At 39.9% G+C, this 123714-nt stretch overlaps 2 protein-coding genes and 2 long non-coding RNA genes across 8 annotated transcripts; 2 read left to right on the top strand and 2 right to left on the bottom strand.

The window, feature by feature from the left end:
• Nucleotides 1-7654: 7654 nt before the first annotated feature.
• On the bottom strand, nucleotides 7655-71624 carry CTDSPL2 (CTD small phosphatase like 2). 3 transcript variants are annotated; one of them, XM_044980380.1, is made up of 14 exons: nucleotides 71289-71624; nucleotides 67513-67600; nucleotides 44247-44456; nucleotides 39854-39992; nucleotides 36093-36242; nucleotides 35402-35617; nucleotides 34329-34407; nucleotides 33917-34028; nucleotides 32805-32891; nucleotides 19374-19436; nucleotides 19183-19262; nucleotides 15467-15593; nucleotides 10860-10955; nucleotides 7655-10360 (listed from the first exon to the last, which is right to left on the bottom strand). In XM_044980380.1, exons 3-14 carry the CDS (start codon nucleotides 44430-44432, stop codon nucleotides 10295-10297), a joined length of 1401 nt encoding a protein of 466 aa, XP_044836315.1. In that variant the 5' UTR covers nucleotides 44433-44456; nucleotides 67513-67600; nucleotides 71289-71624; the 3' UTR covers nucleotides 7655-10294. The 3 variants fall into 3 exon arrangements, with proteins under 3 accessions (XP_044836315.1, XP_044836314.1, XP_044836316.1); XM_044980379.1 differs by lacking the exon at nucleotides 67513-67600 and having other exon boundaries at nucleotides 71289-71623; XM_044980381.1 differs by lacking the exons at nucleotides 67513-67600; nucleotides 71289-71624 and adding an exon at nucleotides 48440-48539.
• LOC123344310 lies at nucleotides 26876-31246 on the top strand. The gene is made up of 3 exons (XR_006572510.1): nucleotides 26876-26993; nucleotides 29627-29907; nucleotides 31015-31246. It is a non-coding gene; the product is annotated as an uncharacterized LOC123344310 (long non-coding RNA).
• On the top strand, nucleotides 43620-49843 carry LOC123344309. The gene is made up of 3 exons (XR_006572509.1): nucleotides 43620-44329; nucleotides 46313-46399; nucleotides 48408-49843. It is a non-coding gene; the product is annotated as an uncharacterized LOC123344309 (long non-coding RNA).
• Nucleotides 71625-88826: 17202 nt separating the features above from the next.
• Nucleotides 88827-121036, bottom strand: GOLM2 (golgi membrane protein 2). 3 transcript variants are annotated; one of them, XM_044979804.1, is made up of 10 exons: nucleotides 120372-121033; nucleotides 114149-114203; nucleotides 111261-111363; nucleotides 108871-108961; nucleotides 107059-107203; nucleotides 106564-106644; nucleotides 106055-106153; nucleotides 104180-104356; nucleotides 95717-95884; nucleotides 88827-90665 (listed from the first exon to the last, which is right to left on the bottom strand). In XM_044979804.1, the coding sequence occupies exons 1-10, from the start codon at nucleotides 120696-120698 to the stop codon at nucleotides 90595-90597; spliced, it is 1317 nt and encodes a 438-aa protein (XP_044835739.1). In that variant the 5' UTR covers nucleotides 120699-121033; the 3' UTR covers nucleotides 88827-90594. The 3 variants fall into 3 exon arrangements, with proteins under 3 accessions (XP_044835739.1, XP_044835740.1, XP_044835741.1); XM_044979805.1 differs by lacking the exon at nucleotides 106564-106644 and having other exon boundaries at nucleotides 120372-121036; XM_044979806.1 differs by lacking the exon at nucleotides 95717-95884 and having other exon boundaries at nucleotides 120372-121032.
• Nucleotides 121037-123714: the final 2678 nt, after the last annotated feature.

Genomic DNA, 123714 nt, shown 5'->3' with positions numbered 1-123714 from the left:
TCGATAACAATCCAAAGCAGAGTGGACTGATGCATGTTCATTTTCATCATATTAGTAAGATGCCACCAGCAGAAGGTTGATTTTCTTTTTTGGTGGTTCAGGTTTTCAGTATTGTGTGTTCCCCTTCAGCCTCTCCTTGGCTCCGAGAATGTTCTCAAAGGTTTTGTCAGTAGTGGCTGCTTATCTACGTCATCAGGCTATCATGGTATTCCCATACTTCAACTATTGGCTACTCGGGGTTGATCCTACCAAGAAGTGTTTTCTGCCCCAAGGACAGTGTTTGCTCTCTTTTTGGACCTGCGCCTTCAGCTGAACATGGAAAAATCAACACTAAATCCCGTTCAGGATAATACAATTCATAGGGGTGCCCTTGGATTCCCTAACATCCATGGCATCTCTTTCCTTGGAGAGATTCTGGACTTTATCAAGCCTTGTCAAAATGACTCAGGACAGCCCCCAGATCTTCAACTTCTGGGTCACATGGCGGTTTGCACCTTCATGACACAGCATGTGAGGTTACACCTCTGCTTTTTCCAAGGGTGGCTCAGAACAGTTTACTCACCAAACAGACAGAGTCTAGGCAAGGAGATGTTGGTCCCCCAGCAGGTAATATATTCCCTAGATTGGTGGAAGATTCATCACAGGGGTCCCCTTCCTCTAACTGGTGCCAACAGTAACCATAACCACGGATACATCTCTGTTTGGATCGGGGGGGAGAGAGGGGTGCATTTTGGCTCTCTAACAATCCAGGGCAGATGGTCATCCTGAGACCACGCTCCATATCAACTGTCTGGAGATCAGAGCTGTCAGAAATTCCTGTTTTCATTTCCTTCCTCTCATCAGACACAGATCCATCAAAGTCATGACAGACAACACGGCTTGCATGTTTTATATCAAGAGGCAAGATCACCTTCCCTCTGTGCAAAGGCAATAAAATGAGTGGAGTTGGTTCATAAAGTATCACATAAGAATCTTAGCAACACAGCTGCCCAGCATACAGAATCTCACAGCTGACATGCTCAGCAGCTGCTTCTTCCAAGACTACAAATGGGAGTTGGATCCCAGGTTCTGGCTGGAATCTTTTGGGCTTAGGAGTTTCCACAAGTAGACCTTTTTGCCACAAACTACAAACAAAAAATGCCACCTATTTTGTCCAGGGGGGCGGGTTGGATCACAATTCTCTGGGGGAGGCCTTGCGCCTGCCATGGATGAAGGGGCTGTTTATACCTTCCCTCCAATGCTTCTCATCCTCAAGGCAATAAGATCAAACAGGACAAGGCCAGAGCCATTCTGATAGCCCTGACATGGTCAAAGCAAGCATGGTTCCCTTACCTGTTTCATCTTGCTCTCGATCTGATAAATCTCCCAACTGCTAATTTCCTTTCCCAGGACTCTGGTCCTCTGATGCATCCCAACTTGGGCATTCTTTGCCTGAAGGGTCGTTCCTTGATGGTTCATGGAGCTAGAGTCATCCTGCTCTGTGAGATAACACATACTATTAAATAGTAGAAAAGTTTCCACCAGAACTACTTACCTTCAAAAGTAGACAAGATTTGGCCACTGATGTGAACTCCACAATGCTGCTCCCAAATCTGCCCCGCTTCCGCTCATCCTCAAGCACCTGCTATATCTTAAGAAATCAGGATGTCCCATAATTCCCTCAAGGTTCATCTGATGGCCCTAACATCCTTTCATACTACTATTGAGGGTTTTTCTCTGTTTGCTCACCTCACAACCACAAGATATATAAAAGGTCTGGGGAATGTCTTCCCATAGATAAAGGTTCCTACCCCTGCCTGGGACCTGAACTTGTTTCTCGAAAGCCCCAGAAAACCTTGTTGAACTGATGTTCACCTGCTCCTTATTGGATTTATCTAGTAAAACAGCCTTCCTAGTGACTATTACCTCACACTGCAGAGTCAGAGAGATTGGGGACTTAATGGCGGACCTCCTCCCCCACTTCACAATATTCTACAAGGATCAGGTTTCTACCTAAAGTAACTTCTGAATTTCATCTGAATCAGATCATATACCTACCAGTTTTCTTTCCCAAACCACATACTTCCAACCTTCCAAAACCACATACTTCCAACTCTAGATGTCAGGAGAGCATTATCCTTCTGTCTTGATAGAACTAAACCATTTCGTAAATCCACTGGACTCTTTGTTTTGATTGAGACAGGTCTGCCATTTCTACCCAGAGACTTTCTAAATGGATTTCCCAAGTGTATTGTAGTATGCTACTATAGTATTGACAGTCCATCTCTACCGTTGCACTTGACTAGATCACAACCTACCTCTGATTCTCCTTAAAAATGTTCCTATTTCAGAGATCTGCAAAGCCGCTACATGGTCTTTGGTGCATGCCTTCTCTCTAGACACAATGTCCTGGATGATGCCTCCAGATCTGACACTACATTCGGCAAGGCAGTTCTTGCCTCTGTGATGGACTCCATTCCAAATGCCCCCACTCCTCCTTCTGGGAATAGTCCTTGGGAGTCACCAAGAATGGATCACCCATAGGGACCCTACTCAAAGATGAAAGAGAGGTTACTCACCCTGTGCAGTAACTGTAGTTCTTCAAGATGTATCCCCCATGGGTGCTCAACTACCACCCTCCTTCCGCTCTGCTTTGGAGTTTCTTCTGAGACTCAGTGGTGCAGAAGGAACTGAAGGAGTGGTTTGCCTGTGCAATCTGACATAGCCTCGGTGCAGGGCATGAGGATACCAATGGCACGTGCATGGACCGAACAGACATTGCTAATGAAAATCTCCAATCAAGAGTGGAGCACCTATAGAGGAACACATCTCACAGAACTTCAGTTACTGCATGGGGTAAGAAACCTCTATTTATTCACTGTGACCCCACATCCTTTTCAGAATCACAAGTTATACATCTAAGAACAAAGAATGTAAGTCACATTTACAGAACACAATCCTACAACCTATCAGGGTGACCAACATTGGTTGTTCCTAGTTGTATAACCTTTCATTTTCCTACATGAATGTATCTTTTTACCTGTATCTGTCTTGTCAAGTGTACGCTCCTCAGAGCAAGGACTGTGAAACTACATCTTGTAGAGCACTGAATACATTATTACCATTTAAATATTTTCTGAAGTTATACAAAGTGGTTGAATCTATTTAAATATAGATATGTGAGCTTTTGGAAAGCATCATGTTTGAATTGATTTTCCTTGCTATGATTTTTAAAAGGATACTGTCTTTTTGACTACCTGTAAAGATGATGGATGTGCTCTTTCACTACCTCTTTCTCTGTGGCATCACTTGAAGTGAGAGACTAAAAAAAGTCTTGGAAAATTAAAATAACGTGAAATTTCTTCTTCCTCCGAAGACAAATTTGAAGATGAATTATCAGTCAGGCTTTTAACAACTGGAAGATGCTCTGAAGATCTATTTGAATCAGTTGGAGAAAAAAAGACCTCCAAATACATGGTTTCTTCTTCTGTTGCCTGGCATAGGAGCAGAAGTAATAGAAACAAAGACATAACTAAATGTTAACACCATCAAGTTCAAACACATTTTCATAAGCTCCATGGTAGGTGTCATCTTTATGAGACCACCATGAAATATTCAGGGGAGAAGGGAGCATTGTTAATTATAAAAATACTATGCACTTCTATAGCACATTTCACCTCACAACCTCAAATTGCTTTAAAACGCCCAAGTATTATTCCCCTTTTACAGATGGGCAAGCTACGGTATAGATAGACAAAATAATTTGCCCAACATCACTTGCTGCATCAGTGGCAGAATTGAGTTTCTGACTTCAGTTCTCTCCTATCTCCTAGACAACATACTCTCATTTAATATAAATGCTTTATCTATCTAAAGGTTCCTGCTTAGAAGATAAGATAGAGCTTTATGTGAATAATTCTGACCTATGATAGTTTTACAAAAGATATGCATTGGACTGTGTACAATATATAGCATCAGAATCAAATCAAGACTAACCAAAATGAACCAGCTATAACAATTTTATCAGATAAAGTACATGTATTTGGTTTTTTTTCCTTGTTTGATCTCCATTACTGACTTTAAAAAAATCCTCTGATTTTAGAGCCTAAAAGTTACATAATTCATATTCTGAAGAAAACTGTTTCTGCAGGGAGTGTAGGCAGAAAGGGTATTTGCTGATAAATGCCAGCTGAAAGAATTAATATAGGCTAACAATCCCAATATAGTAGCTAAAACAAATATTTAATACAAATCTTGTGATTCTTAGTACTAGCAGTATTGTCAGAAGCAGCACAAATTGGTAGAACAGTTCTCTATAAAAATACTTACTCAGGATTCAGCACTCCTCAGTACCAGAATTGACACAAGGATCAACCAAAACAAAACAAATTGTTTCACGTGTTACCTTCAAGATTAACAAGCTAAAAATCAATGTGCCTCAACAGTGGACCAAGTCAATAAATCTTCACCTTCATCAATCTGTCCTTGCTTGCTCCCCCACAAGAAAAGAAAAAAAGATTGCAGCCTGTGCTGAAAAATATGAACAGCATAATGATATTTAATTTATAGTATACAAAATGATACACCTATGCTATTTCCTATAAGATACACGCTGGTTCATTTAAAGTTTTTTTTTTAAATATTCAGTATTAGGAACAATGGTGTAAATCTGGAGTGACACACTGTTAGCCTAAGCAGTCCTTGAGTGCATCCCTTTAGTTTCTCCCAGACAGTCTGTAATGTTGAAACCTAACCTCAGGTGAATGACTTCAGTGTGATTATTCCTTCTTTCAGAAGAAATACCTTTCCTTACATATTAATGTAGATTGTAAGTCCTCATCTTTCTTCTAGCCTGGAAAGCACCATTCACACTTACGATCCTATACAAACTTCTATAGTCAGGGATAGATTAATGGTAAAGGGATGCTAATCCATTAGAATCACTTCCCTCGCTTAAAAAAGAAAAAAACAACAACTTTGAGGCACCTCTCCCTCCCCTAGACAAATAGTTGTCTTTCTCCCAAAAGAGGAAGTTTAGCCTACCTCAGAAGGCAGCTGGCCAACATCAGTCAGCTGTGCATGGCGGTCTGGTACCCTACCTCTGTGGCTCTCGACCTTTCCAGACTACTGTACCCCTTTCAGGAGGCTGATTAGTCCTGTGTACCCCCAAGTTTCACCTCATTTAAAAGCTACTTGCTTACAGAATCAGACATAAAAATAGAAAAGCATCACAGCACTAATTAAAAAATTGCTTATTTTCTCATTTTTGCCATAGAATTATAAAATTGATCAATTGGGAATATAAATACTGTATTTACATTTAAGTGTATAGTATATAGAGCAGTATAAACAGATCATTGTATGAAATTTTAGTTTGTACTGACTTCACTAGTGGCTTTTATGTAGCCTGTTGTAAAACAAGGCAAATATCTAGATGAGTTGATGTGTCCCCTGGAAGACCTCTGTGTACCCCTGGCTGAGAACCACTGACCTACCTCATTGCTCCATCTGGGTCCTTTTTGAGCAGGGCCTAGATCCAAAGCTCTTGCATTAATCTACCTCTGTATCAGTCTTTAAGTAGTTTAATTGCTTTTATATAACCAGAATGATTGTAGACTAGTTGGATAGCATGCTTCCCCCTGCCACATATATATACATAATTTCCACACTAGAAAAATGCTGCAGCTTTTAAAGTCTTACTATCAATGGAATAAAAAAACATCGTGATTGCTTTCTCTCTGCACCTGCTGAGAATGTAGAAACACAACTTGTCAGTCTGAATTTGTACAGGAAAACAAGTAGACAGACTTGGTCACTTTTTGTTTTTTAATTGGTAGCAGGTTTAATGTCTACATACATGCTATGGGAAGTGTTATCCTGTTAAGCATCTTTTATCTCGATCTAGTATTTTATATTTAAATAATTTTGAAGTTTATTAGTTTAACAAAGGCTTCTATAATAGGGTTTACCAGTCCAGCCACACAGCTGCCCTCAAGGAGTACTTGGCGCTGCTGTGGGATGGAAGAGGGTCCAAAGTCACCTATTCCAGTCTGTGCTAGTTGTCCCCAATCATAGGGGAAGGATAGTACCTTAGTCACAGATCACAGGGACTCACTATGGCTCTGCAACTCAAGAATCCTATGAAAGGGAGACCCTCTATTGATTGGATCCACTGGATTTAAGAGTGATCTGCACCAATGGAGTGGTGCAAAATAGACTGTGTGCTGCCCCAGATTGGGGCCGCTTAAGAGGTTAGAAAAATTATGCTTAAATGACAATGGCTCATTAATTCTGGCTCATAGCTGCTGACTTTAGTAACAACAATAAGTTTATACTACTCCCATTTGCCCTCCAGAACCCACAAAGTGATGGGAAAGTGAAATGAATTATTTTCTGTCGGTTTCAATGTCAGAAATAAAAAAAGAGCATATTCTTGTCAATTCTCATAAAGGATTATCAGATGATGACTTAGCAATTTGAAGTTAAATTGCCAAATGACTTGTAATGCTTAGAATCAATTGTAATATGATAACAGAATGGAGCTAGATGTTTAGACAAAGAAGAATTAAGTAACATGATTAGCAATTCAAATACTCCAAGGAAGCTAGGACCAGAAGAGAAAGCAAAGGATAATGGATGCACACATGACTGTTTACTTTCTTGTACAATGTTTGTCAAATGTCCAAAACAAGCTATGTGGATGAAAGCGTGATTCAATAAAGCACTTAAACACGTAATTAACTTTAATTAAGTGTTTAAATGCTTGAATCAGAGTCTTAGGGAAGCTGACACAGTGTCTTTAGTTTACACTTGGTTGACAAAGACCTGCCAACAGAAGGATGCCTTTGATCAATATTTGATCAGGCCTCAAAGAATTCAGACTTTTAAAAGTTTCTGAGAAATAATGAAAGATATTTTCCTATGTAGATGGAAGGTGAAACAATTGAATGTCAACTAACAAACAAAACCGTAAAATTGAGGCAGTTACCCTTCTATATAAACAGTACATTAAAAAAAAAGAGCCTCCACATGTATTGCACATTGCAAAATCCTAAGAAACTGTAATAATCTTTCATCCGAACATAGTTCTGCCGTCAGAAATAAAAATGATCAAAGCTAGACTAGAACATGTGCAAAACACATAAAAGGACCATACAAACAGCAGGCTGTAGTGAAAGAGAGCAAACAAAATCACCAAGAATTTACAGTAGTAAGAGGATGTTATGGTATACGTCTGATAAATTCTCTAAAAATAAGAAAATTAGAGTAAGTGATTCAGTTACAAGATTAATTGCATAATAGTGAAGTAACTCAAAAAGGTCCCAAGCCTGAATACCTTGTACACCCGACCACCCCCCGTTATCAGCGATAATTTGGGGTTGTAATTAGCTGTATATGATATTCTAAGATCAGAGCAGTACTTAAGCCTTGTCATTCCACCCCGTCATAGAATCTAATAAAATGAAAAACAGGAAAAAAAAATCTGATTACATCTAATTGAAGTAGATGGAAAGATTATGTAGATCAGAAGTGTTTGACATTTTTAGAAGCTTAATTTTTTAAAAAAGACATTCTCTCAGCAAAGCAGGGTTATAATTGTAAAAATCAGATTTGCAGCATGTTAACATTCAAGTATTTAATATGTATTATGGAGCAGTCTATATAAATTAGTTTTGTTGTGAATCCAGATAGTACCAAATCACCAATTTTCCCTACATTTCCTAGAAACCAGATTGCAATATCTCACATTCTAATTTTCCTCAGTGATCTAAAATCATGACATAGATACATGTATAAAATGAAATGTGTACTTTGCCTTAACCAAAAATACCAATTTTGTAATAGTTTTACTCAAAATGGCGTAAATTAGAACGCAAATGCTTAGGAAAATGATTCTAATCAGTGGTAACCGTGTACCATTTTATTGAGTCACAGAGAATGTCCATGATTAACTTATTCAAGGTAGTTCCATTATGCTAGATTTATTTAGCAATGAATAAAAAAAATCCTAATACGATATAACATTCTTTATGGTAATTTGAAGAAGTTCCACTCTGAAGAGGAGTTCATTGTTAAATTAACTTAAAAAATTCTTAGTTTTGCGTTTGAGAGGGAGATTAAAAATAATAATTTAAAAATTGTGGGAGAATCTTGCAGCAACTCAAACACAAAGTGACCATTTTCAAATCTGTAAGTGTATCCATTATATTAGCATAAAAACAGGAGGGGTGGGGAAGTTCTGGGGTTCACACGTCTGCGCAAAAGCATATATATAAAGGTAATGTTATGTACATTTTATTTCAATAAAGACATAAGACAAACAGCGTAAAGATGCCCAGATGCCCTAAAGATAAATACATTTAAAAGATTCTCATTAAAATGAATCTGTAGTATTTCTTTCCTGCAAGCAAAATACCTTTCTTTAAATACAAAAAAAAAAAATCAGTATTCTGAATTGCAAATGCTTTTCACTTTTTTTGCAGAAAATCTGCCATGATGACTTTTTCTTTTTTAATGAATAAGGATTTTCCACAAAACAGGCTTGCTCTACATGCTAATTTTTTTAACAGTTCATTGACACAATGTGCTAGCTACATACACAACAGATAATATAGTAAGAAAACACTCAACCTGATGAAAAGTTAAAATCTTCATTAATACACTGGAAAAAGTTGACATAACTCATGCCTTTTAAAATCAAAAATACAAAATTAAATGTTTTCCTAAAAAGATTTTCCTTATTTTAAGGACTCATTTGAAAATGAAGCTGCATGTAATTTGTACAATAAAATTGTACAAGTAAACAGGTAATATACATAAAAAATTAATTGACATACTTCTCAATTATCAGTTGTCCACCTTTAATTTCCAATACTGTACTTTCTTAACAAGCATACAAAATATCAAACTTCTCTTTAGAAAAAGTGCCGTTCTGTGACATCCTTTACACAAAAACAGTCCAAGCCTGTGGCATGTTAATGCAGTTGAGAGGCAAAGCATCCTAACTTTTACAAATTATACCTTCCATAAAAAGCCTCCTGAAAAGGAGATTACACACCATTATAAAAATATCAACCTCTTGTGGTAGCTGCATTAGAGAACCAAGGCTTGAAGACTATTTCCATATAGCATAGAAAACCACTATGATAGCATATTAACTGCACTGGTGGCATGGGAGTGTACTGTATCACAGGATTATGCATAGTTACTATTAGGTACCTTCATTGTTACACAAAGTTTAAAACTGATTGTAACAAACAGCATAACAGGAGGTACCACCAGCCCATGCAAAACATCTTAAAATACTGAGCCACTGTGCAGAATACTTCATTCTTGGAGGAATCTGAAGGCAGCAGTAATTGATTTGCATCAAACCCAACAGGTGACCAAATAATTCTCCTTAAAGATTTGTATGCACAGTATAATCTGAGGTATTCCTTGTCCATCAATTGAGCGTGCCACTGCAAGATATTGTCTGTCCAGAGTACATGCCATCACAATGGTTTAAATATTCTGAATATTAGTAATTCTTATATTCTTATCTAGCCAGTCTCTTGATTTTTGAAAAGATTTCAACTACAGTAGAATATTACAGAAACAAAATATAAATGCAGGTATTTCTAAATGAAACTTACATGGACTAAAACTAGAGAATATTTTTAAACAAATATACAGTATGCAGGCAGACAAAGCAGGAAAACGGCCATTCAATTGTATAATAAAAAACTAATAAAATTTGGCTATTTCCAGAAAAACTATGAAGCGCCTCAACTAAAAGGAATGCATAATGAAATTCTAAGCTAATACAGGTCAAAAATGTAAAAAGGTTATAAACCTTAACAGGAAAAATAAAACAACTTTTACTGGCCATTCCTGTTGAAATGAGAATCTTAAAGTAACAGAAAAGTGGCTACAAACCCACTTAGAGCACCAAACAGAGAGAAAATAAGAGTCCATTTTCAATCTCTGTTATATCATAAAATCCTGTGTTTCTACAGGTCAAACTGCTGGTGGCAGAAACAGAATTCTTTATAAACTGCAGATGTCCTGTACATAAAAAAATTTCATTGGAGTTGCACTAGTTCTAAAGACTTTTCTGTTCTCGCCTACCTACTGTATTGTACTGTATGTATTCAATCTGAGATATAGAAAGTCTCTTTCTGTAACCCTTGATTACTGTTGGGCACCAAAGATAAGAAAAGCAAGACGGGGTACAAAAATGCAAAATTTCAACAGTAATGGCAATGTTTTTGTTTTAGTCCAAAAGGGTCCTGCATTTTCTCCCCCTTCAGTAATTTGATAAAAGGCTTGGTGTTTAATCTGGGGGTAGCAAGTCATGCAAGCGAAATCTGTCTCTGATGTGAGGTCGGACATCTTCATTCTGTAGAAAAAAATAAAATTACAGTTTTTGAAATAATAAATGTATCTATACTTCAGATTTTAAGAGTTATGTTTTTAAATTATGTTAGTATACATAATAATATAACACCATTTACAGTGATCTGTATTTTCAAAGAGCTTTACAACATTAACTAATTAACATTCACAAAAAACCAGTGAGATAAGTAGTATCTAAGTTTTACAAATGAGGAAACAAAAGTGCAGGTAGGCAAGTCACTTAACTGAAGGTCCCATGGGTAGTGTCAGAGCTGGTACTAATCTTCTAGCCAGATACTCAACCCAATACATTCTGCTTTTTACTAATAAAATAATAAGTACTCTCTATACATATTTTGGATTATTGTCCAGACAAGACAGAGTTTTGGAAAGTTCCTAAGTAACATTTTCAGAAGTTTCCAAGTGATGTAGGCTCCTAAACCACTTAGTTAATTTTGAAACTACCTAGAGTGTATATGAAAAAAGATGAATACATTACTCACCAGCTCTACAAGTTTCTCCAGAAAAGGAATTAATTTTAGGAGTTCATTGTCATTTTTATCCATGAACCAGCTCTCTATAGGAATTCCATTTGAAAGCTAAAGTAAAATCACAGGTATGTTAATTTTTATGCTGAATATCTCTGAAAAAAGACCACTGATGATATAGTGCATTTTACGTAAAACATATTTTGTGCCAACAGAATTATTTATCAATACATATTTTTTGCTCTAGAAGTTGTTTTAAAATCCACTTGTAAAAAATTTCCTTCCTTTGCACAAAACTGTTACAAAGGAACACTAGTGATACTCTAGTATCACTGACATTTTTAGCACTAAAACCTCTGTTGGACTGAAGTACATAGAAATGTTCAGAAAGTGTTCAAATATAGGCAGATACTGCAGACTTTTGTAAAACCAATGCTGACCCCAGTTTACATATGCAAGTGAAGTTGAGTTTAACAGCTACTCGCTGAAATTAATGAGACATAAAACTGACAAAATTTGTAAACAACTGACAAAAGTTGTTTAGAACATAAAATTCCTTCAAAACTGACATACAGAGTAAATACATTTTTTAATTCCACCATTTTGAACCATTTGGGTATTTCTGAGGAAACCCACTGCCCATGTTGATTGTCAACGTACAATTTATAAGGATATTACCATGCAAAAGGCAGAGAGGCCCCTGGAAATAACTGCATCCAAACACCAGTACATATTAGTAATCGTTGACTAAGCAACCAGGTACCCAGAGGCTGTTCTCCCCTTTGCTCAGTGAAAACTAGGCTATAACCCCAGAGCTCTCAAAGCTAAAAATAAATAAATAATAATATATGGAGAGATACCTATCTCATAGAACTGGAAGGGACCCTGAAAGGTCATTGAGTCCAGCCCCCTGCCTTCACTAGCAGGACCAAGTACTGATTTTTGCCCCAGATCTTTAAGTGGCCCCCTCACGGATTGAACTCACAACCCTTGGGTTAGCAGGCCAATGCTCAAACCACTGAGCTATCCCTCCCCCCATGCATGGGATTTCCCCAAGAAATACTAACAGATAAAGGGACTAACTTCAGCCTTTCTGAAGCTCAAGTCCCTGAAAAACTCTGTGTACCACCCACGGCTAGACAGCCTACGTGAGCAATTTAATAAAACTCCAAAGGGAACGTTGAAATGCTTTGTTAGTTATGACCTCAAGCACTAGGACTGGCTAGTCCAACCGTTCCTTTTTACCATAAGGGAGGTCTTGCAGGCCTTTATGGGGTTCTCTCCCTTCAAGTTATTTTATGGCCACCAGCCGCAGGGAATTTTGGACTTGCTCTGAGAGGGCTGGGAGGAACAAGACATAGGTGCTTTAAGTATGATTCAGTACATCATACAACTAAGGGAATGACTCAGAGATGAGGGGTGTTCACCAGAGGACATTTAAGAAGGTCGAATAAGTGCAGGTGCAAAATTATAATGGAGGGGCATGACTATGGGTCTTTTACCCGGATGACCAGGTCCTTTTACTGCTTCCTTTGGCCAAGTCAGTTAATGTCTAGTGGCAGGGTCCATATGAAGTTATTAAACAGGTAGGGCCAGTGGATCATGAGATAAAAATAATGGGCAGAAGGAAGGAAACCAAAATTTACCATGTGAATCTTCTTAAACCTTAGAAGACGCAAGGAAAACCTGCTGATAACTCCCTTCCCTATGGAGCCTGAACTAGGACTCCAAACACCCAGTGGCCAAAACCCGACACCAATTCTTGCAGGTTAGGGACTTGTCGCTGTAAAGAGGAGAGGAGTACTTGTGGCACCTTAGAGACTAACAAATTTATTTGAGCATAAGCTTTCATGGGCTACAGCATACATGCATCCGATGAAGTGGGCTGTAGCCCACGAAAGCTTATGCTCAAATAAATGTGTTAGTCTCTAAGGTGCCACAAGTCCTCCTGTTCTTTTTGCGGATACAGACTAACACGGCTGCTACTCTGAAACCTGTAAAGAGGAGGCAACTCTTCCAATTAACCAATGACTTTGCTACTGTATTTCACTTCTGCCCAGGGAGAACACAGTTAATCCAACACTACCTAGAGACCCTCTCGGGCTAATGTGTCAGGGAGAACCCCAAGTCCTTACCATGGAGGCTGTAGGATACAGTCTGAGAAGTCATGATGCAGGTAGGGATAATCAGGGGGTCAAAAAGTGAATGGAGGAACCCCATAGTTGTGGTTCCCAAACTGGACAGTTCGGTTTTGCATCAATTTCAGGAAAGATAACTCCATCTCAAAATTTGATGCCTATCTGATATTATGGGTAGACAATTTATTAGAGTGGCTGGGACCAGGGACTAATAAACTGATGAAGGATTACTGACAGATCTCTTTATTTCCATCTTCACAAGAGAAAACTTCTTTCTTAACCCTGTTAGGCATTTCAGAAGTCCATGGAGCCACAACAGATGTTTTCCAGATGTTTATGAATAAAATTATCAGCCCTCATCATCAGTATGCTATGGCAGTGGTTCTCAACTGGAGGTCTGCAAGCCTTTTCAGCGGGGCCGCAGGGCTCCACGGCTGAAACCCATCAGCCCCAACGTTTCCCAGGCATTCATACTACATGCAGGCACCTCAGATGTTGACTTTGGCACCGTGCTCTTGCAGAACTTGGTGGGGGGGAACACCTGATCCTATATCTGAGCAAGAAGCTATTCCATCAAGAAAAGTCTCACTCATTTACTGAAAAGGAGGCATTAGCGATTAAGTGGGCTGTGGATTCCCTCAGATATTACCTGCTGGGCAGCCCCTTCTCTTGATCACAGATCATGCTTCTCTATGCTGGCTCCATGACATGAATGAGTGAAACCTGCACATAAGGTGGTGGCACCTAACCTTACAGCCCTATAGCTTCAGGGCCTGCTCGACCAAAAAAAAAAAGCTCATCGCATGTGGCAAAACGACATCACACCAGCAGAAGAAAACGTCATACAAGCAACTCAAGACTGAAGCCCAAAGGAAAATCCGTGACATCAGAAATAAGTGGTGTCGAGAAAAGGCCAAGGAGATTGAGCTTTATGCTGATAAATATGACATGAGGAGGTTTTTTTTCAGAAGGGCCATTTACAGTCCATGCACTCATGGACCCACACCACTCCGAGCCCAAGACGAGTCAACATATTGTAAGGATAGCAAAGCCATCAAAGCCAGATGGAAGGAGCATTTTGAGTTACTCCTGAACTGTGACTCAACTGTCCCTGATGCTACTATCAAATCTATACCTCAACATAAAAAAGAATCTCTTGCTGACACCCTCGCGCACCCCCCGAAGAAGTAACACAAGACATTATGCAAACTAAGAACAAGAAGGCAGCAGGGCCTGATGGCATACCAACTGAAGTCTACAAGTTTGGAGGTGAAGAACTGGTAAGGAAGCTCCACAAACTTTTTCTTCATATCTGGTATAAGAAGATTCCAGAAGACTTGAGAAATGCTAACATTGTTACAATCTTAAGAAAGGAGATAAGTCAAAGTGTGGAAACTATAGAGGCGCTGTTTTGCTATCTACAGCAGGGAAAATCCTTGCCCGTATCCTCTTAAATCGATTATTTCCCCTTGCTGAGAAAATATTGCTGGAATCTCAGTGTGGTTTTAGATCCCATGGGATAACCAACATGATCTTCGTTGCCCGCCAAATCCAGGAAAAGTCTCAGGAGCAAAATCAGGAACAGTACTGTACTCACTGACATCAGAAAAAGTCTTTTCCTTCAATTGACTTCATTGGGTTCTGGATTAGGATCTTGGTTCAGAAGCCCACTTTACAATGTGAAATTGAATTGTGCTGACTGACATCAGCTGTGAGCAGTGGATTTCCCTGAACTAGTGCTGAATTTATAGACAACGAAACTGTATCACTAGTAGGCAGACTACTGTTTTCAACACCAGTTCTATTCTCTAATGTAGAGGGACTCTGGAGATTAATCTCTCCACTTCCCTCATGTCTATACAATTATGGAGACTGGATTATATAGAGAACATATTTTTGGACTAAATCTGGATCATGGAATGTATATTGAACACCTCTAGTATACAGAAGTATGATAGTTGTATACACTTCACCTCGACCAGCAATTTGTTTGCTCAGAATTTTTCTACTAGTTCTGAAAGGGTATATTTTGTGAACACTGCCCAAGTCAGAGGAATCCTAACAGACTGGATTTTTCTGAATTTCTAGAAGCGGTAATTGATTGAGTAAAAGTGTTAAAGCCCTTCTTATCATTAAAAATAATCAAAATACAAAGGAAATGTTGTGAGTATGGTGAAGTATTCTGAGTTTTCTGAAGAACGTTTGCCACACAGAAATTCTTTTCACTTACATTATTTTACTTTTTAAAATTATACTATTTTTTAAATGGTCAAGTAACACCTAAAATGCTAAAATGTTCCTATTAAAAAAGTACCCTACATATTTTGAGGTGAATTTATTACAAATGAGTTAGGTACTTTTTTTTTTTTTTTTTTACACCTAGCATTTTCTTAATTTACCTAGTTAAATTAAAAGTTTATGTTTTCATTTTCAGAGAAGGTTTTTACAAATTCTACAAAGTGTGACTATCACAAAAATGCTTACCTGATAGGCAAAGGCTTGTGGTGAATTGTCAATTATGATCGTTTTTGAAAGATCTCTACCAAGGATATTTAAATCCTTTATATAATTTCCTTGTACACAAACACAATGCTCACGGAAAAGTCGATGCCTATGGGTTAAAGGAAAATTAATTAATTTAGTAACTTAAAAAATATGTTGCACAGAGAAAAAGAAAATTAAATGCTGCCAAGTGTTATGGAAGTAAAAATCTTATTTTTTCTTTCCTGATGTGCTTAGCTCTTCTTAAGAAGCTGCCCTTTTAAAAACTGTCTCTCTCTTTTGGGCTATTCTTTCATCATCAAAATTCTTAGCAAATAGGTAGACCTTATCTTCAAGTATTGCCATGCCTTAACATGGAACTTGTCTGTTCCTCTAAAAATATAATGTTTAAAACCAAAGATAGGGATTAATACAATTCTGTACTTTTTTTGTAATTCATTTACCCACGACAGTTAAGATGCAGTATCTGGCTGTCAGTGAGGTCCTGCTTTTTAACCAGTTTTCCAGATGAGTTGACAGAGGCATACAAGGACCTCAAGTGACTTCCCAAGGTCACACAGTATGTCAGGGGTTAGCCCCTCAATGGAGCCCTGGCTTCCAGTCCTTTGCCCTAACCAGTAGAGAACAGAGCCTCCCTTATCCCTGTACCTGCCAGAATAGAAAATATTAGAAGGACTGTTTTCTGTGGAATGTTACCGTGTTGGCAATTAACCTATTTCAGTTACAATAGATTAAGAAAAGCCTCAAGGCCAAAACATTCCATCAGCTGCTTTTTTTTCCAATTATCCTGCTCCTATTTAATTCAACAGAGCGAGGTCGTATAATAATTAGAAATGTTCGGATAGTGTACAAGGATTCAGGTTGTTTAAAGTAGTATTAAAAATACAACTGAAGCTTCATCACCTTATCAAGTATAGAATAAACTGACTTTCAAATATAGGTTACATTAAAATCATATTACAATCTAAATGCATCTTTCTAAGCTTTACATTTTCTTATGACAATCTCTCTAAGGCTGTTCGACAATTTAGGAAATCTGATTAAAGGAAATTTAAAAAAAAGCTATATCTGAAATGTTTAATTTCACAAAGGGGTGGAGCTTCCACTGTTACTATAAATAAGCTCATGGCTCAGTGACAAACAATTTGATATGCAGATTCTAAGTCATATGTGTGGAGTGCCTGACAAATTTACCTTTAGGCTAAAGTCAAAACTAATCAAGCCTTGATGTCAGCTTTTCAGGGCACATGAATCACAAGTGTGCATCCAGTTCAAATTCTTACCTAGTTCAGATGCACCACACCATTTCATTATATCTATCCTGTCCCAATAAGTTTAAAATTGCATTCTGAGTCATACAAATTAGAGCTGTAAAAGCCTTTTTCAGAGAGACTTGTGAAGTATTACATAAGTTACTCCCATTAAGAATGAGATAGCCATGTAACCTCCCACACAGTAACGGGAGAGATTCCTTCAGTACTTATCATTCCTTTTTATATTATTCATAGTTGATTATATTTAAAGACTTTCATCAAAAACAAATTGATAATGCTGACTAAATGAGACAAAATGCATCTAAAAACATTTGTTTAGGTTTCCTAAAAAGAAGCTAAAAGAGTATCATTACTGCATGTTAAGGAGGACACTGGCAAGATGAATATAATAGTGGTGAATCTGTGAATAAACAACTTTTTTAAAGGTACACGAAATATGTCCAGATTCCACACACCAATACTGAAGATCTATTTAACTGAAACTCACACTTTAGATTCCATAAATAGATAAAAAGTACTTCTGTATTTATAGTCCTTAAATATAAACTCACAGATTTCACGGCCAGAATGGCCCATAGTGATCACTTAGTCTGCCTTTCTGTACAACACTGGCTGTACAACTTCCCTAACGTAATTTCTAGAGCTAGGCTAGCATATGGCTTGGGTTGTCAGGATTAGATTTTTATCAGTAAATATCTGTAAATGTTGAAGCAGCAAAGATTCTTGTGGCACCTTATAGACTAACATGAGCTTTCGTGGGTGAATACCCACTTTGTTGGTTGCATCCGACGAAGTAGGTATTCACCCACAAAAGCTCATGCTCCCAAACGTCTGTTAGTCTATAAGGTGCCACAAGACTCTTTGCTGCTTTTACAGATCCAGACTAACACAGCTACCCCTCTGATACTTGTAAATGTTGATTTCACCATACACACACAAACCAACAACAAAAATTTGCATTGATAATAATCAAAATGTAGATAGGCAAAGTAAGGAAAATGCTGCTTGAGAACTTATTAGAGTTTGATTTGAGGATATTTATTTTGTATATTTTGACATGGGATGTTGACAATTCATGTTTTAACAGTTACAAAGCTTTAACTTTTTGAATCTTAATATCTATCATTAAATTACTGTCTGAGAACCCTATTATCTGACTTTCCCATAATCTCCTGCAATCGTGAAAACTTAAATCAATAAAAATTAAAGAAAAAAAATGCCTAAAAATAAACATCAAATTCTGCCAGTCCTAAATATAGCATGTAAGTGTCCCAATCATCAACAAGGGCTCTGCTGTGCTGTACATACAAGTAATAAAAAGACAGTCCCTGCCCCAGAATGCTTAGTATCAATTAGGTGAAATGCTACTAGAATACTGACGTTTTAGAAAGTATAAAATATTTGGATTAAAATAAGTTGACAATATATCTTTAAAGCCTTAAAGTAAATTATGATTGGTGTCCCATACTTTAAAAACAACAGGAGAAATCCTGATCTCACTGAAGTCAATGGGAGCTTTTTCATATACTTCAATGGGGCTGGGATTTCACTGTTTTCTGAGCTAACATGATGCAAACGAGAAGTTTACAAATGAGCTCTTGGGCACAGTATCTTGCATTTCCTAATCAGAGAAGGCGGAAATTATTTATTCCCCTTAATAAGGATATCACATTTTGAATGGATCCCTGAGGATTTCCCCTTTTTTTCTGCTTTAACTTTCCCATCCAAAAAGTCTATCATCCTTCCAGAAGAGGATCACTATGCAAATCCCTCCAACATTTCCTTAAAAATCTTGAGGAATTGTTCTTGAGCAATGCAAGACACTCCCCTACATCATAGCCCAGGGTTCAGGTAAAGAGACTAGGAAATGAATAAGGCTAAATAACTGTTACCAGAATCAACAAATCATTTCATGCGTGAATGAAAGATGCAAATATTTTGATCCTGCAGATAACAGATTTAAAATTAATTTTATGAATTGTCCTTTAAAAAGTAGTTCATTTTAAAAAGTCATCAAATAATGAATTATTTTTTGTCAAAAACTATTTGTTTTCTTGATATACACTTAAAAATCAGTCAAATATTGATGAAGTAGCAGAGAAACAGGTTGCTAGAAGAATTACATTTGTAATGAGTAACTCTCAAATATGTTATGATGGATCAAGGGATACATACGCTTTTAAGCATCAGAATGGAGTAAAAAAATGGTTAGGGTTTATGTCTCTAGTATCCCTTGTACAATAATTCAATTACCTTTCCACCTCTCATTTCCCCCTTTCATGCATACACGCTTGGTCAATTTAGTGAGGCACACTACAACAAAGAAGTTAATGTGTAATGATTGATTTCTTAATTATAATTTTGTGAAAAATAAATTGGTTAGCCTAACATTAGATATTTACATGAATTTTTAATCAAGTTTACCTGACCAGTTGCTTTTTAGGGTCTAGTATGTTCAGTAACTTGTCTGCATACACCTTCTTAGAAGCAGTAAAAAGAATGATCTATAAATTAGAGGAGGAAAAAGTTGCATCATTATTGCATTATTTAGCATCATATAAATGAGTATATATAATATAAAAAGAAATTTCAAAGAGATATCGAAGTATTATTACCTCATAAATCTGAGACATACGTTCCAGGAATTCTCTGAAGAACGGCCGTAACCGCACATAAACCTATAGAAATAAGAGCTGGATTTAAATAAATAATACAGAAAGATTCAAAGTGGCTTTACTGTAGGGACAGCTGAAGCTACAGATAATCTGTACAGATTATTAAATAAAAATGGTCATTATGAATACACTGAACAGAAATGATAGATTACTCATATAGTAATATTTGAGCATTCAAAAATATTTCAACCAACTTGCAATATCACTCAACTCTTCTATGAGTGAAAAGGTAAAATGGTAAAGTAATCTTTAACTGATTTACTGGAAAACTTGATGAAGTCAGAAATCATTTTAAAAATAGAGGAACCAGGCAATTTCTTAACTAAAAATTGTATTTTGCAACTCTAATCCCTCAATCTGCTTCAGGTTCTGTCAGTCAGCAGCCACACTGAACTTCAAAAGAAAATCTTAGCCACAAAAGAAATCGCACTGTCAAATGGCAAACCATCAGTGTTACCCAGCATAATCTAAGCTGCTGCATCTTGAACATGGCAGAAAATCTAAAATTGAATTAAGACGACGGATTCTTAGGAGTTTAAACTGTCTTATACCACTGGCCTTGTGACACTGGATTTTACAATTGGCAAATGGAAATTTCTACTACTGCTGAGCAGGGATGAGATACTGGACACCAGGATCAGGGAGACCACCAAAGGGCTAGGAGGATCTTGTCCTCTGTTTACCTTTTTTACAAACCTGTTTGCATATAGAGTTGCACCAGTTTAAGTAAAGGTGTTATTTTAAACCAATTAGTTAAACTGGTGCAAAAGATTGGCCCGGCACTTTTATTTTGTTTTAAACCAGCTTTATTTTTGTTTTCCCTTAAGTCAAAACAAATTTAAGCTAAACTGAAATAAGTCACTCTTGTACCAAAATAAGAGTGTCCACACAGGGTTTGCACTGATTTCACTAAACTGGTGTAAATTTTGTGTGTAGGCAAGGCCTGAGTACTCAGAAGGAACAAATAGGGAACTCCACAGATTAATAGGAAGTTCCATATCATCAACAGTTGTATTGCAATGGATCTTGGTCTTCTGATGGAAGCACACATTTCTTGACTACTGAAGACCTGATCTTACTTGAACAGAAAGCTTTCTACAGTGTTTGTAGCCATAACCAACTTCTTAACAGGTCTAGGATTTTTCCTCAGCTTTCCAAATCAGTCTTTTGTCCTATTCAAAGGATCCTCTTTGTAGGTCCCATATTGGACTCAACAGTAGGGAGAGCCCTTCTGCCAGAAGACAGATTTCTCAAAATGGAGCAATGCCTAAGATGATCTAAAGTTGCCTCACACTGATGATAAAGTTCTTCCTGAATCTCAAAGGGGTTTGTAGCAGCCACTATCTACATGACTTCATTTGCCCCTCTGACAATGATACCTTTGCAACACTGGACATCCCTGTCTACTGTCCAAATTTGGATGGTCTTCAGTTATGTCTCACCATGTCCCAGAAATTACAGCCTCTCTACACTGGTGGTCAAACAGGACCAACATGCTCAAAGGTGTGCAGTTCACTCCTCCAGGTCCATGCTGGACAGTGACTTCAGATATATCAACAAAGGATTAGGGAGCACACTTGAACAACTTAATGGTTTAAGGACACTGGTCTTCTCAAGAAAGAACACTGCACAGCCATGTACTGGAATTAAGAGCCGTCCACCTGGCCCACAGATCGTTCCTTCTTCACTTGCAAGGGAAGATTGTGCAGAGAGTAACAGACAATAAATTGGCAATGTATTATATAAACAAACAAGAGGTTGCTCCCTCTGCCTCTTTGTATGCAGAGGAAATAAAGAAATGGGATTGGTAGAGCTGCCACAACATTTACCCTGTAGCAATACATTTGGCAAGGGAAAACAATGTGGTTGCAGATCGCTCCCAGATGCATGAGTGGTCCCTGAAGAACCAGTTGGTTCAGACCTTTTCCAGATGGGTTTGACCAATCATGGACCTGTTCATGACAAGTTCTTCGCATGCTTGCATATGTCCATTCCATTGTAGGTGTGTGCCAAGTACAGTCGACGGAAATTTTTCCCTTAGCGGTATCCATCGGGTTGGCCCTGGCACCTTCTGGTGCTGCATATCCATAGGGCTAGCATAAAGGGCCTCGCTGACCTGGATGCGAGCTCTCCTTAAGTCCTGGCCTTGAAGGTGACTTTTCTGTTCTTTTGGAGTCTCTCACCAGGGAGTGGGGTCTCTTCCTCTTGGAATGGTTCATTTCTGAAGCTGACCCATGGTCCTCACTCAACAAGACTGAAGACACTGGCGCAGTCAGAGAGACAGTGGCCAAAGGACGCAGGACTCTCCAAGACAGCAGAGACAACGGAATGACTGTCACTGAAGGGAAAAGACCTGTGGCAGGTCTAGCAGGTTTTAAAGCCTGGGATCTTTGGAATAACCCAAGCAGGAAAAGGACAGAAAATATGCAACAGCTGAAAGTGAAGGTTCTGGTGACAAACAAAAGGGATTAGATGTGGGAATCTCTCCCTCAAAAAAGCATAAGTCTGCGCTAAAACATTAAAATTGAAAAAAACAGATTAAAATAAAATACTAAGCAAGAGCAAGGAAGCTGTAAATCTAGCAGCGGACACGGCTAAGATACATCTTGAGCAAAGGACTATGGAGAAGGAATTGGAGTGGTGGTGGGTTTGCACCTCCTTATAAACCTTGATACTGGAGCATGCCGATGTATGGTGTGCAGTTGTGTACTCAGACACTGCTTTCTAAAATCTCCAATTGAGTGCATACAGGCACTCACACATACTATGGTGGAGAACACACAGGGACACATACTTGAAGAACAACCTTAACTCACGTCATGGTAGGGGTCCATTACAGACCACCTAACCAAAAAGAAGAGGTGGATGAGGCTTTTTTTAAAAAATAGCTAACAAAATCATCCAAAGCACAGGATGGAGAACAGTGTCAGAGAGACTGTGTGACTTGCCCGTTGTCACAAAGGCAATCTGGGGAGGGAATTGAACCCAGGTCTAGACCAAGGTTAGCACCTTAACCACTGGGCCATCGTTGCTGACTACAAACCAAGTGCCTTTGACATCAACAGTAGGGTGAAACAGGGGTGTCCTCTAACCTTTGTGGTTTTTAACTTCTACTTTGCATTCCTGCTCTCTCATGCATTTAAGGACAGCAACGATGGCACTGATCTTCGAACCACACTAGACGGAGGCTTGTTCAACATAGCAAGAATTAGAGTGAAAGCCAAGGGGAAAAAGCTGGTTCTGAGAGATTTCCTGATTGCGAATGATGCAGCTTTGGTTGCCCACAGTGAATCTTCCCTGCAAAATCTCTTGGGTAGATTTTGAGTGTCATGCAAGAGCTTCGGATTGATAATTAGTTTCAAGAAGACTGTGATCACGTACCAAAGGGTGGAAGAACCAATGCCTGACATCACTCTGGAGGGTTAAATCTCTGCACTGTTGACAGTTTTGCTACTTGGGTTCTATGATCAGCAGGAATCTTGCCCTTCAGACTGAACTAACACTCAGAAAAGCAGCTAAGAATTTTGGGCTATTACAGAAATGTGCACGGAATAACAGCAAACTATCACCAAAGGTGAAGATGTAAATCTATGAGACTTGCGTGCTGTCACCCCTGCTTTATGTTCAGAAACATGGACTACATACACTAGGCACATTAGGAGACTGAACAGCTTCCACATGAGATGGCTGGGCAAGGTCCTGAAAATAAGAGTGAGAAGACAAAATACCAAACACAGAGGTGCTGGAGCGCACAGGATTGACACACTTAGAAACTACTATCAAGAAGAGGAGGTTGCAATGGCTCAGTCATATCAGGAGAATGGAAGAAGACCGTATCCCCAAGAACATTTTGTACAGCAACATTCGAGATAGCTCTAGAAAACGGGGTCGCCCTTTATGGCAGTACCATGACATGTGCAAAAATGATATGACGTCGTTTAACATCAATGTAGAAAGCTGGGTGGAGCGCACAGAATCCCATCCAATCTGGATGGTCGTAACGCAAGATCGTAACAGGTCCTTATGCACAAGGTGATCCAATTGGAAATCCTCTGCAAGGACACCGGAAGGCATTTCATCCTATCCGCTATAGTAATGAAGAGCTGCGCTGATTTACGGAAAGGCTTGGTACGTTCTAAGTAAAAACTCAAGGCCCTTTGGACGTCCAGCGCATGAAGATGCCTCTCTTCACTGGTCTTATGTGGTTTGGGACAGAACATCGGGTGGAAGATGTCCTGCTGCATATGGAAGGTAGACACCACCTTAGGCAGGAAGGCCGGGTGGGGCCTCAGCTGAACCTGGTCTTTGTAGAAAACCATGTATGGCGGTTCTGAGGTCAAGGCTCTAATCTCAGAGACTCATCTCACTGTTGTAACCGCCACCAGGAACGCAACCTTCCATGACAGGTGGGAAAAGCAGGAGCCCAGCAGCTCAAAGAGTAGAGCCAGTGAGTCTAGAGAGGACCAAGTTAAGATCCCACTGTGGGACAGGAGTCCATACCTGCGGGAAGAGTCTCTCAAGCTCTCCCAAGAATCTGTCCTTGAATTGGTGAAAAGCAGGTGAAAAGTGGAGATGGCCGCAAGATGCACTCTAAGGGAGTGTGTGCCAGGCCCTGGTTCCTCAAATGAAACAGGTAGTCTAGGACAGTCTGTATGGAAGAGTGCGAGGGAGAGATGCCACGCTCGGATGCTCAGCGGGAAAACCTTGTCCACTTGGTCAGGAAAATCAGTCTAGTTAGGGCTTCCTACTTCCCAGGAGAACCTGTTGGACCTCCTCCAAACAGGTCTGCTCCTCCAGGTTCAGCCATGCAGCATCCATGCCGAGAGGTGGAGAGACGTGAGCTTGGGGTGTAAGAGCTGACTGTGGTTCTGTAACAGCAGGTCCGGCCGGTTGGGCAGGGGCCAGGGAGGGACCACTGACAGGTTCATGAGCGTGCTGAACCAGTGCTGGTGAGGCCACACTGGGGAGATCATGAGCCTCTCTTGATCTTTGCCAGGACCTTGCTGATGAGAGGAATCGGAGGGAATGGGTACATCAGGCTCCCCGACCACGACAGGAGGAAGGCATTGGAGAGGGTGTTCTTGCCAAGAACAAAACCAATGACATATTCTATTTTGCCTGGTGGTGAACAGGTCCACTTGGGGAGTTCCCCACCTCTGGAAGACCATGTAAGCTACTTCCCGGTGGAGCGACCATTTGTGGTGAAAGAAGGCTCTGCTGAGGTGCTCCACGGCCTGTTGATTTAGAATACTGAGGCTGTGTTGTCAATCAGGACTCTCACCACCTTGCCCGACAGGTGAGGTAGGAAGACGCTGCATGCGCTCAGCCCTTTTGAAGATAGGGGGCAAGGAGGAGGGAGTCTGCCAGAGGTCAGTAGTAATCTTTGATACCACCTCGTGAAGGGGTAAAGCCACCCTGGCAGAGACCAAGGAGCAGAGGACATCAAACATGGAGTCCGAAGGCTCTTCCAACTCCTCGGCCTGGAGCCCCAGGTTAGATGTGACCCTCTTCAATAGTTCCTGGTGCGCCTTAGTGTCATCCTGAGGAACTGGGCGAGGACAATGCTGGTACTGCAGGAGCATCCATGTCCACTGCTGGTCCAGCAGGCTGCTCCCCTGGGTCCTCCTGGACCTGTGGGGTCCTTCACCCCAAAGTCCCAGGCACTGGAGGAGGTCAGGATGTTGAGGCCGCAGGCCTGTCCAAGGCTCCCAACACTGAGTGGGCAGCCTGGGAAGTCTGGGTTCCATGGATACCATGATGCCAGCCACTGTGCTTGGGTCCATGGGACAGGTTTCAGTGCTGATGATGTAGGTGGCACCGCAGGTTGCCCCACAATTAGGGAGCCCTGCTCAGTGCCAGAGCTGTAGCCGGAGCAGTCACTATCCAGCGGCAGCTCTTATCTGACCTGGAGGCAGACCTGTCCGAGCGAGACGACCGTCTTGGTTGGGGCCTTGGGGACTGACAGTGTTCGGCGGATCAGTGTTGGAAACCTGGCAATCTACACCTTATGCTATCTGACCGGGACGTTGAGAGGGACCGGGAGCTATCACGTGCCAGTTGCTGGGAGGAACTCCCGGAATGCGGCAATCCCAGTCTCAGAGACCAACAACGGAAGTCTGGTGACTTCGATCCCTCAATTGGTTACAGGATCTGCACCGAGCTCTCTGCAATGCGAGGGGTCAGTCTCGCTGCTCCTGTCGGGAGGGAGGGAGGGGATGGGGCATGCCACAGTGGGTCTGCACCAGGCTACAATCAAGGTACGCCTCAAATCCTGCTGTCAGTGCCCAAGGTCCAGGGACCAAAGAAGGCTCTGCTAAGCCTGCCTATCTGAGGTGTGACGGCTTCAGGCTGGCAAGTGGTGGCAGGACGTCCCACGCAATGGGGAATGGTGCCACTGAGGCAGGGACATACACGGTCCCAAGGCGTGCTTACCCCGAGACCTGGGTACTGCTGGAGCCGGTGTGGATGGCACTGGAAGCATCAGGATCTCCTGAGCTGCCTGAAGAGCCTCGGGCATCGAAGGCACCTGGAGTTGATGGAGGCCTGTACCACTATCTGGAGTCGCAAGCAAAGCATAGGATGGGCTACACTGCTCAACTTGAGCTGGGGCCTGACTTCCTGAAGGGGGCGTTGAGCTGCCCGGCGCAGGTCTTGGCTAACCCCCAGCCCTCTCTTTTTCCTTGCTGGAAATAGAGGATCTTCCCCTCCCTGTCTTCTTTGGCTTCTTGGACGGAGCCGCGGAGGAGGACTGGTGCCAGCTCATGGATGGCAATGGCAGAGCACTGTGCACCAATGCCGCGGTGCTTGGTGCCGAGTTGGACTGTTGCTCCAGTGCTGGAGTGAGTGCTGACTCCATCAGGAGTGCCTTCAAGAGACTGTCCCACTCCTTTTTCGTGCTGGGTTTGAAGGACTTACAAAGACGACACTTGTCACTTATGTGCCCCTCGCCCAAGTACCTTAAGCAGCTACTGTGTGGATCACTGACGGGCATAGGCTGTTTGCAACGATTGCAGGGCTTAAAGCCTGGGTACCAGGGCATGCCCCGTCCCCCAGCTGAGTCCCATTTGGAACTAACAAAGCGTTTGAGAACTACTACTAAGGGTAACTAATTCAACTACTAACTATATACAACTATATTACAGGTTTTCAAAGTTTGCAAGAACAGAGAACGAAACAATGCTAGCCGAAGCAGCAGATGTTCCAGTACCGTCACTGACAGCAAGAAGGAACTGAGGGTGGAGGGAGCCGGCGGTGCCCCTTATACTGCGCCATGCAGACATCGCTCCAGAGGGCGCCAGAGCCAGTCCCCTACGGATACTGCTGAGGGGAAAACTTCCGGCACCAGTGCATGTGGCGAGCTCACACACCTAATGGAATGGACGTGAGCAAGCACTCAAAGAAGAACACATGGATCTGTGAAATTTGTAACAAGCTGGGTCGCTCCCGAATTGGGCTCGTCAACTCATCAGACACCTGACTAGACATTTTACATCTACACCATGATCCAGTAGATCAACAGTTGCTTATAGGATTATGGCACTCTAGTATTTGTGGTCCCAGGTTAGATTAAACTGATTTTTAAATGTACATTAGATTTTAAACCCCCCCCCCCCACATCCCCTGTCATGGTGCTGGATCCTCCTCCCTCCCCATTTTTGTCAGGGAATGTTTTTAGTAAAAGTCAGGGACAGGTCATGATTTCCGTGACTTTTTGTTTATTGTCCGTGATCTGTCCATGACTTTTACTAAAAATATCCATGACAGAATCGTAGCCTTACTGATATGTATACTCAACCGTACCTCCATATTAACATACCTTTCTCTAAGAATTTCCCTGTTTGTTTTTAATTTAAAATTTCATAACTCAAAGAGAATATTGTCCTGTGTTATTTCCAATTGTTTGAAGATGAAGTATCAACCTTATTTTTTTTTACTTTAACTTTTACGGTCAGTTCATTGGTGTGCTGAGACTCCTTTATGCCACTTTGCAGCCAGAGCATACTAGCCAGTTAAACTGCATTTACAGCTGCTTTGTTTCACCAGAGCATAGCAAAGCAACTAGAGGGTATCTCTCAGTTTCCCCATCCTACAGATCTGCCCTTTCTTCTGTCACTCCCTACATATCCCTGTGCACACACCCCAAATGCCCCCTCCCTACTTTCTTCTATATTCTCCTTCATACAACCCAAGTTTCACTCTCTCCTCTGCACCCCAAATTCCCTTGAACACGTGTACCCTTCTCACCTGCATCCCTTCATCGTCCTGCATACTCACCCACCAGTTTCTGCCCACCCTCCTTCACTGCCTACATTCTCCTGCCCGTGCGTGCACACATACAGTCTTGCCCTGCCCCACCCCATCCCACCCCGAACTCCGGCACTTGCTGCTGAATCTGGTGCACCAGGTAGTTTTATTAAATAAATAGCTATGATTAATGGTCATTTTTGCCATTACTTTCCATAACTGAGGCAGAGAGATTTGCTCAGTTGCCCCAGGCCACACTGAGTCAGTGGCAGAATGAAGATGAAAACTTATAAGCATACTAGACGGTCTCTTATTTGCACAGTGAAGTATTGTCTCAATGTAGAGAGGTACTAGGAGTGCCTCATGTTTTCAGTGTAGTAAGGTGTAGAGAGTAAGGGCTTGGCTACACTTACAAATTTGCAGCGCTGCAGCAGGGTGTGAAAACACACCCTCTCCAGCGCTGCAAATTGCGGCGCTGCAAAGCGCCAGTGTAGTCAAAGCCCCAGCGCTGGGAGCGCGGCTCCCAGCGCTGTCCGTTATTCCCCACAGGGAGCTGGAGTACGGACAGCGCTGGGAGAGATTTCTCCCAGCGCTGGCGCTTTGACTACACTTAGCGCTTCAAAGCGCTGCCGCGGCAGCGCTTTGAAGTGTAAGTGTAGCCAAAGCCTCAGTTACAATCATAACAGGTAACAAACATAGGGCTTGATTGTGTCTAATCTGGTGTACAGGAGCAGGGAAAGAGATAACGACACAAGGAGCTTTACCTCTGTGTGCCCTTGTAAAGGGACCAGGAACGATCCCGAGGGGAAATGCAGGCTCTGCTCCTGGCTAGCCCACTAGGGGCACTAGATGCCTAAATGTTGTGGCTCCACTCCCACTGAGTGAAGAGGCAAGTACACCTGTTGAAAGGCTGGTGGAACTGTCCCTGCAGTGTGCAAACCTGGAACCCCTGAGAGGGAACGCCAGCTGACTAAACCAGGATTCCTTATGGGGTTCCTGCTGCACTGCACCCCTTCAGCCTGAACCATGACTCAAAAGTCACAATAAGGACCAGAGCATTTTTGAAAATGTATACTAAAATTTTTCAAGCCAGCTGTCAGACTTTACACTATTAGTCAATCTTTGTTGAGAAAACCAAAATTATTTGTAATTATAAGTGTTTGAAAATGTCATCAAGTGACTAATTTGGAAAAAGCATATAGCATTTATTTTATTTGATATACAGCATGAAACAAATTCTTCTAAAGGAAAAATAAATCAAATGAAGAGCTATGGAACTCAAGAAACTGGGCTTTTTAATGTGACTCTCAGAATGAGTATTCTATATTTTTAAGACAAAAATGATCAATTACAAGTTTCTAAACTAGTAAGAATGAAAAAAGTAAACAGATATTTTAAAATAGCTTAATAATGATATCCAGTAATTTGCTAGAGCAAACAGAAAAATTAAACATGATCTGGTTAAGTTAGCTAGTTAAGCTTAGTTGACGTTATTTTGTTTTTTAATGAAAACCTTACATTCTCTTAACAAGGAAATAGAGGCATTAATGATCATAGGCGAAAATTTGAGCCATGTAGTTTTTTCCTATATATAGTCCATGTAACTGTGTATATCCGACCTCCATCCATTAAAACATGTACAACTCCCGTCCCCACAATGTTTCCATATTGTTACCATGTTTTTTTTTAAAACAACAATGCCAGCAGCTCAACAACAACAAAATGTTTGTGCAGAAGAGGGGTAGAAACTGGTAAGGACATACATTTTAGTTAAATTTCTAAGGAATTATTACAAACAAGAGGAGGAGGAGAAAATATTCTGTAGTACAGTAAACACTTTCACACAGCTTTAAATAAAAGTCCCATAATTAGCTAGACAATCATTAAGACTTTATCATACCAGATGAACTAACTACTTATTTTTCCCTTCCTTCTTTCATGTTCCACAGAAATATCTGTCTGGGTATGCAGATATCAGATGATGATGACTACTAGTAGCTGAACTCTGGATATGTATTTCCTATTAAATTAGATGTCATCACTGTGCAGTGCTTTAGGAGTCGTCTTCCTCTGTCCTTGAAAGAAATGCTGAGGAGTTATAGGCCAATGAAGTTCAGCAGCTCTGGATTTGCAACTAGACTCATCTTACCCAACTGTAAGAGACCCAAGATGAAGATCATCATATAAATGAATAGAAACAGCAGGTTCTTAGTTGATTGTGCCTCTCCAGGTGAGAAAAACATAGTTCTAAAAGTCCAATTAGATCGAGGTTAAGAGATCCCAATCTGATCGTAACTTTCTTTGTGGGTGTCTACCACAGACTGAAGCCTGAACAACTGATCCAAAGGCTGCTGGTTTAGTTGCTCTTTTAGAGAAAGTACTGGGATAGCATTTCACCAGAAAGGGAATGAAAATTCTCAGATACCCCATGCCACATCCCATCAGAGTAATAAATTGAACAATCCAGTTATGTTTGGCTGCAGTGGAGTAGAGTATGTGAAATGTCTTTTGATCAGCTTCTATTGGGCTACGTAGCTGAAACAGGAAGATCAGTGAGACTGTTGAGCCCAAGAACTAAGTGAACAGAAATCTCTTGACTGGATAAGGCCTACTTGTAAAGGGAAGGTATTCTCTGGATGGAGGAGGGAGCAAGACGACCTAGTGTCTGGGATTGGTGGCTCTGCAGCATAAACTAAATACAGTGCAAACCTCTTAACCAAGTAACAAAAGGGAGTGCCTGACACAAAGTGCTAATACATTATAAAATAAATCCATACACTAGTACTAAAGAATTAAACATTTACTCTTGTTCTCCAGAGACAGAAGTATTGTGGCATTCAATATATACTATATTTATAATCACTTCATTACTGCAGCATTGTTGGCCAGTTTAGGAATATACTTCAAAGTAAGCTGCTTGCTCATCCACCCTCCCACTCCTGCAAAAGTATCGGTTCATGGCCTTCAGTTAAGTAGAGAAATCATAATGGTATGAAGCCCAGATCTCTATTTGCATAATTATTAGTGAAACTGGGTGTGAGAGAATGGAGAAATCCTGTAGGAAAAGAAGTACTGCGCTAAGTTTTACTCTCTCTTAAAAAAAAGTTTTAAGCATGTTTTTGATCATTAGTTTCATAGTATTTCTTAAAGAGTCTAACTGAAGGTATTAAATGTTCAGAGACTAATAGACAACATCTTCACAAACTGATTTTACATGTCAGGTATTGTTTTCAATGAGCTACACTGTATTGTAGTTTATAAATACATAACAGTATTTTCTTACCTAATAATCTGTCTTCAACTTTTGCTCAGACATTTACTTCCTCCTTGCCAGCAGGAGGAGACAACACCAGTGAAAGCTTAAATGACACTCTATGGGCGAGTTTGGAGAACTGAAATTCAGATGGGCCTATTGCATAGGAGATGACCAAATTGATAATTGAAAGAATCACTTTTCAAAAGCAGATGAAATAGCGAGCTATTGTCTACAATACAAAGCTAAGAATGTATGTAATATTAACCAGTTTCTGTTCAGCAATTATCTGAAGAGGAGACTTCTCTTTTTACCCATAGCCTTAGTTAATTAAATGTTTTATGATTATAACTAAATTCTTGACTGTTTAGTCTCCTGCTTATTGTCCCCCATGTAGCAAGAGGTGAATGTTTTCTGGGTTGCCATGTCTGGTGTACAAACACCTCAATAAAATAAACAGATGGTCAGGAATCCTAAAACAACATACTTGATGTAGACACAGGCTGTCCTTATCAAGTCTACCTTGTGAAGGTACTGCTCCTTTGCAATTCTAAACTTGAGAAATAACTAAGGCACAATAGATGAAACTGCATCATCTTATTGGATAAAAAGAGGTACAGGCTTACGTACAATGTTGTTAAATACAGATATAGAAACCTTGTAAGATAGTCTTTGCATTGACTTAAATTTCCTTTGGATCAGACCCTAAGCTGGCTCTCAGCTACACTCAGTAAAACACACCATCACCAAAAGAGCATAGTTATAGCTAGAAATACTCAAATCATACTGAGAGCCTCAAAGAGGGAAGGAAAAAACAGGCTTGAATCTATTTGCCCCCAAAGAATTAATTTGAAGCTTCCTCCCCAGCTCATCCAGGAGGAAACTGAGAATGGCAGTCACCAAATAGGAGACAAGTTAAGAAACTCATTTAAAAAATTATTTTAGTTTCAAAATTCCATGGGGTTTTATATGCAACAATGAAGAAAAACATTTTTAAAATTAGGAAAAATACCTGGACAAGTGTCCTTTTAAGGTGCCTGATGACTGGCTCATTCTCCAAAGATACTACAGAGGGGTCCAATATCGTGCGAACTACATGGAGGGGAAGCTGTTGCCTCTCCCAGGTACATCACACAAAAGGACCTGAGAACAATAGCCTGGGTCAGTGCAGCATCTTTGGCAGTTGCTGGAACAGATCTCCTCTTTCCCATGCTTGTTCCTCTATGGTATGTCAATGTAAAACATATTAAGCTAATAATAGTGCCTGAAGCAGGAAAAATGACTAGCGCTTTCCACAAGACAATCAAAAGTAACTGTAATCACCAAGTAGAATCTAGCTGGGGCGAAAGAGGTGGAAATGTTACCGGCAAAGGATATGCAAGACTAGGTGCTAGATAGAAGCTAGTTAACTTCAGGCTCTGATGATTAGCCTTTTTCACAGTAAGAAATGATCAACCAGCATGAATTGGTTTCCCCAGGCAGGGAAGAAAGTTAACAGTTTGTGGCAAGCTATTACATGGGAAATGATACTACCTGAACTTTCAATGTTCCTGCCTCCATCTGCTGGTAAGGAGAAAGGCTGCTATAGAATACTGCTGCTAAAAAGAATATTTACATTTTCTTACTAATCACTGTTGACATTTTTACTAGTAATCATCATTACCACGTTGTAGTAATAAAACGTACTCCACAATACTTCTAACACATGACCACCTGCCTTACAAAATTTCAAAACTGCAGCATGTAACTCAAATGGCTGTTTAGATGCCAATCAATGTTTATCTCTCTCCTGACAAGAAGGTATTACATATGCATGATAACTTTATCTATTAAACAAACAAAAAAGTATATTTTTCCTACATATTTCTAATTACCTGGTAAATGACATCTTGGAAAAGCACTGGAAAAGTGAGTGCAGCATCCTCTAGCTCGTTTAGACTACAATGCACTAATGTTTCATCCTAGAAAAAATAAAATAAAAAGATCATACTAAATTAAGAAGCTTTTGTGACAGGATTACTGAAAATGAGACTATTTGTTTCGTTATGTTCTTTTCGAAGGGAAATATACTCTATAATTCGGTATGGTCAATTTAATTTTGAATGTATTGCTGCTACAGTTTGAAAGACAGCTATTAATATACACCTCTACCCCAATATAACGTGGTCCTCGAGAGATAAAAAAATCTCACTATGTTATAGGTGAAACCGCGTTATATCAAACTTGCTTTGCCCGCCCCCCATCCCCCTCCACGTTCCTCGTTCCCTGACCGCCCCCTTCAGAGACCCCCATCCCTAATCACCCCCCTGGACCCCTATCCACCCCTAAAATTATTTGCTTTTTTCCCCATTTCAGTAAAAAAAATTAGACTTGTTTATTCATTAAATGACAACTATATATAGCCAGTGACTGAATTATCCAGTAGCAACTGCTTAAGTACAATAAAATGGATCAACAGAGGGTGAAAACAAATAGTTCTAAAGAGAAGCATGCTTTCTTCTCTGTGGGAAAAGTCCTCTCAGACTTAAGGGAATCTCACTGGGAGACTCATCCTTTTGTAAATATTTGATCAAATACAGGTGATGCTGAATTTTCGCCTTTATTATATCTGATTTTCTCCACTACTCTTTTGGGAAGGTCCTCTGGAGGGTCAGCTAACTTTTGTTCATGAAGAGTTTTAAAAAAATTGAAATGTTTAAGAGAAATGTTTAAGAAAAATGATGAATCATGCAACAAATGCAGTGAATTTTCCATTTTTATTACTCAGTGACAGTTTCTCAAATTATTTCTTTAAACTTGGTGTCTTTTTAATTGAAATTTTTAAAACTCTTTTTGAATACTTTATAGTCTTTCAACATGTGCATTTAATAAGGTCTCTTTCTAATAATGGGAGCATCATGTTCCCAATGTGTCAAATATGCAAAATAAGGGAACATAAATTCACTCTTCTCCCACTACAATAACTCATGTCTATATGCATATTTACCAAGTCTAGAACTAAAGAGAATTCTGGTGTGCTTCTTGTTTTCAGTGGAAGAGCTGGCTTCCTATTAAGTTGTTCTTCAGTTAGTGGTGGAACATGTTTGATGAAATAATATCTAAAAAGGAAAGAGAATTTGTTGTATAACTATGTTCACATTACCTTAACTGACAATACAGTAAGTCAACTAAAGTAATTTAAAGTAATTAAGACTAAGTAAGAAATAAATAATTTAAACTGAATATAACAAGCCATGACCAGTCACAATATACTAGTTTTACAATTAGCAGTTTTCAAATAGAACTCACCACAGCAAGCAAGTTCTAAACATGACAAAGTACTTGCTTAAATTCAAGGTTTTTTTATCCAATGCCCAAAATTATAAAAGTAATGTTTCAGTAAAAATATTAACACTTACGGATCAAAGACTTCCCAGTCTTCTTCATAGGTGGCTTCTGCATGAGCTGATGAGTAACCACTGTCTGGAGATACTGGTGCTAAAATTCAATGGTAAAGCACAAAACAAAACAAAAAAACCCACAAAAGCTAGTCTTATTAGTGAAGTTTTAAAATGTGAAAATTTTGCACTTAATGCACAAGTCTTCATAGCAACAGTGAAAATTCTTCATCTTCTCCTCACTTCAGCCCTACATCTTGGTGGGGGGAACAGGGATAGCTCAGTGGTTTGAGCATTGGCCTGCTAAACCCAGGGTTGTGAGTTCAATCCTTGAAGAGGCCACTTAGGGAGATCTGGGGCAAAATCAGTACTTGGTCCTGCTAGTGAAGGCCTAGGGTCCCTTCCAGTTCTATGAAATAGGTATATCTAAAATTATAAAAGGATGAAATTCACCTCCCAGCAGTGAACCCACAAAAATATATGCTCTACTTAAATATCAATATTGTGAAACTTTAAAGTGAGACTTAAATAGTGCATAGGCTTGTGATGGCCCTGTGCACAATGGTAAATTTAATATTTCTAGAATTTTCATCCAAAAAGAACATGTTGATTCTCTTGAAGAAAACGTTGTAAACTAAGGAGGGACCTATATAAATCTGTCATTTGTCTGTTATTTTGGTGACAGCAACCAAAAGGTTGGGAACTTCCTTTTGGTGATGGGTGTTTCAGGAGTTTACATTTTATTTTAATACATTTGGCACTAAACATACTGAGTCAGAAAATCTGACACTTGCAATCATAATATTCATTTGAATTAGGCTTTATTTAAATTTAGAAGTCAACTGAGCCACACCAGGAGTGGATTTGGCCTGAGAAGTTTATAAGGAGAGTATATTTTTGCCAAATAACAGTGTGTTTTCCCAGGCTACTGCTCATGAAAATCAGCATGCAAGTAAACACTTTGGGGAATCTTTGTTTATATAAAATACAGTAACACTCTGGGCTTTCTTAGGAAACTTCTACTCAAATGTGCAAACACATTTTTATTATTGCACAATTAACTTAAGAGTCCCAGGAAAATGCAAGTTTCTTACCTGTAAGTGGTGGTAGATCACGATCAGTTGTTTCCTCCACTTCTTCCAAACCGTTGTTGATAGTAGATCTGACTTGCACTGCTTGGCTAGTGTAAACTGCTCCATTGGTCGATGTTGCAGTACTGGTAGTGATCTCATCCACTTGTTCCATATCAAGCTGTTTGACTATTTCTTCAGCTTCAACAGCCTGCCCAGGGGAATCTGATCCTGATGTTCCTGAAATGAGGTTTCAGTACAATCATTATCCTAACGTTGAATTACTTAACAGAGTATCAATATTCGTAGATTCAGAGATAATGTCTTCTGGAATAACTGAAGATGTCCCTAATTTAATTCATGATATTACAATACAAACCAAAGATGGATGGAGAGAGATAAATCCATTTTAGATAGGGTGAAAAATACCAAATTAGTTTCTTATACCTTGTAAATCAAAGTGAAGTGTGAGATATATACAACTAGGAAACAAATATTTTAATGCAACTAAGCCCATGCCTCCTCTTATATAGCTCAAGCAATGCTTCTAATAGTTAGATACGGTTTCCTTTATGGCAACTGTAGCTCTTGCTCTGCAGGTCAACAAGAAGGATCACCTGTTCCATTAGCAGTCTAAACAACTTTAAAAAAAAAATTATGAACCATACTTAGCTTTTATGTTAATATATATTATGTAGCTTTAGATAATAATTACCATTTTTATTTGCTGGTGAGAAAAAATTGAAAACAGGAGAAAATATGGTCCCCAATAATGTAGTCCGGGGCGGACTGCCAGTGGCAGGATTATCTTCTAATTTTCCATTTTGCTTTACATGTTGGTTTGTCATTTCGTAACTTCCAGCTTCTGCAAAAGAAAAGAAAAGAAAAAAAAGATATAAAACTGCAATGGACTGATTTTGTTCCTCATGTCCTTGCACTCTTTTCTTCTTGTAATTTTTTTTTATATGAGCTACAGTAAATTTTCCTCATTCTACTCCACAGGTCAAATAAGCTGGCATATGAATTTTACTAAAAAAGAACCATCACTTACTGAAAATTAAATATCTCACCATCAAAAATAACAACATTTTTATACAGCACTTTAAATAAGCAATAAAAATGAGCAAGAATCAGTTGTTATAAAAAGAAAAAAAGTTAAAATTAATGAGTAGAAGTTTATAAAATACTTTATTTAAACATTTAGTGATCAATTCTGCAAGGTGCAGAGTGCCTCCTGAAAGGTGCTGGGCACCTTCAGTGCCCACTGATTCCCGTGTCAACGGGACTCCAATGGATATTGAGTATGTTTGTCACCTCCCAGGATCAAGTTCTTACTCAACTATTCTGTATGCCATTTTTGATTCTCTAGTAAAATACTAGAACTATTCTTCGTAACCACAGATACCAATAGTCATGGAACATAATTAAGCAAATCTCAGTTTTAATTAACAATTGAGTAAGGCTTTTTATAAATGTGTGTGTATTATCATGTGCATCCCAGAGCTGAAAAGTGCCAGCTCAGAACTGGTTTGGGTAAGAGCCAAAAAATAAAGTGGTGTCATTCTGATGCTGAAACAAAGATAGTTACTTACCTTACAGTAACTGGAGTTCTTTGAGATGCCTTTGTGTACACGGATTCCACCGCAGGTATGTGCACCTCATACATGCGAATTTGGAATCTTTTAGCCAGCAGTATCCGTCGGGCTGCATATGTGCCTTGGATGCCCTCACGCCCCCTACAGCAAGGGTATTAAGGGTGGAGCAGCTGCAACCACCATTTAGTTCTTTCACTAATATTGAATATCCATGTAAGGATTCCATGCCAATTGGAAAGCAGAGCAGACCATGGGTTCCATGTGGACAAAGGCATCTTGAAGAACTCAAGTTACTGTAACATAAATAACCTCTGCTTTTAGCATTTGTCCACATGGATCCCACTATAGGTGACTGACTAGCAGTTACCCCTTAAGGAAACAGGAGTCTTATCTAAATTACCGAGACACCTCTGCCCAACAGGGCATCTGATCTAGAAACTGTCACAGCGGAGTAGCAATTGATAAATATATGTACCAAATTCCTAGTAGCTGTTCTAACAAATCTCAAAAACAGGGACTCCCCGAAACAAGCTACAGATGTTGACTGAATGTGCCCTGTTTAATGTTGTTTAATGAACAGGAAATCTTACCACAATCCACCACCCATATAGAGTCTCAGATATGACAGTGTTGGCCGCTATATATGTGACTTTTGGTAACAAGTCTGTCTAGCCAATTTAGAGAATGGCTTTGTCCTGGATAAATAAAAAGGGTATAACCTAGAAACATCCAGTGTGTGGCGTTTAACCTCCATAAGAAAGTCAAGAGGTTTAGGAAAAAGTATTGGTAAGCATATGAACTGGTTCATATGGAATTCCAAAACCCCATTTGGTAAACATTTCTGATCCAGCTTGAAAGTGACTCTGTCCTGAAACCTGTCCTTGTGAAACACAGCATATGGAGGGCAAGCCATCACAGCCTGTATTTCAGTCACTGTGAGAGCTGATGTGATGGCTACCAAAAACATTGTCTTAACAGAAAAGTGATATAAAGAACATTATGACATGCGTTCAGAAAAGATGCAAGTCCTATATTCAAGTCCCAGATAGGGAAAAGCTCTTTAAATGGTGGAAATGCGTGAATCAGGCCATTAAAAAATGTAGACACACTGGGTCAGAGAAAATCAAATGACCTGCCTCTAGCAGGAGATATGCTGATAGAGCAACTAGATGAACTCTAACAGAACTAAATAAGAATCCTGAGTGTTTCAAAGACAGTAAGTAGTCCATTATATTTTGAACAGAAGAGTCCAAGTGGTGAACATGACTCCACTATGAGAAGCACTTCCATTTAACTAGGTGTGTCTTTCTGTTTGGAAACAAGACCTCTTGTGCAGCCATTGAATATCAGAACACCATCACCTGAGTCTTTGAAAGAGTTAGGGAAAAATCCTAATTCCCTAGCAGACATTTAGTTGATCTGTTCACCAAAGGACAGATAACAGCACATTTTAAGCAACTTCTACAGGTAAATCCATGTTGCATCTGAATGGCTGATAAACAGATCACAGCCAACCTCACAGCCATCAATGCAAGCTGTCCTGAGAGAGAGAAGGAAGGAAGGAAGGAAGGAAGGACGGACAAAGGGAATCTGAGATACCAAAAAGAGTGGGGGAGAAGGGGAAGAAGTAAGAACAGGGACAAGGACGATGAAACACAACTACAAAAATAAACTGTTTTCCTCAACCTATGTATTATCAACTCAATCCAAAGCCCATTAAAGTAATTTCATTTTGGGATACTGGTGACAAACTGACTATTCTGGTCTAAGGTAGGATTCATGGTTTAGGTCATTATCACCAGTTTCCAATGATGAAATTATTGCTTTACTAGGTAATTAAGAACACATTATTCTTTATACAACTATTTTTCTTGTCAAATATAAGAACTTGTACTTAATTGATATAAAATAATGAGTTCATTAAGAAAATTTTGCAATGAATAATCCCTACATTCTCTGAAAATAGAACATTCCTTTGTTACTGCACCAGACAAGTCATGGCAAGTTAGAAAATAGCTTGAAAGCTGCAGTCTGATCAGCTGACAAAGAATTCCAAGTCATATAATTATCTCAATAAACACACAAGTTGAAAATAGAAAGTCTATCAACCAGATCACTAAGCTATTCAACAAACCTTTAAAAAGATTTTAAAATGTTTTAAGTAATCCAAAGAGCAAGACACGTCTGGGTTTGCTTTTCAATAAAAGGAAGTGGGGGGGGGAGATTTTAAGTTATGAGTTCAGTGGGAACCCTGTTTAAAGTTGGAAGCCTGACTTTATGGAGTGGGTTAGAGCTAGAACAGCAGAGGTGGCTAAGGATGTTAAAATATGAATGTGAATTTTACATTTTAAAATTGGCATTACTATAAGAACAGAATAATATATGCCCGTGTGTGCATTTGTGAAAAGAATTCCATTTCTTGCACTTATTTGACCAAGTGTCTTCAGCACCTGGAAAGTGGAATGATTCTCATGCAAACCACCTGCTATGGAATGACATTTCACTTGTTTGTAAAACACTGAAGATGAGCAATTTCCCATAAATAAGTATTCCTATTGCCTTTCTAAGTGGAAAATACTATGGCTAAGTAGTTCCAAGATATGTGGTGGTTTTCCCATAACTGAATGGTTCTTAAAAAGAAAAAACATATTCATCAGATTGTTTCTCAGTCTCATCCACCGCAAATACTTACAATTACTCTCCAGAAAAGAACACTTCAGATACTGTGGGTCCAACTCTGCTCCCACTGACGTTAATGGCAAAATTCGCATTTACTCCAACAGGGCAGAGTCAAGCCCTGTATTAATATGTCACCATATAAGTATTAGATCTTAACCTTCTAACTCTGTCCTATTAATATAGAAATGGAATATTTACAAACCTCCATTTACTTGACTTTTCCGTCTTACTCGAGAGATCTGTTTGTTAGGCTTTTCTCCTGTTCGTGGTGTGGAAGAAATCAAGTTGTTATCTAGATCACGTTCAATTCTACTTCTCTTTGCAGGATTTTCTCTTTCTTCCTTAAAACAGAAAAGGAAAAATACACACTGAATAGTGTCTTTACTTCCACTAAATACACCAGAAAATTCTACAAAAGGTCCTTTTATTGATGCTCACTTCCAGGTGAGGAATGTGCAGCATGGTAGTGAGGAGATATACATATCTAGAATTTCAAATGCCCCCAAAATGTCAGAAATTAATGTAAAAAGTGGAGTACTGGAAAAGAAAGATGTATATGCAATTTCTGTTGTAGAAAAACTTTCTTCAGACTTTTTTTCCCCTGCAGAACAGATCTGTAAATATTAAGGGTAATGACATTAAACAAATGGCATGCCGTCCTGGTTGAATTAATGTAGAAATCTGATGACTAAAATTAACTGTGACTTGCTTTCTTTGGATCCTAGCATACACAGGAAGCAAAGTGCATAACAAAACCCAATATAAAATCCTTCATTTGTGGCCATCCTTACTTAATATTATGAAATATAGTGTCTGCTACAATTCAGAATCTTGCTATACTTCATGATACAAGAATTGTACAATTATTCACAGTAGAGGGTTTATTTCAGAACTAACTGTGTCCGGGCCTATGACAAAAAATAGGAGTAAAAAATGTTAAAAGTTAAGGGTCATATTCCATTGTTTTTCGTTACCTTAAGGTAAGGTGACTTGGCCTCTTATGACTCATATATTATTTGGCTTTCATGGAAGCAAAGCTTTTTGTACATTTTCTTTGTCGTGTGTGTGTGTGTTTTTTCCTCCCCTCCTGTTCTTTCAATAGGTTCAAATTGCCCCAATAATAGGGCCCTACCAAATTCATGGCCCTGAAAAACACGTGACAGACCGTGAAATCTGCCCCCGCCCCCACCCTGAAATCAGGTCTTTTGTGTGCTTTTACCCTATACTATACAGATTTCATGGGGGAGACCAGCATTTCTCAAATTGGGGGTCCTGACCCAAAAGGAGTTGCAGAGGGGGTCACAAGATTATTTAGAGGGGTCGCGGTATTGCCACCCTTACTTCTGTGCTGCTTTCAGAGCTGGGTGGCCGGAGAGCGGCGGCTATTGGCCGGGCACCCAGCTCTGAAGGTAGCACCCTGGCAGCAGCAGTGCAGAAGTAAGGCTGGCACTACCATATCATGCCACCCTTACTCTTGCGCTGCTGCCTTCAGAGCTGGGCGGCTGCTTACTGGTGGCCAACCTCTGCAGACAGCAGCGCAGAAGTAATGTGGCAATACCATACCATACCAGCAGCAGTGCAGAAGTAAGGTAGCAGTACCGCAACCCCCCCACAACTCCTTTTTGGGTCAGGACCCCTACAATTACAATACCGTGAAATACCAAACTGGACCATGAATTTGGTAGAATAGAATTTAATAGAATGTTAAATCTGAAACCTAAAGATGACAATCTGCAGCATACTGAAAACTGAAATTGTGTGGATAATATAAAATAAACTGAATTTTATATCAAAACAAACACACAGAGGATACTGTACCATTATATTATTCATTTTTGTATTTAATTAAAATCCTCAATATTAAAAATGCATCTGGAACTGCTGCAGAATTTCCAGAGAGCCACAGAATCTAAAGATCATATTAGAATTGAAGTCCAACTTGCTGCAAAGCACACGAGGCCTTGCCTATAACACACTTCTGAAATGAAATTTTAAATACACATCTTTCCCCTCCAAATATCATGATGCTGGATACACATAACTTGCAGAACACAGACTTGGCAAAGAAAAAATTGAAATTTCAAATTTCAAAACTAAAATGGCCTCAATATGCCAAACAAAGGTTTTAGACTATTTTATAATACAGGAGTACTACACAGACATCAACATAGAAAGAAAATGTGTGCACTTCATTGGTCCCACAAGCCTCTCACTGAAAATAACTGGGAGTTCCTGTGATCTCTTGCTTTCTCCAACGGACAGTACTGTATACGTACAGGCAAACTCTAAATCTTTGAGAAATATAACTGCAGAGATTGAGAAACTAGATGGCTCAGTGGACTGGAAAAACGAAACTAAGGTTTTTTACCTTCTAGGTCACTAGTTCAAATTTAGCTCAGGTAAGAATGACAGAAAGCCATTATCACCTGAAGGCTGTTCGGTTCTAACCGAAAAGCACTGGTGTTCTCATTCCAGTTCCTTGTGGACAGATAAAGAATCATCACAAAAACCACTATCATGACTGGCACCTACTGGAATTCCTGTTGATAGACTCAGCAGAGAGGCAAAGAATTGAATGAGCATGGAGACTGAACAACCCCTTCATCCTAGAGGTAATCCCTCCAAAAGAATAGATCATGGTGGTGTGGGGAAGCTACCACTGCTGCTGCCCTTGCTGTAACTGTTCTGTAAAAAAAGGATTTCAGTCTCCAGGACTGTCAATCTTGCACCTCTCAGGAGCATTACATTCACTAAAAAGTTAAAACCCAAACTGTAGAGACATCTTTCCTTTTCTTGTAAGAAAAGCCAAAAGAAAACTCCACCAGTTCTAAAAGATATTTATTTGATGAAGAATTAAAATAAAATACCCAAAGACTAAAAGCAGCAATACAAATAAATATAATAAGGAAAGAAAAGCCAATGAACAAGAAGGGTTCTGGCAAAATCACAATCAATAAAAGTGGAGTTAAGAGTCTGTCAACAGCACTCAAGAATAAAATTGCACAATATTATGTCATTGTTCTATGTGCTTTATATTAGCAAATTTCTACCGTAAAGATTTCTGTTTACAATCAATACGCCAAATATATCCAATTAGTATTACTAATTGCATCATACTGAAACTAATATGGCAATGTCACACTGATATCAACAGGATGTCTGTTTTTTAGATTTTTCAGAAACCATGGAATAAAAATGCAAGTTAATGAATGGGTTACAATGATTCCAAAGGAGAGGATGCACTGCAAGTCAGAAAAACAAAGATAGTGTAATTTATGATGTTACCAGAACCCACAAATTAAATAAGTTTGGTATAACATACTTCAGTCAATGTCTTGTAATGTTTCAAGTTTTAAAACTTTTTTTAAAATATCACTGGATGTGTATATCGTTAAAAAAAACCAACTATATTAAACTGCTTACAAAGTGTTAAAAATGCTTATTAACCAGGGATCAGTCCTGATCTAAACAACATCCTTATCTGTATTAGTTTCTCTATGATATCAGACTGGTGGGCTGTAACTCTGATATTAACTTTAAAACAGTCATACTAACTCTACTGACTTAAATGGGACTTGAGAGCATTATGTAGCTTATAAGATAAGGCCCAATGTCATCAGAATTTTATTGACCATATTTTAGTTACTTTTATGTAAGTAAATAGCTTGAACTTTTTTGGGGGGGTTAAAGACTCATCCCCACAAGCCATCACTGTGATGTCAGAGTGATGGACTATGACTCTGATGTCAGAATTAGTATATTTTAAAGTATATGTTGCTATACATTTACTGCCACAGATCCATGCAATCTACCTAGCTATCTCTTAATTTATATTATAAGATACAAGTAACGGAACTATTGTATAACATAACACACATACCACCTGAAAGAGTTCTGATGTTACCATGGTAACCACAAGACTACTTTGTGCTGTCATGAGAGCTTTGCAGTACAGCCCAGCAATATAACTCAATACCATGCAATGTTAATGCCACTGGGACCACTACAAGTGCTGTTCTGGACACAGAAGACAAGAAAGACAATATATATGAAAAACATGGAATTTTATATTTAAAGGGAAGCTGTAAAGATAAAATTTAGGATGAATATTTAAGATTAAAAAAGGGATGGGGGATTTTACAAAACCTAAATCATCAGAAATCTTCCCATTTATTTTTTTAATTCCAATGAAAACTGTTCTCAATCTCTGCACAAAATTCACTGAAGCACACAGAAATTATACCTGATTACCCTATAGCTGAATTTGGCCTCTTGTATTTATAAGGCAACTTTTCTTATTTCGCCAATGGAACATCTGATACTAAGTTCTCAAACTTATGGCACTATCATAAATGTCTAATTGTTTTATAGTCGGACAGTGTCAGCAACTTTGCAATTTAACTTCTATATCTGCATTCACACACAAATATTATGGGGCAATTTTTGTATTCTATTGTTTATAAAGCTGTTCTACCTCCATAGAACATGCCTTTTACAAATTCTTATTCTTCTTAATACGGTACTTGATCAAATTTTAGAAAAAAAGAATATGACTCAAAAAATTTTTAAAAAGCAACAAAACACTGAGCTCATACCTTGGGCGTGCTTCCTTTAATAAATTTTTTGATTGATGACAACAGACCGGTTTCATTCTTCTGTGGTTTTCCTCCTCCGACAGGTAAGCTCTCTTCTACCTCTGAATGTTTCCTCTTTGCCCTCAAAGCACGCTGGGTGTGAATTTGATTTGACTGCTGAGAAGCTTTCCGCGTTCTCAGCCTCATTTTTTATGTGTTCCACATGTAAAACTATAAAAGGAAAAACAAGAATACTAGGTTACTGAGGTACTGTATTAAGCCTGAAAGTATGAATCCACCACAGTTATATATTTTATAAACATTAGTCTCATGCACTGTGCTTAATTTTTCACTCAATATGTATCTCCCTTAATTTAAATAATACTGCATTTTCAGGAAACAGAGCTAACTTGGTGTCACGCTTTGCACCGAAGTATAAATCATAGTAGAGACTGTGCATTAGATGTGTGTTAGGCTATCACAATTTGCCAAATGAATAGAAAGCTGATCTTCTGGACTACCATACCTGGAGTTATCATAAGAGACTGATATTTATGTCCTAAACATATTTATGACATAGAACTTAGTTATAAAATACCCATCACTTGGTGGTTGGTTTTTTTCAGAAATTTATTTAGTGCTCATCTAACTCCAACTGCTGAGCAGACAGATGAAATTACCTGTAATATGTAGATGTTTAGGTACTGCAAAACAACAACTGCTCTGAGGATTTAGGAAAAGATACCAGTAGGGAAGTGAATGGTTCATGGTCACAGTGATATGATTCTGAGCTTTTCACCCTTAGGCCACTTCAAATCCAACCCAAGTAAACAGTTACCAAAGTTACAAAAAAATGCTGGCAATTGGGTAGTCTCATTTCCATTCCTAGTAGAGAGATGATCATGTAACAGTATCATTACCTACATGCTTTTTAGTAGACTCAACAGAGAGCAAAGTGATGAATTGGCACGGCCTTTCAATAGAACAAGGTTGAACTGCATTAGAATGATTTGTGCTGCTGCTAGTTATGTTGTACTTTCTATAACTGTTGACAAACATTGGGCTTCATTTTCCACAGATGTCAATCTGGAGCTTTTAACCAGCACCAAATTTGCCAACTATTATATCAAAGAGTAAAAGGAGTTAAGATTTTTCAAAGATTGGAATAAATACTTAGTGTTCTCCAGAATTTAATGAAGGCCCACAGAAACGCTAACACAAATGTATAAAAGTTGACCATTTATAATCTTGTGTGTATCAAGTAACAGAAGCATTACAACTCAGGGTCTAGGTTTGTGTGTCCTCATATTAATATTTACAATAAAATCACATTTAGTTTTTAAACAATGTATACAGAAAGGTTGAGGCAAAGAAATAATGAAAACATTCTATAAGACTTTAATCCACTTTATCTCTTCCCACCCATTCACCAAAAGAGAAGGTTATTTATCTGTAACTGGAGGGTCTTCAAGACATGTGGTCCCTATCTATACTCCACTGTGGGTTACTCATGAGCACCATGAGGCCAGAGCTGGGGAATTCAAAAGTAGCATACTTTGATCTGCCTACACGCCCTGACTCAGCTCATGCCTCTGACTGAGGGGATAAAGGGCAGGGCGAACCAATCGCTTTTCCAGTTCCTTCTCTACCGTGAATCAGATAAGATCCAAAGCAGAGGGGAAAGAGGGTAGGTAGTGGAATACAGATACACATCTCAAAAGAACCTCCAGTTACAGGTAAGTAACCTCCTCCTCCTCTTTGAGCGATGGTCCCTATTGTATTCCACTGTGGGTGATTGACAAGCAGTACCTAAATAGGAGGAGGGTGCGAGGACGATTTCCAACATCCCAAAGGAGGCATCAACAAAAGAGTCCTGCAACAGGGCATAATCCTTTGCAAATGTGTGAATGGAACTCCATGAGGCCACTTTACAAACATCCAGGAGGACTTTTGAGAGCGGATAGCAGGAGTAGAATGCAGCCAGATATCCATTTGGAGATTCTCTGGATGAAGATAGCATGCCCTGACTCCTTCTGCTACAGCAACAAACAGTCTCAGAGATTTCCTGATTGGTGTGTTCTCTGCAGGTAAACAAACAATGTTCATCGAACATCAAAGGAGTGGAGTCTTCATTCTTCTGCAGAAGAATGTGGTTTCAGGAAGAACACAGATAAGTGAGTGGATTGGTTAAGGTGAAATTCCAAAACTATGTTAGGGATTAATTTGGGGTGTAGATGTAAAGAAACCTTATCCTTCTGGGATACTGTGTATGGAGGTTCTGCCATCATTGCTCCAAGTTCACCAACCTTCTTGCTGATGTGACAGCTATGAGAAAGATGACTGATGGAAAGGAGGGACATGGAACAAGTAAATAAATAAATATATGGAGATATACCTATCTCATAGAACTGGAAGGGACCTTGAAAGGTCATTGAGTCCAGCCCCCTGCCTTCACTAGCAGGACCAAGTACTGATTTTGCCCCAGATCCCTAAGTGGCCCCCTTAAGGACTGAACTCACAACCCTGGGTTTAGCAGGCCAATGCTCAAACCACTGAGCTATCCCTCTCCCCCAAGTAGCTAAAGGCTCAAAGGGGAGCCTTGTTAGCACTGAGAGAACGAGATTCAGATCCCTCTGGGGCACTTCTGAACAGGTGGGAAGGTTATTATTAAACCTTTCCAGAATCTTATGGTCAGTGGGTATGCAAAAACTGAGTAGCCTTGAGACGGTGGATGGCATGCATGATCACTGCCAACTGGATTAGTAAGTGCTGATAGATAAACCTGATGTTTTCATGCATAGGATATAATCTAAGATTAGAGGAATATCCATAGTTTCTGGTAGAAGGCCTCTCTGTTATGTCCAAGACAAAAAGCATTTCCATTTAGCTAGGTAACGTTTTCTAGAAGACTCCTTTCTACTATTGGAGAGAATGTCTCATACAGCTGAAGAGCAAGAACATTCTAAGGATCCTCCCCATCCAAATGTCAGACCCTGAGGTGGAGCTGCCATAGATTGGGGTGTTTGATCTTGCTGTTCCACTGGGTAAGTAGCTCGGGAACTTTGGAAGGATGATTGGTTGGCAGGATGACATGCTAGGAGGTTGAGAAATCAGAACTGTGAGCCAGAAGGGGGTGATCAGGATGATCCACTCTCTGTCCTGCTGGATCTTACATACGACTCATGGCAGGGGCGGTAGCAGTGGGAACGCATAGTTGAAATGGTCTGACCAAGTAAAAAGTAGAGCATCGTCTTGGCAGTGATGATCTAGGGCTCCTCTGAAGCAATATGTGGTGCATTTGCTGTTTGTTTGAGAAGCAAATAGACCCCTGGTTGGGATTCCCCATAGAGTAAAAATGTTGCGGAGTACTGCATCATGAAGCTCCCACTCATGGTCAAGTGCAAAATGTCTGCTGAAGGAGTCTGTAAGCATATTCTGCTTTCCCGGAAGGTAGGCTGCTCATAGGGTGCTGAAGCACCAGTTCCAGGGGCTGACTGCTCTGCACCCAGGGAGGCAGACCTCGCTTCCCCTTGCTTGTTGATGGAGAAGACAATTGTAATGTTGCCTGACATAAGGACATGGTGAGCGCGGATGGAAAAAAAGACTTGCACATCTTCCATACTGTCCGTAGTTCCAGGATATTGATGTGCATCCTGGCCTCTCAAGATGTCCAAGCCCCTTGTGTTCTGCGGTTGTTCCTGTGCTCTCCCCAACCTAGTTGGGATGTGTCTGTAACCATGATCCTGTCTGGAGAGAAAGGGGACCCCCACACATACCTGATGAGGAATTTGTCCACCATAACAGGGAGGACAGCACCTTAGCTGGAACTGTCACCAGGGGGTTCATGGAATGATAGCTTGGGGAGTATACTAACGATAGCCAAGTCTGAAGGCAACAACAGTGGAGACTTGAGAACAGGGTGATATAAGTACACAGGCCATGTGACCTAGTAGGGACAGACGTGTTTTGACGAGTACCTGAGGGTTGTGTGTGATGTGAGCTATGATACTGTTCATGGTCTAAAAACTGTCCATGAGCACGTACACCCCTGTGGTGACAGAATTTAGGGTTACCCTGATGAAGTCTAATCTAATGCTAAAACTACTGTTAAAACGGCTAAAACTATAAATGATTAAGACTGATAACTATTTACTATTTTATAAAGTTCTTTATTGTTTGTAGGTGAAGTCGATGCGGACACTAAGGGTTCTGACCTGGACCATGTGCGACGAGAAGGAACTGGAGAAGCGAACGGTCTGCCTTTCCCTTTACCCCTCCAGCGGAGGCATGAGATGAGCCAGGCTCACATGTGGACCAACCATCACTACTTTCAAAATTTCTGGCTCCAGGCTGATGCTGCACATGCATAACCCACAGTGGAATATAATAGGAACAATCACTTGAAAAAGAACATGAAATTATTTAAAAAATTTTACATTTAAAACCTTTTACAGTTTCAAAATAACAGCATTTACTAATATAATTTGTGTCCTATCTTTTCTTCTTCATGATCTGAGGCTGCTAAATTCATTTTTTGTGTAATCTATAGCAGGGGCACTTTAACAGGGTAGTTCACCCCTTGAATGAAATCAGGCCCAGTTCTCCTGTTTCAGTCCAAGTGTGTCCTCGTTTGAAAAAAATGAGAAGGGTGGGGCTGCCTCAGGAGTTGTTATAAATAAAAGACAGACCAAAGCCAAAATGGTGTTCAGAACCCTGAGTCCAGAGAGAGCTTAGAGGAAGAGCAGAGCTGGGTTGACAGCTTCAGGAAGGGGGACGCCCCTGAAGGAAGGGTTAGTGAGATGGCCTAGTTGAGTAGTTGAGTCAAATCAGGCTACTGAAAGCAGAAGGCAAGACAGCTGAATGGGGGAGGGGGAATTACCTACAAACTTCCCCAGGCTAGAGAGCCATGGCCAGAAAGGGGTAGAGAGAGTTGAAGGCTGAGAGCAGCAGATGGAGATGCCTGGCAGAGAGCTGGGGCCAAAGAGGGTTGCAGGCCAGGGAACGAAGGAGAGGTGAGCCCACTGATGTCTCCAGACAAGAGCTGGAATTGTATCTCAGCTTGGGTAACGTGGTCCCTGAAAGGTGGAGCTTGGCGAGGGATGCTCAAGCTGTACAAGAGAGCTGCAGACTGTTGTGAAAGATGCTGGAGTTGTACTTGGATTGCTGATGAATGGCTGGGAACTGTTGAAAGTGATGTACTTTTGGATTGTGCTGGGGGTTCTGGACTATGGTTGTGGGACTTTTGTAATAAATTAACCCTGCAAAGGCCAATTTATATACTAAGCTGTATGGAGTTACTGGGAACCACTGAAGGGGAAACGGAGGCAGGCACACTGGGCATGCCACAGTCTGACACAGAAGGGCAACCCAAGTAGAACCCCTCTTTATCACATATGGTGGGAAAATGTGGACAGGAGATCAGCCCCTGAAAAGCAGTGACACCAGAAGAGGGAAAACGAAGCAAGAGCTGCTTGCAGGGCTACCCTGATATCATTAGGGAGTGCACTGGAGGTGGCCGTCCTGACAGCCACCTAGAACCCTAGTTAGGGGCTTATATACAAATCTAAAGGAACTGTATTCTATAAAATGGAAGAAATTGACAAATATTTACTGGTAGTTTGGGCCAAAGATACTTTAACATCTATATTATATAATTTAATATTAAAAATATATAAGTTCATGATGATTTTGTTTTTATTTACTCATTGTGGGTTAAAAGGGGCTTTAAAGGCTTACATCATAAACTAAACTTATGTTGTTGGTTATAGGCAATGGAAGTAGTGACACCTATAGTCAATGTTGTCCAATATTTTCCATTATATGTCCCTGTTTTCAGTTGTTTATAACTTTGCCAAACGTAAACTGTTTTGGCTGAAATCTTCCATGCCCCCTGTCTGCCTCAGGCTGAATTTTTTGGAAAAGTTTCAACTAAAATGGTTTTGCTGTGTCAAAAAATGAGGTTAGGGGAAAATATGCTGTTTTGTCACGTTAAAAAAAAAAAAGACAATTGTTTCAATGACAAGCTACAGTGCCTCCATGCTTTTTAACAGAGACTTGAAATTTGGCAGATGGGTTGCCCTGCTCTCAGGAATATATCTTTTGCCATCCTGATGAAAATTTGCCCAAGTTACAAGCCTCTGAAAAAGTGCAGTTTACAAATGCTCAGCAGAGATTTGTTAGAGTAAATTTTCTAAAGGCTCTGTCTGCATTGTGCATGTTCCATTCACTCACAGCCACTGTTCCCTCTAATTTTTCCCACCCATGTGCGGAATGATTTTTGTTATGTGCACCAATATGGAGGTGATGTGTGACATATCACCTCTATATTGGTGCACATAACAAAATTCATGTGCTTGGGGAGGGGCCGAGGGGTTTGGAGTGTGGGAGGGAGCTCAGGGCTGGGGCAGAGGGTTGGGGTGCAGGGGTGTGAGGGCTCCAGCTGGGGATGCGGGCTGGGGATGAGGGGTTTGGGGTGCAGGAGGGTGCTTCAGAGCTATGGCGGAGAGAGAGGACTCCTCCCAGCTCTCTGCCCCCGCAGCAGCACCTGGGCTGGGGGAGAGAGTTGCCTCTCAGTGCCGCGGCAGCTCCGGGGCTGGGGATGCAGGATAGGCGCCCCTTCCCCAGCAGGTCCGGGCCGGGGCTGGGTTCAGTCCAGGGAAGGGGCGCCCCAGCCATGCCTGGGGCCGGGCTGGACTGTTCCGGCCGGGGCCAAGCCAGGTCAGCCCCCCTCCCGAATTGATCTGGGGTCAATTCTGTCACAGACTTCCTCTGTGATCATTGGTACATCACCATTTTTCTGTTTCTCAGCTCTCCTTTTTGAAAAGGGAGATAAATATTAGTCTTCCTCACAGGGGTGTTACAAAAATAAATTCACTAGTGTTTATGAGACAATCACACTAAGGTGATGGGCGGTCATAAGTACATAAACTGATCAATCTAAAGAAAGTGAAACTTCCAATGACATATTCCATGAACTCTAGCTCTTATACTTTAGGAATAGTTTTCATCAGATCATTCAAACATTCATTATTTCCTGATTATATTATAAAAAATTATACTCGTAGATTTTTTTAAATCCAGTCCAATAAATAAATAAATAAATAAACAAACAGCACAAGAACACAAGAGAACCTCACTAATTCAAATTTTTGACTAATTCACATGCATCTGATGAAGTGGGTATTCACCCACGAAAGCTCATGCTCCAATACGTCTGTTAGTCTATAAGGTGCCACAGGACTTTTTGCTATTTTTGACTGAGACACCTATCTACTACTGAATATTACAATTAGGTATTAAGTGAATGAACAATAAAATAAGGCATGGTTTAATATATCCCAAACGTTAAATACAGTTGTTAAAATAAATGAACACATTTTATTTATGCTTCATAAAGTCCTAGCAAAACTATTGCAGTATATTTAGTGTAATAACAACCCTTAATAATATGACAGTTCTACAGCAATCTTCTAATAAAATTCTGATGAGAAACAGAGAAAGACTATGAGGAGTCCGGTGGCACCTCAAAGACTAACAAATTTATTTGGGCATAAGCTTTATTTGGACATAAGACTGACATTTTGGGGGTCTGAATGAGCAAAGTTCTACTATAACAGGCAAATGTGCATGTATATGTTTATCCAAATACCTGTAAAATTCAGATACCAGAAAGAATATTTAATTACAAGAAACATTAGTTATATAAACATAGAACTTGTTCAAGGAAATCTCATAAAATGTACTATAACTACAAGTTATGTAACCTGTTTCAAAAACGGAACAAGAGTTAAGAAATCAAAATATGAACTGAGAATGTTTCCGAATGGTGTATATATATTTATCCTATTAAGGTACTGTTCAACTCATCCGTACATTAATGCCAAAGAGTTCTTTGGCTTACTTCACATCCTGGGTATCAAGCCTCAAGTTATAAATATCCCTAATGGACTTAGCAACAGTTACCTATAATCCTCTCGATGACAGAAGTCTGCTTTCCTAATGCTCAATGCAGGCAGCAGTGTGCTGCTTTTACTTGTATTACTTCTTGTGTGATTTTCTAAAACATGCACAAAAGAAACTGACTTACTAGACTGTGTATAAATACTTTAGCCTAAATATGCACATGAATTTCCTTGCTCACACACATACTATTCAGATAGTGACCATAGTATCCTATTCAATTAACAGCCTGACCAATATATTATGTAACTGAAAATTTCACTTAACCACATTCTGCTAAGACAAGACTTGCTTGTATCTTTACAATGTTTGTTCAATAGAGGATGCATAAAAACCTATATATTTGTACTGCATTTGGGGGGTTAGTAGAAAAAAATAATTAGAACAAACAAATTCCTTTGCACAGTCTCTTTCAAGAGCAGATAGCTTGGCCAATCTGGAACTCCCACCTTATAAAATAATATCATTTACATAACATCATGAAAAGCTGATAAAGAACTTGAAGACTAATAAATACATTAACCGTGGGTATGCCCAACACTAAAAGATTAAAGTCATTGGTGTCTCCGTATTTTATTTATGTAACATGAAAATTCTGAGAAATATCCTGCCTCCCTTCTTTCCTTATCCAAATCTTAAAAATTAAACAATAACAAAGTAGACATATGATGAAAGGTTGGAAACAAACTATGAGATCACAATATTCTGAAATTCATTCTTTAAAGAAAAGGAATGGGTAGAATGAGATGATAACCAGGGTGGATAAAAATCAATGATTATAAAAAAAATCTTTTTATTGTGTTATTTAATTTATAATAAAATTGTAAACCTGTTTAAAATGAATAAAAACAAGGAAGCAGGGGGTGAGATCTACTAATATTAAAAAATCTGAAGGACAGCCTAAGTAACTTAGGAAACTGTCTCATTTTCAAGAGAGTCAGGCAAGCAGGAATTTAAGCTCCAGTCACTTTTACTTAGACATATTTGAAAATTTTCCCAGGTTGACCTGAAATAATCAGTTTAACTAACTGACTACAATGTGAAACATACTTTTATAGAAGTTTATGTATGCAAAACATTTGTTTTGTTTAATAAAAATAAATCTTATTTGCTGTTGTCTGTTTAGTTTAATTCCAAGCACCATCCTAATGTATCTTGACACAAATCATGAGCAAGAAGTTAATTAACTAGTAAATAAGCAATACATCTTTCAGCATTTGCAACACACTAAAAATGGAAAATTAATAAGAATCTGAAAATATTAATCTATATAATTGCTTAAATAAATGTATATATATAGTTGACCATCCTAAGTAGCAAAAAGAGGTACCAAATCTAGTGTAAAGGCTCTGTAAATCAACAAAGTTAATGGTTTATCAATCAATAGGAATTCATCTGTATTTAAAAAATAACTGTAGTACAAATGGAAAAAGTTATTAAAATTATTTAAATCAATGCTTTCCACTTGGTGATTTAAATCGGCTTGATTCATACAAATCCACCCTGATTATAACTGCAACCTTGATTCGGCAATATGTAACAGAGGGGAAAATAAGTAATAAAGGAACAGTTAAAAATGAAGAAGTTTAAAGAGCTTCTCTCTATTCCCTCAAGTTCTTACATACTGAGTTGTTAAGGTTCACTACCTTTTAAATATTATCTCTGTTCTACAGCTTAGATATTGTGTGTGTACTGGAAAGAGCTTCCTTTGTATGACTAGCATTTCTAAATAAAGAGCATATTTCTGCACAATTTTCAATCAGGGATGATTTTTTCTTAATTTTTTCCATCACTGATATTGGAGCAGGATCTAATTTTCTATGAAACCACTAAAAGCAGATTTAGGTTTGCACATACCATTAATTTAAAGCTCTAAAGACTGCTTAAGGAAGATGCCACCCAAACTGGAAAGTTGGAAGACAAAACAGTTAGATGGTAAAACAGCAAGAACTATGCTACACATGATAATGCTGACTAACAGTAAATTATGCTTGATAAGATGGAAGTGACCAGTAATGTTGGACTGCCATCACTCAAGAGCCTATATATTCCAAGAATAAGTATGGTATATGCTGTAGAAGATTAATAGCAGCACTGCAGGAACTGAAATTAAAGCCATTGCTGGCGTGTGGTTTAAATGAATGGCAGGAGCAAATAAATACTAAGCAAAGTATGTGAAAAAGTTTGGAGTTGTTTTTCATTTGTTTGGTTTTTTCCTATTGTAGTGTCTAAGCTGGCCCACAAACTCCTGCTGGGATAGGGGCCAGACCACTTGGCGCACCGGGGCGCTGCATCGGGGGCCGGACCACGCAGCTCGGCCTTGCCCTGGCACTCCAGCTGGGGTGCTGGGTCAGGGGCCGACCATGCGGCTTGGCCCCGCTCTGGCTGGGGGCCGCTCCGGCACTCCAGCCAGGGCACAGGATTGGAGCCGCACCACGTGGCTCCCGGAAATTGCGGCATGGCCCTGTTCCAGCTCCTACGCGCTCCAATGGCCCCCGGCAGTGCTCCAATGGGAGCTGCAGGGGTGGTGCCTGCGGACAGGGGAGCGTGCAGAGCTGCCTCACTGTGCCTCCATGTAGGAACTGGAGAAGGGACATGCCACTGCTTCCAGGAGCCACTTGAGGTAAGCGCCACTCGGAGCCTGCAGCCCTAAGCCTCTCCCCATGCCCCTACTATGACCCCCTCCTGGCCTCCAAATCCCTCAGTTCCAGCCCAGAGCACCCTCCTACACTCCAAACTCCTCATCCCCAGCCCCATCCCAGAGCCTGCACCCCCAACCAAAGCCCTCACCCCCTCCCACACCCCAACCCCAATTTTGTGAGCATTCATGGCCCACCATACAATTTCTATTCCCCCATGTGGCCCTCAGGCCAAAAAGTTTGCCCACCCCTGATCTAAGCATTCTCCAGGCAGATTAGATATGTAGACCCAAGTGCATTTCAAAAAATCTCGTTCTTGTCCCTGCTCTGACTAAGGAGATTCTGCTTGGCTGATGTCTGGAAGAGGCTCTTCCTGGCCAGTGATGACTTTTTGTGGTGGAGTGGAACATCCTTTGTTTAGGGTAAAGGGTTGGAATGGAAGAAGGAAGGAATCTTTATACTTTACTCACCTGTGCTCAGGTCTTAAGGGTGGTAGACTGACATTTTCCCACATTGCCCCATCCATGCATCTCAAACAATGTTCTCAAAGAGAAGAAGGTAACGCAGTCTCCATAATCTCTCTACTGAGACTATTCATAAAGATGTCAATTACTGCCATTTATGATGTGGACACTCGTCTATGATCAACTCACTTCACATAGAGTAGTGAACTGCTCCAATAATTTTCTGTTACTATTAACTTAGTCTAGATTTGAACCAGTGACCCTAGAAGTGAAAAGCTCAATATTCCATTAACGATCACCTCAGCTAAACAGATCTCATTGATAAGAAACTTTGTCAATGTTACTTTTAAATAATTTGGGACAGACAAACAGTAACACAAAAGCCAGATTCAGAGATACAGAAATTTAATTAGAGTAAAAGTTATCTTTCAATTCCTTTTAGATGAATCATCCAGGTCAGATCACATCAGCAAGTTTATTACTGTGAGGCGACCCAAGTTTTAGAAATTAAAAACTTGAAGACTTTCTCCTTGGACTGCTGAAGTATTCATAACTATCCTATATCAACTCCACATTTGTCACAATAACTTTCTGCCTTCTTTAGAAAGGTTGTATCTTTGACTAGGAATGAAGACGGTTTGTTTATAATTGGCAATTGTTCACAGATTCTACATTTAGATTATTCTTCTTATATAAAAATCATACCCTTCCATGCATTCACTGGCCCTTGCTTTGCCTACCTATGTAGTTTTGTTTTGATCATGGTGCAAAGTTGGAGTTACAAATTTCTTCATTAATAATGCATAATCTCCCAGCCTAGATAGCCCAAAAAATGAAATGCTGTTCTTATTTTGTTTTTCCATATAAAAGTGTTCTCCCTGTAACAAATGATGCACACTCACCTTGATCACCTTGATCGATCGGTCCTCCAGCCCTCGTATAGATTGCACCTATCACAACACATCTTCCATTCTTCTCGTATCCTGGCCTTCCTTCTCCATGTGCAGCCATGTCTTTTCATGATAAAATCTTCCCATCTCTTTGGAGGTCGTCCGAGAGTTTGTTTCAGTTCCAGGGAGTACCACTCGGCAACAGCTGCAGTCCATCCATTGTCAGTAAGCCTCGCTATATGCCCGGCCCATCACATTTTACTATGCCCTGTTCTCAACAATGATGTCCTGCACTCCACTCTGCTGTCTGATCACTTCATTGGGGACTTGGTCGTGAACTGAAATTCCCAGAATTCTTCTTTCCATCGCCCTCTCTGTGACAGACAGTTGCTGCTCCTCTATCTTCATCAGCGCCCATGTTTCGCTGCCATACAACATTGCTGGCAGTACTGCTGAGTTGAAGAGGCTGGCACGTGTTGCCTTGTTGATTTTTCCTTGGAGGACATCCTTGATAGGATTGAATGCACACCAACCTGCTTTCTTTCTTCTCGAGAGTTCACGTTCCTGATCGTGGCGCATGTTAATTTCTTGGCCCAAACAGACATATTGCTCAACTTCTTCTATTTGTTCCCCCCTGATTGTTATTTGAACTTTTGGCAAGGTATCAGACCACATACATTTAATTTTGGAGGAGTTAATTTTCAGTCTGAGTTGGCTGCTTTTTGTGTTGACTTCTTGCAGCATTTTCTGTAGGTTGATAGTATTTGATAGAATGATGCACACTAAAATGATAAAAAGTAAGTCTTTGTATATTGACTCAGATTGCTCCCCAATGGAGACAAGTTGAGGATGAATCTATCTTAAAATAGTTAACATATCTCAAAATTGGCTGACAGTCTCATGTAGCAGGAAAAAACATATAATTTACAGTCTTATGTAGGCTGTGAGACCATATGTTATTAATGAAGAAATCTGCACCTCTAATTTCTGCACCATAAACAAAACAAAACTACACAGGCAAAGCAATGGCCAGTGTATGGAAAAATGTATGATTTAGGACAGAAGAATAATCTAATCTAAAGGTAGGATGTCTGAACAGTGGCGGATCTTTCTCAAAGTCAAAGGTTCTGGATTAGATGACCAGAATGCTCTATTTTAAATGTGTGGATTATAAATTCCACTAAAACCTGCACTATTCCTGTTGTGTTTCTGGAATGAACCAGCTTTAGACACATTAGACACTCTGAACATTTAATCCATGCTGCTAGGCATATAGAGGCCTATTTTTGGAAGTCTTGTTACAATCCTGGTATAGACAGGTTGCTAAACACTTCCTGGACATATCTCACAGGCTGTCATGGAAAACTGTGACCTCACATAATAATTCTGTTAGTACTTTTGAACTGTTCATATCCTCATGCACGTTAGTAAGTTTAAATAAAAAAGCTCAGAAATACAGGAAATTCTAGAGGTTCTTCTTGTCAACAGCTATGGTTGTTCATAGGTTGTTTTTTTAAATAAGCCGATATCAACTTCCACTCTGTGCAGTAATATAGAATGTTATCCTTGACATATTTCAAAAGCAATATCAAAGCAAAACAAAAACTTAGCATTATAAGGTTCTGCAGATTCTAAGGACTTATGGTTGGGTACTACCAACAAGTTACTGAATTTCTTCTGTAGAATATGTCTATGACACCTGAACTCTCTAGAGTAGCTGCATTAGAGGAAGCAGTCCAAGCTATAAAATATAGAAAAAGCACTGATTTATCATCTCCTGACTGTCTTAAAGTCAATGACATCTTAGAATCAGAAACATCTTGAAGATATGTATAGATCTCCATAAACAACTCTCTTTCCTAAAGAAGAGGTGTGAGAAAGTCTTAAAGGCAAGCTCAGATATGCCAGTTGTACTTGGAAAACACAATGTTTATTTAAAGATGTCGGGAAGATAAACTGTGTTGTGGTGAGAAGACTGTGGAATAGCCTCCCCTATATTTGTGGTGGAAAGGTCATACACATTGCAATACTGGGGCAAATAAGAGAGCCTTGTTTGCTTGAGTTTCATCAGAATAAAAAAAATATTTTTTTTACTTCCATTTACCTTGATCTTCCCATAGCATTAGAGACACAGCCGCATATTACATATGACTTTGTCTATCTATGTTATCTATCTTTTAGAAAGCTTATAACAAAATATATGAAGGACCTTGGCTCCAACAGCAACATACCCTCTCCTTGTAGAATGAGACTCCTTTAGGATAAATAAAGAACAATTTCATTGTTTCCCTTCAGAAACACCTGAACTTTAGGTTTGGGTAAAAAAAAGAGAGAGAGAATTGGGTTCCTCCAAAATCCTGAAAAAAACAACTGAGCATAAAAAAAATGCCTTTTGCCATAGCACAATTGGATTGGCGGTATATAAACCCTTACAGGGGAAAATTTTATCCAGTCTGTAGGAAGAGAAGAAGGGCAAGTTGCCATTGCTTTCTGTGACCAAGTTTAAAAAGTTCCTCAGAAAGGAGGTGCTAGAGAACTATTAAATGTTACTATTATTAATTCTATACAACACAGACATTCTCAAGAGCTAAAAATGTAAACAAACTGGTATTTTAGTGTGATGTGTAACTTGTGGGATTTTTTAGTTAACATTTTAGGATAGACCTGCAAGACTAAGGGCTTGTCTACACTGGCACTTTACAGCACTGCAACTTTCTCACTCTGGGGTGTGGGAAACCCCCCCCCCCCCCAGTGCTACAGGTTTCAGCACTGTAACATGCCAGTACAGACAGTACACCAGCGCTGGGAACCTGGCTCCCAGTTCTGGTACTTACGCCCCTCGTGGAGATGGTTTTTTTAGAGCACTGAGAGAGCTCTCTCTCAGCCCTGTGCCGCAACTACACAAGCCACGTTAACGCGCTGCAACAGCAGCGCTTTAACGTTGCCAGTGTATTCAAGCCCTAAAAGATGCAAACAGTACTTGTGAATTTATGTGGTTCTTGGATTTTTCAAGGAGACAGGCCCCACCCCGGGAGGGGGGGAAGAGATGGAATGCCTTGCTTCTCTCATCAGCAACCACTCCAGCTGTTACTCCTGGGGGAATTCTGCACCAAAAAATTAAAAATTCTGCACACATTTTAATATTCTGCATATTTTGTCAAAATAACACAATATAATCACACTGGTTTCAATTATTAATTAGGTAATTTATTTAAACTACAATACAATGGATGAAGAATGGGAGGGGGGAGCATTAAAGGAAATCCCCCAGCCCCCTTGCCTAATAGAAATGTAGCTAGGTTTGACCTTTTATTTCTAGTTAGTAGTCAACAAATATATGCATCCATATGCACAGTGTTACATCATAGGCAACTGAAGAACAAGTGAGGGCTGGGGAATCAAACTCACAATTTATATTGGCAACTGACCATCTCCAGAAAGATCAGTAGCAAACAGTTCATAGAGTACATTCCGATGAGAAATTTTTTCAGTCCAAAAATGTAGACCAGTTCTAATCACTAATGCACCATAAGCATTTATAAAGCCATACTGTCCTTTATACCACTCTGGCCATGTAAAGGAGCTTTAAAACTTTTACACCTGTTTTATACTCCTGGGAGAATTCACAAAGACAATGGGAACAATTCACTAAGCAGGCAGGTTGCGACATTCTGCTTTGCCTTAGGGAACAGTCTGTGCCACACCTACCTCCTCAGACACACCGTGAAGGCCTGCCCCTCCATGCTGAGCGTGCAGCAGTAGTGAGCAAGAGGGACAGAGTGTCTCTCTCTCTCTCTCATGCACGACTGCCCGTCCCTTCATACACCCCCAGTGATGATTTACATCTCTATTGGCTGCTCCGGGCGCCCGAACCAACCTGCCTGTGCTGCCAGGGAGGGGTGCATGGCAGCTCTTGCAGCTTCCTTTTGCTCCTCCATCAGAAGTCATTTTTCTGCAGCAAAGCAAAGAAATCTGCGGGGAACATGAATTCTAGGCATCCGCAGTGATGCTCAATTCCCCCTGGAGTAAGCAGCTGTTTAAGGAATAATGATGCCGGGCTCCAAAGGGATTCTAGTCTTGTCCTCCTTGACTATAAGGATGATTGCAGTGATGGAGTGATTTATATAAAAGTAAGAGATACAACTGTTTGCAGGAATCCTCTGGATTCTAATAAGGTAGTGAATAATCCTTATCTTCCTTTCCCTTCACCCATAACAAAAAATAATCTTTATCATCTCATATTTTCAAGTTTCATCCAATTCATTATTTTTCATCCTTATACACAGTTGTATACAATATACTGATGCATATATATTCATATGGCAGTACAAAATTGTAAAGGTAAAAGTGACCTGCAAGGATCAAAAATGGACTTGGATTCTTTATTGTTTATGACATTTAAAGGAGACCTTGCTGTTAGACTTGTGGGTTTGCTGGGGAGGTGGGGGGTTTCTGTGGGGGGAAGGTGAACTGGGGAGGCTTTCTGGGTTTCATATTAGAAATTCAGGTCTTCTCTAACATAGGAGACTTTATGGCAATTAGAAAGCTAGAGAAATTGTGACATCATAAGAAACAAGAGACCAAGAAGTGAGCATATAAGACAGGAAAGGATAGTCAGACTGTTTAATATGCCAGATTTTTTTGTTCATTTTTGTTAACTATTAACTTCACTACCTAACAAATACTTGGAACAAAAGGCAGTCATCACCTCTGCCTCTTCAATTAAGGCGTGAGAGCTCACAATAAACATCTTTGGGAATTCTTAAAAAGCTCACCAGCAAAACCAGGCAAGACCATTCTTGAAATTCCTAATATTTCTCATGTAAATAAGAAGAACACCTCCTTTCACCCAAACATCTCTTTCAGGCTCTTCTTCACTATACATCATGACTGAAGAAAAAAAAAAAGCATAAGGGATTTTTTATACAAGGCCACTCAGGAAAATGAATCCAAATGATATTAAAGGTGTGAATTTAAATTTAAAGTAGATGAACTGCTTTAAACCTCTGTGTAGATATTCTTATTCAGAATTAAAGTGGCCTTAATTCAGTTTAGCTTAATTCAATTGAATTAATTCTGAATAAGAGTATACACACAGGGATTTAGTGTGGTCTAACTACCACTTTGAAAGTTAATTCAGATTAATTTTACTGAGGCTATGCCTGAATTGCCCTGCAGTTCAGACCACTGCAGGTGTGAATAACAAAATGCATCAACATGTTTAATGTTTTAATGTGAACTAGGAACCTTTTAGTTTGTGCACGCAGTGTCCAGACAGGGCAGTACTTTGGTGCACACTGCTGTTCACAACCCCATAGTCTGAACTGCAGGGCAGCATAGACAAGCCCTGCATGTAGGACAAGCCCATGTACACAAGTCCATAAGTGTTAAATCAGTTTTGAAGAATGTTAAACATTAGTTTTCAGCTTCTTAGGTCCTGTATACAGTGGGCTTGGAACCAAACTTGGAAATAATGCTTGAATAAAGTCCAACACAACTGACTTCTAACATTTTAGTTGGCTAATGTGGACAAGTTAAGAAGGATGATTTTTTAAAAAGTGCATTCTAGCCTAGGTACAGTTTGTTTTAAACATTTAACACAATTTGTCCCAATTCAGAGTTACTGACAAAAACATGTCAAGAAGCCATTTTAACTGTACCATGTTTTAACGCTTTCTCCAACCTCTGTTCCTGGCCATAAGACTCAATTGTGGTGTAAGTGTCACAAATGTGGACCCTTTTTAGCAAGATAGTTACCCACCAACAGCAAGCTCAGAAATCCCAATTATTTATAAAAAACAACACCCTTATTTTCAAATACTTATAACTGATAACAAGTAGACAGAGTAGCTGATGGCATCAGAGACAACAATGGTAGAACACTCCAAAAAACATGTTTTTAAAAGTCGGAGATTGAGGGAAAACAGATTGAAAAATGCATTAATCAATTCTGCAGAGCTTTGATTGAGACCTCATGCGCATTTTGAATATCAAATTAAGATGTCACTAATTCAGATGGAGTGTCCCAGTCAGACACTGTAGTTTTTAATTTGTACTCTGAATCTGAAAATAGGAAAAATACCATTTCAGTTGTTCTACTTTGTGTTAAGGAGATGTGACATTGGGTGCAGAATCATCAAAATCTTTTCCTACAACCTCCCAACTATTATTATTTCATTTTTAGTGTGGGAATTTCACAGAATGATCAAATCATCATGTGGAATAGTGCTTTCCTGATTGAAAGCAGCCACAGAAGCATGAGGCCAACTGGTTTTACACTATCCACACACCTTTTCTGCATACAAAAGTTGTACTACTTCAGCGGTTCTCAAACTTCATTGCACCGCGAACCCCTTCTGCCAACAAAAATTACTACACGATCCCAAGAAGGGGGACCAAAGCCTGAACCTAAGCCCAAGCCCTGTTGCCCCAGCAGTGGTGGATGGGGGGGTGGGAGATCGAAACCAAAGTCTGAGGGCTTCATCCCCGAATGCGGGGACTGTAACCTGAGCCCTGCCACTCAGGGCCGAAGCCGAAGTCTGAGCCCCACCACCCAGGGCTGAAGCTTTCAGTCTTAGGCTTCAGTCCCGGGCAGTGGGGCTCAGGCTTTAGCTTCAGCCCTCGGCCTGAGCAAGTCTAAGGCCAGCCCTGGTGACTCCATTAAAACCCACTTTGGGGTCCCAACCCACAGTTTGAGAACCCCTGTACTAATTTAACTACACTGGTATAGTTAAAACTGCACAACTGACTACAGCACAGATGCTGTTATACCAGTATAAAAGTGATTATACTGCTATAGCTATCTATACAGCAAGATGAATAATCTATACCAGTCTAACTGTGTCCTTACTAGGGGTTGTACAGTATAATTATTTTGGTAAAAAAATAATCACACCCCTAACTGAAATAGTTATGCCAGTATAAAATCTGTGTGTAGTTGAGGCCAGTTTCAAATTGCCCCTACCACTGGAAAAGTGTGCATATGCAGGAGCACACTTTGTCACAACTCCATCTCTAATGTTGCTGCCACCTGAAACAAAAAGAAGAAGAAAGAAATATATGGAGAGAGAGGCTACAAGAGCACTCCATTTGGAACAGCTTTTTAACTTCTAAAAGTAGGGAACCATCTATGACAGACCTCTATTTCCTGATCTCAAGCCACTTTACAGTTTGAAACCCTACTTCATGCACTGGTCCAGGACACATTTATATTGGTTATTAATCTTTGAAGTTGAACATTATGGTATGTTTTTTTAAAACCTAATTACAGTACATTAACTGAATTTCCCTATCAAGCAGAAATACCTCCCCATAACTCCAACAGTTTGGTTAGCACAATACCCCTAAACTCAAGTAACTTTTTGCCACTTGTTTTAAACAACGGAATCATATTTGCCACTTTAAAATTCTCAGAAGTTTCTTCCAAACTTACTGATCTTTTAAGAATGTCCACTAAAAATGTCAAGGTTCAAATAACTTCCTGGCTCACTTCCTTTAAAAATCATGGGCCCTGTCTTGATGGGCAAACAGGGTGTTTTTCAATCATGTTTAAACTAAACCAGTTTTTAAAAGTATAATTGCTTTGTTTTGATTAGAGTTTTAAAAGGTGTTAACTAGACTGAGTTAGGTAATTCAATCTAATGTCGCATCTTTAAATCTACTCTAGACAAGGTCTGTAAATATATTAAACTTTTTAATAGCTATTTCTGTTATCTATATATTACCTACTGTTAACTTCCTGTCTGCTGTTCCCAGAAAACTGACTTACGGCCTCAGGCAGTTCTAATCCTTTTCCTCACAGAAGCAATGTAACTCTTTCACAACTATGCTTTTTTAATTATTCTGATAGAAGCTCTCATTTTCAAAATGTATAAATAAAGCGTGTGCCTATACATACACGCGCTACAGCATGTGCACATTGCTCCAAACAACCAGAATACCACAGTTTGGGCTGGTCCTTTAAGGGAGATGGGCCCAGCCCCCCCAGGTGATGGATTTGGGCTTGAGCCAGTGGTTGGGTCAGGTGACCAGGCACCTCATTATAGCCCAAGGGCAGTCCTTCCTATAAAAAGCCTCCTGCCCTCTCAGTGGTGAGGAGACCAAGGGCTAGAAAAGTTGAGCAAACCTGTCATCTAGTGCACTGAGATATAAGGATAAAGAGGAGAGAGAACTGGAAGGAATCCAGAGGGGAGCTGGGGAAGAAGCTCTCCCTACCAACCAGCAGGAAAGCTGGAGCTACTTGGAGGGAGGGGCAGGAGCAAAACCCTTCAGATGGAATGAAGGGGCAAAACAGATTACTAAACCAAGAGAAGAAGGCTGGGATATGCTAGTTTTAACTGTGCTTCACATTAGTAAACCAGATTATCAAGAAGAGAATACTTCAAAACCACCAGCAGTAGCAGTTTATGGAAGATCACTTCTACTGCCTTCAGTGTTTGAACAATAGGTGAGGTAAGAATCTATTACACAGGGTAATTAAACAAATTTAGGACAGATTTTAAGAAATATTCAGCACCTGCAGCTATCATATAGTTTTATTGTAGACAAGAATTTACAAATGTGATATTAGACTGAGTAACCTACCTCAATCTAGCTAATACTTTCTGAACTCAGTTTAAGTCTAAGCAACTGAATTTTAGCAAATGGTTGTCAAAGCTTTAACTTGGTCAGCATAGCTCACACTAGGAACAACTGCTTAGCCCTAATCTGACATAGGTAACGACATAATATTACACCTTTAAAGTCTAGTCTTTTAGGCCTAATTTTGGCCTTGTGTACTTGCCTGCCTTCCTGTACTTGCATATTCCACAAAGTCCAAACGTGTTGTAGATCACCAGCTTGATCACTTGACAACTTCACACTCACCACAGAAAAGCAATAAATATTGGAGCCTACCCATGAAGTAAAGGCAATCCTAAACTTATTTAGAAATTCCTATCATTCTTTTTTAAATTAATTTTATACAGCAGTTTTTGGGATGAGATGGTTAACAGCAGCATGCATCCGGGAGCATCAAATTCTGCAAAGTGAAACTCACTGTTGACCTGAAAACTGTGGTGTGTGTTTGTTTGTTTGTTTTTTTAAATGAGGTGAAGGCTCCTTTAATCATGAGAGAGGCATCTCACTAAATTTTATACCCGATTAAACTACATGAAGGCAAAATAAGTATTGCAAATTCAAAACTGAACCAAAAAAAAAAAAAAACCCTTACGCTTGTACCAATATTTCCTCACCTATGTTCCACATGATTATGGAGATGCCTGGTAACAACTCCATAGTTAGTACGCACAGTAAAATGGGCTTAAAATGAGGCATAAATTCCTGCTCTGTTATGAAGAGCAGTGTGAAATTTCACAAAGAGTTAGTTTTTATGCTTTCTTTGTATCTTTTGCTTGATTTCTCCAACTTTTAATAGGAAGTCTGAATGTGAGCTCTGGAAGAAATTTTTTATGGCAGTCCTACTTTTTCCATAGTTGACCAATACTGTCTGTCTACACAAAACTTAGGCCAGGTCTACACTCCTACATCAGATCAACCTATGTAGGTGTCTCAGGAGGGTGAAAAAGTCACACCCTGAGTGACAGTTAAATTGACCTAACCCCAGGTATAGACTGCCCTAGGTTAATGGACTATTTCTTCCATTGACCTAGCTACTGCCTCTCAGGGAGGTGGAGAACCTCTCCCATTGCTCTCATAAGTGTCTACACTTAAGTGCTACAGCTAATGCTACTGTAGCATTTCACATGTAGACAAGCCCTTAGACAGTGGATCCCACTTAGATCTGCCACAACATTTGGGGGGGGGGAGGTGTTAAGCATTGTATTTAATGTTAGTTTTAGCAAGCCTGATTGATGGGGGCTAGGTTCTCATAAAACCAGCTCTGTCAGGAGCTACACTCATTAAATTTTCCCCTACAATAAAAGGAATCACATGCAGCTGCTGGTAGTGAGAATATTCTTCAGCATCAGCTATACTTCTGCATCACAGAGGTTTGTCCATAGATCTTAGTGCTTTATAAACTACGATAAATCATTTTACAGATCAGGGCACAGAGGTAGTGACTTGTTCAGGGTCACACAGCTGGTCATTCACAGAGCTGGGAATACACCAGTCTCCTGACACTCAATGGAGTTTCACTGGGCCATCCTATCTCCCCAAATCTCCTTCCTGAGACAACCAGGTAAAACCAAAGCCACTTATAATATTTTACACATGACTAAGGGCTTGTTTACACAGGGACACTCAATTAAACTAAACTGAATTAACTGAAAGTTTGAATTTAAAGTGGGTTAGTTAAACCACAAGCTCCTGTGAAGGTGCAGTTTTTCAGAATTAAAGAGGTCTGTCTTCAGTTTATTTTAATTAATTTCCTAAACTAAATTAAGGTCACTTTAATTCTGAATAAGAGCATCCACACAGGGGTTTATGTGGTTTAACTAATTCACTTTAAATTCATACCTTCAATTAATCTGGATTTATCTTTTCTGAATGTAGGCAAACCCTAAGAAAGCCTAGGTTGAACTAATCCCTGAAACTGACTTTATGGAAATCACTTAACATAAAATGAAATATGACAACAACGGAACATCCACCAATCCCATTTTTTTTAAGTGATCACAGTAGGGGATCCATGAAGTGTACAGATCTTCTCTTAATTTTTCAATAGTGGTTGAAAAATAAAGATCTTCCACTTTGTATTTTAAAGTAGTGGCAATATATACAGTTTAACAACCATACATCAACTGATTTGCTTAAAATAGCTTGATCTATGAAAAGCAAAACTAAAAATACAATACAAATCAATACAACATTACTCGGCAATAGGCATTACATTTTAGCATATAATAACCTACAATATTAAAAATGCTTTACAGGGCTTGACATTTTGAATGCCAAAGGTAATGTGAACCAGAATTCTATTTTACTGATCAAGCTTCTAGGGAGAATTTACCATTCCGCTGCCGAATCAGAGAAGGATTCTCCCAACTAAAAAGTCCATCCTTAATGATAACTTACTACGAATTTGATTAGGAGAATGTGGAATAGTAAAGAAAAGCTCCTTCTAATGACTGGTAATGCAAAGTGCTACTACATGAAGGAACAGAATTTGATTCAGGGTTAGTCTTTCTCTTCCTGGGATAGTAAAAGCTGGGAGCATCAGTGTCTGAGCCGTTCATGCATCACAACAGCACTTTGTCAACAGGAATGCTCCTAAGACAAAGTAAGGAATGGGAGTAGAATCAAGAGGGAAGAAAACTTGGCAGCCTGTCATAAAGCCTGAATTAAAGTCCTATTCTGACATCAGTGCAGTCCATAAATTGTGTGAGATACTCACTGGCTGGTCAGGGGAGGCCAGGCTGAAATAGTAAGCACACCAGTTGGCAGCAAGATGGATAGGACCAGGAGTTCCAAGGATGAACAGACTGGAAGTTAGGGAAATAGCCAAAAAAATCCATGAGCACACGTTACTTCACTTCTGAAAGTTGCAGGTTGTCTTCCAATAACAAACAGTACACAACTCTGCCCCATCCAAACAACAAGAAACAGAAGTCTCTTAAATCTGTGTTTGAAAGAACTGTTCAATAGTCTAGAAATAGTAAAAAGCACTGCCCTGCAAAGGATATAGCTTCTGGACAGAATTTGGTCCTTCACGCAACATGGAGTCAAGAGCTAAAAGTTCTTTAGATTTAGAATACCGTGTCTCTATGGTGAAGAAATCATCATCTTATACTTAAGAAACCTCTCCAGGCAACTCCTCAGAGTAGCTTTAGTTTGGCTCCAGAGGATGTCATGTCCAGTGGTCTTCAGCTAGATGAAGGGTCACTGCTACATGGGGCTCTCAAGGACGGTAAAACAGGAGAGACCAGAAACCTGTTTTAAACAGTCTATGTATATGGGCACAGCAGACAATTTGTCTGTGAATGTCGTAAACAATCCAAAGAAACCATTACCATCTGCTCATAAATACATTGTTAATAAATATATACTCAATTACTCTAAAAACTAAAATGTAAATGACGTTAACATACATTTCAACTCTTAAACTCTTATTTTGGGATCCTCTTCTCCCCCTCTTAAAAAAATTCTGATTAAAAATAATTACTATTCAAAATTAACACTGAAATTTACAAGAGCCAATGGTTACATTTTTGCTGTCATCCCATGTGTAAGCTGTGCCTGTTACAGCCCTACTGCAAAGTCTCCTAACAGTGATTTCTTTTATATATAAATAAATCATGCTTCATTACCTACCAGTTACAATAGGACAGGCCTCAGTCTCAATTTCAGTCTTAATTTTGTATTTCCTTGGTTTTATTAGTGACACAACCTTAATTTCACTAACTTGTGTCAAGAAAAGAAATAAGCACTTATATGAATCATGATAGACTGCACTTGACAAACACAGTAAAATTATGGGTGCTAAATAGCTGAAGAGTATAATATAATTAAAAAGGAAACAAAGAACACCACTCAGCTTGGCTATGCCGAAAATAAGCTTTGTCATTATGTCATTCTTGTGGTGAACAAAGTAAGACTTTTTTCACAGTAACTTGTTAGTGCCATCTTTCCCTCCAGCTGAAATTTACACCCTATTGAAGTAAAGTTACCTTTAGGTTACTGAAATGCATAGACATTTACAAAATAATATCCTCAACTTCTATAATACCCTTAAACAAGAGATCTCCAATAACTTTACAAACATTACAACTTTGAAAACCTGTGTGGGACAGGAAAGGGATATCTAAAGACAAATCCCTGAAATGCAGTAATATTTGAGGCAGTACATAGTAATGATTAGGAACTTTATTCTGAACCCCAGAAGTCAGTGGGAAGACAATCAAGTCTTGACCAGAATGCCAAACAATACTTTAGCGAAGAAAGTGAAGAATGCAGTGTAAATATCCTGGAAGGAATAACAGAATTTAGAGAGGCAAAATGTAATTATTACCTGAATTTCAATTTGTCCAGAACCCTGGGGCATACACCCCTAATTCTTACAAAAAGTGCCATGATATCTTTAAAGTCTACAAATGGGCAAGACATATGGTGCAAAACCAAAACTAAGTAAAATTAATAGCTTCACCAAAATCATAACAACACTTCCTGGTACAAATAACATCTGAGAAAATATTATAATATACCCATTAGACAGAAGTAAAAGCACTAGTGTTCTCTAGTGCTTACAGCGTGTAAGAATCAAGGTTCCAGGGTTTAATTTTTGCCACGGTCAAACATTCAATGTGTAACTTTGAGTAAGTCATAACCTCTCTATGCCTCAGTTCAGCCATGTGTAAAACATGTACAATATAACTAGCTTACCTCAGTGTGTCATGACACTTTAATAATAATATATAACATAGGTCTTTTCATCTTCACAGCCCTTCACTAACATTAACTAATTAATCCTCACAACACCCCTGTGAGGTATTATTATTCCCATTTTATTGATGGGAAAACCAGAAAAGAAGTTAAGTGACTTGCCTGAAGCAACAGAGCAAGAATTAATTAATATATATAAAGTGCTTTGAGATCCTCTCATAGACCACAGCACTATAAGAGTGAAAAGTACTCTATCATCAAAAAAAGGAAAGAATCATGCACATTTGGCATTGTGATCCTCAGTATTATTTTAAAAATGAACCATAAATATATGTGAAGTTGTGAAACCAAATATTCTAATAAAACAGAGTGAGACAGGTACTGAACTACATCCCCCAAAATCATCATTATGAAATGGAACAAACACAGCCAGCACTGCACTCTTTGGTATTATGATAAAAGGAGTGATAGTCAGTTCTGACACAGAGCCCACCAAAACTGTTGCAAACATGACTATTGCATCCATTCTGTGATGAAGTCCCAAGTATTATTGTAAAATGAGTAACAGGCAAACCCACTACTCCACTCCCCAACATTATAGAAGTGAGCAACTGACACATTCAGTGCAGCAGTGCATTCCAATATTATGATAAAACTCCATGACAGGGACATCTTATGCAGTGGTCCCCAATATTATCATAGTGAGCGAGACACATCCAGTGTGGCAGTCCCCCAATTAATTACTGTAAAAGGCTACAAGGCTGTCTATCACTCCAATAATATTACTATAGTCACAGTGACAGGAATGTCCAGTGATGCTCCCCTATATTATTCCTATAACAGTCAGCAACAAGCACATCCAAGGTTATGTTCCCCGTTATTATTACCAATAGACAGCGCAACAAGCATATCTGGCACTGTTCATCCCATTCCTACTACTGTTAGAATCAAGGGTAGGCACATCTGACACTGCGCTCCCCAATATCACTGCAATAAGAGTCAGTGACAGGCATGCACGGGCACAGTGTTCCCCAACATCATCATTAAGTCCAGGACAGGCTCATCCCATGCTATTACTTTAAGAGTTAGCCCACAGCCATGGCCAGTGCTTCACTCCCCAATATAATTGCAACAAGTGTCAGCAACAGGCACGTCCTGTGTTGCACTCCCCACACTTCCCCGTGTGTGTGCGCGTGTTTGTGTGTAACACGGACTCGGATGCAGCCAGGAGAGCTACGCCCCCTAAACAAACCCAACTTGGGATGCAGACAAGCCAGCAGCAGCAGGGGGGTACCCCCCACAGGACACCCAGGCAGCCTACCAAATCAGAGCATTAACCATACACCCCATCCCCCCGGAATAACCAGGGGGCAGCAAGGAGATGGGGGAGCAGCTGGGGGGAGGCATCTGGGATTCTAGGCGGAGTCGTCTCACCATAGGCCTAGGCCTAAAGGGGGAGGCTGGGGGTGTCCGGGGGGAGGTGACAGTCCCCCAGCCGCCCCCCCCAGCACAGGGGGGCGCGGGGGGGAGGCTGGGGCCCCTCTCGGGAGGGGGGTTCGCTGAGTGGCCTCTGAGGTGGGGAGGGAGGGCGAACAGGGAAGCGGTGTCTCCTCACACCCGGGACCGAGGAGCCCCCGACGGGGAAGGGTTTACACGGGGGGGGCCGCTAGTAAAGGAGGGCAAGGCCCGGAGCGGGGGGGGCTCCTCCGGGGCCACTTTGGGAGGGAGCCCCCTTGGCTCCCCCCGATCCCGGGCGGGACCCCGCGCTGGCTGGGAGGGGGTGTCAGCTACCTGTGGGTGCGGGGTGCCGAGGAGGCGGGCCCCGGTATCCGGGGCCCCGGCGGCCAGGCCGGGCGGACGCCGCTGTGTTTACACCGCCGCCGGGGCTCCGCAGCCGCTCAGCAGCCAGTCGCCATTTCCCGCCTACCGACCTGCTACACCGCACGGAGGGACCCGGATGGGAGAGGGGCCGCCGCGCAGGCGCAGCCCTGCCGGGGGAGGGGGTCGGGACGGTGCCGGGGAGGAGCGGGGCCTCGCGCGGGGGACAACGCCGAGCGGCGCGGGCTCGGGGCACCTCGCGGCGCGGGCGGCTGAGGGAGAGCGGCTAACCCCGGGAGGGGCTGTCAGTGGGAGGTCGGGCTGTGGGGGGGGTCACGCTGGGGAGGAGATTGTGGGGCGCCTCACGCTGGGGGGCTGTGAGTGGGGCGAGGGCTGTCAGTGGGGGTTGCCTCACACTGGGAGGGGGCTGCCTCACACTGGGAGGGGGCTGTCGGGGGGGGGTTGCCTCATACTAGGAGGAGGCTGTCAGTGGGGGGGGGTTGCCTCACACTGGGAGGGGGCTCTGAGTGGGGGGGGGTTGCCTCACACTGGGAGGGGGCTGTCGGGGGGGGTTGCCTCACACTGGGAGAGGGCTGTGGGGGGGTTGCCTCACACTGGGAGGGGGCTGTCGGGGGGGGGGTTGCCTCACACTGGGAGAGGAGGGTTGTGAGTGGCAGGGTGCACCTCACACTGGAGGGGGTGGCCAGAGTGTGTGAGGGGCCCATACTCTGGCACTTTGAGGAGGCAGTGGGTTCAGATGCAGGGCTGGCTCCATTCCCCAGCGTGCCAAGCGCGTGCTTGGGGCGGCATGCCGAGGGGGCCGCTCTGCCGGTGGCCGGGAGGGCAGCAGGCGGCTCCGGTGGACCTCCCGCAGGCGTGCCAGCGGAGGGTCCTCTGGTCCTGCGGCTCCACCGAAGCCACGCGGGACCGGCGACCGGCAGAACGCCCCCCGCGGCATGCCGCCGTGCTTGGGGCGGCGAAATGTCTAGAGCCGCCCCTGTTCAGATACCCTTGTGATGAGTATGGGATAAATAAGGGGTTCTCAAACTGGGAGTCAGGACCCCTCAGGGGGTCACGAGGTTATTACATGGGGGGTCATGAACTGTCCGCCTCCAACCCAAACCCTGCTTTGTCTTCAGCATTTATAATGGTGTTAAATATATAAAAAAGTGTTTTTAATGTATAAGGGGGTCACACTCACAGGCTTGCTATGTGAAAGGGGTCACCAGTACAAAAGTCTGAGAACCCCTGGGATGAATACATGGACAGGCATATTAGAGAGACAAGGTGGGTGAGCTAATATATTTTATTGGACCAATTTCTGTGGGTGAAAGAGAGACACTTTCAAGCTTACACAGAGCTCTTCTTTGGGTACATCTATACTACCTGCCAGATCGGCGGGTAGTGTTTGATGTATCGAGGATTGATTTATTGTGTCTCGTCTGGATGCGATAAATCGATCCGCTAATCAACGCCCGTATTCCACCTCGGCAGGAGGAGTAAGTGGAGTGGACGGGGGAGCCGCGGCAGTCGACTCGCCTCCGTGAGGACGGCCAGGTAAGTCGAACTAAGATACTTTGACATAGCTGAAGTTGCATATCTTAGTTCAAAACCGCCCCCCCCAGTGTAGCCCAGGCTTTTGGGTCTGGTCAGCTAGACCTGAAGAAGAGCTCTGTGTAAGCTTGAAAGCTTCTCTCTCACTTGGTCCAATAAAAGATATTGCCTCAGCTACTTTGTTTCTGTAATATCCTGGGACCTACGTGGCTATAGCAACACTGCATAGAGAGCCTTTTCCCCAATTGTTCCCATAGGTGAAATGCAGTTGGCAGTACTAGTACTGACAGGCACAATCAGAGCAGGAGTCTGGCCTACTGCTGACAGCAGCAGTAAGCAACACAGTAAGATGGAGAGCCCTGTCCACACAGGCATTCTTGTTTCTGGAGCTGCAGCAGCTGTGACAAATGAGACAAACTTTAGTGATAGAGAGGAGGATGCTGAGGAGACTGGATATTGAGGTGGGCAGATTGAGGAGATTGTTTGCGGGCCTTATCTTTGCTAGGAAAAAAGTTTTGAGTTAGCTAACAAGGTAATATCCTAGTGAAGACAAGGCTGTTTGTAGTTTTCACTTGATTTAGCAGGTCAAGTTAAATACTGGGCTCCCCCATTTTTTTGGCCTTGTCTTCACTGCCAGAAAAAAGCATTAGTTATCACACTATAAACACACACTGAGTTAGCTATGTTGCTGTAAAATCCTGGTGGAGGCTCTGTAGTATTTTATCTCCATGTAGCTAGGGCAGATCACCCCAAGCTGGGGGTATAGCACTGACCTTGCATTGCTACATCAAGGCAAACACTACTTGTGCCTTGTCTTCACTAGGATTTTACAGCAAGATAACTAATATGCTAGTTGTCTTCCTTTCTAAAAAAAACAAAAACAAAACTTTTGGCCATGCAAACATAGCCTTTAACTCAACCTGCTAACTAGGGTGAAAACTATAAACTTCCATGTCTTCATTAGGATTTTACCTTGAGTTAGTTAACTTGAGTAAAGAATACACATTTTTCCCCTAGTGAAGACAGAGCCTAAAGGATAAGAGAGGGCTGTGTGTTCTGGGGGCGGGGGAGGCTGAGGACAGTTTATGGGTAAAGAAGGACATCTTAGGGTACTGAGACTATGGGGAGAAACAACATTTTGTTGATATGCTGTAGTAAAGACTTAGTAGGAGGGGATACATTTTTTGCTATTGACTCTGGGTAGACAATTTGTTTAGTGTGGCTGGGGATTGTGTTTTGCTGTTTCTGGGGGGAAGTAACAGTTTATAGGAGGTGTTGTTTAGGTTACTGGCAGTGTTTGGTCAGCAGCCCCTATTCCCACTGAAATTAGAAAAGAGCATGGAGCTTATTGGCTTGACCAAGTTGAGGAGGCAAAGGAAGGAGAATGTTCAGTACAGGGGCTGCTATCAGAGTATACAGTTGGTGGTTGGGGCCTACTCTGCTTGTGGCAGCACTGCATGTTTCTGTGTATAGTTCCAGTGCAGCAAAAACCCGGTGTATACCATGTACATCGGTGCATTTAAGCTGTGAAAGGCCTTGGAACCTTCCTGGGAGGGATGTGCAGCAGAGCCAAGACATCATCCATTTTGACAGATTTTGGTATAACTCCTGCTCTTCCCACCTGCACATGTGGTGAGGATGTGTGAGAGGGTGCAGAGTTCATTGCTGTACTTGTTTTCTGCAATCCCTAAAACGTAACAAGTTACTGACCAGTGAACCAGTGACCTGTGATCACAGTAGATTGTCTGCTAGTCTAGTGAGTATATGATTCGTATTATCATAGCACCTAGGAGCCCTAGTCATGGACCAAGACTCTTGTACTAACAGTGAGAGTAAAAACTCCAGAGTTCTACTCCTGATTCTGCCCACTGACTTGAGCTGTGTACATTTCGGCAACTTAACCTTTTTGAGCTGTAAAATGGGTATGATGCTTGCCTAACTTGGTTTGTTGTGGGGCTTAAGTCTTTGTTTTAAGGTAGCTTTGGCTCCTCAGACAAAAGATTTTATAGATGTGGAAAGTATTCTAGAGATGCTGCATTTTACAAAGAACCAAGACACTGCAAACATTTGTTTCTGTATTAGTTAAGAGAGTAAAAAGAAATGTACAATAAAAACTAGTGTGTGAAGAAGTTAGTTGAAAACTGCAACAAATGTTTGTTTCCTTAAGAGGTTACTTACTGCTTTACTGCCAAGCTTCATTAAGATAAATTTTTACCTTGACTCTCAAATTCTCAAACTAATATGTTTATGAAGGTAAAGAATCTTTTCAATGTACTGCAGAAATTGGAATGTTTCTGCAAAATGAGCTTTGACTGCAATCTGTAATTTAGCAATAAGCAGTGGAAGAAAAAAATTGCAGGAATTTTGTTTTCTATTCTCTATTCCACTTGGATCTATTTTTTTCCCATATTTTAAACCTGTGTATTGTAGAGGCACAAGATGAGTAATTTAAAATATTTGTTTACTTATTAAATTGAACTGTTTTGCTGCTGTAAAGCCAAGTCTTATTAAAAAAAAAAAACACAACACTGCACCAAATGACTTGAAAACTCTTTAATAGAAGACATTGCAAAAATCAGTTTTGTCCTAATTTGTCCAATAACTGGTTAGTTTTACACATAATGGAAATATTATAACTTCTTTGCATATTCAAAACTTGTAGGTTTACTCTTGTGGACATTAAGGTAAGTGAAAAAGTATGTCCAGTCACTCTAGTTAAATGCATAAGTTGGATATATTTTGTATTATCAGCAGTGAAAAAGATGGCATGGACTCTTACATTTAAAGCTTAATTATGGGAGTTTGATAATCCACTAAAATTAATGAGATGGCCTAGACCAGTGGCTCTCAACCTTTCCAAACTACTGTACCCCTTTCAGGAAGCTGATTTCTCTTGCATACCCCAAGTTTCACCTCACTACAAAACTACTTGCTTACAATCTCAGACATAAAAATACAAAAGCGTCACAGTACACTATTACTGAACAATTGCTTACTTTCTCATTTTTACCATATAATTATAAAATAAATCAACTGGAATAGAAATATAGTACTTACATTTCAGTGTATAGTATATAGAGCAGTATAAACAAGCCATTGTATGAAATTTTCATTTGCATTGACTTTGTTTGTGCTTTTTAGTAGACTGTTGTAAAACTAGGCAAATATCTAGATGAGTTGATATACCCCATCGAAGATCTCTACGTACCCCCAGGGTATGTGTGTATTCCTGGTTGAGAACCACTGATCTAATTTTGGCAAAGAGTTCTGTAGCACCTTATAGACTAACAAACGTATTGGAGCATGAGCTTTCATGGGTGAATACCCACTTCGTCGGATGCATGTAGTATATAAGGTGCCACAGAACTCTTTGCCGCTTTTACAAATCCAGACTAACACGGCTACCCCTCTGATACTTGATCTAAATTTTGTTCTTTACTATAGTTTCAACCAATTTGCCTGGCATTGAAGTTAGACTTACCAGCCTGTAATTGCCAGGATCGCCTCTGGAGCCTTTTTTAAAAATAGGCCTTATGTTAGCTATCCTCTGGTCATCTGGTACAGAGCTGATTTAAGCGATATGTTATATACCACAGTTAGTAGTTCTGCAGTTTCATATTTGTACCCTTCAGAAGTCTTGGGTGAATACTATCTGGTCCTGGTGACTTATTACTGTTTAATTTATCAATCTAGAATGGCTCAGGTGTGGGGATTTCCTTCATGTCCTCTGCAGTGAAGACTGATGCAGAGAATTCTTTTAGCTTCTCCAATGGTCTTGTCTTCCATGAGTGCTCCTTGAGCACCTCAGTTGTCTAGTGGCCCCACTGCCTGTTTGGCAGGCTTCCTGCCTGTTATGTATTTACATTTTTTTGCTTTTAGTTTTTGTGTGTTTAGCTAGTAGCTCTTCTCATTCTTTCTTGCCCTGCCTCATTATACTTGACTTGCCAGAGTTTATGCTCCTTTCTATTTTTCTTAGTAAGATTTGACTTCCAATTTTTAAAGGATGCCTTTTTGCCTCTAAACCATCTCTTTTACTTTTCTGTTTAGCCATGGTGGCATTTTTGGGTCCTCTTCCTAATTTTTTTTTTTTAATTTGGGGTGTACATTTAGTTTGAGCCTCTGTTATGGTGTTTTTAGTTGTCCCCATGCAGTTTGCAGGCACTTCACTCTTGTGACTATTCCTTTTAATTTCTATTTAACTAACTTTCTCATTTTTGCATAGTTCCCCTTTCTGAAGATAAATGCTGCTGTGGTGGGTTTCTTTGGCATTTTTTCCCCTACAAAGATGTTAAATTTAGTTACATGATGGTTGCTGTTACCAAGTGGTCCAAGAGGTAAATATAGCTGAACCAAATCCTGTGCTCCGTTAGTACTAAATCAAGAATTGCCTCTGCCCTTGTGGGTTCCAGGACAAGCTGTTCCAAGAAGCAGTCGTTTATGGTGTCTAGAAGTTTTATCTCTGCATCTGCTCTTGAGGTGACATATACCCACTTAATATGAGGATAGTTGAAATTCCCCATTATTGTTGTATTTTCTGCCTTTGTAGCCTCTCTGATTTCCCTGAGCATCTAACCATTACCATCACCATCCTGGTCACATGATTGGTAGTATATTGCTGCTGCACTTTTACTGTTCAAACATGGAGTTTCTATCCATAGAGATTCTGCACAGTTTGATTCATTTAAGTTTTACTATATTTGACTGCTTTCTTTCACATATACACCTCTACCCCGATATAACGCAGTCATGGGGAGCCAAAAATCCCTACCGCGTTATAGGTGAAACGCTGTTATATCAGGGTAGCGGTGGCAGGGCTCCGGAGGTGATTTAAAGAGCTCTGGGCTCCGGCCGCTGCGGGGAGCCCGGGCCCTTTAAATCACCAGCCAAGCCCCGCAGCCACAGCCTCGGGGTAGCAGTAGCAGGGCTCCAGCGGTGATTTAAAGGGCCCAGGGCTCCCTGCAGCAGCCGGAGCCCTGGACCCTTTAAAGCGCCGGTCGAGCCCTGCTGCCGCAGCCCCGAGTAGCAGCAGCAGGGCTCCAGCGGTGATTTAAAAGGCCCGGGGCTCCCCGCAGCAGCCGGAGCCACGGACCCTTTAAAGCACCGGTCAAGCCCTCCTGCTGCAGCCCCGGGTAGCAGCAGCAGGGCTCCAGTGGTGATTTAAAGGGCCCGGGGCTCCTCGCAGCAGCCAGAGCCCCAGACCCTTTAAAGTGCCGCAGGAGGCCCGCTGCTACCGCGCTATATGCGAACCCATGTTATATCAGGTCACGTTATAGCGGGGTAGAGGTGTAGTATCACTCCCCCAATAGTGCGACCTACTCTGTCATTCCTATATACCAGGGACCAGCAACCTTTGGCACGCGACCCGTTAGGGAAAGCCCCTGGCAGGCCGGGTGGGTTTGTTTATCTGCAGGTTCGACCAATTGCAGCTCCCACTGGCTATGGTTCACCGTCCCAACCCAATGGGGGCTGCGAGAAGCAGCATGGGACGAGGGATGTACTGGCCGCCGCTCCCGCAGCCTCCATTGGCCTGGGACAGCGAACCGCGGCCAGTGGGAGCCACAATTGGCCAAACCTGCGGACGTGGCAGGTATACAAAGTGGCCCAGCCCGCCAGGGGATTTCCTGGATAGGCCGCATGCAAAAGGTTGCCAATCCCTGCTATATACTTTGTATCCTGGTGTTACCATGTACCATTGATTATTCTCATTCATCAAGTTTCCACAATACCTATTATAGCAATAACCTCATTTAATGCCATGCACTCTAGTTCACCCATCCTAATATTTAGACAGTGTTCAGAATAATCATTTCAAGTCACTAACTACAGATAATACTTCATTTGTTTCACTAAATCAATTAGTTTTAAATGCAAAACATGTTTTTAAAAACGTATTGGTTCTTATGTATTCAGCACACTCAAGATAATTTTATTTAACTAATAAAAAAATGCTGTTTTGTGCATTTTAAATTTAATTCCGGTTTCTATCCAAATACAGCTTGACATAAATCATGAGTAAAAAATTAATTACCATATAGTAAATAAGAAACACATTCACCATTTACTAACATTAACAAATGTAAACATTAAGAATCTGAATAAATACTATGTAATTGTTTAAATAAATGTGTATAAGATGTAGTGTTTGCTACTGGTAGCAAAAAAGGAGTTAATTTGGTGTAAAAGCTATATTTAATTGCAAATCAAAATGTTTTAAAGGTTACCAACCAATGAGACTCAACCTTCCTTCAGGAAAAAAAAACAAAAAGTATAAATGTAAAACAAGATTAAAATCAATTATTTAGAGTTTAAATCGGAGTTTCTTGTCTGATGATTTAAATCAGATTAAAATTGGTGATTTAAATTGCTTTGATTTAAATTATTCCACCTTACTGCAGACAAAATCTATACTATACTTTGTAAGTGTCTCAGATGAGTCTGTTGAATAAGAAAATCAGATGATAAAAAAAATAAATCTGATTCTGGATGTCCCTAACAACTGAAGACATCCAGAAAGCAATTTTGGTTTTTGGCACAACAGTATTTTTATCTGTGCAGTTATTATATCGTCTCTCAGTAGCCACTATGGTACATTAATTTTGGGAAACTTCTAGACTAGAAAAAAAAATGGGAGTTGCTTTACGGGAGTTTGTCAATCCCAAAATTCCTCAATTGACATCAGGGCAATTTCCAGCATGATGTCTCTGTGCAATGACAATTTGTCCTATTCAACGCTTTTGTGACCCAGTGGATTGATACAGAACACATTAGCTGCTGAAACAAGAAGAGAGAAAAAATAAAAAAATAAATTCTGAAGAAAACATCCAAATATGTATGGATATACTGCACACATGGATTTGTAGTGTCTGTTCTTTTAAAGGATGAGTATAGTTTTTGGGTGGAAGTCTTTGTGTGGTGGGTTGTCTTGCTAAGTGATTTTATTCAGTTTTAAAATAAACTATGGTTAGGAAAGTGATTTTGTAATAGTTGGTCCCTTTTACTATATGTAGCGTCTCACTATATTTTAGTCATTCACTTTGTGACAGAAATCAGCTTACTACTGTCAGCTACAAAGAGCATGTTGTATTCTGTTCTCTTCCAAATTAGTAGGTTTGCCGGTTACATTACAATTCCACAATCTGTATTGTGGATATATGAAGAAAGAATGCAGTTTGGGTTTTAGGATCCCAAATTGAGCTTGAGGTGCAGAATAAATTTAGTTAGGAATTCTTCCCATGGATTGAAAAATCAAGGATAGATGAGGATGAGGATAAATGCAACAAAAATTCCACAATCTGTATTGTGGATATATGAAGAAAGAATGCAGTTTGGGTTTTAGGATCCCAAATTGAGCTTGAGGTGCAGAATAAATACTTCCCGTGGATTGAAAAATCAAGGATAGATGAGGGTAAGGATAGATGAGGATAGATGCGACAAAAATGCCTTGGGGTTACACCTTTACAAATTTTTCCAGGTCTGTGTTTTAAATGCAGAATTATTCAGATAGGTCAAGAGATCTGATCAATAACTACTAGCTGTATTGTTGATTCAGTTGTGAGCTGGAACTAATTATGCTAATTAAGCAATAATGAGAAAGTTTGTCATGATGCAATATGCTTTAGGTATTAAAAGCATGAGATTTAAGAAAGCCATCCAAGAAGTGGTTCTGTTATAGCATAACATATGCCCTGCCATGCCTAACTACAATTGCAAAATTGCAGTAGATTCATATTCGAAGGATTTCAGTAGACACTACCCATAAATACCATTTTCCCTCACAGAATTTACTAACATCATTATTGTTCAGCAATAATTACTATCCAGTTACCGTGACATGCTCTTGAACAATTAGTCACCTTTTAGATTTGTCTTTGGACAATTATTTATTTAAACCATACCCCAAAAAGTACAAGAAGGTAACAATGCAGAACTTGCAAAGGAAGAAGAATATTATTGTTAATGTTATAATTGGATGTTAATAGCACTAGCACTTAAATGTTTAATCATCCCCTAAAGCGATAAATGGCTTTGTGTACTATGTGAAATTTTCAAAAAGCACCAGTCACCATAGCATCTGCAGTGCCATAAACAAACATTAATATTGCTAGACAAATTAAGATTTCCATTCTTTAAAAGGTTTTTGTTTTTAAAAGCAGCTTTAACTTTTTGTAGGTTTCTAGTTTAGTAGGAGACAATTACATTGAGAAAGTGCCAGAAAAGGGGGCAAATAAATAAATATACTACTTTGATTTCTAACTTGCAGAGCTGAAATCCTTAGTATGTACTTCTGCTTCCATTTTTTTTTCTGGAAGGAAAAATAAATGAAAAGAGGGATTGAGGAGGAATATAGAAGCAAAGACCTGAGTCAAAGTTCATAGCAATACCAAGAAAAGGTAACTTTTAATTCAAACTGTAGTATTTTCCCCCCAACCTTTCAAATGTTAAAAATGTTCTTCCCTTCTCAAAGTATGTGAAGCCAAACAAGATACAGTGAGGCTGCTTGGGCTGTGGTGGCCTTGGTATGTTAATGTGAGGTGCTCAGATAGAGCTAGGGACATGTTGTAAGACAGTGGCTCTCAAGAGAACCACTGATGTAAGAAAATAGAGAGTTCATAGTATTATGTCTCTTTAATTGAATCTGAACAGTGCAGTGTTTGCTTCCCCAAGTGCCAGGGTAAGATAAATTAAAACTGGTTGAGAAAATTGAAGAAAGTTGTTGCTGGATGGTTGGGGGAAGCATTTGTAAAAACTCTTCCCCTCCTTCCCTGATTACTGACATGGTTTTGCCTCCCTTTGTCTGTGAGGTGCACTGTTTGGGTACTCCCACATCACTAGTTTCTCCTAGACTCTTGAAAGACTGGAGTAGCCAGTTCATTTCTTTCATCAATAGTTATTATTTCTATTATGATAGGACTCAAAAGCCCCAACTTGGTCAGGTCCCATTGTACTAGGTACTGCACAGATGGCAACACTAGTCCCTGCCCCAGAAAGCTTACGGTGTAAATTGGGCAAAACACAACAGCTGGGTACAGAAGAAGTGGAGAGGGAGAGACAGGGGTGACAGTGATGACACAAGGTTATGTATATACTGTATATTAAGTGTATAACGTGGAAGCAAAATTTTTTTAGTACAGTAAGTGAATGCATTGTTAACAAAATCACTATCAAGTCACTTGTCTAGCTATTATCATTAGGCAGTTTCCAATGGGCTTTGTCTCAGTAAACCATTCCTTTATAGTACTGGCCACCTCAAATGTTTAAAATCATGAGATTTTTAATAAAGTTGGGATTATTTTGAATTGTCTTTTTGAAGCCATTAAATTCCCATTTTTAAGTTTTTCTTCACAACTATACAGACTAGAAACTTGTTTTTAATGAAAGCTGAGGGTCTCGTGTAATAAAAATCCAGGAACAGAGGGCTTTAAGAAAAACATTAAATATAACCAGTCCTGCAGTTTTGGCAACCCTGCTTTTGTCACTTCCACAAAGTTAGTACAATTAGCTCCATGTGAAGCTATGCTTGCAGGTAAATTGGAAATTAAAGCTGTTGTAAAATGCAGTGATCTAAACCTATAATAGTGCTCCAGAGATTGCAGTTTTCCTATTCATGTCTCAGTGATATTCAAAGTGTTCATATTGATGTTTACATCCTTGCATGGTTTGGTCCTTGCTACAAAAGGGGTAACTTCTGCTATGTATTACCACAACTATTGAGATGCACTCTCGCCCACAGGCTCTACCTTTGAATTTCTGGGTGCAGCAGAGGGGGCTTTTTCAGCATACAGCTCTTGTGGCTGGAACCCACGTAACTTCTCTCATTGTGCAGAGCCCAAATTAGCTGAGGTTCAGGGAATTGGGTAAAACTCCTCTGGTTACTCAGGCTTTTGTCTTAGGGTAGTGGTAGGTTATTTTTTTTTATTTATTTATAGCAGGGTGGAGGCAGAGGTTTAGTTAGTTCGATATATTCATTTACACAGATGCATCTAGTGTCAATAAGAAGCACATTTAAAATATGGGCTAGGGAAAAAACAACTTGGCTATTTCATGTTATTTTCCTTTAGTGGCTCTACTGAGTGTGTGTCAAAAGAAAAGTAGTAGTAGTCACAAGCCTTATTGAAAAAAGTTAGGAACTAACATTTTTGAACTGAAAAATAGTAAACTATTGCACTACTTCACACTGTGTCCCTTTTATCTCCCGAGAGGGAAGCTATGGAATTTAAGTCTATGGCAAATTACTTACTCGAAAGCACAAATACATGTTCAATTCTCACCTCAGTGCTTTTTACCTAATTTAAGGAGCTGTGTTTAATACTCAAATACATTTTCAGTTAAAATTATTTCTAGAATGTTTTAGACAACCAATATGTAAAATATTTTGAGCACTAGTGTTACAATTGGCATACACTCTAGTGTAGACCAGGTGGCCATTTTTACCATGCTTACATTTTCCTACTGTAGACAAGGCCAAGCAGTTAGTGATACAAGCTTCAGAGGAAGAATATAGTATTTAGTGTAAGAGAATCTAATTTGAATTTATGTAAAGCTTTGAAAAAGGATGGCCAGTTGGTCCTATTAGCTGCTTTCTAGAGAGAGTACTTTGTTGAGGGCATTAAAACAAGAATTTGATGAGCTGAATACCCTTCTGGGCATGTGAGTATATGACATGCACACAGATCAGGACTAGCTTGACTGTTTTAATTTTCTTATGTCCATCAATGTATAGAAAAAACACAGGTGATGTCCTTTAAAGGTGCTTTGTTTTAATTTATCTTTTAAAACTAATCTACAGACTGTGAGAACCAATTTAATTTTGCAGTCTAGGTGGTGTTTTTAGGCAAGCAGGTGTTCAAGTAGCAGGGTCTCTGAAATCTGTCAACATTTTGTATGCTGCCATTTCCATGGAAACTGATACTGACTTAGCAAGAATGGTTTGGATATTTCTAAACTACCCTTTTTTTTTTTTTAAACTGGATAGGTTAAAGTCACTTGTGTTTTTTGTTTACCACGTATCAGTTTTAATGATAGCAGGGGACAGAACTCAGCTAAATTTCAAAGGCATTGTTCTCTAGCTGCTCCTAGAAAAGCGGTCAGTTCAAATGGTTCTGCAGTAGCAAAATCCTGTGATTAAATTAATTTTTAAAAAAATAAATATTGAGCCACTTACTTAAAAAAAAAACCTTTTAAAAAACCCTTGCACCAGATGACTCCTTTCATCTAGCTGAAGAAAGATAAGATCTCACAATGCACTCACATCTCATACTCCCCATAGAAGTCTGATTAAATATTTTTACCTATTGAAATGAGTAAGAACTACAAGTGTTGTTCAGTCATTTGGCAAATTTACAAAATTAATCTTCCAGTAGCGAGTTAGGGAGCCCTCCACCTTTAAAAATTCTTGATAGTTTGAACTTTATCTTAGTACCATCTAAAACAGTGGTTCTCAACTAGAGGCCTAGGGCCCCCAAGCAGGTCGCAGGGGGTCCACCAAGCAGGGTCAGCATTAGGCTCGCTTGGTGCCCAGGGCAGAAAGCCAAAGTCCCACTGCACAGGGCTGAAGCCAAAGCCTGAGCAACTTAACTTTGCGGTGCTCCCTGTGGTGTTGTGCCCTAGCCAATTGCCCGGCTTTCTACACACTAATGCTGGCCCTGGCTTTTATATTCAGAAAAACAGTTGTGGCACAGCTCGGTCATGGAATTTTCACAGCATGTTGTGGGGGTGTCAAAGAAAAAGGTTGAGAACCTCTCATCTAAAAAACAGATTAATCATATACCTGCACTATTATCTTCTCATACTGGAGTGAGTGGGTTGAAGATTCTATGATTAGAAGTGAATCTCCTTTATGAATAGCCCTTTTACAGGCAAGCATGTTACTTATAGAACTCATTGGTGCCATAATATAGTTAGCTTAAGCATTAGGATTGAACTATCTATGCTTATAGCTACTCATGATATTGGGCAAAGTATAAATTCTATATTTGGGATGGGCCTGAGCACACAGAATCATAGAACTGAAAGGGGCCTCGAGAGATCATCTAGTCCAGTCCCCTGCACTCGTGGCAGGACTATTATCTAGACCATCTCTGACAGGTGTTTGTCCAACCTGCTCTTAAAAATCCCTAATGATGGAGATTCCACAACCTCCCAAGGCCATTTATTCCAGTGCTTAACCACCCTGACAGGAAGTTTTTCCTAATGTCCAACCTAAACTGCCCTAGCTGCAATTTAAGCCCATTGCTTCTTGTCCTAGCCTCAGAGGTTAAAAAGAACAATTTTTCTCCCTCCTTGTAACAACCTTTTATGTATTTAAACTATTGTCATGTTCCCTCTGTCTTCTCTTCTCCAGCCTAAACAAATCAAATTTTTTCGGTCTTCCCTCAATGGTCATGTTTTCTATACCTTTAATCATTTTTGTTGCTCTTCTCTGGAAGTATGCCTCTGCAAGTTATTGGAGAATGAAGGTGCCTCTAATAAAACAGCGGTAGTTTTGTTCTCCAGTTTAAGTAGTGGCTGGAGTGATGTCATTTTTGGCAGGAATAGATCATCATATATCCTCTAAAGAAAAACCTGAGTTTCCCAAAACAATCCAGGTTTTTTTCACTGAAGTGGGATTTGTTTGACAGTATAATTCACATTAGAAATAAAATTCTTTAAATGTTGACTCACTAAAGAATGAAGAGTAAAGTGCTCAGTGACCTAAACTAGGTTCCAAAAATTGATACCCTGTGACCACCAAAAGATATTTCTAACATTTTAATTAAATATTTTCCAAAACTATGGAGAAAATGAGATTCCTACCTCTGTACTCACGTTGCTATAAAACTACAAAGTCTTCAAAACGGAAAAGGGATAGGCAGCCCATGTCAATCTATGTCTCCACGGTAGTCAAATATAGATGGAACCTTCCTCAGAGCACCCCCACTCCCCTGCAAAAAGCCCTCAAGAAGTGGAATTCTCTCAGAGATCCAGAAACCAATATCAGCATGTTTTTCTGGACTCCTACTCCCAAGAGGCAGGATTAGACTCTGACATTTTTCATCTTCATTCTATAGCTTCAATTAACTTTGAAATAAACTATATAAGCCATACCTATCACTTTTGTCTTTGAAATCTAAATTTAATTCTTAATACAGGGCCTTATTTCAAAGAAAAGTGAGTTACTCATAATGAGTTAATAGGTTATCCCTTCCAACAGTAGCAACATGAAACTTCCTCTGTTTTCCTATCTAAAACAGCATGAACAAGTGTGGACATTTATAGTTTCTTCTGCCTGTCTACATGATCTAAATTATTGACCTCTATACATGCCTAGGAATCTGAATGTTAGGACAGGGTAATGCACATTTTGACTACAGCAGACAGACTGCCACTGTCTTCTGAATGGTTTGGTCAATGCTGAATCTGTCTGAAGATCACAAAAATGAAGACTATGAAATAAGCAGTTTGACAATGACTGTCCCTTTGTTTTATATTTTTCACAGGAATGTGTTTATTACATCAAAAATAGCTGAAAAGCAGTGCAAAAATTAGGAATTTTTCTCAGTAAATATCAGGGTTTATTTTAGTGGACAGAAGAATAGATTTTCATGTTCTTCCCATTTTCATGCATCAAATCTTTAAACCATTATCTGCTAACAGCTTGAAGTGTGTACATGGGGGGGCCTGAGATTCATCAGTATGTTCAGATGCGCACATACACTTCAGAGTTTGTGTGCCTGTTTGTTCAATGCATGTATCTTCTGGACCAATACATAGCCTTACTTCAACAGGCAGCTTTGCATATACACACAGACTAATGTAGTATCATAATAAATATATCATGCAATGTACTGTATTTTCCTAATAAGTTATATTTTATATATTTAAATGATACAAAATAGTGAAAATTGGAAAACAAATACTTCTTGTAAAATCCAGAAATTTTTCTGTAAAAATCAGTTTAAACTGAAAACAAAAGGGCTTAATTATAATTCATAGCAATAATATTATTAGATGGTGAGTACACCAACCAGCCAGTATGGATTGTATCCACTTTAGTGATTTTACTAGGGTCTAAAAATGGCAGATAGCATAATTTCCTCCATTTTATAACAATGTTGCCAGGCAACAGCGGCCACAGATGATGTAAAATATTGAGACCTATTCCAAATCAAGATGGTGCCAGAGCATGGCAGAATTACACAGCTGATTTTGGTGCAAAACATTTTTTTTAAATGAGACAAGATGGATGAAATCTTTTATAGGACAAAGGAATGACTTCAAAAGGGGCAGAGTCCCAAATGTAGGTAAGAAAGTTAGGATTATGGAGTTCCTGATGCAATGTTGTAACAGAGAGAGACCATCACACAAACCACAGAAACCAGACATAGATAGGACTGAACAGTTAAATCTGAAAAATAAACATTGAGTTACATAGTGACAGATATGTAAGGTATACTTAGTATATGCAGTGTGGTCCAGTTGGTGTTTCAGTAAAGAAGAAAAGAATATCAGTAAAGTTACTCTAAGCCAGTGGCTCTCAACCTACTTAACCATTGTGGGCCACATCCAGTACTACCTGTGTGGCCCTGAGGATGTCACATGGGCCGCAGCTGTGCTGATTGGGCCGGAGATTGAGAACCAGTGCTCTAAGATGACAGACTGTTATAATACACCTATCTAGGTTCAGAACATTTAAAATTAGTGTGATAATGATCAGTTTATTTACCACCTGTAATAAAGGGGGGGGGGCACAGCTCCCTTTTACGGACACCCAGCTAGCTATAAAGTCCCTCTTGGTGGCTGTTCTCTGCTTGCTTTACTTGTAAAGGGTTAAAAAGTCTCCCTGGCTAGGTAAAAGAAAGGAAGTGGGCACTTGACCATAAGAGCCAATTGGAGGGCTAGAACTTTTTAAAATTGAGGAAAAAACAAACAAACTTCCCTTTGTCTGTTGTTCTCCAGAGAGGGGACAGAACAGGACAGGGCTGGAGCTATGCTATAAAAAGCTTTAAAACCAGGTATGAAAAAGCATCAAATCATACATCAACCCTAGTGATCTGAAACCCCAAATATGTAAGTAATCAGGGAATGTCTAGGAAGACACGATAAGGGTTATTTCTTATTGGCTTGTGGACTCCTCTGTGCTAACACCAGATGCTTTTGTTTTGCTTGTAACCTTTAAGCTGAACCTCAAGAGAGCTATCTTGATGTTTTTTGTAATGGTTTCTTTTAAGATCTAGTAAAAAGTGTAAATTCCAAATGCATTTACTTTCTTTTGGGGTTTAATAAAATTGACTGTTTTTAAGAACAGGATTGGATTTGTGTCCAAGAGGTTTGTGCATATGTTGTTTAATTAGCTGGTGGCACACAGGAAGGAATTCCCAAGTGTTCCTTCCTGGGTTTTCAAAAGGGGTTGGGTTTTTTTGCACTTGGGTGGTGGCAGTATCTACCGATCCAAGGTCAGAAAGAAGCTGTGACCTTGGGAATTTAATACCAGCCCGAAGTGGCCAGTATTAATTTTTCAAATCCTTGCGGGCTCCCACCTTCTGCACTTGAAGTGGGAGAGTGGGGAATAAGCCTACACAACACCTAAATTACTGTTTCCACAGGATGTTAAATATTTACTGTCCACATTTCATTCTGACATTTGGTATTAAGGGAAAATTATAACTTTCTTAAACCAACCTAGAAGGGGAGGTAGGTTCTGCAGTGGACTAGCCTTTCTGCATATGAAAATCTAGGTGGTTAACCCGTATTTAGAATCACAAGTGAAAGCATATCCTGAGGTGTATGGTCTCATCCAAAATAACTATGTTGGTTGGCATATAAACAGCAGCTTTCACAGCATTTGCTTACGCATGGCTAGTATTCAGGAATCCATCACTACAAACAAACCAAAAAAACCCCACCACACAAAAATTCAAGGCAAAAAGAATTAAACTTCAGATACATACGATTGTCTAAAATAGCCCACAAAGCCAATAATGAGACAGTGAAAACTTAATTTATTAGAACCCAATAAACGGTTTCAGTAACTGAATCTTGAACACCTCATTCAGGACAAAAATTACATTTTGAAAGAATCTTAAGTGAAATCTTGCAGTGTACATGTACAGTATCTACTGAAGACTGCTAGTTTTAAAATTTTGAGATCTGTATAGTATTGGGGTATTGTTATGGCATCTCACTGAGCAGGTTCAGCTTTTTGCTTTTTATTTTCATGTTGAAAATATATTCTCACACCATGCAATTTTTTTTTAAGTATGTAATGAATAGTCCTTGCTTAAGTATACAAGCTCAAGTCTTAAAAAAAAAAAGTCAGATGCTTAAGCAGAATTTTCTCAAAGATTTATTTTCATGAAATTATTGTATATTTAAGACTTGTTACTGAAGTCAAAAAAACTGATCTTTTAAATTTATTCAAAATTTTCACTTAATCACCACAATGAATCTTAAATGTAATATGATGCTATTTTAAATTTGAACCTGAGTACAGAGATAGCGAAGTACAATCACCCCTGTCATAGGCCCCATAAATTCTATTCACAGTAGCCCTTTTTGAGAAGCAGGTAGCGTTAATAACCTTAAATTTGAACTTACTGTAAATAAACAAAACCATTTATGTAGAATTCAGAAAGTATTTAAACCCAGAACACAAAAAAGTATCTACCTTACAAACTCTTCTAAAATAGAAAAGCAACAGTGCAGATGTCAAATGTTTGAAGAGATCTGTATCAGAGTATTAAACTTTAAATTAAAATGACAGACTTGAGCTGTTCATGAAATTAGAGGGTTCATATGATTATATCTAGTGATTGCAAAGACTGCACATACTTTCCTTTAGTTTTCTCTGTGTGAACTATTTATACAGAACTGTTGTAGACTACTTCTAATTTAAGAAACAGTTGTAACCTTTAAAGGTGTTAGCAAATACATTTCCTACAGCTTTGTTAAGGGAAGTTTTAAAATACTGATTCAGTTTTTAGTTTGACTGGTGAAATCAGCTAGCCATACCTCTTCTAGCATGGATCAAGTTCCTATTACTTTAATATCACTGATTTACAACTATGGATATAAATTTTGGTCACTGTGTGCTAAGATTAAATGGCTCTGATTTCTGGAAAGCTGCTGTAGAATGTTTCAGTCACCTATCTCTGTCCTTAATTTATTAAGGAAGGTGCAACCCATAAATATTTTTACACATTTTCACTCAGTTGTCTCAATTGAAAGCTTACCTGCAAAATACAGCACCCATGGAAAACAAAGGGGTATTTTCATCCATACAGATAATATATTTCTGTATAAAAGGAGTCCTTCGGCTGTCCAATTGTTTCCACAGTATATTTGTTCCATACGTAAGATACAAACTGTACAAGTTCTCCAGTTTACAAGGATTTCCTAATTTGCAGAAACAATTCAGCCTAAATTGGTAATATATTAGTTTGTTTTAAATGCAAAGATTACAGGTAAGGTACAGTCTTTAAATTTAATTGGCTCACTATAACAGAACAGAAATGTCATTTTGATAATACAATTTGTAATAGTACAACTATGTACATATATATATATATATATACACACACACAGAGCATTTTATGTCTCCTCCCATTACTTAACTAACATTAAGTAAATTGATTTTAAGTAACTTATTATTGTTTCTTTATAATGATCTTAAGGAATACTGAAACAAAAATGGTTCAGTTTTGCAGCACTTCAATTCTGTTGCAAATTCTTTTAGATATTAATTCTGGCTTTAAAGCACATCATTGAAGTGTGACTTTCCATAGTCTCCAAGGTCCATTTGAAGTTCTTTCTCGTCGTCATCTGCAATTGAAATATTCATATCAAAATTAATATACAACTAAATGATCACTACTGAAACTCATTTAAAAATAGCTTTCCAGTACACATCTGGTTAGAGACATATGCGGGTACGGACATGGGTGCACACCACATTAAACCTGCCTGCTCACAAGAACAGAGTAGACAGGCCAGGCCAGAGATTCCATGATGGCTGTACACCTCTACCCCGATATAACGCTGTCCTCGGGAGACAAAAAAAAAAAATCTTACTGTGTTATAGGTGAAACCGCGTTATATCAAACTTGCTTTGATCTGCTGGAGTGCGCAGCCCCGCCCCCGGAGCACTGCTTTACTGCATTATATCCGAATTCGTGTTATATTGGGTCGCGCTATATCAGGGTAGAGGTGTATCTAATTACAAACCCAATGGTTTTCATTTTTTGGGTTGCCTCTGCTGAAGAAGTGGGATTTTGACAGTGCTAGATACCCTTATTTTGGAGTGCTGAGTTTCAGGGATTTGATTGATTTTAAGAGATTCTAGGACTGGTTATATTTACCAGTTGAGAATGTCCCTTTTAAATGTGCCAGACAATCCAAATCCTTTCCAGAAGAACTTGAGACTTTGTGCCTTCTCCAGTTTTCCCCACATTCACAGACAGTGCATTACAAGAAAAAACCCACACAACATAACTGTTTACCTCATGCAGAAAAGTTACATTCTTGTGTCTCACTCTCACTGCCAAAAAAGTTGTATATGGTCTGATAATGAACCAACCTATATGTTTCTTCTCTCTCTTCCTCATGAGCATAAAAAGGAGGAACATTCCAAAATCTTTGGCACAGTTAATTGTGAAGCAGTGGAAGCCATGCCCAGTATTTCAAATTGTACTTTTAATCAGTGTTTTTGAAGTCTGCTATTTTAAAGTTTTCAACTGAGCCTCTAAGACACCATAGTACAGTGTCTCATGAAGTCTTTAAACAGCAAACTCTAGGCTTCAGTCTTGTGTTTTATATATTAGCTGTGTTACTTTTTTTATAGTTTTCCTTCATCTTCAGATCAATTCAATCTTTGTTGTGCATTCATTTTCAATGTCATCATACTGTGTATGATAAAATTCTCAGGTAACCTTTCTGGGTAACTGCATTCATCTTTTGAGCAGAAAGGGGTATCATGTGACTGATATCCACCATGTCATTTATGACATTTACCTGCTCAGGACTTGGGGAAAAAAAATATTTTAAGCCAGACATTAGCCATAAGTAGAGATAAAAGATTTATTTGGAGGAGGAGATCCAAGGGGAATGCCCAGCCCCACTGCTAATCCAAGATGCCGGAAAGTAGTCAAATTTCTAATCAGATACCATGTATGAACACTGCATGGCAGATTGCATCCTTCATATCAGCCTTTGGTTGGTAGGCTTTTGATAGATTTGTAACTTCATCCTCAACCACTGGAAGGGAAGAGGAGTTCTCTCTTCTCTTCCAGAATTGCAACATTCAACACTCCTGCTTTCCAGCTTTGACTCTTTATGTCTATTTCCCCTCTAAAAATTCCAGTGTCTCAGTTACTGTTTCTTTACCCAATTGTATAATTAACTAAAGCTTACTATTTATCCCTAACATGGCTACTTTACTAGCATCCACAGCAATTTGTCTAGAAGGCACACTTGTCCCTTATTTCAGAAGGATTAATGTTTTTAAATGGCACAGTTCAAACTAGATTTTTGGGTTCACCAAACTTTGCAATACTGCAACAATCTACCACAGCAATTGTCAAACTTTACTGTCCTGTTCTATTTCTTCTTTCCAACCTAACATGGGGCTCTGGCCTTTTCCTTCCTGCTTTCAAACCAAGAAAGCTGAAGTTCCAGGTTCAGCAGTGGCAAATTCTGAAAGATATTTCAAAGCTTAGAGCGCCCCTTCTTCATATTTGTTGCATCCCTCCCATTCCTAGAAGTAACACAGGCAAGGTTCACTGCTGAAAGAGGTTTAATTACATCTTCTCTCAAATGTGTCTTATTCAGTAAGTTCCCACTGAAATCTTCCTTCCTAAAGCACTTTGCATTTGCAAGCTGGAAAGTGTCAGTTTTAAGGGTTAGTATCCTTCTAACAATTCTGTAACAAGTCTTACCGTCATATTACATACTGCAATAGTCCAAGTCTCAAATTTAACCTATGTGAAATGTGCTCTGGTTCCTTAAGAGATAGCTAATACAGAGTGTACATTACAATGAAACCAGGCTGCCATGGTTTCAGGAGTATTTCAGTTGAGCCAGACTCATAATACAGGTGTCAAGACTTATTAAAATATTAAAGCCACTCAAGAAGACTTCATCCCCTGGGTGATTTCTCTTATATGAATGTGAAATTTGCACACATTAATATTGCTATTAAATACAATCTGGAACATAAACATATTGTGATAAAAAACAAGAGCTGCTTAACTTGATTTGTTTGCATCTACAATACTTTGTGCTTTGCCTTTAAAGCCACAGAATATTTTCCAAAAACATTCTGGTTTCACTTTAGTCAAAGGCCACTGAGATTTTTTTCCTTCCACTCATTACAACAATGAAGACATGTCACCAAAAAGCGTGTTGACTAAACACATTTTAATGCATCCCCTGAACAAAGTATTGTTGGCTTTTCCCTGTCATTGATTTGTACACCAAAATCAGGCAAATAACCAGCACACAGAAAAACAGAGCAAATACTCAGTAGTCTTCCTTTTCCCTTCAGTTCCAAGCCACTTCTTTCATCTTGAACCTGTAAAGATCATATCTGCCACTCTTCTTCTCAGGCAGATGCTCACAAGTTAACACATTAACCTTTCCTGATAAAAATTTAGCCCATTGTCACTTTTGATGTAGAGAGTATGAGTTCCAAAACTCTAAGTTTCCTGTCTGCTAGTCCAAAATAAAGCCGCAGAACCCAGATTACTGAATTGTCAGGCATCATATCTGTAAACATCCAAGACTTTTACAAAGCTATTTCTCTTTGCCACCAGCTGATCCAAATCAATATTAAGTACAAACAAGTTAAAGCAATTTACAACCCAAGGCAGATTCAATTAAATACAATTTAACCACAGTTCTCTGTACCTCTGACTTTTCAATTTCCCACCAACATACCTTATAGAATCATGCTGTAAGAACTGGTGTACAAAATAGTATACTAAAATATGCTGCTTATAATAACATGCAACACAAGTGATGTTTACTCTTAATCTCATCACTTGCTCTGTAGAATACAAACCACTATAACGATGGGTTACTACTGAAAGGTCAGTCAAAACTGAATCCAACCTAAGAACTCTCACACTGAGCTACTCAGTGAGCTGCATACTGGAGGGGAACAATCCTGCACAGGCAGATAGTGTTGGACTAGATGACTTAATCATTTTTTTCCCCCAACTCCAATTTATGATTCATAGAGCACAGCAGTAAAGGGGGCCGGGGGGGCTGTACTGAATGGAATACAGAACAGTAGCACTTTGAGAAGATTTAGGAGTGGTCATAGTATTGTAGGGGCTAAAATGAAAAGCTAGGCAATCTGGCCAAGGTTTTAAAAAACTGGAGTCATATTTAGTCACCTGCCTGAGTTGTCAAAAGAGATGAGCATCCAACAAGTACCTACTGAGGGAACTGTTGGATGCTCATCTCTTTTGAAAAACCAGACAGAAGCCTAACTTTAAGCTCCTATTTTTTTAAAATCTTGATGCATGGTTTAGACAGTCACACATGTGAGTGTCTAGATACGACTCTTTCCTTAACTTTCCAAGATGTAAGGTTCAGAGCAGAAACCCCATACTTCTGTACAGGCTATGTTTTCTACTTGGTCAGATCTCCAAATCAAAGCTACAAAGTGGGTTTTACAGACCATTAGAACTGAAGACATGGCAGCCCTATTCAGATGAAACTGAAGACAGTAATCCAGAGCATTTAAAAATGCACCTGTCACATTTGGTCAAAACTGCAAGAACAGGAGTCTCATGCTGGAAGAGCAGCAGTAATTTTCATTTGTCAGTAAGTTAATTCATTGCTCCAAGTTCCGATCTGTACTTATGTTCTCTGTCACCTGTTCATTAGCTTCCCCACATCAACGCTGCCACAGTATGATGCATATTTAAGTGCACAACTATACTATTCAGTTGGTTCTAGCCATATTTAAGGTGTCCATTAACTATGCTTAGAAGAAAGTCTTTCAAATTTATTTCCTGCTGTACAAACCCTGTTATCTGGGAACTTTTCAGGGAAAGAATATGTGGTTACAATAAGATGATCAAGAACAGGGCACCTATAGAACTTCAAAATATTTTGTCTTATGCACTTTTCCTTTAGTTGAAAATATATTTAGAACCCTAAACAATTTCTCCGTAAAATTGTGCAAACTTTTCACAAACTACTACTACACTACCATACAACATTAATACTGTAACTGGAGACAGGCAACGAAGAGTCAATGCACTGAAGTACACACAGAACAAAAGATGGAGGCATGCACATATAAATGGATATTAGCTGACTGAGTTAACTAGTTCTGAAGTTAATAGGGTGAATTGAATGTCTGTTGAATCTGTGTATTAAGCACAAAAATGTTTAGTATAGCTTTTAGCTGCTAAATGATAATTTTATGATCAGCAAACATAGCATCCTAAGATAGTTGTGAATACTATAGATATAAGTAGTATTCTCAAAATACATGTTAATATGCCTTTGAAATTGTTCTAATGAATGCAGAAGCGTGTTCAAAATAACTAGCTACGAGACTTCCTGATTATTGAAGGCAAATAAAACTGTTCCTGAAATTTCAGTCATCCTAATTTTACTAGCATAATAAAGCAGATTGTTTCAAAGATTTATACAATGTTAAAATATACTGTATTGAAAACCATCATAAGGTTGGTTTTGAAACAGTAAGTATAAACATAAGTGAAAGACTGCCTGAAGAACATTTCTTTCATGCTAAGGCAGTTTTGATTAGCTAGTAATATTGAAGCTGTACACAAATTCAACAAGTAAACTCAGTGTGGATTTTTCTTTAGTGGGATGGAGACAAGGCCCAAGCTCACCTTGGACGTCTTCTTCTCCACCATCACCATCCTCTTCTTCATTGTAGGCCAGTTCAGCCTGTTTGTCTGCCTCATACTCACCCACGTTACCATCATCCCCATTATAATCCGCCAATTTAGAGCCATGCTGCGGATCAACAGGGGATTCATTCTCATCAAAGAATCGGCCTGTGAAGTAGGCAAAGGATTAAGTCAGAAGCAAAGAGGAAAGAAAAGAAAAGAAAAGAAAAGAAAAGAAAAGAAAAGGATTCTAACAAAGCAGACCATAGGTTAGAATCTTCAGTCCTCGTAGCCATGTCAGTTGTGAAAAACTAATACTGTTTTATAAAAACATCTCCATGCAAAAAAGATTTACTTGATCATTTAAAAGGAGTTTTGAGAATTCTGCTTGTCAGTGGCACATGCCAGCTAGCTCTTACGGTATCTGGTTACTATGGGCTTCACTCTTTGGAGAAAAAAAGTGTTTAAATAAAACTCTCCATATATGAAGATCCAGAAATACCATTCACTTTTCCTCAAATGCCAGGATTTATCCACGAATATGAAGAATTTTGAACTTAGATTTGCCTGACTTCTACAATCACATTGGCAAAAATTCAAAAAAATCTTCTCCTTAGAAAGCAGATTGGTGGTTTTCTTCTCACGGTGGTGAAGTATAAATACTTCAAAGGAATTCAGCTAGTCTCTTGAGTGCACCATGCTGTCTATGGGTCCAATTCAACAAAGATCTGTCTGGAGTCTTTGGAATATTTTTGTGGAACTATGTAGTTACTATATCTTTATACTAATTTTCCTGTTAAGATTTAAAGTTTAAAAAAATATAGTAAATATCTTCTTATGCTTTTAAGCAGGTATGAGGAATAGTTCCACAGTGAAATAAGGTACTACAAAAAAGGTGAACTAATTAGAACTACAAAACGGATACAAAAACTAAAAATATATGAGAAAAGATTAATGGTTTAATGTCAAATTGAGAACAGGTGTTCAGTGGAGTATCCAGGGGGGTCTGAGTCCACTACAATTCAATAAATTTATCAACTACTTGGAGGAGAGAGTGCAATATGCTAATCAAATTTGCAGATATGAACCTGGAAGAATTGCAATTGGAGACTAGATTAAAATGCAATACAGTCTTTATATATTGGAGAGAAGCTAAAAATTGAGATTTGAGGAGATCACAATCCTGACAGATGTAAAGTCACATATGTAAAAAGCAATTCAATGCAGAAAAACTGAATGAGAGAATGCCACTTCAACATTAGTATCAGAGAAAAGTGTGCATGCAGTGGATGATTTCACTACGAGAGTGGCATTGTTTTAAGAAAAGCTAAAGTTACTGAAGCATGTGATTAACAGAGATTGGCAAATACTGAGTAAGGTTTTCCACAAATATTTGCTTGAATTTTTAAGTGAGTTATCTTCAGCTATGTTTGTACGTCTTTTGTATTGCACTAATATTCACAGAAAGCAAATTTGAGTTTAACTGGCACAAGCGTCCACAGAAAGTTTCTAAGTCACATACAAGGAAATTGGAAGATTACATGCACAGGTATGTACTACATGCATTTATGCAGTCTCAAAAAACAAAACCACAGGGGACAGAAACAACACCATGTTTCTTATTTGAGCAAGCCCAGGTAGTGCACACGTCTATTGAACTGCACTGGCCTATTCTCAGAACTTTTCAAAATTAATCCATATACAAGAAGACGCACAAAAAGTTTCATAACAGGTTAGAGGAAATTATGACCTGCTCACAAGCAGAAAGTCAAATTTAGATACATTACACATTTCCCACTCGTATCTAAAAAATGTTAGTGCTAATTAAAGCAATTGTCTCTAAGTTAATTACTGCGTGAATTTTTGGTACTGAATTTTAAACAAAGGTCAGAACTCAGGAGAGAAGTACATGTTAAGTTTTGTAAATAAAGACATATGAGGAAAAGAAGAACTGATCATGTTCAGTCTACAGAAAAAGAAACGACACTAAGTCTTCAAATATGAAGAGAACCGATCAACTTTAGTCAGCCAAAGTTAGCTTAACCTGCAGTCAGATAATTCAGGTTAAAAACTGAGGAACACAGGTAGGAATAAAACATAGCTGCTAAAGAGTCGTGTCAGATATTGAAGGCTAGAATGGACAAATATTTATCAAGATTTATTTATGAATAATTAAACCCACTGTGCCACAATGAAGAGCAATATATTTGAGGACAAACAGTAGTTCCTATCAACCCAAATGATTCTGTGGTACTGACTTGTAGCCGTCATGTGCCAGAAACATCAGAAAAGCGTGTTTTTGGATAAAATTTCCCTCCAAAAAGAGAATCTATGGCCAACAGATGGTGCAGTGCCAACTGATATAACGAGACTATAGGTTCTGCATTTTTCATTGTTCTCTAGCTTTGCAGAGTCATTGTTTAAGTGTGTATTTGGGACATAACTGTAAGATTCCTTGCTATCTGAGGCTTTATTCTGCAGCATATAGCATGTGGATAGACTGGTATGCCAATCACCTACATGTTACAGGACCAGAAAGGGCCTCAAGTGGTTCTGATATTCAGTCCATCAATAGAATGGGCTTTGTGAACAGCCAGAAGGCACCATAAGGTGGACAAGTGCCACTTGATAAAAAGTTGAAAGAAGAGTATGGAACTCCCTTTTAAAGAAATGCCAAGCCCTTCAGAATTTCTAAAAAGATAAAAGTATATGGAACACATGTAAGGACACAAAATGAGGTCTTAGTACACTCAACTCACCTCGAATGCCATTATTTTATTTACATATGTCCAGCTATGCACACCCGCGGTCTGAGACACACTCCTTGCTCCAAAGAGCCTAACAATCTAAACAAAAGAATCTAAACCAAGCAGCTTTGTACTACAAGAGAAATAAAAAAAATGTAGGCTTTGATACTATGGTAAAAAGGTGCTATAGAAAATCCCAAAAGATTACATTAAAAAAATAAGGGACCATTGCATCCAACAAGAAAACAAAAGCTTTCAGTAAATTGGTCATGTAGGTTAGGTGTTGAGTTTTTCCCATTTAAAGCTTGTAGTGAGAATTCTGTTAATTTACAAAACAGATTTCCTGGAGATTTCACTTTTACTTAAACTCTCACTCTTTACCATGTGCCCTGCAAAAGCTTGATATTTTGTTAGATTAATATTTGTAAAGTGCTATGGACTCTCAGAAGCACCAAGAGCTAAATTATTATATTTATACAATCCATCATCTGTCCCTTTTCTTGAATGAGCTGACTGCAGCCAGGTATGGAAACAAGCTAAGTAACTTCTCCTACAAAACCATTACTGTTTAGGAAACTGTCCACAAGTATTCCACTTCTGGTGTGCCTGCCTCCCCTCCCACCATGCATACAAAGTCAGATTCTTTTGAACAGCAGTGTCCCCTGGAGCCTCACCTGTGCCCTGTAACCAAGGGCATAAGGGTTGGACAGCCACAACCAGCCTTCACTTCCTTACTGCCAAAGACAAGCTGGAACCCAGGCTGAGCACTGTGCAATTTCCTTCTCTAGCTAGTTTTTAAGTCAGTATTGTAGTTATAATTCTTTGATTCGTATACTTTTTGAACTCATTGGCAAAAAAAACTCAACAGAATTTAGATTGGAGGTGCTCCAGCACAATACCACCTGGACATGGTGAAATCAAAATCCCCAGGATCCTGTCCCTCTTACAAAGCCACTATTCATATTAATAATGGACACCTGAGGTGCTTCTTCCACATCAATGAAGCACATGTATTGCTCAAATGCTCAATGTCAGGCTTTTTCTGACACACACAAAGGGAATCCCCCCTAAAAGTTTTCCTCATGGAAAGGACCCTTGGGGTATCCTCCAAGCCAGAGTAGACAGTGTCAGTTAGTGCTCCTGTAAGCCCTGGGTCCAGTCCTCATCAAGCTAGTCCCATACAACCATCACAAATCAACAAAAACCTCCAAACTCTCCTCGATGCAGATTTCTGAGAAGAGAGGGAGGAAAGAACACCGCTCTCAAAGTGCTAAGAGAGACAGATCTCCCTCACCAGCACCCAGTAGAGTAGGAGACAGTTTGAAACCTGTTGGGCCACTGACACCTCAACACCAGCAGGTTTCCAGATGACCTCTGCACTGTTTCATGAGCTGGTACATGCCTTGACTAGTACCAAAGCAATGGCACTAAAACATCTGGCACCAAAGCACCTACCATGTTACCTGCTAATGTGTGAGATGCACATTCAGAGCAGATCGTTTTGGTACCAGGAGACTTAACAGTAACCAGTCTACCAAAATTGCCATTAGTAGTCACTAATAAACTCCTAGCTCCGGGGGCATCAGGGTCAGCCACCTCAGTTTGTACACGAGATCATTAGGAATGATCTACAATGCCTGAGAGAATGGTTCCACCTATGCAGTCTTCCCTCCTCCACCTCAGCCAAGTAAAGTAGAGAGATGTCACCCACATACTTACCATACTCTCCTCATTTTGAGCCAAGCCATTCTGACATGGACAAAATTCCACAGGACAACAGGAGGTGATGGGGAGGGAGGGAACTCATCCCTGGGCCCTCTTGGGGAATCCTCTCTCACCTACACCACCACATCCCAATCAGACACAATCTCAACCATTCTGGAGCCGTTGGGAGATGCAACAGCAGAAAGACTTCATCGACTGTTTCTGCCTCCAAAGCCAGGTCCTCCCTCACAGCTTAGACCACATCAAGAAGGGCAACTGGTCCACCATACTTCTCAACATCTGGACCCAGGATTTAGAGCAAAAATTTCTTCACGAGACAGATGTCCAGCCTATCCCTAATGAGGCTGTAACTCCAACTGTTCCAAGCCAGTAAGGTGATTACTGGATCTTCCAGGAGCACCTCCAATGAATGACTGATATCTTGGAAATTCCAGCAGAAACAGTGCAAGAGAAGGTGCACATACTTCTTGACATCCTGTATTCAATTTCCAGAAGACTGGCAATGCCAAAATATCAAAGAAGGTTTCTTGGAACAAATAAGGGATCTATGGCAGACCCGAGCATCAGCGACACCCACGTCACAGAAGACAGATAGGCACTACTAGTCCCATTGGAGGGGTATTAGTATTCCTATAATCACCCCATACCTGGATCCTTGGTGGCTGCAGCTGTCCCAAAGAGGTCTAAACAGAGACCACCCAAAGTAATACCTCTCTGGCTGTAAAGCCCATTCCTCAGCCAATTTACAGACACATCTATCAATCAAACTGCCAAATGCTTCTGGCTAGATACAACTTCCTGAATTGGGCCAGAACATCATTTTATTGAGACACTCTCTCAGGAAAATAGGAAAGAACTTAAGACTCATCATTGAGGAGCAATTGGTAATTTGCACCTCCTTACAAGCATCTTTCGATGTCTCAAATGTCAATAAGCACCATAGCAACCCCAACTACTACATGAAAAGCATCTTGGTTGCAGTTGTCCAGTATTCTGAAGGAGGCCCAAATGACCATTGAGGGTCCTTGAAGGGTGGATCATGACCTTCTCAGTACCCATACCAATGAGGTCTTACATATGCTAAAAGATTCACGAGCCACCTTGTGCTCTTTGGGGGCATACAGCCCCACCTCCAGGAGGAACAGATATACAGGCCAACAGATATCCGAGCCCCCAAGGAAGAGGCAGAGGTCACAGAGGAGATGAACTTCTGACCCTTCCTCTACTCCCATCAGCAGGTTTGACAGCGCAGACAACAGCCACATAGAACCACAGGATCTATTTTCCTGTCCTCACCTAATGTAGTCCTCGACTTTCACCTAAATAAGTGACCCACCTGCTAGTTTTCTTCCCCAAGCCTCATACCAGTCACGGGTGGAAGCTAGATTCCAAACTTTAAGATGTAGTCAGGACTTTCTCCTACTGTTTGGCTTGAACAAGAACAGTCAGGAATTCACCTAGAGCAGGGGTCGGCAACCTTTCAGAAGTGGTGTGCCGAGTCTTCATTTATTCACTCTAATTTAAGGTTTCGCGTGCCAGTATTACATTTGAACGTTTTTAGAAGGTCTCTTTCTATAAGTCTATAATATGTAACTGAACTATTGTTGTATGTAAAGTAAATAAGGTTTTTTAAATGTTTAAGAAGCTTCCTTTAAAATTAAGTTAAAATGCAGAGCCCCCCAAGACCGGTGGCCAGGACCTGGGCAGTAAGAGTGCCACTGAAAATCAGCTCATATGCCGCCTTTGGCACGTGTGCCATAGGTTGCCTACCGCTGACCTAGAGTGTTTCTGGCATTTGACAGAGTGAAAGGACAGCACATTTCTATCCAGAGACTATCTAAATGGGTTCTGGACTGCACTGGAACATGTTATAAGGTAGAATATTGAGACCCACCTACACAGATCAGAACCTACTCTCCCAGAGCTCAAGCAGCATCTGCAGTTTCACTAAGGTGTTCCAATCTCAGATGTGTAGAACAGCTACCTGGAGTTCAGTTCACACCTTTACCCAGCACTAATCCTTGGTAGAGAGCCCCAAGTTTGGTACCTTCTTTGGCAGAGTTATCATATAGTCATTTTTCAGTGAGTTCACTTTTTGTGAGTCATGAAAACTGGAATACATGTGGACAAAGAAGTCAAAAAAGAAAGAATAGGCTACTTTAGGAAAAGTAGCTGTTCTTTGTGGACTCCTATAGCAACAGTGTCCCCTTCCAAAAGGCAAGGGAAACCAGAGTGTCAGCACAAGAATTCCATTAACTAAATATTTCAGTATCTTTAGCTATTTCTTCCTACTAGAATAAGAGACTACAAAGCACTGTTGGAGAAAATTTGTTCAGTTCATATTTTGTTAGGTATGCAAAATAATGACCCTGAATCACAGTCAGTTCATTTCATTTAATTGATTCTGCTTTGCTTAAAAATAAAAAAATATATTGTTATACCCTCCCTATCTAAAAGCAGCCCAAGTGCTTCAGACTTATTATAGACAAGTTAGTTTTCACTGTTCTAAAGCTTCACATTCAGAAGTAGATTTAAGAATGTTTAATCACCAAAGCTTGTCTTTTGTTTCTTCCATGAATAACATGCACACCATTTGGAGAACGTGCTTTTAAAAAGTCAACACTGAACAAAAGTTAAGTTTCCATAAGTCACTTATTTTTACAGATATGTTCATAAAATGCTTTTCAATTGGGAAAAAAAACAAACCAGAAGAGTTTTTTTTGTTTGGTTGGTTGGTTTAAAAACAAGAGCACAAATCTGGGATTTTAAGAGGAAGTACAAAGCCTATCCCGGTACATAGAAACACACTTCACAGGGAACTTTTCATCTGAAAAGTGTGAACACCTTTGTTTTGATGTAAGAAAAAAAAAACCCTGGATGAAATATATAAATCAACGTAAGTATTCATGCCAGTGCAACTTTGAGCTTTTAAAGCTACTAAATATAAACAGATTTACAAGAGACTTCCTAGGAAAACAAGACAAAATGCTAAAGTTACTCTTCTAAATGAGCAGCAAAGAGTCCTGTGGCACCTTATAGACTAACAGACGTTTTGGAGCATGAGCTTTCGTGGGTGAACACTCCAAGCGAATTGTAAACAAGTAATTCTTGAACAGTTGAAATTAGGTCTTGAAAAATTACTCGGTTAAGATGTACTGAAGAGCAAAGAATCCTCAATGCTAACATGAAAAACTTGATATTTCAAAGGCGGAAAACTTCAATTTAAAGATGAAAAACAACAAAACATACTATATGTGTAACACACAACATGCAGTCCACATGATAAATTACAGAGCCATGTGAAATTGTATTGGTGATGCACCTTTCACCTACACTCTGCCCACTAATCCATCCTTGGCAGGACTACAACTCATTCTGCACATTAAGTGCAACTTGCTTCTGTCAGAAGGAAAATAATTCTCCAACACAGACAGAAGGCAACATAAGGGTTCTGCTGGGAGATATGTTTGGAACAGAACAAGCTTCTGAACAATATACAAAAAGCAACCAAACCAAGTCAATTTCCTCCCCCATTATAGTACCGAACTATTTCTTTTATAACTGCATTCAAGACATGGCCACTAAGAAAAAAGGGTCAAAACTGAGTTAAGTCATATTGGATAGATACAAGCAGCTGTCTACCTGCAACAGACAAACTGATTTTCATATTTTGATTGAATGTCTTCATACTTAATTGTTATTTAAAATGTAAATTTTGTTATAAATTGCTACCTTTTTAATACCCATATAGTTTAATAATTAAAATTACTCTCTCTGAACAGTGACATGCTATTGTCTTAAGAAAATTAAGGAATGTACTTTCTGTAGTAATATCTTTACATATTTAAATTTTCTGCATGTTCAAGTTCTATAAGGCCACCCACACAATTGGTCAACTTTGTTTGTAATGGGTGTTATTACAACAGATACGACACGAAAAGACATACATGCATCCCAAGATACTGAAGTACAATGGTATTGACTAACTTACTTTGCTTCATCTTCTGGAAGTCACCAACTCTATCCTTTGGAGCTTGTTTTCCAAGTTCAGTTTCAATTTTGTGTTCTTTTTTACTTTCCAAGTTTTGTTCAGGAATCAAGAGCTGAGGAGGATTTGGAGGTATCTGCTTCACAATATTAACATTTCCTTCATTGTCAGCATTTAAATCTACAGCATGAAGAAATGTGTTATTTTGCCCTTTTAGTTTTCCTTCTGTACCATGTAAAAGGGAGCTTATAAAGCTTCCTCTAAAGATAATTTAGTGTAGTCTACACTTCTATTAATGAAAAGGGCAAGGCACCAATCGCTTCACTAAGATACTTTTCAACGTGTAGGGAAGTTTCTGACCCCATAAGCATAGGATTGTGCTAAGCTTCCTCCCCGCATGCATTCTGTCCTGGATTTTTAATCAATACCTCCTGTACAGAATTTAGGATTTCAAAAGTAATTATTTAAATTAGGGCTGGCAATTAATTGCAGTTAACTCAAGCAATTAACGCAAAACAAATTAACTAGATTAAAAAATAATTGTGATTAATCGCAGTTTTAATTGCGCTGTTAAATAACAGAATACCAATTTAAAGTTGTTATAAATATTTTGGATGTTTTTCTATATTTTCAAATATATTGATTTCAGGTAGATACCTTGCAAGGCTGGCTACAACAGTGCCATACCAATGCCTGTTCTCCCTTTCAGGTAACATTGTAAATAAGAAGCAGGCAGCATTATCTCCTATAAATGTAAAGAAACTTGTTTGTCTTAGCGATTGCCTGAACAAGATATAGGACTGAGTAGACTTGTATGAGGTGAACTGAAAAATATTAATATCTTTGTTTCTTTTTACATTGCAAATATTTGTGATAAAAAATAAAATAAAGTGAGCACTGTACACTTTGTATTCTGTGTTGTAACTGAAATCAATATTTGAAAATGTAGAAAAAACATCCAAAAATATTTATAATCACATGTAAATTGGTATTCTATTGTTTAACAATGCAATTAAAACTGATTGAGACTTTTTTAAATATTGTGATTGCTATTTTTTTTAAACCATTTGACAGCCTTAACTTAAATGCAAAGCCACTGCAAATAGGGTGGTAGATACACATGAATAAGGAGCACAGAGATCCTTTCAGAAAGTGAAATCCTTGCCCTATTGATTTCAATGGCAAAGCTCTTATTGAATGCAGTGGGGCCAAGATTTCACACAGTTTCTATTGCTTTTCTTAGAGACAAGGAAAACTAATTTTACCCACAACGAAATGGCTCTGACTTTGTTCCACAGAGGCTATGTACAATTATAGAACTAGATGTAGAAAGATATATTTCTTAAAGATATACTATTTGGAAATTTAAAACATTTTTAAGCTTATATCTATGCAAACTCTGAACACAAAAATCCACTAGTTTTTGTATCTTAAAGTTTAATTTCTTTAAGAATTTGCAACGGACCATTAAGGGACATATTTTTTTGTTTGACCATTGGTAGTTCTACTGGCACAACTTATAAATATCCTAAAGCTGTCTGGTCAGTTTACACAAACACAAACTACGTTTCACCTTCCAAACAAGGATAGCATTTGAACATGCATTTTGAACTATAGTGTAGACAGAATCCAACCTTTTCCCAGGACTTTAACAACAAAAATCAAACCCACATCATCTTCTGTACCCTTGCTCTTTGCCTGACATTAATAGACCTAAATCTAACTGGTTAGGCTTAGAATCATAATTTACTGTTACTTGTGGTTTTAAAAGTCAGTCAATGGATGCTTGCAGCTAACCTTAAATGATTTGGTAGCAGAAATTAGCTATTGAACAAGATCTTGTGAGATTTTGAAATGTCGCCTGTTAAGAGTTCATACCTGGAACCATATTTGGCAAATGGGGCTGTTTAGTAGGAAGATTCATATTGGGTTGATGACCTTCACTTTGAGAAGTTGAAATAAGAGGCTTCTTTAAAGCTAAAGAAAATAAATGGATTCACAATAAGAGTTTTGTCCAACAGAACCACCACTATATTCTAGGCTTTACTTTAACAAAGTTCTATTTATACCAAATTTTATTTTAAAATCCCAGTGCTACAAGTGAGAAATTAAAACTTCTGGGTAAAATTTTCAATAAAGAACTTGAATGACGAAGCAACTTAATTCCCATTGACTTAAGCACTTGACATTTTTACCTTTTACCAAAAATCTGAATGTTTTCTGACAGAAAAAGTCTGTATTGACACACAACTCCTAACATATATGGGTTTTAAATCATCTGGATTTAAATGTTCACTGACTAATTGGCTGTCTAACACTTCACAGATTTAAATCAGAATTATATCAAATAGCAATATCCTATAAAATCAGAACATGATTTTTCCAACCAGCAGGAGTATCTTCAGCTTTAGCAGGATCATTCTCTTCTATTCCAGGCATGCCTGCATCACCTCCTGATTTGATTTTCTCTGTCAAAATAAAAACATTAAGTTCTCCTGTATTGTTCTTTTGACTTTAATAGTGAATTTAGCATTGGTGAAAGGCCCTGGACTGACAGCACTGGAATCGAGTCACTTATCCACAGACAAGGCAGAATGCCAGTATGCCAGCACAAGATTCCGCACACTGCCCTGCTAGTGGACTTCAGCTCTGTTCTAGAGGGACCAATGAACGTGCATATCGAACTCGGAACTCAGTCTTTTCCCTCTGTGCTGAGACGGGCAAGGGCAGCATAGCAGTAGTTTTTGTAATCAGACTATCTAGCCAATCACAACTGAACTGAGGCAGGCTGCTCACTGTCCTAGCTCAAAAACAATTATTCTGTTTGATGGGGAGGGATAGCATACAATTAACATGTATCCTGTGATGCAAAAAGGAAATACCTTTGCCATTAGCAATGTGATTGCTTGAGGGTTCTTCGTTCTTTACTACATTTTTCTCATCTGTCTCTTGAACAGTCTTGGACATTGCTTGATCATCATTCAAACCCCGTTCAATGTCTTGTCTTGGCTGGATTCTCTGTGCATCCTGTTTTTAAAACAGATTAAACATTAATGAAGACAACCCTTGGAGGGAAGGGGAGAAATCACTCACTCAGTCACTCACCTTGCAATTCTGCTTCTCTGAACATACCTTGCAGAGTTCTCACTCCTAGGTCTTGGCTCCTTAGGAGGAGAATGGTTAGCTCCAAGCTCTTAAGTTTTTTGAACCTTGAGAGCAGTAGGTAATATGGCAGAGCATGAACCAGACCCCTTATAGGCCAACATCTGCCATTGCCTGCCAGGTATACATGTTGCCCGTGCCCTCCAAACCAGACATGCCAAACCCGCAAATAAAAATGCAGCTTGTTTATTCCTTAATTGGCTTGTGAGTTGCTTGTTGGCTACTTTTTGGCTTTTTTTCCCTTTGGATTGGCTCCCGGCAAGTAGAGGCAAGGGGCGAGCAGAGTGCGCAGTGGGCCCACCACAGTCCCAGACTGCACACCAGGGGGATCTAGTCACATAGAGCGTTGGGGTTCTTAGGGACTGCCTTGTTTCAGCCTTGTTTTCAAATGGGATTAGCTTGATTTTTGGCTTACTGTGAAAGTCGGGGTGCTTATTTACTACGTGAAAGTTGGCAACTGTGCTCCAGGAACTGACTATCAGAAAGAAATGCCAATTCAAGAAGATTGTAAAATCAAAAATTGTGTCTCAGGGCAAGAGGGAAAAGAGCCTTCAGAAAGGGAACACAAAATCAGACTTCAAACACAAAGGTCCCTGAGTGAATCTAGACTTATGGCTTGTAAAGGGCCCACCTTGACCATGTTTCTCTTCCTCCAATGGGTGCATCACAAGGGTAAGGATTCCTGAATGCCTTGTGCCAGGGCAATGACTCCCATTTACAGCAGAACAGATCGTAACTGGTTCAGATGGAGCTCAATTCAGTAATTCCCTTTTGCAGGAATAATTTATATCCCCAGAATAGAATACAGGTACAATTACTGAGTGGGTATACCTCTATCTGAACAAAGGTGCATATTAAATAAGGTGCCGTTACTCAGATTTGTACCTGAAGTTCATTTTACAGACGTGAACTTCACCCACAAATAGGGTTGCTAAGCTGCTGCCTGGCTGAGAGTATGCCATTACATTTCTATCTAGAGAGACAATGGAAGATTGTGGGGTTGTACAAAGCTTTCATTGGTATGAATTTGGAATGGCGGAACTACTTATACCATTTGTGAAGCAGATATCGCAGTCATCCCAAAGGAATGCCAACAAAACCATTACTCCACCGTAATGCATGTATTTTACTTGTACTATATTGTACAGTGAACTTTAAAACAAATAGAGTTATCATTATCAATAGGTTTTTTACCACTCTGCCTCTAGTAGGAAGGTACCATACATAGGCCTTGGACTAACAGGTAATTACACTGCATATCTCATTGGCAAAATCTAGCATCCAGCTCCACTATGGGATACAGCAAGTGTTTCTAGAGCTGCTTATTCACAAGGCAGACCTTAAATGTGTTACCTGTCTAGCACGCAAACAAAATAAAAAAAGAAAAAAAAATTACAAGGTAACATTTTGGTGAACCCAAGACAGTGTCCCAGACATCCAAACTAGTTCTGATTTTATCGCTCAAGATGATTATATCCTTCTCTTGAAACAAAAACTTCACTATTTCAACAGTATTTTTAGCCACTATTTACCTTTTGTTCTTGTACAACTTGGTCCACTAACTTCTTTATATTTTCTTCATGTTGCATTCTCATGTCTTTGATTTGTTGTACACACTGCAAACTTAATAGGAAGCACATTAACAGTTACACATTTGATTTGGATTATACCAAGTCTCCCATAATTGCCTGGGAGAAAAAGAAAATGGACTGGCACAAGAAGCCTGAGGATTAGAAACTGGGATAGCACAGAAAATACCAAGGTTTCAGAGGTGGCGTGAGCAGAAAGGTCTGTGACCAGTAGGGCACACTCCCTTACAGGCCTGGAAAAGAACCCAAAATTCCTGAGTCTCACCATTCCTCTGCCATCAGCAAATATCTGTTAAACTCATGAGCAAAGTGTCTCATCCTCTTCAGTGCCCATCCTCAGAAAGGATGGCAAACTACTACTACTACCACCAGATACTCTGTTGGCTCTAGTAACAGGGTCTGTTCAGTGAAAGATTCAACAATGCTGATGAACTATGTGGGTGTCAATATGATGCAATAGGATGGTATGTTTTGTCAGATTAAAAAAAAATCTAGGAAAAAGAAAAACACAAAACTATAGTAAAAATATTAAGGGTGCAGAGTAAAGCACTCAAGTTAGGAAATGCCAGACTTAGGGTACTATGCAAACAATGTGATCATAATTAAAGACAATCATAATACACACGCACAAGACGACCAAATTACAGTTGCACAGGCAACCTTAATTATGGCCTTTCTTAAGTTCTGAGTGTTTGAATTTGAACCTTAATGTTTTTAATACAGTTTATGTGTACAGAGTATACATATAAAATATTACTAATTCTATACTGAGAAGAGAATCTGTGCAAGAGTTTCATATTAGTTTATAATAGAAAAGCCAGTGGTCAGTAAACTGATTTTGAATACAGCTTCAGAAACCCTTTCATTTAAACAAAGTAGCTTTCCACAATGTCACCCACATGAATTCTCTATTCTTCTTGAAATCACTAATTCTTATCTTCAGAGAAATAACATTTATAATAACTGTGTTTATTTACTCAACATAGATTTTGCATCTGAAATGTATAATTAAGGTATTTAAATATTTTTGGATAAGTTTCAGAACTGATCACGGAAACATAATTTTACAACTTGTAGGAATTTAACAGTATGTTTAAGAATGCCCTAGATGAAAAGCCCATAAATTTGGTTAAAATATCAGCAAATTACTGTTAAACTGCAGTCCACAAGGACACACAGTATTAGGATTTCGCTAATTATTAGAAATTTGTTCAAGTTAAAAGGAACCAGGATACAACGCAGTACATTCCTTCCTGTGCAGGTGTATTGGCTGAATAAACAGCTATGCTAAGTTAGTTTTAATGTGTTCCATTCCATACAATGTTTATTTATGGGCACACAACGAACAAGTAAAGGGCTATCATCTCAAAACGAGAGAGTTGCTTGGCTTAACCCATTAGGCTTTCAGGAGCTAAACCCAGGGTGATTATGTCTGCCTCCATCTACCCTCTGTATTTTCTCTCTTGTAAGGCTTGAGTTGACAGAGAGGAAGGTAGTATCTTATGTGCTAGCCACAGCCAATTAATACTGATGACAAAAGAGCATGATATCACAGCAGCTTCAAGAAGGAAAGGTGGAGCACATGAACAAATACGAAAGTAACAGACCCTTAAACCTATTTTTAAAAATAGTTTTTTAGGCCTAGAAATGAACCAAGGATGGTTCACAAATTAAGGAGTTTGGGGATAAAATGTGAAGAGGTAGTAGCCCTGCAAAGCTTTAATTTTCTACTCTATGTATTTTGTCCTGAAAGCTTCCCAATACAGATACTTTTAACCAAACACCTTATAAATTGTCCTTCCAGAAGTTTTAAGCTTTTTCTCAATGTTACTGAGTCTCACCCTTCCCTACAGTATGTGGGGGAAAGAATTGCTTCCTAAAAATTGATTTTTCTTCCAAATGTATGGCAGACATTTCAAGTTCATTTCAGCCCAAGCACAGTATTTTTACCTCAATTCCAATCAAATAAATTTGTCATGAAGACCTTGATAAACATACCCTAAACACTTCAATAACCCACAGTTTGATTAAATATAGTTCTTTTATTGTCTCAATTCGTACTTGAGACAATATATGATTTAAGTCAAACTGAATAAAAAGCACAATTCTGGGAAGTCACATTTCTCTAGAGACGTTCCCACTCCCAACAAAACACAAACGCCAGAAAATAAAGGTTTACATTAGAAATCTTGACAGCTTTTTTGATTTGTCAGCTATCTATTGATTAAGGTCTATTTGAGGATTAAAGATCTATTTGACTAGTTTGTGGAATTCACATTTATGGGAACTGTACACAAATCTGTGGTTATTACAAACACTCAAAAGCATCATACCTCTCATACTCCAGCCTCTTCACAAGGTGAGTATTGTTCTTCTTGTACTCATGAAGCTGGTCCTCTTGACGAATGAACTCCTGGCGTAATTCTGCTAGTTGTTCTAGGCCAAATTGCACAAATCAAGTGAGTAGAAAAATACCTCCCCTTTAATCCCTTTTACCATTGATGTTCTTATATGAAAAATGCACATTTTCAAATCTTTCTGATCTCTACTGTATTTATTGATTCCCCACCCCCACGGAGTCTTAAAAAAAATATTGTATAGCCATACAATACGCCAAATAAGTAAACTAGAAATCAATTCATACACATTTATTTTGAAGCCAAGAATACTACTTGTGACCTTTCAGGATAATATATGGTAAAAATTTAACTCTCTTCATTCCAAAGGGCTATATGATGCATCTACTTGTCAGAAATAATTTCATATTCATCTCCTAATATACACTATATTATCTCCTAATATATCGCCTTGTTTTGAAAAATATAGCAATATAAATGGAAACCTCTCTCTATAGAGTCAGCAATTTACACTATATGCATACACACATCATCCTTAGCATACAGCAGACATTCTGTGCTTCTACTCCAAGAGATTTTTTTAAAGGATACATTATACTTTTACATCTATCTACATTAACATTTAACATACACTTTAGTTTTCAAAACAGTTACTTTAGAAGTTTCTCCTCCCTGCTGCTTCGGGTGTAAATGTGAGATTTAAAATGCCTACTCATATTTATTGATATTAATTACTCTTAATTGCTTTAAACAGAAAACCAAGATACTAAGCAAGGTAGGAGTCAACATTACTAGGGCCCTACCAAATTCACGGTCCATTTTCATCAATTTCACAGCCAGACAGTTTTAAAATTGATCAATTTCACAATTTCTGCTGTTAACATCTGAAATTTCACTGTATTGTAACCATAGGGTCCCAACCCAAAAGGTACCTGGAAGTGGGTCTGATCTCCCCTCCGCTCTCATCACCCTCCCCCGCAGCTGCCATGCAAGGGAAGGACAAGTCCTGTCTCTTCCCAGCCCATCAGGGACTCTCAGCTAGCAGCTCCCTGGCTGGGGTGCTTCCAGGAGCAGGCGGATATTGGGACCAACCTCCACAAATCTCCTCCAGCTGCAGGAACCTCCGGGGCTGGAGCTTCCTGCAGCAGGGGAGGCACTCCGAGGTTGGTCTGATCTCCCCCTGAGAGCAAGACTGACTGTGAAGGAGAAGAAGAAGTCGTCTCCCTCCCCAACCCAGCTGGGACTTGCAAGTAGGAGCCCCATGAATGGGGAACTCCAAGCAGCAAAGGGGAGATCAGATTTCACAAGGAAAGGCTTATTTCATGATCAGTGACACATTTTTCATGGCCATGAAATTGGTAGGGTCCTAAACATTACAACATGCAGGCACATAGCTGCAATCTTCCCAATACACCCCAGGAGAAGGAAGAGAGACCCTAAATCAGTAGTCTCAACCTTTTTATGCCCAAGATCACTTTTTAAGGGGTACAAGCTCTGGGAGGGAGTTCAAGTACAGGAGGGGGCTCCGAGCCAGTGCAGAATAGTGGGGTGCAGGAGGGGGTACAAGGTGCTGGCTCTGGGAAGGCCATCAGGGCTGGGGGTTAGGGTGCAGGAGGGGGTACGGGATGCTGGCTCTGGGAGGGAAGTCAGGGCTGGGGCAGGGGGTTGGAGTGCAGGAGGGGGTACATGTGCTGGCTCTGGGAGGGGGGTCTGTACTGGGGCTTGGGGTGCAGGAGGGGGTACGGGGTGATGGCTCCAGGAGGGGGGCTCAGGGCTGGGTGCAGCCTCCCACCAGGCAGCACTTACATCTGGTGGCTCCCAGTTGGTGGTGTTGCGTGGCTGCCACCAAGACAGGCTCCCTGCCTGCCCCAGCCCCAAGCGCCCCTGTGGCCCACGTTGCTCCCCGCGCTGCCCCTCTCTGCAAGCACCGCCCCCACAGCTCCCCGTTCCTGGCCAACGGGAGCTGCAAGGGTGGTGCTTGCAGAGAGAGGCAGCGTGCGGCAGGAGACCCCTGCCCCCCCCCACTCACGCTGGCCGCTTCCAGAAGTGGCGTGGGGCTGGGGCAATCAGGGAGCCTGCTACAGCAGTAGCCCCGCTCTGCCACCCAAGATTGCGATTGACGGGGAAATACTCTAGGATTGACCAGTTGATCGCCATCGACCGGTTGGTGATCATTGTCCTAGATGGATTTTACGGTCCTTTTCCATTTCTATAATTTTCTACGTTATGCAGGAGTCATAATCTCTCTCCCCCACACTCCTTCAGTCGTAATTTTTACCTCAATAGACAAATTACTTAATACTAATTTAAACAACAAGGAGGCCAGTGGCACCTTTAAGTCTTAACAGATTTATTTGGGCATAAGCTTTCGTGGGTAAAAAACTCACTTCTTCAGATGCATGGAGTGAAAATTACAGATGCAGGCATTATTATACTGACACATGAAGAGAAGGGAATTATCTTACAAACAGACAACCAGTGTTGATATTACTGGTACCTAGAATATTACATTACATTTCAGCTTGAAAATGATTTTGGGTATTTTGGAAAAGTTTGGAATAGGATTATTCATTCCTTTAAAAAACATTTTTTTTGCTAGAATGTATCCTCTCCCTCCACTGCATAACATGAAAAGGCTGATATGGAAATCCATCCAGCCCTTATTAACTAAACCAGATAATGAATTACAATGTTTTATAAAACTTCCGTAGTTGAAGGACGCAAGTTGTCACTTGTTAATACGCCAGCATCAGACATACTCTAGATTTTTCTTTCAGCATGCACTCCTCAATACCTAGGGAATTCTGAAAGATTTAGTGTTAGTATGCTATTCTCACACTATGTGTAAGTAGGAAGTTCCTTACCTTTTAAACGATGTATGTCTGCTATCTGATATGATATGTTGTTCTGTAGTTTGATCTGCAAAGAAAGAAGTTTATTTATTCTAAAAGATGTAAATATATATTTACACCTGAATAAACTAAGAGTATTTGAACACATTTTGATTTGACAATTAAGTAAAAGTGTAATTTTATAAACTTGTGTGAACTGCTTTCAGAATCACAGATGGAAGGTGCTGCAAGTAAAATCAATCATACATTTCCTTTACAAGTTAAGTCCCTACGTTTTGCTTAGATAGGTTTAGCTAAACCTACCTTTAATAGAAATATTTTCCAGAAACTAACAAAGCCAAAGTAAATATATTTATGTTTAAACCTATCATTTGTAATATTAAGGTTGCATTGTGGTACTACAGGAAAACAAACTGAACATACTAGTCACAATTTCACTGTCCAAGCCTAAGTACTGCAAAGTAAACAGTGTTAATACTGAAAAATCATTTTAAAATGTTTCAGTTGTACTAAAGTAAGAAGCAATGGCAAGACAGCTAAGAATATTTGCTGTAAACAATACTTTTAACATGAAAACATGTCTTTAAGAGATCTACCTCAGCTCTGATGGAGCCAGACTTGTATGAAGGCTTTTTTGATTAGATATTTTTATTATGTAAAAGCACTAGCAATTACAACCAATGAGAACAAATGCAAAGCTAAGTGTAAAGAATATAAAGCCATTATCATGCCAAAATACTTTATATTTCTTTATTTTTTCATACAACGAAGCAACCAAAGCAAAGAGGAAAAATGCTAGAAGTGAGGGAACAATGTCTCGAACCAAAGAAACACCATGCAGAGCCAAGGAATTACGTCAAAAACTGATCTCTGCACAGTTAGTTTTTGAAAGAAATTTGTCTCTGTTGGGGTCATACGTATTCCCCAGTATGGCTTCTGGACTGTTAAGTCTAACTAAACATTAGAATTCAATTATCTTCCCCTTTAAAAGTAGCCACAATTTATTTATAGTTACTTTTAAAATTGTACGATATGGACACACCCCTTTGCTTTGGGGAAAAAAGGGACACTAGATATTTCAGTCTCCCGCCCCCCCTACTTTCTGAGGTTTTAATATCTTTGAATCAGACATATGGAATACCTGTTTTTTAAAAAAAGCTACATCTGCTCTCAGGTCTTAAGACGCACTAAGATTTCCTTGACCTGCAATTTTAATAGGATTATTCATCCCCTAAAAAAAAAAAATCAATCTTCATGGAAGTCCCGTATATGGGAAGCCTTACTGCTGCTGCTCTTTCCTTCTGCTGACCCACCTTGTTCTACCCTTCTGTAAAATACTTGAGTTATAGACAATTTGAGAGAAGACTCTTTCCTCATGTTGGAAAATAATTTGAGAGAGGTATAAATATTCCCACCATCCCTTTCCTTCTTAATTGAATTCCCCAAAACATTTTTTTTTTTAAATAATGAAATAGCCCATAGCCGAGAGCTTAACTAAAGGCAAATATCCATAGTGTGGGGGGAAACTGCTTCTCTCCCCTTCATGGGCTCTGTTTCACCTACACTTATGAAGGAAGACATGGAGGGAGCACAGTTCTCTCATCTGCATGCCTTATGCCAACTAGTGCTATTTGCGCTGTTCTGAAACAAACTCTGTTCACAAAAGCAAGAAATGGGACTTTTCCGAAAAACAGTTGTGGAGGAGCACAAAATTCTGTTGTCTTTGCTACTTAAAGTTAATAAATGAAAGCAACAAAGGCAAAGCCCTGGGGCTTTCTGGAATAATTTACATGTAGGGCTGCACTTCTGTTCCATGTAAGAAGAACTATTGTAGTTCTTCACACAGTAAGAGAACAGGCTAAGAAAAAGAAAGTTGCAACCCCCTTTGTCTTGCCATGTCACAAGCAGTTTGGAAATATGTCCATTGATGATGTATATCCTTGCTATAGCCCTTAAATATGCTTTTTTGGGGGGCGGGGGGGGGAGGGTGTTAAGCAATTATCCTACTGCAATATTCCAAAACTCACTTGCTTTTCATAGTTGTGGACCTTAAAAATGTGGCTATAAATGCCGTCTGTTGTCTTCCCAGTGCAGATTTTGGCACTAGTATTGTGTTAACCAACATTATTTCCAAATCAGTGCCTACTGGAGAGTTTTAAGCTGTGCTGGAAAACACCCGTCAGATTCACCTGTCTCTCAGAAACATACAATGCAGTTTTTGTCTCCATTGGGCTTGCCACGTCAGACACTTTGGTAAATATTTAAACATTATACATTGAGAACTGTCCATAGTGTGGGTTTATTGGCAGTGGGAGCACTCATATAGTGCTGCATAGCTCTCATGCCACATTTACATGAATTCCACTGTACATTTAAAAATCATCTACAAACATTTGTTTTAAAAGGGTCAAACTTCAGGCTGTTCCTCTGGATCTAGGCAGCATGGTTTTGCAGTATTTGATTTTTGAGTTCTATGTTTCTGCCATACTACTGTTATTTGAGAGAGATTTTAATGACAGCTGTCAGTAAAACACCTCTAAAGTGAAGAAGAGGGTTCTGTATTGGACCTCATTCTTTGCCATGAACTTTTTCTATTAAGGCTTTAAATAGAGGCAACAAACATTGATTTTAGGAAGTAACAAAATGTTTCTCATTACAATAAAACTATATTGATATGTTAACATTGGAGAACTAAATCTTAATGTCCTTTTTATCTATAATTTTAAGTTAAAATGAGTCCTTGGGAAAGTGCTTAAAAGCACTACTTTGTGTGCTTACTGATAATATCTAGGCCCTAAGGCTTTTGGATTTGGGTGATGCACAGTAAAAATTCCAAACAAAAATGCTTTAATGTGCTCCTTTCAACAAGAGCCAACTGACATTCTAATCACAAGCAAAATAATGAGACTCATAAGTTTGAATCTCTCGTTACATGCATTATGTCAAAGCTGGTAGGCTCAGCCGGTGGCATACTCCCCTCTCCCCATTTTGTATGAAGAAATGTACAGGATGCAGAATTAAAAGGATCCACTAAAACTTGGTGAGTTAGATTCTATGTTGTTTGGAATAAATGGAAGTGTTATGAAAAGTAGGTATTTTATAGAATACCTTCCTCTATAGAGGTGCTATCTTAAAAATAATAATACAGCTAAAGATCCATAGACTTTCAATTGTTAAAATTCATCTCTTTTTAATTAAGTATAGGTGGAAAAAAAAATCTCAAACCACAATGAAGTGTTCATAAGCCTTTTCAAGTGGGAAAATAGCTTTAGACCTCCCTGCAGAAGACACTTTTTTTTTTTAAAGTTTAAAACCAGTTCTGTTACAAGTAAGTCATATCATTTAACCCAATCACTACCAGTTTAACATGGAGTGCTCCCAGTAGTTTTATAGTTGCCAGTTATAACAATGTACTAATGAAGAGTTCTTTACTCTACCACAGATTCTGTGTAAATTAGTTGTAGTACTGTATCTCTATCTGAATATGTAAATTCAAGATGACTATAGTTAGCTAAAATCCAAGCAGCAGACTTAGGGTTATGATCTGAAGAAGTACAAAAGAAACTTAAATATGCCTAATACTGTACATGCTGTTATTGCATGTCTTTTAAAAGCCAAATGTTTAAGAGTAAAAAAAAGTAATAAGCCAAGCATTTTAGAATATAAGACAGTCTCTTAGTTAGCATCATAGCAATATTTAGAGAGAGCTGTCCAAGTAGGATGAATTTGATAAAGTTTACACACACAAAAACTCACCACTTGATCTCACTGAAATTGCAATAAAAACCTCAACAAAAAAGCTGAAGTTTGGAAAATGTCAGCCAGCTGTAACTTATAAATCACTACCAAAAACACACACACGCACACACACCCCACCTACCTACCTACCTACCCTGGTACTGTACAACTGTAGTTTTCCAACTGCCTTACGGGTCACAATTTTCAATTGATTTTAGTATCCCCGTAGAACATACTTTTAGTAATTAATCAAACACAAACAGCAGCAAGTCAAATGCAGCAGTATGATTTTTTTCATTATTTGTTTTTCAGAGAGATATATCAACTTCTAAAAATACATACTTAATCACACTGTGTCTATTTTCTAACCACTCAAAAGTTAATTCTCAGCAAATACTGAATGATTGGTTTTCCCAATCTCCTCAATGGCAAGATCTCCTCAATGGCAAGAGAATAAGACTGAGAATATATTATTGCCCTTATATAAATCCATGGTACGCCCACATCTCGAATACTGTGTACAGATGTGGTCTCCTCACCTCAAAAAAGATATTCTAGCACTAGAAAAGGTTCAGAAAAGAGCAACTAAAATGATTAGGGGTTTAGAGAGGGTCCCATATGAGGAAAGATTAAAGAGGCTAGGACTCTTCAGTTTGGAAAAGAGAAGACTAAGGGGGGACATGATAGAGGTATATAAAATCATGAGTGATGTTGAGAAAGTGGATAAGGAAAAGTTATTTACTTATTCCCATAATACAAGAACTAGGGGTCACCAAATGAAATTAATAGGCAGCAGGTTTAAAACAAATAAAAGGAAGTTCTTCTTCACGCAGCGCACAGTCAACTTGTGGAACTCCTTACCTGAGGAGGTTGTGAAGGCTAGGACTATAACAATGTTTAAAAGGGGACTGGATAAATTCATGGTGGCTAAGTCCATAAATGGCTATTAGCCAGGATGGGTAAGAATGGTGTCCCTAGCCTCTGTTCGTCAGAGGATGGAGATGGATGGCAGGAGAGAGATCACTTGATCGTTGCCTTTTAGGTTCACTCCCTCAGGGGCACCTGGCATTGGCCACTGTCGGTAGACAGATACTGGGCTAGATGGACCTTTGGTCTGACCCGGTACGGCCTTTCTTATGTTCTTATGTTCTTATCTGAATAGCTCATTCATTGCTGCAGTGAGAAATAATGCAAATAATGATTTCACTATATAGACAGACCAAAATATGCAGTGATGCCATTTAAGAAGCGAAATTTGTAGTGCTCTCCCACCGTATTTCCTGCTAATCGGAATAAGATATTTTTTTCATTTAAACAGCAATTATCCCATGTCTAAGTAGGATAGTTTTTAAAACCAACAACCTTGACAGTTCTTATTTCAGCAGGTCAGTCAAATTCCACTCACAAAACTCCACCATCGCACTTTATATCACACTATTTGATCATGATATTTTGTTGCAAAAATTCACTAAATGTGTGATGTGAATCACAAAGAAAGGCATCCAAAAAAGCAGTAAAAAATTCACTTACACAATATTTCCTTAAATTCTATTACAAAAAATAGTAATTAAAAGTACAAACTGTTCAACCACAAGAACATGATCCCTAACTACATTAAAAAAAAAACACTGCACTTACTATCATACACAGGGTTTCTTACAAAATTAAATCACATCACTGATCTCAAACTATTACCACCACATCTTTAGTTTCTTACTATTAAAAAGAGCTGCTTGTTAAACACAGCCTGGCAAAGTTGTCACGAAAATTTACCAGCACTAGCACAAAATCTATTCATGCACTGTTTCCCATGACAAACCAAATGGAAAATATTATTTTGCAAAGTTAGTTCAAAATATCCCTACAGAGCTGACTAACACAACACCCGCCATGACTGATTTCAGCCAGGAACTTATGAAAGAAAAAGGGATTTTGATTTTTTGAAAGATCAAAAATACAACTTTCTATACAAAGAGTTTTGCAAGATAAAGTGGTCAAGAAAAGTGCACAGGCAGGCAGGTACTACCTTGGCTTTTCAATGTGCTGTGTAAAGAAGTCACATTACCCATTAAGCCAGAGTAGAACAGTCATTCCCTAGCTTTTAATGCTTCAGATGTCTTTTTCATTAGTCAGAATAGATCAGATGGAAGAAAAAAGTTCAAGAAAAAATGCGCTGACCTGCAGCATATTAACGCGCTTCCAAGGTTCCAGTCAAATAGCCAATATCCCACACTGGGTAAAGCCTTGAGTTTGTTTCTTGCCCCCATTCAATCATCCCTCAGGAGCTGCAAAATGTCAGGATGACAAACTCACTAGTCCTAGAAGAGGCACCAACAGTAACTCCCAAACTCAGCCCCTGAGGTTTGTTATTTCTCTAGACTGGGCACTAGAGCGGCTCTGGTCTAAGAAAACAGGCCCAGCGAGCAGAAAGGCGGCACTGCGGGCAGTAGAGAGGCACTCTCGCTTTCAGGGCTACGTTTCACCCCCGCCCCTTTACCTTGCTGTCCTCGCACTTGGTGGCCTGGCTGTCCTTGGCTTGCAGCTGGCTGCTCAGGTGTCTGTAGTCCGCCTCCTTCTGCTCCAGCTGCTTCTGCTGGGAGTCCACCCGGACCATGAGGTCCGAGTTCCTCTTCTCCAGCCGCCCGCGGGCCACCTCGCCGCGCTTGGCCTGGCCCTGCAGCCCGGCCAGCTCCTCCTGCAGCAGGGCCTGGCGGGACGCGGCGCCCCAGTAGTTGAAGGCGAGGATGGCGATCAGCACCAGCAGCGCCACGAAGACGAAGGACGGGAGTCGGCCGCCCCTCCTGTTGGCCCCGAACCCCACCATGGGGGAGGCCGGGGGGCTTCACCCGCGCGCGCCTCCGCCCGCGCCTGAGGGGAGAAGCCGCGAAGCGCCCCGCGGGGCGGGGCGGGGCCGGGGGAGGCCCCTCAGGACCCGGCGGAACGGGGGCGGCTCCTCGGGGCACAGGGGAAGCTGCGAGCGGGGCCGCCGCGGCGGGAAGCGAAGGGCACCGAGGGGGGGCGGAACAGGGGCGAGAGATCTCGCTGCGACAGAGGGGACCCCGAGCGCCCTCCCGCCCCGCACGGGAGAACCGCTACCGGCCCCGCGGCCACCCTCACCTCCCCCGCCGGTCCCGGGCCCCGGCCGGCGGCTCCAGGGCAGGCCCGGCCACTTCCGCCTCACCGCGTCTCGCGAGAAATTCCGCCCCCCTCCCCCGGCTCTCGCGAGAGCCCAACTGCCGCGGGCGCCATTTTGGGCTGGCGGGAGGAGTTGCCTGGTTCTCCTCAGGCGCAGGCGGCCTCTCTCGCTCAGCCGGGCCGCGGGAGCGTGTCGCCTGTGGGGCCCTCCCGGCCGGGCCGGGCCGACATCAAATGTGAAGAGTCGGGACGGGGGCGGGGGGGCAATAGGAGCCTGTATACGGAAAAGACCCAAACTCGGGACTGTCCCTGTGACATCGGGAGGTCTGGCCACCCTGGGGCTGGCAGCCCGAGGGGAGCAGCCGTCACTGGCCTGGCTAGGCACAGCCTCGGCACGGGGCCGAGGGATGAGTGTCGGACACCGGGGCAAAGACAAGAGCCGCGAGCTCCTCAGTAGCCCTGCGGGGCAGTCAGGCCCTTGGGGTCTCAGGGCACGGCCGGCAGATCCACCTGCAGGAAACTGCCTGGCTCTCTAACAAGGGCCATGACAAGAGACTAATCAAGTGCTAGACAAAGGACTCATGGAGCGAGAGCAAAGCGTTGTCTTGGGTCAAAAACTGTCTAGGAGACAAAGCAAAGACTAGGATGAAATGGTCGGTTTTCATCATGGCTACAGATTAACAGCAGGGTGCCTCCAGGCTCCTTAGTGCAGGGGGTCTCAACATTTTTTGGTGGCCTCGAAGTGTGGCCACCAGCTCTTGCTGGGGGCCGTGCTGACAGTTTTTCCTAAAATACTTAAATAACTTTAGGAAAACAAATATATATGCTCATACACATTTCCAAATCCTTGCAAATTTATTGAATCGTTTTGCAGACTCAATAATAAAAATAGTGTACAGTTGTCTCTCCTCTTTACAGGACTTAATCAGAATAGGAATACAAATAAGGTGCTCCGCAGGTTCTTGTCTTTTTTGTTGTTGCTTTTCCTTTTTTTGGTTGCTTTTTTAAAAAGACTTGCTAGCTAGTAAGTGCTGTTGTGAAAAGTGATATTAACAAACATACAAATATCACTTTTCACAGCAGCAGACGTACTCAGTCCTGGAAATCCTGGAGACAAATTAAGCCTTGGATGAGGAGGTTGGTAGGGGGGAAGTGGGGGATGGGGGAATGCATGACAGGCCGGCAGAGGCAGCGGAGGCCAGGGGCAATGGGGGGTGAGACCCGCAGCTCAGGGTTGGAGCCCCATGGCCAGAGCCTGCTACTCCAGGGCTGGAGCGCAACCCTACATCCCCAGGAAGGTGGGGAACTTACTAGCTGCCTCCTCCTCCAGCATTTGTGTCTCCAGAAAGGGGCAGGGACCAACCCCTGCTGGTGGCCCTCGGGGAGGGACCACTGCTCCCCTGCCCTCATCACTGCCCGGGGGAGGGGGGGGGGGGGGGCTGTGGCCGCAAGAAAAGCCCCTGGTGGCTGCATTTGAGAAATGCTGCCTTAATGGGCCCAGTGGTGTTTAATAGTAAATAGTATTAAATATCCTAAAGGGGGGTGAGTAGTGAGGTAAGAAATCTGTAGATGGCACAAACTTATTTAGGTTAATAAGGACCAGAGGAGATTTTGAGGAATTTCAGAGGGATCCAACCACATCATGTGAACAGGCGATGTAATGGCAAGTATAATTTACATTAAAGGGAAAATTTAAATCAGCCATGCACATAATGAATTTCTTATTTAATTGTATCAACTCAGGAAATGGGATTGTAGATAACTCACCGAAGACTTCAGATCAGTGTGCAACTGGGGTCAAAAAAGCAAACAAGATGTTAGGAATGGGTGGGAGAATAGTACAGAAAATATTGTAATGCCATTATATAAAGCAACCATGCAGCTTCATGTGGAATACTTTGTGCAGTACTGGTCACCTTATCTCAAAAAAGATCAGGTAGAATTAGAGGGTTTTCAGAGAAGGGTGATGAGAATGATTAGGGGGCCCTGGAGAAGCTCTCATGAATAGAGACTGAAAAGATTGGGATTATTTATCTTGGAAAGAAGAGGAATAAGAGTAGACAAAATATGCAATATTTCTTTGCGTTGGTCTTCACTGCAGAGGATGAGAGTGATTCCCAGATCTGAGCCATTCTTTTTAGGTGGCACTGCACATGTGCACTGGCGTGTTAAACAACAGGAACCAGAGAGAGGGAGAGAAGGAGTCCATCCTGCTTTGGGAGCCTCTCCTTGGGTTTACTGAAGGCTGCAGATTGGGGTTAAAATGGATTCAGCCTTCTGAGGACAAAGGAGAGATCTTCAATGGGTACCCGCAGAGGATGTGTCTCTTAGGGGGCTAGAGGAGAGAAGAAGCTGTTGTTTTTCCATTCCTACAGACCTACAGTGTTTGATTATTTACCATGGTCACTAGGGCCATTATTTAGGCAAGTCCCTGTGGTTGGTGTATTGGTGCTTCCACCATTGGGTCAGTGGCTGGTTAACGAACCTCACTGGTCTTTTAAATTCTTATTTCATTTTTTATGCCCTGGCTCCCACCCTAAGATGTCTCAACATTTAAATAAATGTTCTGCCAGGGAAACCACACCTGTTCTTTACCTGAGAGGGATATATGTCTCCTGTGTCACAAGCTGCCCAAGTAGCCCAGAGATGACAGCTTGCAGTGTAGACACACCCAATATGGGATCAGTAGAGTGACTGACAGGAAC

This window comes from Mauremys mutica, chromosome 11 (genome assembly GCF_020497125.1).
Source record: "Mauremys mutica isolate MM-2020 ecotype Southern chromosome 11, ASM2049712v1, whole genome shotgun sequence".
Lineage (NCBI taxonomy): Eukaryota > Metazoa > Chordata > Testudines > Geoemydidae > Mauremys > Mauremys mutica.
This window is presented reverse-complemented; position numbering and strand designations above follow the sequence as displayed.

Excerpts from the sequence above, each read along its gene's own strand:
- CTDSPL2 (XM_044980380.1), bottom strand. The coding sequence starts at position 44,432 with ATGAGGCTGAGAACGCGGAAAGCTTCTCAGCAGTCAAATCAAATTCAC. Across the intron at positions 36,243-39,853 it reads GAAAAGTCAAGTAAATGGAG|AAGCTGGAAGTTACGAAATG; the intron begins GTTTGTAAATAT and ends TTTCTTTTGCAG. Across the intron at positions 10,956-15,466 it reads CACAAGCCTTTGCCTATCAG|CTTTCAAATGGAATTCCTAT; the intron begins GTAAGCATTTTT and ends ATTTTACTTTAG.
- GOLM2 (XM_044979804.1), bottom strand. The coding sequence starts at position 120,698 with ATGGTGGGGTTCGGGGCCAACAGGAGGGGCGGCCGACTCCCGTCCTTC. Across the intron at positions 114,204-120,371 it reads CCAAGTGCGAGGACAGCAAG|ATCAAACTACAGAACAACAT; the intron begins GTAAAGGGGCGG and ends CTTTCTTTGCAG. Across the intron at positions 107,204-108,870 it reads AAGTTGTACAAGAACAAAAG|GATGCACAGAGAATCCAGCC; the intron begins GTAAATAGTGGC and ends TTTTAAAAACAG.